We start from the raw sequence: 144,179 nt of genomic DNA, 5'->3' as shown, positions 1-144,179 counted from the left end.
TGTGTAGCAAGCCAACTGCTGAGCTTTGTTGCATGAAAGGGAGAATGCTGGAATATGCCATAGCTACCAAGATATGGCATACTTCTACTCTCTCTTAGAGCTGGCGTGCTTCACACACCTAGCCCTAACACAGGCACCCTTGCACCATGGTTTAAGGGTACCTGTGTTACAAGGGGAAGTGTTTTTGTGCAGGAAGGGGCATAAAAACAATCTGCAGACATTTTCCTCTTTCTATATGTGCTGCAGATTTGCAGCATACATAAAAGAGGAAATACGAGGAGAAAAAAATATTTTTCTACTTGGTTCACCATCCTCTGGGAAGCATAGCGATTTCATGCAATTCCAGGATTGCAAACCTCTGTAAATCTGGGATTGTGTGAAACCCATGGGTGGATACATGGGAAAAACCATGTTCCACCCATATTCCACCTCCCAGAATGAAATGTAATGCAATGCAGAACAAGGCACTGCATTGTGTTATTTCTTTTATTTCTTTTACCAGGCTACCCCAGGCAGTGCAAAGTGCTCTTTGTATGGCTTTGTAAAAATCTATCAGCATTTTGCATACTTGAAGTGCCACACAACTAATGTAACCATGACACAAAATGTTCCTGTTCCTGTTCCTATACAGGGACCCCATTCCACACCTTACAGCCAAGAGAATCAGGGTCCTGGGGTGAGTGGCAGTGGGCACACCGTTCAGGGGACACAGGCACCAGGGGACAGGGACATTCGAAGGACACCTGTGTGCCAGGGGGAGGACAGGCCCAGGGAATCGACTCTCTAGGAGGCCCTCACTAATGACCCGGGAGCTTACCAACAATCCCAGGACAAGATGGGCAAGATTCTTAGCAACATGCAGGAGAACAAGCAGCTGCAGGAGGTACACCATCAGGAGATCAGGGAAGATTTGCCGGTCCTCAACACAACCATGTTCTCCATAGCAGAGGTGCTGGCTGATATGGCCAATATCATGAGGGAATGTACAGCACACCAGCAGGCCCCTCAGCCACCAGCACCTCTCCCCCTGCAGAAGGTGAACCACCCCACAAACATTCCCTGAGACCCAGACAGATGCCAGAGACACTTGTCAAGACCAAGACCACCACCAGGAAAGGAGACCCTCCTGAATGTCCACCTTGTGTTCCTCTCTGTCACCTTGTCCACTATGAACTGCCATTGCTCCCCTCCTATGGCCCCTTGGACACTGGACCTGCGCTACAAACAGACTGGACCAATACCCTGGACTTACCTCTACCATCACCCCATTCTATTGCACTATTCCTTCTATTAATTGCCCTGCAATAAACACCCTTGGACACAACTTGAGTGATATTGCTTTATGTGATGAAAATGTGCACAATAACACCAACATCTGCAAATAGAGAAGGCATAGGTGACAGTCAGTTGAGATGCAAAGGAAGTGACTGCCATCCTGCTACAGCCACAATAAAAACATAAATACTCAGCGGAATGGTCAGTTTTACTATCTTACCTGTGTGTCATTGGAAGTACTGCCGTATTACTGATGTTCTATTGTCCACATCCTCATCCTCTACCTCCTCATCCTCACTGTCCTCAGGGCATTTCCAATCTGCTCCTCCTGGAGATAAGGCACATGTAGTATGAGGGCCAAGTTGTGCAACATGCAGCATACTGCAACTATCTGAAAGATCTTCTCAGGGGAGCAGCACAGGGATCCACCTGTCAGATGGAGGCATCTGAACCTGGCCTTCAGGAGACCGAAAGTACGTTCTATGATTCACCCATGTGCATCATTCTACCGATTCTCAGCCCCTGTCCTGGCATTCCTCACAGGGGTCAGGAGCCACAACAGGTTTGGGTAGCCAGAGTCACCTGCAAGATATGAGGGACAAACATTAGCCTTACACAATGGTATGAGGGAGGACTCCAGAAGGCATACACTAACATATTTTTTTGGGGGGGGACTCAGGCTCACCTATCATCCACACCCTGTGCCTCTGTAATTGTGCCATCGCATTTGGGATGCTGCTATTTCTCAGGACGAAGGCATCATGCACCGACCCAGGATACTGGCAGTGTTGTGGGCGATGTACTGGTCCGCCAGGCACACCATTTGCACATTGAGTATATGGAAACTCTTCCGATTCCTGAACATCTGTTCATTGGCCCGGGGGGGGAACAAATGCAATATGTGTTCCATCAGTCACCCCAATAATATTAGGAATATGTGCCATTGCATGGAATCCAGCCTTCATAGTGGCCACAGCGGAGAAAGCGATGTAGCTGCACATGTGTTTGACCAAGGCAGACAAAACCCTTGCCAGCACTATTGATTACATTGGCTGTGACAATCTTGCTGCCAAGCCCACTGGTGCTTGGAAAGAACCAGTTTCCAGGAAATGGAGCACTGATAGAACTTGCATAAGAGGGGGGAATCCCAGTAGGAAGACGTATAGGTGATATCAGATCAGGCTCCAATTGAGTACACAGCTTTGTGATTGTGGCCCTGTCCAGCCTATAGTTCAGTATTATATGCCTCTCCTCCAGTGTAGCCAAGTCCACAAGGGGTCTGCACACAGGGGCTTGCCTCCTTCTCCTATTCCTCCGCAGTGGTAGGTATCTAAGTGACACAAGAGTGAGAAGGGTGTTACAAACTGAACAATTAATCCACCACCCCAGTGCAACTGGGCATGTATGTAATCGGACAATGTGAATGTCAATGTATGTACAATCCACAGCAATGACGCTGTTTCCAATTTCTGTTTGTTGTCCACCACCATGAAATAGCGACCGCCTGTCCTGTAAGTATGGAGCCGGCATTTGTCATCATGGCGGAAGGCAGTCTTGCACCGGCGTGCTGTTCCTCATTGGCTAAGATGGGGCACTGTGGAGTACAGCATCCAATGAGGATCACCGGCAGTGGTGATGGTGTACACCGCTGTGGACGTGACCGCCACTTTCTATCTATAACCTCACTTGATTCCTGACTTTCCACAGGGCAACACCTACACTGCGTGTGCTGCTGTGACCTGTGTCTGGATCCTGTCATGGCCCGTGTGACAAGGGAAAGGGCCCCTGCCTTCACTTCAGAGGAGTTAGAACGCCTGGTGGATGGGGTCCTAACCCTGTTTGGACAGCTGTATGGGCCTCCAGACTAACAGGTGAGTACACCATGGGGACGATGCATGCGACAAGGTGTAGGGGATGTCTGGTGGTAGTGTACATGCAGGGCTCCGGGTGATGTGTGTGCCAATGGAGATAGAAATGTAAATTGTGGGCCATGTGTGTGACAGGCAGGATTGTATGGTTAATGGTGTCCTCCTGTCTGTAGTACCTCTGCAGGTCAGTGCCCACCCAAAGAAGGGATTGTGGCGTGCCATCGCCAAGGACGTGCGGATCCTGGGAGTCTATGGCAGGTGGAGCACTCACTGCACAAAAAAGTGGGAGGACCTGAGATGCTGGGCCTGGAAGACTGCGGAGGCCCTGCTGGGAATGGCCTCTCAACGAGGGCTGTGTGCCCGTTGGACCCTGATCCCCCTGATGGCCCGCATATTGGCGGTGGCCTACCCAGAGCTGGATGGGTGCTTGAGGGCAGCACAGCAGCCACAAGGGGATGAGTACAGTGAGCGTGACAACCATGTTTATTGGCTGGTATGGGATCCTGGTGGTGGGTTTCAGTAAGTGGGTGCCCCTTATTGCCAGCTCAGACATTGCTGCGTGGTCCAGCACAAGGTAAATGGGTGTATAGCAAAATCTTGTATTCCCGCTAGGTGGTATTCCAGGTCAGACAGGGCTTAGTGAGTCCCAGGAGGGGTGCAGTTGGCGGAGGTTGGCTCTCATCTTGCTCTGATGCCTAGTCAATGGATTGCCAATACGATGCATAGTGCCCAATCCTGATCCCTGTGTGTGATGATAATGTGTATGCCATCTGTGGTGTTGGTGCTGTAAATGGCCCAGTGCTCCCTTTCTCTCCCCCTATTCTCTTCTGTCATCCTGTCCATGTGTTCATTAGAATCATCTGGTGGAGGAGCAGGGGCACCGGCGACTAAGGGAGCTGCATCCCACAGGACTTAGGAGGCGGAGTCCACTGACACCGAGGGGACCAGTGGGACGGAGGGCGAGGGGAGCACAACGGCAGAGACAGGAGGTGGCAACACTGACTCTGATTCCTCCTCTGATGTGAGCTCCCTGGTGGTGTTGGACACCTCTTGAACCACCCCAGATACAGGTACAGACACCCCCGTGTACCAGCACCCCCCTCCCAGTAGCCCTGCACTGAGTTGCCCGTGCCCATTCACCCAGGAGGGTGGGCATCTCCTTTGCCCCAGGCACCTCAGGCCCTGTTCCAGTGAGCCCTGCTGCCCTCAGTGAGGAGGCTATTGACCTCCTGAGATCCATCTCTGTAGGGCAGTCAACCATAGTGATTGCCATCCAGGGGCTGCCATCACAGATGCAGCAATACAATGTGTTCCTGGAGGGCATCCACATTGGCTTGGTGGCTCTACAGAGATCGTTTCAGGCTCTGGCCTCCTCTCTGATGGCAGCAAGTGTCCCTGTTCCTAACGTCCCCCCTCCAACTCCCACTTTCCAGTCACAATCTCCTCAACCCCAACCCATCCCATGCACACATACAGAGAAGCATGCACACAAAACATCAGACATGAGTAGCACAATCAAACACAGGCAGCACACTCCAGGTCACAAGCACTCACACAAACAACAGACAGTTGTACACACAACCACATCCACTGCCTCCACTGTCTCCCCCTCCTCCTCCTCCCTCACAGTCGAATGCACACTTGCACCTGCATGCACTGCATCAACAGCCACTACCAACATCACCATATCATGAAACACACACACCTCATTTGCAGACACCTCCACAACATCCATCCACGCGTCCCCTTTTTCCTCTCCCACCCTGTCTGCCCCCTCCTAAGAGACACAACCCCACACACTCAAACTGTCCATGCACCTGCAACCAAGCCCATTAGACGTACACCCCTGAAAACCACTCCCTCAACATCCACTTCTATCCTTCCTCCTACATCCACCCGAACGTCCCTAAGAAGCTTTTCCTTGCCCATCTTGACCTCTTCCCTCCCCCTCCACCCCTCTGTCCTGCCCATAAGAGCAGGATTCCAGCAACCCAGCACGGCACCTCAGCCAAACAGTCTGCCAATGCTCCCCTCAAATCTTCAGCTGCTGGCACAAAGGTGTGCCAGAGTGTGACGGCTGTCACTCCTACTGTGAGAACACCTTTGCCTCAGGAAGGTGGACAGTGGAGGCACCTCCTAGTCCTGGAGGCAAAAAACTGAAGGTTCCCACTCCACCACCCAAGAAAGGGAAGGATCCCACTCCACCACCCAAGAAAGGGAAGGTTCCCACTCCACAAGCAAAGAGAGGCAAGAGGCAGCCTCCACCAGCAGTGGGCAAGGAGCCCTCACTTCCAGCAGAGGCAGCCAGTGAAACACCTCAACCAGCAGTGGGCAAGGAGCCCTTCCCTCCAGCAGAGGCACAACAGCCCTCACCTCCAGCAGAGGGCATGTAGGCCACCCACCAGAGTCAATTGGGCAAGGAGTCACCTCCAGCACCAGTGGGCATGTTCCCCACTTCAGAGACTGTGGCCTTACACTCCCTACCAGGGACAATTGGCCAAGGAGCCCCCTCCAGAACCTGTGGGTATGTTCCCCACTTTAGCTGAGGTGCCCTCCACCCCAGCCCCTATCCACCTAAGGTGCCTTCCCATTTCCAACATGATGCCCCTGCACAGTGGAGTCCACATAATGTCAGGAGTCAAGTTCGGCTTTGGTCTGAGCCCTGTGGCATTGTGGGCTTTTTGTACTTTGGACTGGCCATTGGTCCTTTCTGGACATTGACAGATGCTTTTGTTTTCGCATGGACAATATGATGGCTGTTGGCATCAAATAACAGTGTCACTTAAACCTCATTGTGGTCCCTGTTTTAATTAGACGGGGGTCCTGTGGCATTGATTTTACCCTGCAGCTGGTTGTGTGAATGTTGGGTGTGTGAATGGTGTGTGTGTTACTCCCCTTTTCCTCCCTCCCTCCCTAGTGTGCTAGGTGGCTGTACCCACCATCGTCATCTTCGTCTGCATTGGTTTTTCCAGGAGGACCATGGCATAGAAGAGCATTGGGAAGACTTGAAGTTCCGGTTCCATGGCGGCGGTGGTCTCCTCTGTGTCTCTGATGGTGATGGTGATGGTGATGGTGATGGTCTGCGGTGTTTCTGCCAGGCTTTTGATGGAGTCTGCCGTGGTCAGTGGTGTTAACGCCCTGGAGGTTGGTGGGGTACATTGGCTGTCTATGGAAGGTATCACCACCATGATCATAATTTGGTGGTAATTACCGCCAGCCTGTTGGCGGTATTACCACCACTTAAACAGTCACCGCCAATGCCATAATGAGGGCCTTAATATCTTTTGACACAACACTGTGTAGCAAGCCAACTGCAGAGCTTTGTTGCATGAAAGGGAGAATGCTGGAATATGCCATAGCTACTAAGATATGGCATACTTCTACTCTCTCTTAGAGCTGGAGTGCTTCACACACCTAACCCTAACACAGGCACCCTTGCACCATGGTTTAAGGGTACCTGTGTTACAAGGGGAAGTGTTTTTGTACAGGAAGGGGCATAAAAACAATCTGCAGACATTTTCCTCTTTCTATATGTGCTTCAGATTTGCAGCATACATAAAAGAGGAAATACGAGGAGAAAAAAATATTTTTCTACTTGGTTCACCATCCTCTGGGAAGCATAGCGATTTCATGCAATTCCAGGATTGCAAACCTCTGTAAATCTGGGATTGTGTGAAACCCATAGGTGGATACATGGGAACACCCATGTTCCACCCATATTCCACCTCCCAGAATGAAATGTAATGCAATGCAGAACAAGGCACTGCATTGTGTTATTTCTTTTTTTTTTTTTTACCAAGCTACCCCAGGCAGTGCAAAGTGCTCTTTGTATGGCTTTGTAAAAATCTATCAGCATTTTGCATACTAGAAGTGCCACACAACTAATGTTACCATGACACAAAATGTTAGTAAATCTGGCCACTAGATTCCTGCTACCAATTACACAACAAGCAAACAGTATGTACATGGGGATATCAGTGCAGGATCCGGGCAACACAGTTAAGTGGAACTCAGCATATGTGGGGCCTGATGGCACCTCACATTTAACAGAAAAAAGGTCTGGTCACTACGATGCTGCCACCAGCAGTTAATATATTTGAGCCAGAAAAAGGCCCTATTATTTATTTTGCATTTCATTGAATTTTCTCCTTTTCTAAAGGACAATTGTTGCACAGCATAGTACCTTTTCTATGTTTATCACATTTGCAATATTATTTTAGTATGTGGCCTAGATTTCCAAAGGGTCATTTAGCCAGTAAGATCCAGCACTACTTGTGTGTGAAATGAATGTTTCAGTTATATATGTTTTTAAAACTTTATTTTGTGCTTGTAGCCAATGCCCCTTTGCCATAGGCTTGCATGTGTTCTTTGTTAGCCATGCCTCCTTGCTCCTTGTTGCTGTTGTTTGACCACATGGCTGGCTGGCAGCCATTTTGTCTCTTCAGCAAGTGTCCCTTGCCATAGGCTTACAGGTGTCCTTTGTTTGCCATGCCTCCTTGCTCCTTGTTGTTATTGTTTGTCAGTGTGGCTGGCTGACAGCCAATTTGTCCATCCAGCCAGTGTGTCTTTGACATAGGCTTGCATGTTTAATTTGTTTGCCATGCCTCCTTGCTACTTGCTGTTGTTGTTTGATCACGTTGCTGGCTGGCAGATATTGTGTCCACGCAGCCAGAATGTCTATGATATAGGCTTACATACAAACATCACTAAATATTGATCATTTGTTTTTCAAGTTTCTATTTTTATTTTTTTTCTATTTTAATGTTTTATTTTCTATTTCATTTTTTATTTAAATTTTTATTTCATTTATTTCATTTTATTTTTTTAATTTTAAGTTTTATCTTTTGGATTTTTTATTTAAATTTTTGTATTTTACTTTATATTTTTTTAATGTTTTATTTGGTTACTTTTTATTTTAATTTTGGATTTTGATGTAATTTTTATTTTTTTATTTTTTTTATTTTTAGAATTTGGCCCTCCTTATGAACTTGGCAGTAAACACCCCCGACCGCCGTGGCAACAGTGACCAGAGGTCCGCTAGTGGTGGTAGACTGCACACTGCTGAATAATGATGCCGAAAAGTAAAACCTCCAAAAATCCTGCAACCTCCACCCACCGCCAGGGCCTACGATGGCAGAAATGCAGTAACCCCACCCCGCCACCACCAGACAAATCCTCTGCCCACCAAATAATGATGCAGAAATCCGTGTGGCGGATAGTGAATGCAGAACGACCATTGGCGGTACGCACCGCCACGGCCAGCAATGGGACCCACCAACAACAAATGCACACATTGGCAACTTCGAAACCCACACACCTGACACACATCCACAACACTATAAAACACTCACATACATACCCCACAATTCTTTGCATCGCCAATTGCACAACAGAAATTGACAACACAACACACAGACACTGAACCCAACATCACAAAAGTCACACACATAAATTCACCACCAAAACACACACATACCCCAAACACCATTACAAGCCACACATACAACCACTCAACAGCACCCTCAACAATACACCCACAACACACCACCCACAACACACACCATGGCACCCCCGCTTCACAGACAGGGAGCTAAGGACCATGGTGGATGAAATACTCAGGGTCGAGCCACAACTATTCGGGGCACAGGTGCAGCAGACACCCATGGCCAGAAAGATGGAGCTATTGCAGCGGATAGTCAACATGGTCAACACAGTGGGAAACCATCCATGCACAAGGGACGAGATTCGGAAGAGATGGAATGACCTGCGCGGGAAGGTTCGGTCATTGGGATCCAGGCACAACATCGCCGTTCAGAAGACTGGTGGTGGTCCTCTACCGACACCCCCGAATACACAGACTGGGAGGAAAAAGTCCTGGCTATCCTGCAAGAAAGGGCCTCACTGGACTCACTGGACGACTGGACTCTGGTAAGTCAACTACAATACCTTAACAGTCACCACACCTATAATGCATGTATCACCCCACCCCTCTCACTACCACCAGGACTCCATCTCCTACCCAGTTCACAACACCCACATCCAACTTCCCTGCATACCCACAATCCGACAAACAGACCTCCATCCAGCCCCCTGGGCACAGTCGCCTACCCCTGCATGGATTCCCAGTGGTACTTCAGCACCCACAATGTACCTCTGTTGAAGTAAGCCTCAGCAAGCCTACTAGTGCATGGGGTTCGCCCTTCTCTGCACAAAGTCCTCAGACCATATAGGAAGAAGTTGGCACAGAATCTGAAATAAAAGACAAAGTTTATTAAACCTCATGAGGTGGTACTACAGTTCAAACAGCACCCTTCGGTAATGTTTGAAGTAGCACACTGAACTAAGAAAGCATGGTCCTTTTATACCCACGCAGGGGCTAAAAGAAGGTGGTACAATTATAGAAGCAAGACTTACATACATGTAAGGTCATATGGAAATGCACAGTCTACAGGTAGGAGGGGCTAACAGTTTCAAGGACTAGTTGACACATTACTGTCTGTTACTGATTACTAACAGCTGCAGTTCTTACTGGGCATGTGCGAAAGTGGGAGATGCTAAATATAACTTGTCACTAGACAGATTTTCAAGAGTAGTTAACAGAAAGGTAGGACAGAGCACATGGCGAGCACATGGCAGAGTAAATGGCTGCGATGAATAAAAAATGGATTCCGCCAAATGTTCACAATAGTTGCTAAATACAAGATGTCTTCTGCTAATGCTTAATCTAATCGCTTTAAATTACAACAGACGACCCTTTCAGCATTAGCTGAAGACAGTCGACTTTCTGGGATAATCTAAATATTCATCTTGTATATTTATGCTCATCATTTCAGCTATTTCCTTATCTAACATGTGTTGTGCTTTCATTTCTGTAATATTTTTCTTTTGGTAGGCATACAAGCAGTAATACACATGGAGCAGAACATTGGACCACACTGAATACAGATACAGCATGTGAAAAATATTGCAATCATTACACACAGGGTAGTCAGTAGTTTCCAGCCCCAAGCGGAAACAAGAGCCCAAAACCATCCAGAAAAAGTCCATGTACCAGTCTCAGTGTGGATTTCTGCAGCAACTTTATGCAATTTAGATATTGCATCATATACTGAAGGTTAGTGATCTGGAATAAAAACACAGCAACTACTACCTATGATGCGACATGCACCACCTCGATCAGCTAATATCACATCTAGTACCATGCGATTTTGGAGCGCTACAATCCTTGCAATTTGGAGCTCCTCTGTAATATTCCCAAGTGCCAGAGCTGCCTGATTGGTAACAGCTTCCACAACCCTAGTCAATCGTCTCACTTTCCTACTGTTTAACGCAGCACCCACAAAGGAGAACAACCCTAAATTAAAATCAACATATTGTTGCAGGCTAGTGTCTGTTTGGTCTACCTCATTTGTACTTGTTGTCCTTTTATATCTATTTTTAATGATGTTATTGAACAGTTTAAAATCTTGGTGATATGATGCAGGGGCCAAAAACACAGGGGGTAATAAAAAAGATACATAACACACACCTGGCCACCCAACAGGTAGTTGGTAATATCCATAGTTACCACAAACAAAATATGTATTATGTGAAGCTGTAAAACTACTATTATTTACACCCTCAATAGTTAAAATCAAGGTACAATCGCTTATCCCTACTGGAATTCGCCCAATGCTACGTATACATAAATCTGCTTTAGTTTTTGTAACAGAAATCACAAATTGTTCTTTCTTGTCAGAGTCTCTTATATTTGTGAAGACATATGGTATTGAAACATTGTCCGGTTGATACTCTTCTCATTCCCATTTAGTTCCTTTGGCTTGGGGATACTCATCTTTGTCTTGGTAGCATACTTTATTAAGGCGAAAAAGAAGTCCGCCCTCTATACGTTTTCCAGATGGAAACAAAAGCGTATACCAAGCTTGACAAGAACCATTGTGTGAAAAAGGAAGAGGAATGAAAGGTGTTCCTCCTTTCTTTTGATGTGCAGGTATCATTCCACATACCCAACAGTTAGTAGTATTTGTAGCATTATGAGTATGATGCAACATCTGAATGAAAGTATTATTGAAGTACGATTGACGGTGCTTCTGCTCCTGATAGGGAAGCGTAAAGTAATAGTGAACCTCTGGTACTGGAGAAGTATCTGAGGTCCTGGGAGCATACCACCATACCCAAGACAAGATGGGCCAGATCCTGGCCACCTTGGAGCAGAATCAGAGGCTGCAGATCGCACACCACCAGGAGGCCATGGAGCAATGGAAACAGCTCAATGCCACCATGCCCTAGATTGCAGGGGTGCTGCAGCACCAGTACCACAGCCAGTCTGAGACCTTTACCCACCTGCAAGCCCCGACCACTATCCAGGACACTGCCCTGCCAACTACATCTGCAGCACCTACTGGACTGGTGGCACTGCCAGAGGACACACAGGCAACCAGCACCCCTACCCCTGCATCCTAGCTTCACCTTCACAAACGTGCCCTCAGACCCAGATATGCCACTGAAACACCTGCCAAGACCAAGCACAGTGCCAGGAAGTGACTCTGCCCTGAACTGTCTCCCTTGTGTGCCACTGAGCTACCTTGTTGACATGCTGCTGCCATCATACCATCTTCCAATGGCCACATGGACCAAAAGCCAGTGCTACCAACAGCTGAGCATATGTACCTGAGTATGTATTTGCACCATGTGCACACTCCCTTTCACTGTCCTAACACTTATGTACATTATGCTTTTTAATAAATACACTTATGCACTGAAATCATATGTCCCTCGTCAATATGAGATATGAATTGTGAGTGTTTATGCATTAGACAGTTAATATCATAATCACCTTTATTGCAGGAGGGGATCCAACAGACTGTAGCGTCTGAAGTATGTCACACTGTACACAATATTGGGTTTCCTCGTACATGCCACTTCAGTCATTAGTTAGCATTTTCACTGACAAAAGACACCACATTGCTCATGAGTCATACTGAAACTATGCAGTGAATACATCAGCATCATTGAACAGTACTTTAGAGTCACTGGAAGTATAGGCGAATTAGCTGGGTCCTAGAGTTGAGATCTCCCCCCTCTTCTTCCTCACCATCACTCTCATCCCCTCTGAGGTTGCAGGGACAACTTCAATAATTTAAGTGAGCCAAGCCCATTTACTATTAGAGGAGGATGGCATCAGTGAAGATCTTTGCTTTATCTTCGTAGAGAGTTAAATGTCGGAGTGAGGCATCGGCTGGCAGGGAAGTGCGTCTAGAAATGGCGCTGTGATTCCTGAAGTACTTTGTTGCAGAAATGGGAGCAGCAGAAGTCTGCGGTAATTTATCTCCCTAACGGAGATCATGCCCTGTTCTGAGAATCGGAGTGTTGTGGGTATGAGACGCCTCACTCCGGCATTTAACTCTCTACGAAGATAAAGCAAAGATCTTCACTGATGCCATCCTCCTCTAATACTAAATTGGCTCGGCTCACTTAAGTTATTAAAGTTGTCCCTTGATTGTCCTGATGAGGCCCAGACTTGAAGGCTGAAACGCGTTGACACACTTTCTGGCAAGATCGAGGTCTTGAGCTGTATTCAATCCTTAAAACAAATATGCTTCATATTGCTAGATACCTTTTAAAAAATACACAGGTATTCTAGAGAGGCTCTTACACAGACCCCCCTACCATCGCACCATAGTGGATTACAACCACAAAGAATATATGTAACCACTACCGTCTTCTAAAAACTTTACATTGGGGGACAACCCCCTAGTGACAGTCTGCTTGTCTCTGAGGTTGCAACATATATAGTTGCCCTCAAAATAGACTATACCATGTGTAGTTTACTTTGCATATGTATGTTATATATGTTATGTGTTTAAATACCGAATGCCATGCAACAGCAGCTTTTTGAGCCATTCTCTGCCTTGTAAAAATACTTCTTGAAATAAAATTGGGAAAGGAATTAAACCACAAAGAAAGAATTAATCATGTTTCTTTGTTATTGTATAAATAATTGATCCTGTCTTACTGACCACCGCTCTTTGTGTTTAAGGCTTATCTAGGAGGCATGCAATGCTCATGCAATACCACTGTAGTCACACTTAGGGCCAGATGTAGCAACCCGTTTGCGAGTCGCAAACGGCGAAAATCGCCGTTTGCGAGTCGCAAACGTGGGTTTGGCATGCAGAAATGCATGTTGTTAGTCGTTACCGACTCGCAATATGCATTTCCGACTCGCAAATAGGAAGGGGTGTTCCCTTCCTATTTGCGAGTCGCTGTGGGATGCAATTCCATTTGCAACCGCGTACGCGGTCGCAAATGGACTCACAGTTACCATCCACTTCAAGTGGATGGTAACCCACTCGCAAATTGGAAGGGGTCCCCATGGGACCCCTTCCAGTTTGTGACTGGACCCCAAAATATTTTTTCAGGGCAGGGAGTGGTCCAAGGGACCACTCCCTGCCCTGAAAAAATACCGAAACAAAAGGTTTCGTTTTTTTTGCAGTGCAGCTCGTTTTCCTGTCAGGAAAACGGGCTACACTTCTCAAAAAAAAAAACTGCTTTATTTAAAAGCAGGTCTCGAACATGGAGGTCTGCTGACGTCAGTAGGCTTCCATGTTAGCGAGTGCCCATACTCGCTATGGGGCGCAATTTGCGACCCACCTCATGAATATTCATGAGGTGGGTCATTGCGACCCCATAGCAAGTTGCAGTCGGTGTCTGAGACACCGTACTGCATTGGGAATTGCGACTTGCAATTTGCGAGTCGCTCCGACTCGCAAATTGCAAGTCGCAATTCCCAACTTTCCTACATCTGGCCCTTAGTACTTACACACATGAAAGAAAACACTCAGGCCTTCATTTTGAGATTGGCGGTAAATGATGCCAACCGCTGCGGCGACGGCTGCCAAAAGACCTTTGCTGCGGCTAACATCCACCCGCCAAATTATGACCACAGCCAGATTTCTGCCACAAGAAGGGTGGAAATCCAGCTGTGGCCATACTGGCAGAAGATGTTAAGGTGGCGCTGCTACCACCAGCAACGCCACGCCAGTAGACCGCCACCAGCCATATTATGAAAAATAATACGGCCTGGCGGTATTCTGCTGGGGGCCGCTGCTGGCGGTAGAAGAGCCCCGTCCTGTCCCCTGCCGGAAGAACCCCTGGATGCAGGTAAGTTGGATTTCCGACAGGGGAGGGTGGTGGGGGGGTGTTGTGTGTGTGTGTGGGATTGTGTGCATGCATGTGTGAATGTGTGTGTGAATGAGAATGTGTGTGTAGTGTTGTTTGTGTGTGTGTGTGCATGTGTGAGAATGCGTGTGAGAATGGAAATGTGAATGCGTGTCTGCGTGTCAGTGTGAATGTGGTACGGATGTGTGCGATACTGAATGGATGCATGCGTGTATGAATGCGTGTATGCCTGTGTGAGTGAGTGTGCATATGCGTGGTACATGTCTGCGAGTGTGCGCGTATGGGGGCGTGGAGGATTGGAAGGGGGGAGCATGTATGGGGGAGGTGGGGAGCCTCTGGAGATTGTTGGGGGGTGGGCCTCCTACCAGTGAGAGGGAAGTAATACCCTGTCACGGCTAGGGCCTACAGCCATGGTTTTCGTGGCATTATGAACACCACAAAAACCATGGCGGTACATTAGCAGCCTCTGGGCTGCATATTGTTATCTCCGGCCCGGCGGCTGCGACCGCCATGGCGGTCGGTGTGGTATATTAATGTGCGGTATGTACATTCCCATGATCACACACAGAGAAGAGAAGAAGAATTATGCAAAGCCCAGAAGAGACTGAAAGACACAAACAGTGGATTCATGGACAAGAAGACCTGTGTAAAAAGGGGACCAAATCCAAGAAGCACAGCTGAGTCCAGGAAGAGCAAGAGCCCTTACCCACCAGGATGAAAGTGCAAGAAGTGAACCACCAGTGAAGAAGAAGAGTCAGCACTGCACCCAAGAAGATGAAGTCAGGTTCCTGGGGGGTGCAGGTGATGCCCCATGCCAGAAGGAGGATTGCCATTAGGTTTCTGTCTTCGGATTCCACCAACAAGCCTTGGCACACACAAAACTTGTGGTTAGTGGAAAGTGGAGCTGACGGGGTCCAGAAAGGACTCTACCCAGGAGGAGGACATATACAGGACCTTCAGCAACACAGAGAGCCAACAGAAGCCCAGGCAGCACCCACATGAGTCCTACAGGATGGGGACAGGAGAGTTGCAGAAGAGGCCCACGCAGCACTACAAGGAAGGCTCCCACACCACCGGAGAACCACTCAGGAAACTGAGCATCACAGGAAGGAGTGCTGGGGGCTTGAGCTTCAGGATGTCTGAAGATCTTGAAGGAAGGATGCTAACAAGACTTGGCAGTTGCAAAGGACGTGGTGCATGGGAGTACTGTCATGCGTGGGCAGGCAAGGGCTTACCTCCACCCAAGCTGGACAGTTAGAAGAGAGGACTGTCAGGACCACTTCAGTCCACAACCTGTGAAGCAGGATCCACACAACTCAGCAGGATAGGGGATCCACGCAGCCGGTCTCCGTCACAATTGGTGCCTGCAGAAGCAGGGAAGGGACTCCTTCACCCCAATGGAGATTCCTTTTTCCTTCTGATGCAGGCTGAAGACGGGCTGTCCTCAGAGGATGCACGACTGAGGAAATGTTGCAGCTGCTGGCAGGAGCTGGATATACAATGTTGCAGAAGGCGCTTGCTTCTTTGTTGCAGCTTGTGGCGTCCTGAAGAGTCCAGATGCAGTTTCTTCGATCAGAAGTTGAAGTTGTCTCCTGCTGGAGTCTTGTAATCCGAATCTGAGGAACCACCCAAGAGAGAGACCTTAAATAGCTATGAAAGGGGGATTAGTCACCTAGCTGGGTGACCACCTATCAGCAGGGGGCTCTGACGTTACCTGCTGGCACTGGCCACTTAGATGCTCCCAGAGTTCCCTGCCAACCTGGAATCCAAGATAGCAAAACCCAGGGACCCTCTGGAGGAGCTCTGAGCACCACCCCTGGGGTGGTGATGGACAGGAGGGTGGTCACTCCCCCTTCCTTTGTCCAGTTTTGGACCAGAGCAGGGACTGTAGGTCCCTGAACTGGTGTAGACTGGTTTATACAAGGAGGGCACCAGATTTGCCCTTCAAAGCATTTCCAGTGGCTTGGGAAGGCTACCCCTCCCAATCTTGTAACACCTATTTCCAAAGGGAAAGGGTGTAACATCCCTCTCCCTAAGGAAATCCTTTTTTCTGCCTTCTGGAGCTTGCGCTTCTCAAGCAACAGGAGGGCAGAACCCTATCTGGAAGGTGGCAGCAGTGTGGTCTGCCCGGAAGCCCTCAGAAGGCTGCAATGGCAGTATTGGGGTCCTCTGAAGAGCCCCCAGAATTCATGGAATCATACAACCAATGCTCGCAAAAGCCTTGGGGTATGTTTCCACCATGTCTGATACCAAACATGCCTATGTTCGGAGTTACCATTATGTAGCTGGACATAGGTAGTGACCTATGTCCAGTACAGGAGTAAAATGGTGTCCCTGCACTCACAAAGTCTGGGAAAATGTGCCTGAAGTTCATGTGGACACCTCTGCTAGTACAGAGATGCCCTCACACACAGGTACTTTGCCCTCTGGGCTAGAAGGCCTGCATAGGGGTGACCTATAAGTGACCTGGTGCAGTGGAAAATGGCTGTGAAAGGGTGCTTGCACCTTTTCACGCAGGCTGCAATGACAGTCATGCAGAACCCTTTGTATGAGCTCCCTATGGGTGGCAGAATAACTGGTGCAGCCGATAGAGATCCCCTGGATCTCCAAGGTCATGGGTACCTAGGTTCCATATACTAGGGACTTATAATGGGGCACCAGTATGCCAATTGTGGGTGAAATACTGTGATAATAGTAACCAACAACTACATTTAAGGGAGAGAACATAACTACTGGACTCCTGGTTGGCAGGATCCCAGGAGACACAGTCAAACTCACTGATAAATCAGCCAAAAGTACCAGCCAAAAGTGGGGGTAACCAAGCTAGAAAGAGACTACTTTCCTACAGGAGGTGGCAACAAATCGGAACTCGACCTATTGTATGTTGCATTATCTGTTTGAGTAGTACAAACAGATCATTTACTATATCGTTCAAAGAGGAGGGGATGCAACTGGGAAAGCTATGACCATGGATTTGGACCAATGGGGCCTTGTCAAATGCCTCACACAGCTGTCCTCTTAAGGGTTTCAAATGGGAATTTTAGCAAAGAGGACAGTACAATGGGCCAATCTATATTGTTATTGTAGCTGCTACATGAGTAGCTAAAGAAGGTGTCTGCAAGGTTCACATTCAGTGGTGCAAATGAAAATCCTGAAGCACATGCCTTGGTTGAGAGCCCAAGCGATTGTTTGACTTGTAATGAAAGGCTGCAAAATGACATATTTCCTCCAAAGAATACATCTGTGCCACTCTATTTGATCCACACTACAAAAACATTATTTCCACTTTCATTCCTTTTTCTGAAGGGGAAGTTTCACAATATAAGAGGTGGATTGTTGAGCAAGTGCGAGAACTGGAAGAACGGCTGGAAATTAGAATTCCACTATGTAGTTCTGCGGTAATGCCTTCAACTTCCAGAGAGGACAGTCTTGTCTCACATCTGCCAACCCCACCAACAAGAAAACCGGTGACAACAGCAAGAAAGAATCAGACCCAACCTCTGCATTGGCTTGATTTCAAGTGGCAGGTTTTAAGTCCAGTGTAGAGGCAAAGGTAAAAGCAGTAGAGCAAGTGGCAGCACCAATGACCATTCAGAGGATGTTCTAGGAGTATTGGGATGACCCAAAAGAGGTGTATGTTGATCAAAACCCATTGGCGTATTGGTTTGGGAAGATGCACCAATGGCAAGAGCTCAGCAGGCTGGCAATAATGCATTTTATACCATCTGATTACACCATTACCGAAACACCACGGTAGGAAGAGGATGATTGTTCAGAATCAAGGGGGTCATTCCAACCCTGGCGGTCGGTGTTAAAGCGGCGGCCAAGCCGCCAAAAGGCAGGCGGTGCAAAAAATGGAATTCTGACCTTGGCGGAAACCGCCAACACAGACCGCCACGGCGGGACAAACAAACAGCGCAGCGGTCACTGCCAACAGACAGGCGGGAGACAATGTACCGCCCACCCTATCACAACTCACCAATCCGCCACCTTTTCCGAGGCGGGAGCCCCGCCAATAAAAACACAGCGGAAACAGACTACGAACGGGAAAACGCTCACCTCTACACACTCCACGAGGAATCTGGACAGCATGGAACCAGAACTGCACATCCTACCAGCTATTGTCTACCTGCTCCTCTACCAGGAGCACGAACGCCGGCGCAGAAGACAACGGTGAGTACTGCACCTACGACACAGGGGAGGGGGGAGGAGAAAAGATTACGGGCACACACATACGCGACACACCCACCCTCACCCACAACTACCTACACATCAATGCAGAACAACAACTCAGATGACACCCCTCAAACCCCCCGGAAGAATGCAAAGACAAAATAAATTGATCATGAAATTCAAATATATTGTAAGGCTACGTAAAACTTTTTTTTCAAACATCTATAACTATATACACATATGTAAATTGTCCTGTCCAAATTGGGTTTCAGTCATTGTACGTGGGCCGATGGGCCTCAACACATGGGCAAAGCCCACACAGGAGACCCGAAGCCATTGGAGAGAACACTGCAGGGGCATCAGATAGAAAAACTACAGGCACCTCAGGGGGAAGGGGAGGCACCTCAGCCACATGAGTCCAAGACACCAGATCCACGAGGGACCTCCATGCCCACTGTGCCATCCTGGGGAGTGCAAAGCCACAGTCTCACAAGTCTCTACAGTGGGTGGCTTGCCCACTGTGCCATCCTGGGGAGTGCAAAGCCACAGTCTCGCAAGTCTCTACAGTGGGTGGCTTGCCCACTGTGCCATCCTGGGGAGTGCAAAGCCACAGTCTCACAAGTCTCTACAGTGGGTGGCTTGCCCACTGGGCCATCCTGTGGAGTGCAAAGCCACAGTCTCTCAAGTGGATTACAGACTCCACTGGTACTGGAGGAGGCATGGTGCCCAGAGTGCATCCTGCAGCCCTGCCCGACACAGATCCGGGCCTGCCCCTTCTGCCAATGGGCCAGCGGAGCTGTGCTTGAGACGGCAGTGCCCAGCGGAGCGGTGCATGAGATGAAGGGCCCAGCGGAGCGGTGCATGAGATGAAGGGCCCAGCGGAGCGGTGCTTGAGATGAAGGGCCCAGCGGAGCGGTGCTTGAGATGAAGGGCCCAGCGGAGCGGTGCTTGAGATGAAGGGCCCAGCGGAGCGGTGTTTGAGATGAAGGGCCCAGCGGAGCGGTGCTTGAGATGAAGGGCCCAGCGGAGCAGTGTTTGAGATGAAGGGCCCAGCGGAGCGGTGCTTGAGATGAAGGGCCCAGCGGAGCGGTGTTTGAGATGAAGGGCCCAGCGGAGCGGTGCCTGTCTTGAAGGGCCCTGTTCAGCGGTGCTTGTCTTAAAGGGCCCTGTTCAGCGGTGCCTGTCTTGAAGGGCCCTGTTCAGCGGTGCCTGTCTTGAAGGGCCCTGTTCAGCGGTTCTTGAGACGGCGGTGCCCTGTTCAGCGGTGCTTGTCTTGAAGGGCCCTGTTCAGCGGTGCTTGAGACGGCGGTGCCCTGTTCAGCGGTGCTTGTCTTGAAGGGCCCTGTTCAGCGGTGCTTGTCTTGAAGGGCCCTGTTCAGCGGTGCTTGTCTTGAAGGGCCCTGTTCAGCGGTGCCTGTCTTGAAGGGCCCTGTTCAGCGGTTCTTGAGACGGCGGTGCCCTGTTCATCGGTGCTTGTCTTGAAGGGCCCTGTTCAGCGGTTCTTGACATGTGTCTCCAGGGCACCATATCCAGCCAATATATGGAGTTCACTCGCCATCCGACTTCTCGCTTCCGGGGCCCTCCTGTGCTGGAGTTCCAGGCTCGCGGGTGTCCTCCTTCACACCTGGAATGGGGCTGGTGGGGCCCTCCTGGGCAGCTCGCCTGCTGCCGGACGTGTCAGCCGTGCTGCCCTTGCCATCCTTCCGTGATTCCCTGTGGCCCTTGCCTCCCTTTGTAGATGTGCCAGGTGGCACCCCACATCCTGACGGTGCCAGGGTAGTGCCTTTGGAGGCTGCCGTCTCTGGCCTCTCGCGCCGGCCCTTGCCTTTCTTGGTTTTCTTCCCAGGGGGTGGGCTGGCTGTCCCTTTACTGCTGGCCGATGTTGCTGCCCTTGAAGGTGGTGGACTCCAATATCCCTGTACTATGGACTTTGTAGGTCCAGGGGTTGTGGTGGCTGAGGTGCTGATTGGACTCTTACGAGATGGAGGGGGTGGGTCAGGTGATGGAAAGAGGTTAATTTTGGACAGGAAAAACTTTTTAGGAGCAGTGGGAAGGGTAGGTGCAGTGGGTATGGGAGTGGAGGAAGAGGATGTGGTTGTAGGAGAGTCAAGTCTGGTGTCTTTGGGTGCAGGTGCTTGTGACGGAGGCTGTCGTGAGGTGGATGGCTGTTGGGTGGGTGGCTGCCTGCGTTTGTGTGGTTTGGAAGAGGGGGTGACAGACACACTGGGAGAGGACACAGGGGACGTGTAAATGGCAGTGGGGGTGGTGACTGCAAGTGTGCGGAGTGTTTTGGTGGGTGTGCTGGTGATGGACGTAGTGGCTGATGATGTTGTGCATGCAAGTGTGAGTGGAGACGTCACAGGGAGGGAGGAGGGAGACGAGGAGGAGGGGGACACAGAGGAGGCAGTGGCTGTTGGTATGTCTGCATGTGGCTGTTGCTTGTGTGAATGCTTGTGTGATGTGTGGTGCTTATGTCTGGATGAGCTGCCCTTGGGTGTTGAGGTGTGTGCAGGCTGGTCTGTAGGTGTGTCTGGGATAGGCAGAGGAACAGGGGAGTGGGACTGGGTGGAGGAAGTTGGAGGAGGGAGGCAGGAGACAGGGACAATGGCTGCCGTCAGTGCTGAGGCCAGAGCGTTGAACGATCGCTGATGGGCAGCCTGACCCAAATGAATGCCCTCCAGGTATGCATTGCTCCGGTGCACCTCCCTTTCTACCCCCTGGATGGCATTCAAAAGGGTAGACTGCCCAACAATGAGCGTCCTGAGGAGGTCAATGACCTCCTCACTGAGGGCAGCAGGGGTAATTGGGTCAGGGCCTGAGGTGCCTGGGGCGAAGGAGATGCCCGCCTTCGTGTGCGAGCGGGCACGGGGCGATCGCAGAGGGGCTGCTGGGAGGGCGGAGCTGGTGTGCTGGGTGGCGGCTGTACCTGTTGTTGCGGTGGGCATGGATGTTGCCACCACCACAAGGGAGCTCCCTTCCAAGGACGTGTCTGTGTCACTGATGTCTCCACGTGTCCCCGTTGTGGAGCTCCCCTCGCCCTCCGTCTCACTGGTGAACTCCGAGTCGGTTGCATGGCCCTCCAGGGCCATGTGAGATGCAGCTCCCTCGTGCTCCGATGACACTTCTCCTCCGCCTGATGATGCTAATGCACACCTGAACAGGAAGAGCAGCAAAAAAGGGGGGGGGGAAATGAAGACATGTTGAGTGCATCCATTGGCAACACTGTTGGCGGAGAGGACAGACACAGAAGCCCCCTGCACTACGCCGCGCACTTGGGGTACACTACTCAATCATTGGGACTTGGCCTACCAGCCTATGGACGACAACTGCACACATAGGTGACACAGGGCCATGGATAGCTGTACTTGGCACCCTACAGAGGTGGGGGGCGGGGGCACAGGGCCATGCCTTACGGAGGGGCCTAGCCTACAGAAATCGCCCTGGCCTAGGGATACCCACAGCCCTCCTCCCCCACCCAGGCGCCTCCACTGCGCGCAAAGTCAGCAGAATGTGTTTGTACTCACCCCCTTGTGTCTGCTGTGATGTCCTCACGCGCCCATCCAAATTGGGGTAGGCCACCGCCAGGATCCGGGACATCAGGGGGGTCAATTGACGACTGGCACCCCTCCTACGTTGGGAGGCCATCCCCAGCAGAGCCTCCGCGGTCTTCCTGCTCCCGCGGAGGATGTCCTCCCACCTCTTGCGGCAGTGGGTGCCCCGTCTGTTGTGGACCCCCAGGGTCCGGACGTCCTTGGCGATGGCACGCCAAATGTCGATTTTCTGATGGGCGCCGAGCTATGTGACATGTACAGGGGGATAAATAACATTATTATGATTTTCTGCATGCTCGATGTGAATGGTCCCCCATCCCCACCCTTGCCATGTGACAGATGCTCTCATCCGTCGTTTGAAGCATGCCTCAATCGCTCCCCTCCCCACCATCTTTCATCCACCCGACTCAACACAGGCATTGCCCCCAAAGCATGCTCCCAGTGTACTTACCTGTTGGTCTGGAGGACCGTAGAGTAGCGCATACTGGGGGAGGACCCCATCCACGAGTTTCTCCAATTCTTCTGAAGTGAAGGCAGGAGCCCTTTCCCCAGTCGCAGCAGCCATTGTATCTTCCAGACCGAGGTCACAGCAGCACTTGCAGTATAGGTCCTCTCCTGTGGATGATCAGGTTTCGAGTGATTAAGCAGATAGAAAATGGCGGTCACGTCCGCGGCGGTGCGTACCGCGGCGGTGCGTCCCGCGACCGCCGGCGCACTTCGTCATTGGCTCCTGAAACGCATAGGGTTCAATGTTAACCAATGCGGCTTTGCGCCGCGGTCTTCGGCCGCCTACCGCCACGGTGTGCCACGCCAGCGCATTGACCTCACATCCCATTGTCGCACTTCACAGGTCAGGCAGCCGCCATTTCAAGGGCCCACATGGCTTAATTTCTACTGCGTCACACATGCCTAGGCCTTGCATCGACACTCATACAAGCCATTCAATGCATAGAGAATCGTGTACTGTGCAAGCTGTGGGAACTTACCTGTGGGTTGATTGACTCTGTGCTCGCTGTTGTCCTTCCTAGGCACGTCCGCTGGGACTTGCGAGGAGATGGAGGAATGTTCCCGTGTACAGACCGCTGGGGGACCTGTCGACAATGGAGGCTTGACCGAGCCACTATTCATGAACTGTGAGCCCAGCTGGAGGCAGACCTGATGTCACCCATCCGCCAACCCACAGGGATCCCCCCTCTAGTGCAGGTGCTGTCAGTACTCCATTTCTTAGCAAGTGGGTCATTTCAAACAACAGTGGCCATTTCATCAGGGATGTCTCAGCCTATGTTTTCCAAGGTGTTGTCCAGAGTGTTGTCTGCCCTGCTCAAACACATGCGGAGATACATCGTTTTCCCTGAGGTGGGGGATTTGCCTACAGTGAAGGGTGATTTCTATGCCCTTGGACATATTCCCAACATCATTGGTGCCATTGATGGGACACATGTGGCTTTGGTACCCCCCAGTGAAAGTGAACAGGTGTACAGGAACAGAAAAAGTTATCATTCCATGAATGTCCAGGTGGTCTGTTTGGCTGACCAGTACGTCTCCCATGTAAATGCCAAGTTCCCTGGGTGAGTGCATGACGCGTACATCATGCGAAATAGCAGCATCCCTTATGTGATGGAACAACTACGGAGACACCGTGTGTGGCTAATTGGTGACTCAGGTTACCCCAACCTGTTGTGATTACTGACCCCAGTGAGGAATCCCAGGACAAGAGCAGAGGAATGCTACAATGAGGCCCATGGGCGAACTAGGAGGATTATAGAAAGAACCTTCGGCCTCCTGAAGGCCAGGTTTAGGTGCCTGCATATGACAGGTGGATCCCTAATGTACTCACCAAATAAGGTGTGCCAGATTATCGTGGCCTGCTGTATGCTTCACAACCTGGCATTGCGACGCCAGGTGCCTTTTCTGCAGGAGGATGGTCCAGATGGTGGTGTTGTAGCAGCTGTGGAGCCTGCGGAGAGTGAAGAGGAGGAAGACGAAGAGGACGACACAGACAACAGGGACACAGTGATACAGCAGTATTTTCAATAACACACAGGTGAGAATCAACAACGGCATTTTACATTTACTTACAGTCTCCTGCCTCTCTACTGTCTGTCCTTTTCACCCAGTGGATGCTAACAGAGTTGTGACTTTCCCTTCCAATTTCAGAGATGTGGGCCCCACTAAGTGACCTCTGCTTTGTTTGCCCATGGACCACAGCTGTGTGACAGTGGTATGTTGTCATCACAATGTAACTGGTCATTTTTGCACGTTTATGTCTAATACATATTTTCACAAAAACAGGCAGACTCCAGATTATTTGTGTGCAATAAGTGTGTTTATTAAAGTGCTCAATTTTGGGAGATGGTTGAAAATCGGTGATGGGTGATGATGGAGGAATGTCCATGGCAGAGTCCAGATTCTCAGTCTCACAGGTGCATTGCCCATATGCCTGTGGAAGGTGGAGCAGGGGCAGTTTAAGGTTGGACAGGGTGACAATGTGGGACAGTGGGATGACATCAGGGGGTATCCTTCCCTGGCGGGGGTCTTGGCATCCTACTCTGTCTTCTTCCTAGATCTCAGGCACCGCTTGCGGGGTGGTTCTTCTTCCGCAGGAGGTGGGGTTCTGGTGGCAGGTTGTTGCTGTGTCGGGGCCTCCTGTCCACTAGTGCCGGCGGAGGTGGTAGGCTGTTCCTGGTCCATGCTAGTGACAGGGGCCCTTTGTGGTGCCACATGGTCCCGCAATGTGGTGACAATCTGGTTGAGAGCCACAACGATGGTGCCCATTGCGGAACTAATGTTTCTCAGTTCTTCCCTGAACCCCATAAACTGTTCCTCCTGCAGTACCTGGATCTCCTGGAACCTGGCCAGGACCGTCGCCATCGTCTCCTGGGAGTGGTGGTATGCTCCCATGATGGAGGTGAGGGCCTCGTGGAGAGTGGGTTCCCTGGGCCTGTCCCCCCCCTGTCGCACAGCAGCCCTCCCAGTTCCCCTGTTTCCCTGGGCCTCTGTCCCCTGGACCGTGTGCCCACTACCACTGACCCCAGGTCCCTGTTGTTGTTGGGGTGGTGGGTTAACCTGGGTGCCCTGTAGTGGTGGACACACCGCTGATTGACGTGTCCTGGAGACAGAGGCATGGGCCCGCTGGGTGGGTGCTGTGCTGGTGTTGCCAGAGGGGGGTAGGTCTGCTGTAGCCTGTGGCTGTCTGAGGGGAACCGACTGTCCTGAGGTCCCCGATGGGCCGGGCTGGTCATCTGGGTCCAGGGAGACAGAGCTGCTGTCATCACTGTGGGCCTCTTCTGGGGGTGGGATGGACATTTCTAGACCCTCCTGGCCGGTGTGGTGGCGTTCGGGTCCTGCAGGGGTATAAGAGTATGGTTATTGCTTCTGTGTGTGCCATAGCGTGCAATGGGTGGGTGCCCGTGTACCCCAGTGCTGGCATTCCTTTGTGGGGGCTGTTGTGACGACGGTTTGTGGGGGAGATGGGTATGTGCAGTGGGCATGCTTAGGTGATGGCTGTCGATGGTTTGTGGTGGCATGCAGGGTTTGGTGTTGGGATGGGTGGGTTGTGATGGTGAGACATTAGCAACAAGGATGTGTGATGGTGGTGGGGGGGTGGGGGTATGAGTTGGCATGCTGGTGGGGTGGGGGGGATGAAGTAGTGGAGATGAGACTTACCAGAGTCCATTCCTCCGCCTACTCCTGCAAGGCCCTCAGGATGCAGGATGTTCAAGACCTGTTCCTCCCGTGTTGTAAATTCTGGGGGTTGAGGTGGGGGTCTGCTGCCAGTCTTCTGCACCGCGATGTTGTGCCTGGATACCATGGAACGCACCTTCCCCCATAGGTCGTTCCACCGCTTCCTGATGTCGTCCCGATTTCGTGGATGCTGTCCCACAGCGTTGACCCTGTTCACTATTCTTTGCCATAGCTCCATCTTCCTGGCAATGGTAGTGTGCTGCACCTGTGTCCCGAAAAGCTGGGGCTCTACCCAAACTATTTCCTCCACCATGACCCTGAGTTCTGCGTCTGAGAACCTGGGGTGTCTTTGGGGTGCCATGGGGTGGTGTGGATGAGGTGTGGGGTGGTGTTTGCGGTGATGAGTGTGGTGAGTGTAGTGGTGTGTGGTGTTTTGTGCGTGGTTGTTGTGTGGGTGATGGTGTAGTGTGCCTCTGTGTGATGGTGTTCTCTATTCTGTGCTGTCTCTCTCTGGGCTTCTTCTCTGATTTGTGGTTGTAGGGGTTTGTGGGTGATGTGGGTGTGTGTTTTATAGTTAATTGGGTGTGTGGGAGTGTTGTGTGTATGTGTGTCAGGTGTGTGTATTTGGAATTGTCCAATGTGGCTGAGTTTTGGAGCTGTATGTGTATTTTGAGCGCGGCGGTGTGTACCGCCAATGGAATACCGCGGTTGAAAGACCGCTGCGTGGATTCGTGGGTCGTAATGGCATGGGCGTTTTTCTGTTGGCGTAACGGTGGAGGTTTGGTCTTCGCCAGTTTAACGCTGGCCGTTGGTGTGGCGGACTTTTGTTGATGTCGGGTTTTTGGCGGTTTGCCTCTTGAGGGTCAGAATGACCGTGGCGGTTTACCGCGACCGCGGCGGTGTTGTGGCGCCCTTCTGACCAGCGGTAAGCGCCTTTTACCGCCGAGGTCAGAATGACCCCCCAAGTGTGTTAGCTGACCAACATCTGGGTGAACCACCTAAGTTTGAGGAATAACTTTACTTCCCATCCTGAGTATGCCACTGCCACCATAGAACGTTTAAATTATTTCTTGCTGAACTTCTTTTTTTCATTCTTTCTTTGCAGAAAAAATAAAATGCTAGGGCAAAATTAAGTTTGTGTCGGATTTATGCTGCCCCACTATTTTATAGTCACATATAAGCATGAATTGGAGTTGGAACAGTGTGCAGTAAAGAAGCCCCCACATATCCTTCAGGACACTGGAGACGATGCCTGCCTCTCTCACATGCCATTACCTATCCTACTTTTTTACATCACCTAGTAGGGCTGCCCTAGAAGATGATTGATTTAAATACTGTCAGTGCCAATGCCAAATTCCAAATTGTTGATACCATCAAAGAGGAGATATTTTGCTCAACCACCATGCTTAGATTGGAAGAGGTAACTACTAAGTAACTATTGCACCAATGAGTGGTGATATATGGGGTGATTGTGAATTTGTGAGTGGTGACTGATTTTTGTGGTGGCTGACAGTGAGGGACAGAGAATTTGTAAACTTTATTTCTATGATTTGTAATATTTGAGGACTGTTCTCATTTTACCTAAAAGTGATTGGCCTTTCAAACTTAGTGAAATATACCTGCATGATCCACTCCTTTTTTCTGGTTTCTGAGAACAGACCAGCCACATTAGTTACCAAACACAAATCTACAACAAACACTCCAGTTCAATTTCCCTATTTGTTCTTCAACAGCAGTGCAGTTCACAAGTTACTCAAAATCTGGAGGAGGAGGATGGAAAGGCTCATGGCGGGACTACCTCAACAGCTAGGAAGAGAAAATTATTGACTTCAAAGAGAAACTATGATGATGGGGAAGACTCTGAGGCCTAGTACTCACTCAGCTCTGTGAACAGGAAAGAGGTTCATTGATTTGGAAATGCTGCTGAGTATGTGTTTGCTGCATTGCTGGCTAAAGTGTGAAACACCTCGTATGTTCTTGCAATGCCTCTGAGTCTTCTTGGTACACTCCAGACTCCTCATGAAGCTTACCTTGCTTCCATTTATCCTTCTCATTTACTCTATAATACAGCTACTGTTTTTTCAATATGCATGCCTTTTTCTAGTCCTCTCCTGCACAAACAAAACTTGGAAAAGCTCAAGACTCCAGCTTACCTACCAGACAGGTTAAGACAGGAACCCAAGAGTGTCTCTTGCAAAACTATTAATCCAATCTTAATGGAACCTGGACAAATGCAACAGCAGCATACAAACCAAACACAGTAAAAGGAAATCTTGGCTTAAGTAGTCTTGAAAATACCTCCATAGTGATCACTGAATCACCTGTGTACAAAATAATAGACAAAGGGTAAAACCAATCCCTTCAAGGGAAAAGCTGCATAATATTGATAAACTACGCTAGTCAGACAGTACATCAAGTTCTTTATGTCAATACAAGATGAACCTAAATGTGCGGCCAATTCTTCATCCATATTAAGCCATGCTGAGTAAAGTGTATTGACCCTGATTATGTATTTAGATTCTAGCCTGTGCAGTATTATCATTCTATCTTCATCCCTCATATTGCATGGGACCTGATCCAGTACAAAAAACATGAGTAGTGAGCTGTGACTAGAATGGAAATCCCTATAGTTTCTTGTCACTGGATATTGTTTATCCTGACTGTTGAAGGCACGCAAATGTTCTAAAATTTTCATTTTTGCCCTGTGTATTGTGCTGCCTACATATAGCTTGTTGCAGGGTCATGGTAATGTGTATATACAGAAATCAGAAGACGATGAAGGTCTTTTAAGGATTCTAAAGTCCTGATTGCTCTCAGGTATTGGAAATGACTTAACTTTTTTTCTATATTTGCACGCTTTACAGTTTCTGCATGGCGTAAAGCCTGGTGTTCTTATTGCAGCCAATGTTCCCTTAACTTTGGTAATTATATTTTTACAAAGAATGTCTTTGAGATTCCTGTTCCTGCAAAAAGTGATGCTGGGCTGATGTCAGACGGACATGCCAATGTTCATGAAGATATCTCTTATATTGCCTGCCTGGGAGCTATAGTTGGTAATAAACCTTATCTCATTGCCCCCTTGAGGTTCTTTTAATGGGGTTGACAACAAATTGTCCATTTTAATCTTGTCTACCTTTCTAACAGCCTTAGTGAGAGTCTTCATATCATAACCCCTCTGAGTGAATCTCAGTTTTTCTTGTTCAAAAGCAGAATTGTGACTGCAATATTGCCTTGCTCATAATAATTCCCCATGGGGGATGCTCCTGATCAAATTTTTAGGATGACTGCTAGTAGCATACAATAAACTGTTCCTTGCAGTTTCTTTATGAAACAGTTTTGTCTCAATACCAGAATTGTGCAACTCCAGCTTCAGATCAAGGAATTCCAAACATTGTTTATCAATGTGGCTAGTAAAGCACAAATTTAGATTATTGACATTACGTTCTTGAACAAACCCCTTGGACAAACATTCAGTGCCATCCCAGGTGACAAATATGTCATCAATATATCGAGCCCAGATCATCACATGGTTGTTGCAAAGATGGAAATTTGACACCACTTGTTCCTCCCATCAGCCCGTGTACAAACATGCATAACTGAGGGTGAAACAATTCTCTATAACAGAGCCCTCAGTTTGATGGTATATTGGCCATAAAAAATGAAGAAGTTTTTTTTTGTACAAAATTCTATCATGTCCACATCCAAGATCATTTCATTGTGAAATAAATATGTAAATATGAGAGTGACTTGGCATGAAGAAAATGACAACATGCCTGAATGCCTACATGATGGGGATGCACGTATAAAGATTACATGCATCCAACCCTATGAGAAGAAAATCATCTTCCAGATGATCCCATCAATTAGTCTGAGAAAATCTCTACTGTCATGTATATGTGAGGGCAATGCCTCAACCAGTGGTTGCAGAAAGAAGTCAACATATCTTGAGGTATTTTCTAAAAGACAGCTAAAGATGACACAATAGGTCGCTCTGGTGGATTTTGGGGATTTTTATGTATTTTGGCCAGGAGATATAGGATGGGGATTTGTTTAAAAAAAATTATACTCTTCCCACTCTAAAAGCCCTTGCTCCCTCCAACCCATCAATTTATCCCAATGGGTTTAATTTGCTATGTACATTTATAATTTTTGACAAGGTATATAATGTGTAGAATCAGCTAACTGTCTGTGACCCTCATCCAAATGCATCTCCTGAGACATCACAACAATGTTGCCCCCTTTGTCCGAATTACCAATCTCTTCTCTTATTTGTAATTCAGACAATCCATTCTTCTGAGCCAATGAGATATATCTCCACAAACTTTTCCACAAAAAAATTGACACTCATATCAGCAGTTGTCTGGAAAGTCTGGGAGTGATCCGTTAAGCAGAAGTGGAGAAAAAGGGGGGTCACAAAACATATTTTCCCCAGGTTAATTCTCATAGGGTTTTTGAACCTACAGACCGAACCGCTGGATGGAATTACACCAAATTTGACAGAAAGGTTACTCTTGGTCCAGAAAGTAAAATATTTGCTATTTGGTGTAAATTTGCCTCGTACTTTTTGAGATATTAAAGAACTTTTACATTTGTATTTATAGGGGCGCAAAGGCTCTGTGAACCCTCCCGATATCGGGCTAATATCTAAGTGGCTGCCAACACTTCAACCAGGAAGTTTTGGCAGCCATCTTGAGACTCGGGTTCAACAAAAATCTGGTAAAAAAAAAAAAAAAAACAAGCGCAGGCTCCCATTCTTGTTTTGATAAAAGCTCACCGGTGTGCCAGGTCCTTGGGGGATTATTTTAAAAAAAGGAGGGGGTGCATGGGACCCCAACCTGAGCCTCTTGAAGCCCTGAGGTCCACCACACCCTGGGGCTACATCTTGGAATCGGGGGGCCACACTGACCTCCCTGAGACCTGGGGGTCACCACCTCCCAGGGACAAAATTACCAGTAATGGATGGCCTCGTGGACCCCCTTTCCACAGAGGCTGCCTCCTCCCTGCGGCTAAGTTGGAAGTAATGGAAGGGCCTCGCAGACCCTCCTGGACCGAGGGAAGCCAAATAGGACCACCAGCCTCCAGGGTCGACTCATGCTATGTCCCGGGTTGCCCACCCCTGGGCTTCTGCTGTGTTCTGGGGTGTCCACCACCAGGACCCCTGGGGCTTTGACAGTTCCCATCTAGTCAGAGCAAACACATCTCTTCTCCCAGGAAGCGGGAGCTGTCAAACAACTCTCACTTGCTAGGCGCAGAGTTTTTGTCTGTTTCCCTGGTCACAGAGATGCGGGAAGGGAAACAAATTAAAAGATTGCTCTCACACACAGGGAGAGCAATGCTGGCTCCCACCAGATGCGGGGAGCCAGCTGAGACAGCAGGACCCTTGAGGCTCTTCTCGGTCCACATCATGCACACTGAGTGCCCTTGGGGACACCCAGGAGACATGGCTGGACCCTGGGGGATGGGGTCTCCGGGACCAAAATTGGCCCAGGAAGGGGGGGTCACGCAGCTCCCCTCCCCCATTGAATTGTGGTGACTGACATTGGCTGGGGGAGAGAGCAGCGCAGTCCCCATTTCCCATTTCTGTTAATAATAAAATGTTATCCTGCCTTTTGCCAGAGTGATGTACAACTTAGAAAAGGGCCCCCCAGTGCATTTGCTACCAATTTTGTTGATGCATTCTTGATAAGAGGAAATCTCTACAAAACAAAGAAGCACTTACCTCATATAGATAAGAGGAAGGACCCTGATTTGGTGGAGACTTTGTAGTCTCATTTGCCTCACTGTAGGAGGATTCATGTTATCACAGAATTTTGGAGTAAGATGCACAAGTCACAATCACATTGCCAAACAAACATAACATTGCTGGAGTCATTTCCTCATGGTCGACTACGCAGCTGTAGTGTAGATTAGGCACTGAGCAGTTACCAAAGGAGACAGAAATAACTCCACTTGGGTAGATGTTTTGTTCACTACTGTGGGCTCTTGTTGGATAAAAGGGCAGGTGATGTTCCTTTGTGGCTGAGAAAATCACACAGCTACTGACACACCAACATAGACACTCAGAACATCCACTCACAGATGTACTTATATACTCACTAAGACACTCATGAACCCACTCAAAGACCCACTCAGAGAATCATGTACTCACTCATAGACCCACTCAGACTCTCACACACCTACTCACAGACCAATACAGACACTCACATATCCACTCACATAGACCCTCTCACACCCACTCTAACACCCAGACACTCTCACACCTATTCTCAAACCCAGAGGGATAGGCCTTGCGGCCAACTCCTGCCTTTGGCCGTTGCACAGCACGGGGTTGAACACAGGGCCTGGTTGCCAGTGGTTGGATTAAGGTAGAAATGTAAATTCCTTTATGTTAAAAAAACATAAAAACATAGAAATTTCCGGAACAAAAAAAAAGTTAAAGGCACATTATAGTTACAAAATAGAATCAAAAAGCCATAGAAAATCACTTATAAAACCAAACGTTACAGGGATGTTAGAGCTAGGTTCTGAATGTACTTGAACAAAACCATAGAAATTCAGCCGTTATGGTTAGAGTTAACTCAAGTAACTATAACTTGCGCCCCAAGGTAACTATAACTCACACCTCATGAACTTTGCGTGCATATTTGATAAATATGCCCCTAAGTTTGATTGCCTATTATTCTCTCCTAATGTTCTGTGTAATAACCTCTAATGCTTAATTGGTGCAGAAATGCCGTACCATGCCTTTTTTCATATGCTTAGGTCATTTTACCAGTTTGTAGTATAGTCCTTAACAATTTTCATAAATCTGAATGTTTTGAATTACCAAATATAGCTTTTGTATCCTTGTCTCAGCAGACAGCTTAAATAAAACATAGCTTTAGTGACCTTAGTGTGCTGTTTAAGGAGATCACCTTTCATAAATAATATAACCTGATAGAATTCATTATTAATTTTTGCAATCAGCAGTAAACCAAGATAGAGGTTGCTCCAGAACTGAACATAATATTAGCACTAAAAGGCAGATATTTCAATCCGTAAAGAACATTTCAAGGAGGCAGCAACGGTTTCATACAAATTGGGTAATTTCAATTGCAAATGTCTTTAACAAAATTAGATCTTTTCTATATTTTCTTCTATATTTGTTTTACAAAGTCAATTTCAGAAATAGATTGAAATTGTTATTAAGCAAAATGTACTTACGTGCCCATTGTGTGTACTAGAAAGTAGTTTGTTTGACTATCTGAGCTTTCCCCGATGAAGTAACTAGTGTGAATACAAATTAATAAATTTCTATGGCTGTTCTGATACGTTTGTACCACAATTCAAAAATTCATATTACAACAAATATAATATTTCTTTGACCAACGGAACTTCCCATTGGTAAAGTAACTGTTGTGAATACAAATTCATATATTTCTCTGGCTGTTCTGGTGCTTTCATACCACAGTACAAAATGTACACCACAAAAACAAAAACACTATTTTTTAAAGCGCATTGACACATAGGTATGCGTTCACACACACGCACACACACACATTTGAAATGAGTTGAATATTTGAAACCTGGAAAAATAAAAAATCCTTGCAGTGGCGGATTTACCCTCAGTTCACCACCTGCCCCTACCAGGTGCCCAATTAAGATAGTGACTCCCAACCATACACACCCTTGATGTGCAATATTGCAGTTTACCAAGGAGTTCTGTGACCATATACACACAAAGGTTAGATTTCCTTATAGGGACAATGTACTCCGAGGTCACTTGAGATAAATTTTCAACAAATGACAGAGAGTATTTTGGCCAATATGTACTGATAAATGTTATCATGGACACAAGTTGAGGAAAAACATTTCGTACATCAGACCTAATGGCCCTTATAAAACATGATACCTATACCCTTAGGCGTTCTACCAAAAAATGCATTTTGTCCTACATGTATTAGTACTATGATAATACTACTACTGTACCACTCATGAATCATATTAAATGACACTCTTTTGTCTTTTATGCAGCATCACAAATAAAATTATTGGAGGTGGGGACTTTCAATAACACCCCTTATAAAATAGCATAAAAATAATGTATTTCTGCTTTTTTACAATATATATAATTGAATGTTAAAAATAAATGTAACTTTATTTGTTAAATACCGCAGCAGGTTGAGTAGAGGATCTGGTCATAGGCCAGGACCTGAGGCCACTCCCCAGGGGAGTACCTAAGGCCCACCCCCTCAGAGCACTGGCCAAAACAGGAAGCAGGGGTCAGCCATCTGCTGCTGCAGGCCAGGCCCTGCTGTCAAAACCTCTGCTACATAGTAGTAGACCATTTGTAGCAGTAGCTGGAAATTAAGGACCCAATTCACAAAGGTAGACTTAAACTGTAGTAGTTAACTTTACAAGGGTGGCGTCTTTGTGCTTGGGGCAGGGTCTCTGCACTAGGGTGAGGATCCGCCCCTCGGGTTGCAACTCAAGTTCAAATGCAGAGACTCCAGCCCATAAAGTTACTGCTCCTACTTTTACCTTTGTGAATACCAAAAAGTAGTAAGCTTAAACTAAAGTCATAAGTTTAACTTTTTGAATTGGGCAACAGGTGTGTGAAATTCACAAAAAAAAAAAAATATGACTTAACGCTCTGAGTCACATATCAGCTCCAGTTCACCAGTTAACAACACACCATACTTCTGATAATAAGAGCCAACAGACTGAGCAGAAACAAAAAAAAAAGCTATCAAGATAACAAATGGCAGCTGCTATAAATTATGATGTGGAATATATGTTGCTAACAATAACTAGTGCATTTCAGTAGTTTTGTAGTGTTTGAACCAGAACCATACCTCATACCTCAATTTATGACATTTTTTTTACACTCAACTACCTTGCAGATGCTTGTCCAATAATTCTTCACCTAACTCATCCTCACCATCAACAAACTCATCAAGTAATCTCTTTCAATAGTAATGACAACACATTGCAGGACAACTAGGGGCATATTTACAATGACACTGTGGCACAATAACGCCACCAGAGCATTACTTTTCTGACTGTGTCCCATTGCCTTTTAACTAGGACAGATACAGCTGTTCCAGGAAATTGGAGACTTTAAACTCAGTCAAACATCTGTCCTAGATGAATCTTAAATAGAATTACGGTTATCAATAAACACACATATTGATTCTGAGCAAAAAGGGAAAAGAGCGATGAGATCTAAGACACAGATGCAAAGGCTTATATAAATGTGCATAGCTGTGCTGTATGTCATCAGTCAATAAAAAAAAAATTGAGATGTTTTCCATTCACCGCTTGTTAGAAATGGGGTCTTTAGTTTGAAGGCAGGCAGATTACCCCCTGTCCAAGCAAGGACACTCACTCTAGTCAAGGAAAAGAAGAAACATACCTGGTTAATCCCCACTCAACCCCTTTGTAGCTTGGCACGAACAGAAAGACTTAACCCAGAGGCAATGTGTAAAGTATTTGTACCAAGACTAGAAAATGGACACCATGGCAGTTTAGAAAAATAAATAGTATTTATCTAAATCAAACAAGACTAAATCGACAAACATCCAACATTCACAAGATAAGATATGAATTTTCAAATGTATAAGAGTCTTACTCTCTAGAAAACAATGGAAACATTGATTTTACACAAAGTAACTGGTTGCATCAAAAATAAAGTTGCACTAGCGAGCGAGGGTCAGAAATGTCAGCAATGTGTCAATTCCTTACTCACAAGTGAGGCCGTGCATCGTTTCTTCTCCGATCGGGCTGGCTAAACATTGTTTTTCTCCCCCGCAAGAGAGCGATGTGTGACAGGGCACATCATATCCGCGCAGGTTCCTGATGACTTTGACGGCCAAGGACGGTGCGAGTGAAATCCAATCTCACGGTGTTAAAAAACCACACTGCGTGGGGCTTTTGTCATTATCAACAGCCGCAAGCGGGTCTTGCATCGTTTCTCCAGCCGCGATGCATCGATCTCCTGCCGCAATGGAGGTGGAGTGTAAATTTCAACCGCAAAGCGGGTGGCGCATTGTTTATCAGCTGCATTGCAGGTGGTGCATCAAAACTTTCCCACACAGTGTTCTGTGCGTGGATTTCAGTTCTTTTTCAGTCAACTTTACCTTTCAATTCCCAGGGCATCACTTGGCACGACGGGAATCTCACCAGAGAGTCCACGTGCTGGCAGAGGAAGTCTTTGATGGCCCTGAGAGTTAAAAACAGGAGGCAAGTTCAGTTCAAGCCCTTGGAGATTCTTCTCAAGCAGACATGCACATTCCAGTCTTTGTCCCCTTTCACAGACAGAAACAGCAACTGAGGGATAGCCCAACAAAGCACAGTCACAGGCAGGGGCAGCACTTCTCCTCAGCCCTTCAGCTCTTCTCCTTGGCAGAGGTTGCTCTTTGTTCCAGATGTGATCTTGAAGAAATCTAAACTCTGGAGTTTTCGGTCCAATACATATACCCCTTTCTGCCTTTGAAATAAGCAAACTTCAAAGGAAAGTCGCTGTTGTTTATAGGATCCTACGCTGCCAAGGCCAGGCCCCAGACACACACCAGGGGGTTGGAAACTGTATTGTGTGAGGGCAGGCACAACCCATTCATGTGTAAGCAACCACTCCTTCTTACACTCCAGCCCAGATGGCTCATCAGGATTTGCAGGCTACACCCCAGCTCCCTTTGTGTCACTGTTTAAGGAGATTCACAAGCAGCCCAATTGTCAGTCTAACCCAGACAAGGAATCCACAAACAGGCAGAGTCACAGAATGATTAAAGCAAGAAAATGCCTACTTTCTAAAAGTGGCATTATTCAACTAACAATCTAGAAACCGACTTCACTAACAGGTGTATTTTTAAATTGTGAGTTCATAGACCCCAAACTCCCTATTTCTATCTGCTCTCAAAGGAAAAATGTACTTTTAGGCTATTTAAAGGCATCCCCGGGTTAACCTATGGGAGAGATAGGCCTTGCAACGGCAAAAAACTAATTTGGCACCATTAACATATACTGCACCCTGACCTGGGGCTACCTCGGGCCTACCTTAGGGGTGCCTTACATATATAAAAGGGAAGGTTTGGGAAGTACAAGACTGCACACACAGACATTGCAGTGGCAGGTCTGAGCCATGTTTACAGGGCTTCTCATGTGGGTGGCACAAACAGTGCTTCAGGCCCACTGGTAGCATGTAATTTACATGCCATGGGCACCGTTAGTGCAATTTGCCAGGGACTAAAGTTCCCAGAGTCCCAAAGCCAACAAAAACTGGTCAGGAAAATTAGGAGGAAGGAGGCAAAAAATTTGAGGATGACCCTGCAAAAAGGGCCAGATCCATCAACGCTCAAATCCCATATGCAGATATGCTAAGCATTAAAGAAAAAATCCAACTAACAATAATGTTATAATTTGTAGAACGATCTAGGTCCAAACTTAAATTCTGACTTGATGCAGGTGTGATCTAATGGGAGGAAATTAGCGCTTGAGGCAATGAGGTAAATATCAAGTGAAGACAATATCAACAACGGTGCACCCTTGAAGGGCCCCACCCCTGAGCCCTGACTGTGTGCGAAAACGCACAACTCTAAACCATAAACAACAAAAGGCACTCATTATATTACCACCGTTGAACAAATAATACTACGAAGTCAATGTCTGGAGACAAAAAAAAAACACATCTCATATATTTCCGGAAGAATATGAGAAACAAATATTGACATGAGATGCAAATAAACTTAAAACATGTATTCCAATGTCCTGTAATTAAATAATGATATCCAGGTCACATTCAATTCATATTGGTGAAGATTATCGTATATGTTGCTCCAATCTATTTGATGACCAAATATCAATGTCCCAAGCTGTTCAATCCATACTCAACGGTGTTTTCCATGTAAGTCGTTTGATTTCATCCTCACAGCCAACACGTGTTTCGTCCACCCCCGATGACTTCGTCAGGACTGCAATTGTGTATCAGAGGTATTCATATTAACCCCTTCGCTGCCAGGCCTTTTCCCCCTCCTGTGCCGAGCCTTTTTTTGGCTATTTGGAGCAGTTCGCGCTTAGGCCCTCATAACTTTTTGTTCACATAAGCTACCCATGCCAAATTTGCGTCCTTTTTTTCCAACATCCTAGGGATTCTAGAGGTACCCAGACTTTGTGGGTTCCCCAGAAGGAGGCCAAGAAATTAGCCAAAAAACAGTGAAAATTTCATTTTTTTTAAAAAAATTGGAAAAATGGGCTGCAGAAGAAGGCTTGTGGTTTTTTCCCTGAAAAGGGCATCAACAAAGGGTTTGCGGTGATAAAATCACCAGCTTCCCAGCTTTCAGGAACAGGCAGACTTGAATCAGAAAACCCAATTTTTCAACCCAATTTTGGCATTTTACTGGGACATACCCCATTTTTACGATTTTTTGTGCTTTCAGCCTCCTTCCAGTCAGTGACAGAAATGGGCATGAAACCAACGCTGGATCCCATAAACCGCAACATTTCTGAAAAGTAGACAAAATTCTGAATTCAGCAAGGGGTAATTTGTGTAGATCCTACAAGGGTTTCCTACAGAAAATAGCAACTGAAAAAGAAAAATATTGAAATTGAGGTGAAAAAAACATCAATTTTTCTCTAAGTTTTACTCTGTAACTTTTTCCTGCAATGTCATATTTTCGAAAGCAATATACCGTTACGTCTGCTGGACTCTTCTGGTTGCGGGGATATATAGGGCTTGTAGGTTCATCAAGAACTCTAGGTACCCAGAGCCAATAAATGACCTGCACCCTGCAGTGGGTTTTCATTCTATGCCGGGTATACAGCAATTCATTTGCTGAAATATAAAGAGTAAAAAATAGCTATCAAGAAAACCTTTGTATTTCCAAAATGGGCACAAGATAAGGTGTTGAGAAGCAGTGCTTATTTGCACATCTCTGAATTCCGGGGTGCCCATACTAGCATGTGAATTACAGCGCATTTCTCAAATAGACGTCTTTTTTACACACTGTCTTACATTTGGAAGGGAAAAATGTAGAGAAAGACAAGGGGCAATAACACTTGTTTTGCTATTCTATGTTCCCCCAAGTCTCCCGATAAAAATGATACCTCACTTGTGTGGGTAGGCCTAGCGCCCGCGACAGGAAACGCACCAAAGCGCAACGTGGACACATCACAGAAAACAGACCTGTTTTTAGCAAAGTGCCTACCTGTAGATTTTGGCCTCTAGCTCAGCCGCCACCTAGGGAAACCTACCAAACCTGTGCATTTCTGAAAACTAGAGACCTAGGGGAATCCAAGATGGGGTGATTTGTGTGGCTCGGACCAGGTTCTGTTACCCAGAATCCTTTGCAAACCTCAAAATTTGGCTAAAAAAACACATGTTCCTCACATTTCTGTGGCAGAAAGTTCTGGAATCTGAGAGGAGCCACAAATTTCCTTCCACCCAGCGTTCCCCCACGTCTCCCGATAAAAATGATACCTCACTTGTGTGGGTAGGCCTAGCGCCCGCGACAGGAAACACCCCAAAGCGCAATGTGGACACATCACAGAAAACAGACCTGTTTTTAGCAAAGTGCCTACCTGTAGATTTTGGCCTGTAGCTCAGCCGCCACCTAGGGAAACCTACCAAACCTGTGCATTTCTGAAAACTAGAGACCTAGGGGAATCCAAGATGGGGTGATTTGTGTGGCTCGGACCAGGTTCTGTTACCCAGAATCCTTTGCAAAGCTCAAAAATTGGCTAAAAAAACACATGTTCCTCACATTTCTGTGGCAGAAAGTGCTGGAATCTGAGAGGAGCCACAAATGTCCTTCCACCCAGCGTTCCCCCACGTCTCCCGATAAAAATGATACCTCACTTGTGTGGGTAGGCCTAGCGCCCGCGACAGGAAACGCCCCAAAGCGCAACGTGGACACATCACAGAAAACAGACCTGTTTTTAGCAAAGTGCCTACCTGTAGATTTTGGCCTCTAGCTCAGCCGCCACCTAGGGAAACCTACCAAACCTGTGCATTTCTGAAAACTAGAGACCTAGGGGAATCCAAGATGGGGTGATTTGTGTGGCTCGGACCAGGTTCTGTTACCCAGAATCCTTTGCAAAGCTCAAAAATTGGCTAAAAAAACACATGTTCCTCACATTTCTGTGGCAGAAAGTTCTGGAATCTGAGAGGAGCCACAAATTTCCTTCCACCCAGCGTTCCCCCATGTCTCCCGATAAAAATGATACCTCACTTGTGTGGGTAGGCCTAGCGCCCGCGACAGGAAACGCCCCAAAGCGCAACGTGGACACATCACAGAAAACAGACCTGTTTTTAGCAAAGTGCCTACCTGTAGATTTTGGCCTCTAGCTCAGCCGCCACCTAGGGAAACCTACCAAACCTGTGCATTTCTGAAAACTAGAGACCTAGGGGAATCCAAGGAGGGGTGACTGGCGGGGCTCGGACCAGGTTCTGTTACCCAGAATCCTTTGCAAACCTCATATTTTGGATAAAAAAACGCATTTTCCTCACATTTGAGTGACAGAAAGTTCTGGAATCTGAGAGGAGCCCCAAATTTCCTTCCACCCAGCGTTCCCCCAAGTCTCCCGATAAAAATGATACCTCACTTGCGTGGGTAGGCCTAGCGCCCGCGACAGGAAACGCCCCAAAGCGCAACGTGGACACCACCAAAATTTTGGAAGAAAACAGAGGTGTTTTTTGCGAAGTGACTACCTGTAGATTTTGGCCTCTAGCTCAGCCGGCACCTAGGGAAACCTACCAAACCTATACATTTCTGAAAACTAGAGACCTAGGGGAATCCAAGGAGGGGTGACTGGCGGGGCTCGGACCAGGTTCTGTTACCCAGAATCCTTTGCAAAGCTCAAAAATTGGCTAAAAAAACACATGTTCCTCACATTTCTGTGGCAGAAAGTTCTGGAATCTGAGAGGAGCCACAAATTTCCTTCCACCCAGCGTTCCCCCACGTCTCCCGATAAAAATGATACCTCACTTGTGTGGGTAGGCCTAACGCCCGCGACAGGAAACGCCCCAAAGCGCAACGTGGACACATCACAGAAAACAGACCTGTTTTTAGCAAAGTGCCTACCTGTAGATTTTGGCCTCTAGCTCAGCCGCCACCTAGGGAAACCTACCAAACCTGTGCATTTCTGAAAACTAGAGACCTAGGGGAATCCAAGGAGGGGTGACTGGCGGGGCTCGGACCAGGTTCTGTTACCCAGAATCCTTTGCAAAGCTCAAAAATTGGCTAAAAAAACACATGTTCCTCACATTTCTGTGGCAGAAAGTTCTGGAATCTGGGAGGAGCCACAAATTTCCTTCCACCCAGCGTTTCCCCAAGTCTCCCGATAAAAATGATACCTCACTTGCGTGGGTAGGCCTAGCGCCCGCGACAGGAAACGCCCCAAAGCGCAACGTGGACACCACCAAAATTTTGGAAGAAAACAGACCTGTTTTTAGCGAAGTGCCTACCTGTAGATTTTGGCCTGTAGCTGAGCCGCCACCTAGGGAAACCTACCAAACCTGTGCATTTCTGAAAACTAGAGACCTAGGGGAATCCAAGGAGGGGTGACTGGTGGGGCTCGGACCAGGTTCTGTTACCCAGAATCCTTTGCAAAGCTCAAAAATTGGCTAAAAAAACACATGTTCCTCACATTTCTGTGGCAGAAAGTTCTGGAATCTGAGAGGAGCCACAAATTTTCTTCCACCCAGCGTTCCCCCACGTCTCCCGATAAAAATGATACCTCACTTGTGTGGGTAGGCCTAGCGCCCGCGACAGGAAACGCCCCAAAGCGCAACGTGGACACATCACAGAAAACAGACCTGTTTTTAGCAAAGTGCCTACCTGTAGATTTTGGCCTGTAGCTCAGCCGCCACCTAGGGAAACCTACCAAACCTGTGCATTTCTGAAAACTAGAGACCTAGGGGAATCCAAGGAGGGGTGACTGGCGGGGCTCAGACCAGGTTCTGTTACCCAGAATCCTTTGCAAAGCTCAAAAATTGGCTAAAAAAACACATGTTCCTCACATTTCTGTGGCAGAAAGTTCTGGAATCTGGGAGGAGCCACAAATTTCCTTCCACCCAGCGTTCCCCCAAGTCTCCCGATAAAAATGATACCTCACTTGCGTGGGTAGGCCTAGCGCCCGCGACAGGAAACGCCCCAAAGCGCAACGTGGACACCACCAAAATTTTGGAAGAAAACAGAGGTGTTTTTTGCGAAGTGACTACCTGTAGATTTTGGCCTCTAGCTCAGCCGGCACCTAGGGAAACCTACCAAACCTGTACATTTCTGAAAACTAGAGACCTAGGGGAATCCAAGGAGGGGTGACTGGCGGGGCTCGGACCAGGTTCTGTTACCCAGAATCCTTTGCAAAGCTCAAAAATTGGCTAAAAAAACACATGTTCCTCACATTTCTGTGGCAGAAAGTTCTGGAATCTGAGAGGAGCCACAAATTTCCTTCCACCCAGCGTTCCCCCACGTCTCCCGATAAAAATGATACCTCACTTGTGTGGGTAGGCCTAGCGCCCGCGACAGGAAACGCCCCAAAGCGCAACGTGGACACATCACAGAAAACAGACCTGTTTTTAGCAAAGTATCTACCTGTAGATTTTGGCCTCTAGCTCAGCCGCCACCTAGGGAAACCTACCAAACCTGTGCATTTCTGAAAACTAGAGACCTAGGGGAATCCAAGATGGGGTGATTTGTGTGGCTCGGACCAGGTTCTGTTACCCAGAATCCTTTGCAAACCTCAAAATTTGGCTAAAAAAACACATGTTCCTCACATTTCTGTGGCAGAAAGTTCTGGAATCTGAGAGGGGCCACAAATTTCCTTCCACCCAGCGTTCCCCCATGTCTCCCGATAAAAATGATACCTCACTTGTGTGGGTAGGCCTAGCGCCCGCGACAGGAAACGCCCCAAAGCGCAGCGTGGACACATCACATTTTTTCATTGAAAACAGTGCCTACCTGTAGTTTTTGGCCTGTAGCTCAGCCAGCACCTAGGGAAACCTACCAAACCTGTGCATTTCTGAAAACTAGAGACCTAGGGGAATCCAAGATGGGGTGACTTGAGGGGCTCTGACCAGGTTCTGTTACCCAGAATCCTTTCCAAACCTCAAATATTGGCTAAAAAAACGCATTTTTCACACATTTCGCTGACAGAAAGTTCTGGAATCTGAGTGGAGCCACAAATTTCCTTCCACCCAGCGTTCCCCCAAGTCTCCCGATAAAAATGATACCTCAGTTGTGTGGGTGGGCCAGGTGCCTCCAACAGAATAAGGCCCAAAACTTGTAGAGATACAGGGGATAGTACTGCGAGTTTATAAGGACATATTCTTTTATACATCTTTAGACTGACTCTGCTTTGGGGACCCACATACGTGAGGTGTCATTTTATTTGGGAGACTGAGGGGAACACTGGGGAGTAGGAATTTTGTGCTGGAGTGGTGATCGTACGAAGAAAAGTCAGGAAAATATGCTTTTTTTAAGCACATTTTGAGGTTTACAGAGGAGTCTGGGTAAGAAAATGTTGGGGGATCCACGCAAGCCACTCCTCCCTAGACTCCTTGGGGTGTCTAGTTTTAAAAAATGTCTGGGTTTGGTAGGTTTCCCTAGATGAAGGCCGCACACAGGACCAAAAACATAGGTGCCCTCTCCCCCCCCAAACACAGGTAGTTTTGTAATATATCGTTTTGATGTGCCCACATACGTCCGTGATGTGCCAAACACTAACATTTTGAAAAGAAACACACTTAGGTTATGTGAAAAAGACCCCTCACCCACCAACCAAGTTGGTGGCATGCTTCATCATCGGGGTCCCACCTGAGGCACCTAGCGTGTCATAGGTGTGCTGCGACGCCTGATTAGAGCGGAGCAGGTTTGGTCATTTTTACCACACATACTGGTTGGATTTGGCACGAGGGTGAGTGATGGTTCCGTGGATCAAATTTTACTAACAAGAGCTTTCACAAAAATGAAAAGCACTGTTAGTAACTGAAAGGCAAAAAACTGAACCAATGACTCACAGCTCGTGAGCTGTAAAGCCGCGACAAGGCACCAACCGCTTTACAGTCCATTCACACAACTTTCATACATGACACACACAAGGCCATTCACACCGCCAGCCACGGGCCCAGCACATTACAACACTCACATCGACAGACAGCGCCACTCAAGGGCCCATCACTTACATACGCCCACATGCCTGATACAACAATCACACCAGCTGATGGGAGTGTGTGGACTGGTGTTTGGCTTGCAGTGTGTTGCAGTAGCCAACATCAAGTCAATATGTACAGTCTCAGCCAAGCCCCACTCCACACACAATGGCATCATATATTTTTTTTTTTTAACAGAGGAACCCCTAACTAAGTAGAAAGAATTACAAAACAACAAACACAAAAGCTCTAACTAACAACATGACAGAAATGCTAACCATGAAACTAAACACATGAAAATACAAAACAGACATGAGTTTACACTCATGGTTGTTCCCAGAAATTCTTCTGGGTGTGGTAATTCTTAAAACAAGCACCGACACACAGCCCAGGCTTTGAAGGACAATCTGGGCAGTACATTCGAGTCTCCCTCCGGATACCTCTTCGAAAACACACTCTACATTTCTTAGCTGGAAAGTCTTTTTTGGGTGTGGGAGGAATGTGCTCAGCAAAGTGGCGATCTTTCAATCTAGCCACATCCTCCACCACTGCTTCTCTAGGAACTCTGGCCTGTTCCACCACAATAAGGCTCTCTATCACTGACTCCTGAAATTTCACAAATGTCATCTTTGAGTCTGGAGACCTATCCCTAAACACAATAAAAGCATTGAAGGTTGCTAAGTGGAAGAGGTGAAGTGCTAACTTCTTATACCAAACATAAGACTTACGAATAGCAGTATAAGGTTCCAACCTCTGGTCAACTCTATCTACACCTCCCATGTGCTTATTATAATCTAAAATGCACACAGGTTTGCGCACTTCAGCAACCTGGCCCCAAACAGTCACAGGGGAAGTACTCTCATCATGGATGGTACTTAGCATGTAGACATCCCTCTTGTCTGAAAATTTCAAAGCTAGCAGCTCCTCGTTCCGCAAGGCACAGCACTGTCCCCTCTCAAGTTTTTTACAGACAAGCTCCCTTGGATAGCCTTTCCGGTTAGAACGGATTGTGCCACAAGCAACTGTGTCCACTCTAAACAATTCCTTGAACAACTGCACACCAGTGTAGAAGTTATCTACATACAAATGGTGACCTTTGTTGAACAGTCGTCTACCAAGATCCCACACTATTTTCTCAGTAACTCCAAAAGTGGGAGGACAACCAGGGGGGTCAATATTGGAATCCCTACCAGTGTACACACGGAAACTATACACATATCCTGTCCTACTTTCAGACAGCATATACAATTTAATTCCATATCGTGCCCTTTTGCTAGGAATGTACTGCCTAAAAACCAAACGACCCTTGAAGAGGACCAAAGACTCGTCCACACTTATCTCTTTGCCTGGAACATAGACCTCCGAAAACCGATCTACAAAATGATCAAGGACAGGCCTAATCTTAAAAAGACGGTCAGAATCTGGGTGATCTCGTGGCAAGGCTAATGCATTGTCAACAAAATGCAGCATCCTAAGAAGAAGCAAATACCGATTACGACTCATGGTAGCTGGAAATATAGCTGTTGCCATCAAGGGACTAGTAGACCAATAAGAAGCCAGTGACGGCTTCCTTATCAACCCCATCAAAAAAGTCAAACCCAAAAACTTTTTTAGCTCCTCCAAATTTGTGGGAATCCACTGGGCAGCTCTAGAGTGTGGCCTAAGTCTAGCAGCGTTGTCCCTCAAATGCTGCTCCGCATACAAATTAGTCTGCTCAACAATCTCTTCCAAAAACACATCATCCATGAATAACTCAAAGAAATTGATAGGCATAAAGTTCTCTGTATTGGCGTTACACCCCGGGAGACCAGTAAAGGCAGGCAACTCTGGCTGCTCCATGTTTGGGGCAACCCAGACATCAGGTCTTCTAACGGGAAACCTTTCAGCCCCAGGTTGCTGCACTATTGGCACATCAATGTCCTCCTCTAAAACAGAACCTTCATCTGCACTGAGTGTGGCTTCATCATCAGAAGATTCCCCTCCAACAGAAACATCACTGCCAGAATCTCTGACTTCCTCCTCTGCCTCAGATGCAGAGTCCGTCTCATAGTCATGATCAGACTGTGACTCAAAAAGCATACCAACCACCTGCTGAGCGGTCATCCTGCGGCTAGCCATGATCTCTCCTGCTAAAATTAACTGGACAAATTCACCACCAACAACCAGCACTGTGTAAGACAAGTAACAAAGTGTAGCTTTGTTAGTAAGAGTTACAAACTCAAAAACTATACCGCTCACTTGCCTGAAAAAGCTTGATTCACCAGCAACTACACAGCAATCACCAATGATATCCCACTAAAAAGAAAGAAAGAAAGGCAAATTAGAAATAAGACACAACAAATATCATTGTGCACAAACCTAAGGACAATTTCACACACAATCCTGCATTTAGTACACCCCCTACAAACATGTCATTCATGCATGGCAACAATACTCCTTTGGAGTAAATTGTTTTTACTTACCTAAAACATGCAACTGTGCAAACTGCAGGTCAACCACCGCCAAAACCGCAAGGAGCCACAGCAAATAAAGCAAAAGCTTTGAACTAGAACAAAAAGGAGGACATTTTTTTTTATCACAAATGCAAAGACTTCTTCAGTTGACAAACACCCCACCATCAAACATTTTAGAAATTGGTGCCTAAGTGGATTCTGTCATAGGGGCAGATGGGCCTACTAAAAAAATAGGCCTGTCTGCCCCAAGGAAGCCAGAAAATACCTTTAGTACTGTGTCCCCATGGAGAGCGACCCTTGCCAAAGGGGACAGCCCTCAAACAAAAAAAAACAAAAAAAACACACACAACACTATCCCTGGTGCCTAAGTGGCTTCTGCCCCCTTGGGGGCAGGTGGGCCTAAGAAAATAGGCCCATCTGCCCCCATGGGGTGTAGAAATGGCCAACAGGTCAATGCCCCCCTTGGGGGGGCGCCCCGTGACCAAGGGGACGCCCCCCCACAAAAATAAACAAATAAAAAAAAATCCCTGGCGTTCTAGTGGTTTCTGCCCCCCTTGGGGGCAGATCAGCCTAAAAATAATAGGCTGATCTGTCTCCAAGGGGTGCAGAAATGGCCTGGGTACATGTGCCCCCAAAGTGGGGGGCGACCCTTGCCCAAGCCCCCCCCCCCATCCACTAACACACACACACACACACACTATCCCTGGTGTCTACGTGGCTTCTGCCCCCCTTGGGGGCAGGTGGGTCTAGAAAAATAGGCCCATCTGCCCCCAGGGGGGGCAGAAATGGCCAACAGGTCAATGCCCCCCTTGGGGGGGCGCCCCGTGCCCAAGGGGACACCCCCCCACAAAAATAAACACATAAAAAAAAATCCCTGGCGTTCTAGTGGTTTCTGCCCCCCTTGGGGGCAGATCAGCCTAAAAATAATAGGCTGATCTGTCTCCAAGGGGTGCAGAAATGGCCTGGGTACATGTGCCCCCAAAGTGGGGGGCGACCCTTGCCCAAGCCCCCCCCCATCCACTAACACACACACACACACACACTATCCCTGGTGTCTACGTGGCTTCTGCCCCCCTTGGGGGCAGGTGGGTCTAGAAAAATAGGCCCATCTGCCCCCAGGGGGGGCAGAAATGGCCAACAGGTCAATGCCCCCCTTGGGGGGGCGCCCCGTGCCCAAGGGGACGCCCCCCCACAAAAATAAACACATAAAAAAACATCCCTGGCGTTCTAGTGGTTTCTGCCCCCCTTGGGGCAGATCAACCTAAAAATAATAGGCTGATCTGCCCTCAAGGGGGGCAGAAATGGCCCTAAAAGACATGCCCCCCAAAGGGGAGCGACCCTTGCCCAAGGGGGCGCCCCCCCATCCACTACACACACAATCCCTGGTGCCTAAGTGGCTTCTGCCCCCCTTGGGGGCAGATGGACCTAACAAAAATAGGCCGATCTGCCCCCAAGGGGGGCAGAAATGGCCAACAGTTCTCTGCCCCCTTGGGGGGGGCGCCCCTTGCCCAAGGGGGCACCCCCTCCCAACATACCTTCACAGAAAATATAATTCCCTGGTGATCCAGTGGTTTCTGCCCCCCTTGGGGGCAGATCCGCCTAAAAAGTAGGCCAATCTGCCCCCAAGGGGGGCAGAAATGGCCGTAACTAATTGCCCCCACAAGGGGAGCGACCCTTGCCCAAGGGGCCGCTCCCCGCCAGCAAGAAACACGAGCAAACAACAAAAAAAACAAATCCCTGGTGTCTAGTGGGCATTCCTGCTGCCCGATCGCAATGCGATCGGGCAGCAGGAATGCTCAAAGAGACACCGGGGGAAAGGAAAAGCCTTTCCTTTCCCCCGGTGCCTCTTTAGCCCAAACCCCCCACCCACCGGGAAGAGGAACTCACCTCTTTCCTCGTCGCCGCACAGGAAGCAAATGGCTTCCTGTGCGGCGAAATCCCCATAATGAAGTCAGCGCGCGATCGCGCGCTGACGTCATTATGGGGGGGTGGGGGGGTCGGGGGTGGAAGGGGAAGGGCTTCCCCTTCCATCCCTGACTTTGGGGGGTGGGGGGAAGCACACAGAGGGAGCGAGAGCGCTCCCTCTGGGCTGTGTGCCGAGGACGTAGTGGTTACGTCCTCGGCACAGCAGCACTGTGCCGCGGGACGTAACCACTACGTCCGCGGCACAGAAGGGGTTAAGTCAATCTGAGTCAATCATCAAGGTTTCTAGATAATATACAGGTCCACCACCAGTTCACCAAAGGGTGGGATAGATGATTATGAAATATTGAAAGTCACATGCATTCTAAAACATGTTAATACCACGTGTCTACTCATAAGATAATGACTACCCATAATTCTGTGCGTCATTAAGTACTAAAGAGTCGTGATATTAGAACACATGTGTGAAAAAAAAAAAATAATGATAAATTTTACAAAAATAGCTGATATAAGAATTCTTAGTCCATTTAAGGTGTAGTCCCCACACACCTTCCGAATCACAAAGAAAGCTCAGAGCAGAGTGGTCCTCCTATATGTCCCGATATTAAAGAACCAAACCCAAAGTTATATCTATGTATTAAAGTTACCATATTCTTGTAGTATTTCAACTGATGGGAAAGAAATTTCTCGTTGTTGCTAGACCCAAATGTATTCTGCTTGATAAGCGCTCTTATTCTATTGTTAATAGCATCTGTCAAATAAGTAAAACAGTAAGAGCTAAGTAGCAATACCCATAGATCGCCTAACACAGTTCACACTAACCTTCTTGGACCAAAACTTCTACTTATCTCAAAACACTAAAAATACAATTAAACTAGTGTGTATCCAACTCACACAATCACTCCCAATATGAATGGTCAATTCGCATTATGCCACATTATGCCAAAATGGTTACCTATTTTGCTCACCATATTCTGTACCAATACAGCACTCGCTTCGCTGACTCACCCGATCGTAGAAACAGTAAAGTAATCAATTCAAGATGTGGCGTCCCGAACGCGAGTACGCGTCGGACTGTTCTGGCTGCCTTTCCGCCTTAGTCAGGAACTCCAGGTATCACAATAAAAGACGGACTATAAGTTCATCCGGACCACAAGGAAATATCGCGCTATTCACAATTCAATTAGCCACAAAAGTAAAAAAGAGACTAATTCACGGCAGCCATCTTGGGAGGGAAAATTACACATTCACACTATAGGGCATTAACCCACTTAAGAGAATAATCAAATTACACACTACACATAACCGGAAAAAGTGTCACCAAATCATGATAATTATAAAGAAAAGAAATAACAAAAAAAGAAAAAACCCCAATGCAAGTTAGTGTTAGGTGTTAATATTGATGTCACAAGATTAGTGGTGTGTAGTAAATATCATAAATCAAAGAATTTGAAATATATTTCATCATTATACAAAAAAAGGAATACGTTATTACTGATAACATAAACAAAATAATCAATAATAATTATGCCCAGATTGCAAAAACAATAACTAAAACACCATAATCATCATATGCAACAAACATTTTGCTTAACTTCAGTACAAAGCTTTAGAAAATGAGCACATTGCCCAATTGATTTCATGTACTAATTGATTACATTGAACAAATACATATAAACATACATTGTGAGTTTACCCATATTCACCTAAATCATGTAATACATATTAAGTCATTGGAAACAACTACTTGTCAGCATCTTTACAGATTAACGCTAGCCTGTCCAGTGAATATATCACATGTTGAGTGATTAGAAACAACAATAACAACCCAGTCCCTGCAACATCTAATAATATACGCTGCTCATCCTAGTCACCTAAAAAATGTTCAAGTTCCCTGTCCGTATTAAGACCTACTTCTACCGCTTTCAAACGTAATATCCATAATGCCTCTTTTCTTCTTAGAGCCAACTCTCTATTACCCCCCCTGGGATCCATTCTTATAGCCCACATCCCCTCCATCAAGGTCAGCCTGGATTTCAGATTGGCACCTGTGCCTCATGTCCTCAAGTAATCTTTTTAACACTATAGACTTCTAAGCACTGTTTTCACATTTAGACCCTCATTTACAAGGCCCTAACAGCACAATGCAGCACTGAAGCATCATTTGTTTTACACCAAAGGGTGCAGTGTGCCGGCCCATATTTACAAGGCCACGTAAAGCCACATTGCATGGCTTTTCATGGCCTTGTAATACGGCCCCTTTCACGCATAGCGCTGTGTAAAAGGGGTGTTCCACGGGTGTTGCTGTTGGTGTTCCCAGGCCACGCCATGGAACCTGATGGAATCTAATGCATTCCCAGATTTGCAAGGCTGGGAATACATCACGTTGCTATGCCACCTCAGGAGTGGCATTGAAGTGGCACAACGAGGAGGAATAACATTATTTCTTCCCATTTTTCCTTTTTCTATGTGTGCTGCATTCTGCAGCATGCAAATGAGGCCCTTAATTTTTGAAAATTCACATCTTGACTTATAATTTTGGTCTTGTTTTTTCTTTTGTTTCTAAACTGATGTTGAGAGTTTTTATGGGGTTTTACACTGTGTTGTTGTAAATAAGGGTTGCACAAATGCTTCATACATTGCCTCTTATAATAAGACTGACTGCTCTGTGCCAAGCTTCCAGGGTGTGAGCACAGGGTAATATAGGGAGTGTAACTGATTTACCCTGACTAGGATTGTGGTCCCTACTTGGACACAGTATCTAAAACTGACAACTAGAGACCCAGGACCATATTTCCGAACAGCTTGCACCGCCAGTGTGTCACTTTTAGTGACAAACCGGTGGTGCAGGCTGATGGCCCATATCTACAAAGCCACGCAAAGCCACTCTGCCAGGCTTTTCATGAACTGAAAGATATGGAGTAAGGCACTATCAACCACTTAAATTAATAACCCATTTTCTCACACTTCCTCAGTCACCAGAGAACACTGGAGGCATTTTCCTCTATGTGTCCTGCAGAATACAGCACACATAGAAAGAGGAAAAAAACAGGAGGAATAAATATATTTCCCTGTGTAATCACTCTTACATCACCCCTGGGAGTGAACACTGAAGAAAGACTTTAAACAAACAACAAAATTTGACTAAGACACTATAAAAGGTATCCCTGTTTGAACTACAGAAATTAAGAAAACAGTAACTCACTCATCAAAACTGACTGGGATGATAGATAAATAGGAATAACATAAAAGTGCCTTTCCAAACCCTACACATGATAAAAAAAAGAGTATGATGGTTCTTATTGTCTAACCTGGTGCTACAAGAAAACTATAAGGCAATGTTTTAAAGAGCTAAATAGATAAGAAGAATCTCAGTAGAAATTGCCGCATCTAACATATTTGTAGAAGACCATTATTATACCTGACATCCTTGGTGTGGTTTTCCCACACCTCTTTGCCTTAAATCCTCCCATTTTTGCTGACTCTGACTCTGAGAAACTTACCACTGCTAAGGCGCTTGTGCTTTCTCCTATAAACATGGTAAAATTAGCTTACACCCAATAGGCATATTGCATTTTTCTGTAAGTCCCTAGTAAAGTGGTAGAACATGCACCCAGAGCCTGTAAATTAGATGCCACTTGTGGGACTGCAACACTACTTGTGCCACCCACTTAAGTAGCCTTTCAAAAATATTTCAGGTCTGCCATTTAAGATTTAAGATTGTGTGAGCATTTTTAAACTGTCCTTTCTACCTGACAAAATAAACCTGTTGCTAGGACTAAACCTTCCTTTTTCATATATATGTATCCCTTAAGGTAGGCCCTACACAGCCCAGAGGGCAGAATACAATGCATTTTAAACGTAGGACATGCAGCTTTAAGTATTACATGTCCTGATAGTGAAAATGTTCTCTCCTGAAAGACCTAGCTCTCCAATAGGATAACATTGGTTTACCCTACTACTTTTTACAAGATAATATTTTCAGTTGGGAACAGATAGAAAAGTCAATTTTGGTGTCTAAGGAATTGTAATTGAAAACTCTCTTTCATAACAAGGCCAGATTACTGCAAATCCCACTTTAGCAACTTGGCATTATCTTTTCCTCACTATTTTTTGTCTGCAGCCTGTATCCTGCATCACATAACTAAGTGTGGCTGGCAGTTGTTTTTTCTGCAGTGCTCCCAGATTGTGAGACAAAAGGGGAATAGGTGTTTGCAGGATGGGCCATCTTTAACTTGAAATGGGGTGGCGGTGCTCTCACCTACCACACTAGAACATCATAAAGGCTCTGCCTCAGTACACTCACACAGATATGACACTAGTCTTTTGTGCCCCTGGGCAACCTGGGGCAAATGGAGGGAGGCAGGAAACTCCAAGCACCTCTCCTACTTCAAAGTGGGCACAAGGTTTAAATAGTGTACCCTCAGACCCAACTCTTCAGTACATCTCTGGACCTGTGGAACACTCAGAAGGATTGATGTGTTGCTCTGCAACTAAGATAGCTCCTCTGCTGCCCTGCTGTCTTAGTGAGAAGGACTGGACCGGCATCTTGAGCCCAGGACCACCAGAGTGACTCCAAGGTCTAGTTGCTAGCCTCCTGATCAGAGCCTCAGGGACAAATAGGGCTCCAACAAGCCTAAATCCAGCACATGGACTCTGCCAGCTGTGAGTCTTGCCCCCAGGTCCACCCTGGTCCTGCACCCTTGGCCTGAATGTACTCTGCCATCCAAGCTGTGGTCCTAGCAGACCCGACTCAGCTCAATGCTTCACCCTACAACCCCTCGGAACCACTTCTGTGTGACGCACCTCTATGTAGGACCATGCATCCCAGCCCCACAGCTCCTCAGAACCACTGCTGCGCAAAGCATCTTGACGCTAGACCTCGAATCTCAGGCTCACAGCTCTTGGGTACCGCCAATGTGTGCCACATCTCGGCAAAAGACCTCATATTGCAGCACTGAAGCCATTGAAATCGCTGCTGTGTGGTGCATCCTTTGCACAGGAGCTCACAACACTCTACAACCCTGACTTAAGGTACAGCACAAGTTATGGCACAATTTGTACCGGGCCTGTGTTCCATTGCTGTGTTCTTCTAAGCACTGTTTACACTGAAACCTTTAAAACTGCATAACTTCGATTCTACTGATAGAATGTTTGTCATTTTGGTCTCAAATAAATTACTACATTTTACTATCTTTTTCAAAATTGGTATGGGAGTTTTCTTGTGTTTTTAGTTTATTACTGTTTAAGGTGCATAAATACTTTACACATTGCCTCTAGGTTAAGCTTGACTGCTTTATGAAGCTACCAGAGGGTTAAGCATGGATAATTTAGCGTTTGCTTGTGTTTAACCGTGACGAGAATTGTGATAGCTGCATGAGTAGGGTTTCACCCCTCCACCCCAGTAACCACTTTTCTATAGCCATCTAGGCATTCTCACATTAACAACTTAATGAAGCCCAGCTTTGATGCTCTGTATCTCATTGGTAGCTGCTTACCATAACCAGAGTACAATCAATAAGAATAATCATATCATCAACAAGCAATAAAGAAGGAATTAGTATAGAGACATAGGCCCAGATTTAAAAGAAAATGATAGAGTGAAACGTTGTGCCAAATTTGGCAGCACCACGCTCTATCATTTTCTAATTGCAGGGATGCGCTGTATTAACAACAATATGGCACACCCCTATTTTTGCCCCTATGCGGCGCTAAATTTGCGACTGAGCACGAACCAGCCACCCATACACCATGGTGCAAGGATGGCTGCATTGGGGGGAGATTCTTTTTGTGCAGGAAGGGACACCTTCTTCACAAAAACAATTTGTAATGGCAATTTGTTCTTTCTATGTGTCCTGCACACATAGAAAGAGCAAAAAATGAGAAGTAAAAAAGCATTTCACCTTGTTGCGCCATGCTGACGCCACCCCTGGAGTTGCATTCGATTTTGTCACTGCCACAGATGTACAATTCCTCGTAAATCTGGGGTAGCATCAAAATGCAATGGGTGTTGCTGTGGAATGCCTACAGCAACACCCATTGCGCGGCCCTTCCACGCAAAGTGCTGTGTGTAAAGGGGCTGTATTTAGAAGGTGGCATTAAGCTACAAAAAGTGGCTTAACACCACTTTGTAAATACACTGCAGTGCACAGCGCCACCGGAGCATCACTAAAAATGACACTCTGGTGGTGCTAGGGCCTTGTAAATCTGGTGCATAGAACCCTCAGTATCTTGTTCGTAATCAGAACACCTAGGGGGTCATTTTGACCTCAGCGGTCTTTTGTCAAGACCGCCGAGGGACCGCCGTGCTGAAGACCGCCAGTGGTGGCGGTTTTCCGCTCGGCGTATTATGACTGTTGGCAGCTCTCCGTCCTTTTTCGGACGGAGAGCCTCCAACAGCCATACTGGCGGTCGGCGGGGAAGTGGAGGTTGCTCCATCTCCACCACCACGTCAACAGAACACCGCCCCCCGAATCACGTCCTGTGATTCGGCGTGGCGGTGTTCTGTTGACGGTGTGGTGTCGGCGGAGCAGCCCCCATGGATCCCGTCCCCTCCCCGAGGATCGACGGACCAGGTAAGTCGATCGTCCGTTAGGGGAGGGGGGTGGGGGGTGTTGTGTGCGTGCATGGGGGTGTGCATGTGTGTATGTAGAGGGGGTGTGTGAGTGCGTGTATGCTTGCGGGGGTGTTGTGTGTTTGGGAATGAGTGCATGTATGTCTGTATGTATGTCTGTATGGATGTGTGCATGTATGTTTGAATCTGGGTGTGCGTGTCTGACTGTGTGTGTGGATGTTGGCATGTATGTCGGTGTGTGTGCGTGTATGTGTGTTGGTGGTGCCTGCGTGCGTGTCGTGTGTGAATGGGCAATCCTGCAGGTGCTGCTCCTGCCTGTGAAAGGGAACACGGGCTGGACTTTGTTGTGCATTCCTGCTTGAGAAGAATGCCCAAGGTCTTGAACTGAGCTTGCCTCCTGTTGTTGAAGTCTCAGGGCCATCAAAGACTTCCCCTACCAGCACCTGGACTGTTTGCCGAGACTCCTGCCCTGCCAAGTGGTGCCCTATCCAGTCCCTGGGTCCTTGAAAGGTGAAGTTGGCAGACAAGAACTGAAAATCCATGCACAAAAACGCAGTCTGGGTAAATTTTCGATGCACCTTCCATAACGTGGCTGATAAACGATGCACCGCCGGCTTCGCGGCTGAAATCAACGCTCCAACCTGCATTGTGGCTGGATAAACAACATGTAACACCTACTTATGGAGGTTGATAATGACGCAAACCCCACACTGTGCGGTTTTCTGATATTGTGCGTCCAGATTTTCCATGCATTGGCCCTGGGCGTCAAAGTCAACCCGACTCTGCGCGGATCTGAGGAGCCCCTTTTGTAAATCGATGCATCGCTCTCTTGCAAGGGAGAAAAAACTACCCATCGCCGACCCCGACCAGAGATGGAAACGGCGCACGGCCTCACTTTCAAGTAAGGAATTGATGCATCGCTACCCTTTTCTGATGCACCCTCACCTGTGCACCTTTATTTTTGATGCTAACAAGGTACGTCGTGAAACAACAGCATTCTCACTATTTTCCTATTCTTTTGAAACTTCATTACTTGATTTGTGTATGTTGGACTTTTTGTCACTTTGGTCTTGTTTGATTTAGATAGATATTACCTCTTTTTCTAAACTGGTGTGGTGTCCATTTTGTAGTGTTTTCCTTGTATTACTGTGTGTGTTGGTACAAATGCTTTACACATTGCTTCTGAAGTTAAACCTGCCTGCTCATGCCACGCTACCAGGGGGGTGAGCGGGGGTTAACTAAGGATGATTCTCCTTTACCCTGACTAGTGTGAGGGTCCTTGCTTGGACAGGTGGTAACCTGACTGCCAACCAAAGACCCCATTTCTAATACCCTCCCACAATGCCCCTCATCTCTGTATAGACCCTCTTTTATATGTATTTAATTTGTTTCATAGAGCTACTCATTTCAGTGTTGGGTGTCAGAACACCTTATATCACACACTATAAAGAGACAATGAATCATACATGTGTAAATAAGTTTATATGAAAAGTAACTTAAGGCAATGAGGATTAGAAGGTGCAGGATGCACGCATCATCCATACTAGAGGCAGGATATTTTAAGAGTATTTGGTCTGAGGAAACATAAACTCAGGATTTAAAATGTTGGGACTGGCTTTACTAATAAGAATGCATTTCTACCCAAATGAATACTTTTTTAGAAACATTACAATAATGAAAGACTGTGCAAAAAACATAGGGGTTCATTATGACCCCGGCGGTCGGAGCTAATGTGACAGTAGTACCGCCAACAGGCTGGCAGTACTTACCGCCACATTATGACATTGGCATTATGACATTACCTGGTTGCCTGAAGCCAACCCACCAATGTACCACTCCGACCGTCATGGCGGTAGCAACCGCCAGGCTGGAGATAAGAATCTCCAGCCCGGCGCCACCATTGTGCCGTCAGTGGTATCATGAGCCTGCCTACCACCATGGTTTTCATGGCGTTCGTATTGCCATGAAAACCATGGCGGTAGCCCCTATCAGTGAATTACAGAATGGGGTCCGGGCCCTCTTCTGCCACAGGGGGAGTGCAACGCCACCTCCGAGCTCCTCTTCTTCTTAGGGCAGCCCCCAGGCCCTGGCCCACCCTGGGGGCATCAACTGGAGTAGCAGCGGAGCCCCATGGGCTTCACCACTTACTCGCAAATAGGTCAAAGGTCACAGTCCTTCTCTTGGGATATCTCGGGTCCCCAAGGACTGATTTTGATGGTCTTGGTGTAGTTTCATTTCTGGTGACAAGCCCTTGCCACCAAGAGCACTTTTGTTAGGCCTCCTGGCTACAAAAGGGTCCCAGATTGTAGGGAGCCAATCCCACTGATTCCCAGCACCAGCCTTTCTTCTGGTAGCCCAGTCTTTCCCCCAACTGATCCTCAGGGGGAATGAGGATCAGCTAACCTGGCCTTGGCATGCACCTCACTAGGCCTGAAGTCCTTTAGGGGCAGTGTCCCTGCCCCAGTGGGCAGTCAGGGGGTTCTTCTCTCCAGTTGTCTTTGACACCCGTCTTCAGCCCTAGTGTCCTGCAGTGAAGCACAGCCAAGAGAGAGCTCTCCATTGTTCAGGACCTTGACCACATGTAACCAGCCCGGGGTCTCCTACTCTTTCTGCACCACAACAGCCTTTCCTTAGAAAGTCAGCGCTGGAGGTAAAAATGCACAGTCCATTTCACCATGAGTTTACTGTGGGTGAGTCCTTGACTATGAGGCTTTCTCACAATAAAAGGTAAAAAAACAGGTGGTCAAAAAGTGAAAAATCAGGTTGGACCAGATGGTCTGAACTGATGTCTCACAGTTTCCATCGAGAGTGAGGTGTTAAAATCCTCCTTTATGACTGTGCTGATCACCTTAACAGCAAATAACAAGATAGAGGTAGGCCAGGGGTCAACTGAAGAACCACATTTGCAGTTTAGTATAGCTGATTTAGACTCCTGATGAGTGATAAGGCTAAATTCCATGAACCAAAGTGTTTGTGAGTGATGTCCTACTACAGCATCTTACCATCTGAAGGAAGAAAATGGCTCAAGCTCCTGTGAATTTTAAGAATCTTGTCCTCAAAGAAATTTGCAAGCCTTCCCCAAAATTCTTGGCGGGGAGTGGCATTCCTTTTGCATGCTGCAGGTTCCAAAATGGAGTTAACATGGGCCATGAATATCAGAGTTCAATCTAGTTTCAAGTGAGAGGCCTAGGCAGATTTAATAGCAGTATGATAGATCTTCAATACTGCCTTATAAGTGGTCCTAATTGTCAGAGAGAAATCCTTACACCACTCTCAAACTTCTTACAAGTCCCCCTTTCCAAGGTAAGGAGGAGAGATAAACAAGAGCCACAACTCATGCCTCAACCGAGGTTGGGTCGGAGTCTCAATGGCTGCCTGAAGCCAACCAATGACTGCATCAGCATCATGATCAGCAGAGCCTGAGAGAGTGGGAACTATCTTGGAGAGAAAACCCAACAAGGTCCTTAAACATTATCATGTTCCCATCTTGGGTGGTATGCCCATTGATATGCCTAGCCTGGTGGAAGCTGGTGGCAAAGAACCATCCAAAAACAATGAAAAAATGTTCTGACCAAGCAACCACCTAAGGTTCTTCAACCAAAGTAGGTAGATTGGAAAGTATCAGAACAATGGTGTTACCGTCTTGGTGGGAAGGCGCAGCTACCACCTTTACCCAATTGAGGGTGGACAGCTGGTCTATCAGGTCACATATATGTCTATCTGTGGTATCATCTACTTGAAGATTACATTCTCCTAGCAATGTAAATCAGGTACATGCAAGAGTTAAGTGAGCTAAACCATCTGCAAGAGAGTTAATGCAATCATCTTCATATCCTGGTGGTCGATAATTCAGGGCACCTGCTAGAGAGGACCGGGTGGATAATGAGCAACAAAAACTAGACCCCCTGCTACCAGTAATTCAGGCAGCTGAAAAGTAGTACAGTGAAAAAACCTTTTTGTAGGTGATTGCGACTCCTCCCCACCTTTCTCATCAGTCGTGCCCCAATTCTGAGCCAAAGAATATCCATGCTATATCAAGAGTTGCAGCATCATTCATCCATGTTTCCACATAAAAGGAAATCAGGTTTATGTCACTCAATAGATTATGTATGTACAGGGCCCGCTTGTGAAGGGGGTGAACATTAAACAGTGTAGCCGAGGGCTGCGAGGAGGTAGGCAGTGAGTGAAGACGACAAGCCTCCCCAACCAAACACCACCCCCTGAGATTATCAAGGGGGAGAACCATATGGCTATGATTATACCCAAAACACATCACTGAAATGATCAGTCATCAGCATCCCGGAACAGAGCTGAGTAGACCTTAAGGCAAGAAGATCCTGTAGGGTATACACTTAGCAGGGCGCTGGAGGCCCACTTCACCTATGATGGGCAGCATGGCTAGCAATGGCCACAGAATGATCATGGATGAGCTCAGACTGGCACTGCAGTCCTCCATTGGTACAGAGAGTTCATTAAACTCCTTGGGTGACTAAAGCGCTAACACTAGTCTCTCTGGTAGCACTCTAGCGGAACCTTTAGTCGACCTTAAAGAGGAAGAGAAAAAATGGCTGACCTACCTATTCTCTAATCACTAGGGGATAAGCAGGCCAGAGAGCCACCACTAAAGATAAAAGACCCCACAGCAGGAAACACCCACTCCAATCTGCCGCTGAATAGCCCCTGCAGCACCCCTGCAGCACTAGTTACTCAGTCCCACCCAAGATTAAATAAAAACACAGTTATGGTTCTGAAAATGTATTGACAACTAAAAACCGAAGCATAATAACAAGAAACAATAAGAAACTATAATATCTGAACCGGCAATCTAAAAAATGGTCCGTTTTTAACAGAATAGCATAAGAAATTTGTTTAAAACACCACAATCAGGAACATGCACACTGTAATACTCCTTAAGTAGGGGTAATTGATTAGACTTCTCAGGTTGTTAGAGTACTAAGGCCCATATTTATACTTTTTTGCGCTGCATTTGCGTCCTTTTTTACAGTTATATTTTGTAGGTTTGCGCCTCTTTTGCGTCAAAAAAGGATGCAAATTTGGTGCAAAAAAAAGTATAAATATGGGCCTAACTGTCCAAAATGGCATCTCTAGTTAACCTCGATGAGGAGGAGGATCTATATAACATATATATATATATATATATATATATATATATATATATATATATATATATATATATATAATGACTAGAGACCTAATATAATATACGTAATGGCATTTAACTTTCCATGTCTAAAGTACACTTTAGTCACCGTTTTCAATGGCTTATGGAGAAAATTAAAATAGCCAAATAGATAGTTCCAAGGTGTAGCATGTGCTTTAAGGGGAAAACACGAGCACTTCAGTACTGATCAGCAGTGATAAAGTGCACAGAGCCCTAAAGCCAGCAAAAACAGGATCCAGAGAAAAGGTGAAAAATCTGGGAAGTACATCAAGAAACTGCGAATTTGGAACGGGAATATTTAGGCGCGTTCCCCTCTTCCTTAGAAAACTGCTCTCAACTAAAAAATAGGTGAGAATCTGTCAAATTCTGCTTCCTTGGACAGGGCACGCCACAAGTCTCTATCCTCCCCACAAACATTTTTCTGGCTATACGCAGACACTCTTATCTTGCTTCTGAAACACACTAGCATACCTCATTATCCACGCACAGGATTAACAAATGCACCTGAAAGTCACAAAATTGGATAACTTGATTGGATCAATCATTGCAGGACTCTCAATCATGGATTGCTTTTCTAAACTAAACCCTGTCCTTGCTCATCTTCCCATCAAAGAGCAAAATCCCAAACCAATTTTGAATCAACAAACTTGTTGCACTTGACTGCAAACCCAAATTAATCTAATGGATGGGGTCAGCTGATTTCAACTTTGACATACAATCAAGCCTTTATGCACGTGTAAACCTATTGAGAAAGACCGCACAACAGCAGCTGGGTATCTTGAGAGGGTTACATCCATATGCACCTGCTTCAGACTTTCAAATAATGGTGTACTCTCTGCCGGACTATAGGAATGTTTGGTTAGCAGGTATTCCTAAACTTCACTCGGTCACCCTGAAGGTAGCTCTACAGACAGCAACAAAATGTAGCACTGGGGTGGGTCTATATAAATAGAACCAACAGCTAGATGCATGTTCAGAATTCCATACATAACTCTCACATTCGTGCCTCGTGCCTGTTCCAAGTCATCTGCCTCTAAAGCCCATTCCCTCAGGTTGCAGCCACAACTGATTCTTGTTATTTTAAGGGTAATTCACTGAAAATATAGATGTCAATCCCCCCTCATTACGTAGGAACCCATCATATAGGACCTTCAAAAAGGAACTGAAAAAGCGGTTCTTTCAACGATTTTGCAAGGCTGTATGGCCCAAATGTTAATCTCAACTGTGATATATTTTCTTCATTAACAACGAATTAATTCCTTTTTCCCTACTTCCATTTTTTTAAGTTTACCTGATCATCAAATCATGCATGCCCCCATGCATTCGCTATTAGTTCATTTCCTAAATTCTGAAATGCCCATGCATAAACTCTTTTCATGTACATTTCATTTAATCTCTAAAGCTCCCTGAAACCTTAGGGACTCTGATGCACCAAGATATACACAAGTGAACGCATACATATTTGTATTAAATAAATAATTAACATATACATTCACATACATAGATATCACCATGCAAGGAGCACACCTTCGCGGAATTGCAAACGTCTACCACCTCGACTAAGGAAAATAGAACAAAAAGCAGGTCCAATGTAAAATACAGGCAACTTTCATTTGATGTGAACTAATTAAATTTACTGGAAACAAAAACAAGCAAACCGGGGTGAATACTAAATATGCCGTTCGGACAGCTCTAGGTGAAAATCGACTGATCAGTCTCTGCCTTTTGACAGTAAACCCTGTGAGTATTTTGTTAGCAATGAAGACTTGTTTGGCATAATTCATGAGCCGCAGATTAGCATTGGTCACGATGGCGGGAGTAGAATGATGCATGAGCTACGACTGATATGCAGAAATACCATTCTGAGAAATTGTCATGTTTTATTTAAATCTTATTTAAATTTCATTTTAATTAATGTGAACCAAGTCAGCAATGGGCCCCGTAGCTTTGTAATGAATAGTGGTTAAGCCGATATTTCCGAGATGAATTCTTGTTAAGGTTTGATTAAGCTGACATGCAGGGTCTATAAGATAGGGGTTACAGACTCATGCTGAAATAACAGGAACATCGGAATAATAACTTATTTTCTGAGAAAACAGATTGTGCAAAAACGGCGGCATACTAATTCGACTTTTAATTGAACAACTTTAGATGCAGCTTTTTTTGGCAATGTAATAATGAAAACTATTTTGGAATACATATGAGGTCGTGCTGCTTAACTTTGGAACTCTTTTCTGTATTGGACAAGGTGGCATATGGGTTTTCCATTGTGGTTGCGTTTTGTCAGTGGTACGCGTATGTAGCGCTGTTCCAGTGCTGAACGAGGAGCTATAATGGGTCTTTAGATCTGTATCTCATATACCGATTACAATATGATCTCCTGAAATACATTTCAGTTAGGTACCAGCACGAAAGCACCTCCGGTGCAGGTTATAAAGTACTACCGGAAACATGGTACGAAGCATTGCTGTTGCAAACAGTAAGATACATAGCAAGCGTAGGCATTGGAACAAAGGGATAGTCTCGAAGAGGATGTACAGATGTGCTGGTCGCAGCTGAACTAGAATGGAAGGAAGAGGTGTTGTCCTTAGGGAAGTAACCAAAGCAGTGAAAACATCAGAGTATTTTGATGCACGTGCGATTACCTGAAACTGACTCAATTCATTGATAAGTAAAGACGTAAGTGTTTTGGACTAATGTATGTGTTTAGATATTCGCTTCCTTGGCGATATGATGGCTCTAGAGATGTGAAATTGATTCGAGACCTCAAATGTGTCACATGCCCAACACGAGGTGGAACAAAATAAAGGATCCAGGCCTTTGACCTCATTTATTACCACCCTATGTGCATACTGCGTTGTGTTTTTTCAACATGTCTTAGAGAACCTTGGGCCTTATTTAGAGCTAGCTGGAGGGGATTTTCTTTCACAAACGTGGCTCGTGGACGTCCCGGTTGCTGTATTCTAAAACATTGATTCTGGATGCTGGTAGCGCCCTGTCCATGGGCTCCTACACTCCTTACTTACACGTCTCATGGGCATCCAAAATACCCCAACACGTCTAATCCAGGGCTTGAGAAAGAAGATCTTCCTTGGACCTCCTTTGGCTCCTTTTGTGTTTACACCATCTTAAAATCCAGCTGCATCACTCATAAAGCCATCATGACCAGCATCCCTACTTATCTTGCAGCAAGTTCACTATCTATGGTGCTTCTTGGGAAACTCACAGCCAGAAAACCGTCAGGCTGCAGACTAAGAAGTTTAAAAAAAACACAAGGAACCAGGCCCTTTCCGCCTAGGAATGCAAGATCTGGAATAACATTGTTCTATCCATCAGTACTTTCCGTAACCTGCTCCAATTTAGGAAAAAGTTAACGGTGCACTGCTTTAGAGAATACTGTATCATAATGTATTAATAGTTGAAAAAACAGTAATCTCTCCCATTACCCTATTAATTTATATCTGTCTTTCACCTCTGCTGCCTTTTGGCGACTAGTTTTGTGCCATAGAAATATCCCAGAAAATGGCTGTGTTACTGTGAATAATAGGGACTTTATTCACAGAGGGGTTCTGAGAAATATCAAACTGATAATGAAAGCAAAGCTTGAATTGTTGATGATGGCACTCAGAACCTCGACACGAACATAGGGGTAGAGAAGTAATGAAGGAACCATGTATAAGGTATAAAGTAAGTATTAAAAAATGATACCTCCTGCTACGCACACCCACCAATTGCTGCATCTACCCACCTCACACTTACTTAAATCTAATGGTCCAAATAATTCCTTATCTCATTGCCACCTGCCCTTACCATCCTCTGTTGAAATGAAGCTAGAACATATAACCTGATTTCCTGCCACATCCCCCCACCACCTTTTACACTTCACCTCCTCCCAAGCCAAAGCCACACTCTCCACTATCACACTGAGAACAAAAAGCTAGTGACACAATCACAGAGGCTCTCTGAGAGCCGCTTGTCTGCACGGATTCTTTTACCATCTCAGCACCTGTATGCAGGTCTCTGGAAACTCAGGTGAGGCGCCCAACAAAGGGGAAGAGAGTGCTTCTCCTGTGAAACCTCACAGCACTGGGTAACCACCCTAGTTAACCACTGTTGTGCTGTCACAGAACTACCAGATGTTGTTTCTTTTATTCATGTTAATGGATTCATATGGGAGCCATGTACACTGACTTCATTGGCATTCCTAATACAAAGAATGAGACCCCAGCCACATGTGTGAAGAGAGCCCAGCCCTCTATATTCTAAATAAAGCCCCGTAATCTTTGGTGAAAAGGAAACATCTTTCTTTCAATATGGTATTTTAATGGTTCCAGAGATGAAGAATTTAACATAAAGACTGTGGCCTTGTTAGTTGCCTAGAACATTGCAGATCTAGGTTAAAGATAGATCTGAATACAAATTGGTTGAGAGCAAATTAAGAGCTATAGTTATGGCAGGTATTATAGTTATGCCCTTTAAACCATCACTTTTCAGAGAAACAAAACGAACTACATTTGCTGTTGAAGGTATTAGTAGTGGCAAGTGCCGTGGGGTGAGCCAAGATTCTTACAGCAGTAACAAAAGTTCATGAATGTAACATCAAAGTACACATTTGATATTAGAGCCTAGATTGTGTACGGGATAGGTGGACTCTCCATGGTACTGTGCTCTTTTTAGCTACACCCGCAGGTCTTTGTAATGGTAAGTGCATTTGTACAATCATTTGTATAATACAAGCATCCGCGCAAATCATTAGCATATAGCCTCTCAATGTAGTTACTGGCTCTTAGGGCCTTGGGAGGGTTTTTTCCTAGAAAAAGAGGCAACAAGGTAATTTCCTTCATCTGCACTCAAGCAGTCAGGGATGAGATATTGTGATTTAGAGGGGGACTCGATGCTTGGTTTGAAACATTTCTGTGGCAAATACCTTATATTAATGCTATTGATTATTGACTGCTCGTGTACTTGCAACGAGTGCCTATTGCACGCCAAAGGTAATACCATTTTTAGGGACTCATTTGCAAGGCCCATGGTGCAGGGCCATGCAGCAAGTATCTTGCTGCGCTGCCCTTGACCTCTGGGAAAGGGAAGAAATCAGCCATATCTACAAGATAGCAGATCCATTGTGTATGAATGGACGCCAATTTGTAGCCAAGGGATGTTATTGTTAAGTCCCACTATGTGTGTTTTTAGACAATGCACCATTCTCTGGTCCTTATTAAGAGTATCTGTTAGATGTTAGCCCGAGGGGTTTGTTGGAAGTGGCCCTTTCTGTAGGGTTATCACAGGGTGTTTGCCTTCTTTCTTATATTTTCTGACCTTTCTGTTGGCTTTAGGACTCTGGGCACTTTACCACTGCTATTCAGTTCTAAAGTGCATGTGCTCTCGCCCCTAAAACATGGAATGTTTTGCTTACACCTGCTTGGCATATTTAATTTACCTGTAGGTCCCTTGTGAAATGGAATACCATATACCCAGGGCCTGTAAATTAAATGCTACTGGTGGATCTGCAGTGTTGATCGTGCCACCCACAGAAGTAGCCTTTGAAACCAGTCGCAGGCCTGCAACTGCAGGGCCTGCATGTGCGGTTTAATTTCATCTTGATTTTGCATTTCAAACTAGTTGCCAAGGCCTACACTCCTCTTTTACTACTCCTAAGTTACCCATAAGGTAGACCTCAGAAAGCCCTATGGTCAGGGTGCTGTGTATGTGAAAGGTAGGAAATGCACTTTTATTTTTTACATGTACTGTTAGTGACAAACAGTCTAATTCGTTTTTCACTACTGTGAGGGCTGCTCCTCTCATAGGTTAGCATTGAGAATTCCCTTTTTATGTTTTTAAGTGGGAATTTTTGATCGGAAAGGAGTTGGCATTTTTGGTATGTTTAGAATGCCACAACACAGGAAGGGCTGGGTATGACAGGAGATACATCTGCATTAATCTGCATACTGATAGTCTTCCTGTGCTGGGAGAGGGAGAGTTTGTTCACACCTTACATTTCAATAGGTGGTGTCCTGCCCTCACACAAAGGGCTGATTTACCCCTACTGATGTCTTGAGCCTCGACTAGGTAGAAGGGGTGTGTGTTACACTTGAAAGAGGTCTTCTGAAGTCACCTCTTAAATCAAAGACTTTTTTGAGTATAAGTACAGGGGCTCTGACCCAATGTTTTCAGATCACTTTTGGGACTGGGATTGAACCCATGTTGGAAGGACTGCTCTTCTTCACAAAGGACTCATCTGGACTGCTCCTCAGCCTTTACCCAGTGCCTGCTACTAACTGGGTGGCCTAAATGACTCACTGGCTTTGGTTTTGCCAGGCACTTCTGGACTGCCAGGAGGAACGTCCATTATTTGCCTGTAGGTGCTGGCCTGCCTGTCCAATGGTGACCCCAAGTGTTCTCCTAGGACCTAGGATTTGCCGTGAGGCCCTGAGTCTGGCCCTCACAGTCCCCATAAACAGCATGTGGTTGAGCACTTTACATGCCTTCATTTCCTTGTGTACCTCTAGCACATGGTGAGTGGCAGATCGGCGCAGGTCCCGCTGCCTCGGTCTTGCCCCAGATCCTGCACTCTACAGAGAGTGACTGCTGTGCCTGGGATAGCCCCTTGCCTTGTGAAGCCGAAGAGAGGCTCTACAACTGAAGGATGCCCCTGATGCTTCCTCGACCCTGGGGAGTATTTTGGCCATTGTGCCGTGCACTCAGGGGCAACGGCTACATCGGGAGAGCCTGGTTACGACCCCTGCCACTCTGAGGGACAGAGCGCTAAGTGACTGTGTTAGAGCCCCCTCTATGGATGGTATCTGCAGGAGCAGCGCACAACTATGCAGGAGTTCCAAGGCTTGCGGCTGCTCCCTGCACGCTGTTGAGAGGCTTCTTACCATATTCTTGCTAAAGGGAGCAGCTGCATGACCTCTGTTCAACGGTGTGGGACCCAGGTAGAGGTTCCCACATCAGTGGCCCATTTATTTCTTGGTTTAAGTGTTGGGCCTCTTTTGTGGTGCATTTATCATGTCACTGATGTGAGTGGGCTGAGCAAACGCTTTACACATTGCCTCTGTGTGTAAGCCTGACTGCTCTGTGCCAAGTTACCAGGGTTGAGCACAGTTTATCTGTTGTGTATTTCTTTCTTGCCCTGACTAGAGTGGTGGGTTCTGTCTGGCTTAGGTGCATACCCTTACCAACCAGAAACCCCATTTCTAATGGTTTGTCTGACATTTCAAACATTTTTGACTTGATGTCATTTTCACTGTGTTGCTTCACCAAAAAATTGCTTGTGGAACTGGGTTTGCATCTAATGTTGCTACAGTGCTTTCCTATAAGAATACATACCCTCCTGGATGTCATCTTGTAAATTAATACAACACTGTTACAGTTTCTATTTGTTCAATTTACATGGTTTATCAATGCCAATATTGATATTCTTAGTCATACTCATGAATGGGCAGGCTATCATCTCCTGAAGGGGCAGTAATCAATAACTGGAGGAAGGCCCCAAAGGGTTCCAGTCACTGATGGAGTGGTGTGTGTTGTCTGCTTAATGTGAACCAACATATCTGTATTGTTACGTCCTCTTTTGAAGGAGAAGAGAGGCAAAGTTCAATGGTTGTCACTACTATTTATGATCCTCCAATATTTTGTTATGATTTTTAAAAACTTTTTTGCAGATGAATAAGAATGTGAAAACACACGTTTGTTTATCAGAGTTAGGTTTAGAGATCAAACTCTCTTTTTCACTTTCTTAATAATCATGTGGGGTTATTGGTGGTGGGAGAGTTTCTGCAATAGTTCAGAAGAATGTTCTTCATAGTTAATTAGATTGTAACAGTTGTGTATTGGTTAGTATATTCACTTTGAGGAAGTGTCTTGAATTAGCCTAAAAGGCTTATTTCCTCAAAGTAAGTATAGTGTTCGTGCTTTAATCAACACTGAGGGCCTCATTACGAGTTTGGCAGAGGGGATTACTCCGTCACAAAGGTGAGGGATATCCCACCTGCTATATTACAAGTTCCATTATATCCTATGGAACTTGTAATATGGCTGACAGAATATCCACACATTTGTGAAGGAGTAAACCCCTCTGACAAAATCATAATGAGGCCCTTAGTTTTAATGAAATAACTGTTTTGATGAGTTTAAATGCCGATGTTTCACTTAAAGTAACTCTCTATAAAACTAACAAGAAATGTGTTGAAAAATGATATTCTATCTTCAAACAAATGCTCTCTTGTTTTAATATATCTGATATTAGAGGAACTACTAAAGGTCCTGAGTGACCAGGAAGACGAGGTTGTTCCCATAAAACAAGAGATTCTACAAGATAAGAGTGAGAGGAATATGAAGAAGACTTAGGAGGGCATCAACGAGAAACTAGACGTGTATTACAAAGACATCATTAACAGAAAAATCAGGAAGTTTAAATGTGATACAAATGACTATAAGTTCCATAAAGTCCACTCTTGGGTGAAGGTCTATGCAGAGAGAAGTTTAAAAATCTAATCTCTGGTGACCTTGGGTGAAAGCATCACATCAGACAGAGAAACATCTATAAACAAAAGTACACCTACCACCATAGTGAAAGACAACGCTATAGGTGCCAAACAGAATCTTGCAACTAACTTCCAAACAAAACATCTTCATTTTTACAAATAATTTGAGCAGCCAACAACAAAGCAGTGTTTTCTTTAAACAAAAAAAACACAATGAAAAAGACAGAATTAATCTACGCAAGCATATACAAATTTAGTAAACAACCTCTCATTATGTTTTCTTAGCAAAGAACTATTGATGTAACTAATAGGTCTAAGCAGGTAAAAAAAGAAATAGCTGTATTCAGTTTTATGCAGAATATTGAATAAAATACATTTTCATGACTCTCAAAACTACATCATCAGGCAGCAATACCCATGTGTACAGGGAATTTGAGCCTAACAGTACATGTATGCATCCTGTGGCGCATAAAATCCTCAATACCTTTAAAACATAATTCATAATGATTTAAGTCAATTGGATTTCAGGAAAAAGACATGCAACAAGTTAACCAATAAGGAATGGGGCATTTTATTACAGCCAGCAAGAAAAGATGACACTGTGTTATTGTAGGGCTCTTACCTTGAGAGTAAGACTGCTTAGTTTGGTACGGCAAAATCTGTGGTAAATGTGGTGTGGATGAGGATAATTCCAGCCATGTAGGTCCATCACTACTTAAGGGAGCTAATCTAACATTGTTTATAACGTGTGCTGGGATGCCTTCAAACCAGCTCTGGTGTTCTTGATAAGAAAGTAGTATTTCTAAATATGCATATTCTATATATCGTGCAGGTGTGTTTGGTATACTTAGGAAAACAGTGTGTGTTTCTATCTGCTGCTGGAAAGGTGACAAAGGAATAGAAAACGTCTATTCTCCATGCTGCTTGTCTCTACCACAAACATCAACATTAGGAGAGATACCCGTCACACCAAAAAGGGACTGTTGGACCTAGCCCTCTTGGCAGGATCATCCCCTGACTTTTTGCCTCCTTCCTCCTATTTGTTCTGACCTCTCGCTGTTGGCTCTAGGACTCTGAGCACTTTATCACTGCTGACCAGTGCTAAAGTGCAGGTGTTCTCTCTTCTAAAGTTGATATGATTGACTTATACCTAATTGGCATACTTAATTTACCTGTAAGTCATTTGTACAGTGGTATCCCTATACCCAGGGCCTGTAAATTAAATGCTACTAGAGGGTCTGCAGCGCTTCTTGAGCCACCCACTGAACTAGCCTTCCAAACCTGTCTCAGGCCTGCTAAGGCAGGGCCTGCATGCACAGTTTTCTGCCACAGGTACCTGGCATCTAAATTTACTTGCCAGGCCCAGAACTCCTCTTTTACTACATGTACGTCACCCCTAAGGTAGGCCCTAGCTAGCACCATGGGCAGGGTGCTTTGCATGTAGAAGGCAGGACATGTGCCTATTAGCATGGCCTGTCCTGGTAGTGACAAACAGCCTATTTGGTTTATCACTGCTGTGAGTGCTGCCTTCTGATAGGATTGCATTGGAATTCCCTTCCTTATGGCTAGGGGGTATTTGTCTGATTTATGAGGGGTAGCGTAGGCATGTGTGGTATGGTTGTAATGGTAATAGGAAATGCTGTTTACTGGTGTAAGTCAGTTTTTTATATCTATTACAGAAATCCCACTTCTAGAAAGTGAGCATTTCTCTGTGCTTATGACTCTGGTGTTTTGCAGCTTGACTCCAATCCACGTCTGTGCAGAGTAACAGTTGGGCTTTGTGTATACTTTTCAGACAGCCTGTACACAGAGAGGGTGGGGGTGTCATAGAGGTGCATCAGCATACTGAATAGTCTTCCTGGGCTGAAGAGAGAGAGGCAGGGCACACATGCATTTTATAAAGGCTGTGCCCTGGCCTCACACAAAAGGGTTGTTTACCCCCAAATGATGTTTGGAGCCTGTGCTGGAGGAGAGAGGGGGCATTCCCAAAACCAGTTGTAACTGGCTGGAACCTCCACTCACATTCTTTGTTAACACACTGTAAAACTGAGTATAAGTACAGGGGAGTTTTCCCCACAATTTGGTGATATTGTGGAACTGGACACAGAATGCTGCTTAAGGGACACACCAGGAACCACCATAGACTGCTGCTGCTGTGCTGACCTGTGACCTGCTTGGTCTTGTGAAGGAATTGCCTGCATTCACCTTGTGCTGGCCTGCTGCTGGGACCTGCCTTGTACTGTGTCCCTGAGGGGCAAGATGCAGTGGCCCCTGATGTCTGCAACTGCATAAAGCATGAGGAGTGCTTCATTTCATTATATAGCGCCTGGAGGGTGTTTGTTGTGCTTATATGGAGTGCTTTGGGAGCGCTCTGTGCAATTATCCCAAGCGCCTTGTGGGTGCTTTCCTCGTATGTCTTTAGCGCTTTCCTAGCGCTCTGCCACCGTGGGAACCTCCGCCGCAGCCTGGGTGAGCTGCTGCTGCCCATCACCAGTGGAATGTGCTGTCCAGCGCCCCTGGGGCACAAAGAAGAGGAAGTTGGAGCAAGTATGCTCCTTTCGGTTCCCCCGGGGCGAGGTACGCTCTGAGGAGCACCCCCGGGGCACACGAAGGCCCTTACTTGGGCTGCGGCCCAGGAGGGCTCTCTTTCTGGTTCAGGCTTCCCACCCCACCGGATCCCCATTTGTCGTTGTGTGGATGGGCAGAGGGGAAGGAAGCCTCATCAGAGGCTCCCCCTGCCCCATCAGAGCCCCAAATTGCTTCAGAGAGATGCGGGTGCGGTGGAATCCTCGACAGAGGCTCCCCGCACTGCGTGGTCCTTTTTGTTATTTTGGGGCCCCTGCAAGAGTCAGTGAGGCCCCTACTGTTGGAGCCACAGAGTGTTGTGCTGGCTTTGCCCACCCCGGAGGGCCAGTTGCAGCCTTGGGTGTCCCCCAGAGATCACGGGACCCAGGAGGGACCCGATATAAAAAGAGGAGGGGGTGTGGATCGCCCCCCTCACCCCAAGTTATTGCGATGCCCCCGTTTTGCACAGTGGAGCACCTGGGGCCCCCTTTGTTCTCTTCATGGCACTAGAGGTGCCTCTTTCATCCTGAAAAACATGTACTCATTGTGGACATATGTTCTCTGAATGTTCTTAGTATTTACGTTATTGGGTAATATGTTAACCTGGTTTTCCTTTTTGATGATGTGCCATATATATGTGCTGAAATTCCTTTTATTGGCATGACAGACATGTGTTTATTACTTGCCATATGTCTTTATAATGTTCCTGGTAGGGGCACTTATGATATTTCTATGACAAGTGCAGTTCTTTAGTAATGTGACTCCTTACTACTGCTTATGTTGCAGAATAATAAGTAACCTATGTGTTATGTGTGACTACTGCTGGTTTTGCAAATTAACTATTGTGTAACGTTCTGGCAACTGCTTGAGTAGCAGGGTATTACTGACATGTTGTGTTTGGTCCAATAATTACGATGTGTACAATACAGTTTATTTTGATATAACTTGGTGTTGTGTTTCCTTTGTGGTGGAGATATTGCATCATGTGTGTTGTGCAAACGCTTTACACATTGCCTCTGGGATAGGCCTGACTGCTCATGCCAAGCTACCAAAGAGGTGAGCAGGGGTTACCTTGGACGTGTAACTCCCTTGCCCTGACTAGAGTGGGTGGGCTCTGCCTGCTTTAGATGCATACCCTAGCCAACCAGAAACCCCTGAAAAGAATATAAAAAAAAATATTTACAATATCATATATATTATATCTATCATTTAACACTGGCTGTACTTTCATTCCCTATACATCACTAAAACCTCCCCAGCGACCTTCCTGCACTTCTTATGATTTAAATCCCGTCAAGATCTCAATTTTTAAATATCACCATATTTTGGTTAAAATATCAACATGTACCAGCATTGTTGTATATTGCACAACCTATACTATTTACCCAGAGCAGATTGTCCTATAACCTAACCAATGTACCTCTTTTTTTCTGGTTCATTATAAATACACTTCAATATCTAAAACTTTCAACCTCAAAATATTTATTTTTCATCAGTGGCTCCTCACTTTGCTACAAACTTAAAAACACAATCTATACAGTCCGTGCAATGCAATTTCCTTCATTTCTAAAAAAACGCATCATTTAATATATTTTTTTAACTTACTTATTAAATATTGTGATGCCACAACAATATATCTCACTCATTTTCCACCATTTTCTCTGGTTATCTCTCTACAAAGTTACATTTCTCCCATTAATATTATAGTCTATACCGTAAACCACATTTAAGTCTTTAATCCATTAGAAATCTTGAAAACTGCTAATAATATATGGGTGACCTTTCTCATTATTTATTCACTCCTCTCTTCTAGTGTTAGGCCTCTCTTACTAATATCCCATCTGGCGACCGGATCAGATTTTCATGGTTCCAAATACCCTTCTCAGGGTTCTGCACACATTAAGCGTTATTCCTCCTCCTATACTTTTCAATATTTCTCACATTGCCACAAATTTTATTGAATTCTTAACAAACAAAAGTCAAAATCAAAATGTTAGTACAGGCATTGCCACTCTGTGATCTCACTTCCCCTGAAAAATAAACTAAAATCTTTCTCGTCTTGTCCAATTTAGAGCATTTTCTTCGGTTAACATCCCACCATTTCTTGCTCATCTGCTTGATAGCGTTGCACAAAACCGAAGCTCATATTGAACTTCCACCATCTTTGACAACTATATTTGTATCCTGCACTGCTTAAACACGCGCTTTTTCTATGTGTCCTGAATTTTTGCCATTTTAACATCAGGCAATACAAATCGCCATACGTTTCCGTTTTTTGGAAACTCTTATTTAATAGATTTATCTCAAACAATGTTGACACCTATTTGTAGTAATTTTTTATTGTAAATCCTATTGATGCACACCTATTTTATAATAATCTCAAACATTCCCTATTATATGCTTTTATAATCTCATTCGTAGCGGCCATCTTAAAAATCACTCCTTTACCTAGGATCTCCTCTTTAATACTATTGTAATCTCATTCATGGTGGCCATCTTATCACCGGAACTTTCCAACTAAAATTGACTTACATAATTTGTAATTCTTTTTTTTTCTTAATATCATGACCTCATCCATCCATATCAACTTTGCAGCTTTTAATCTATACACCAAGTATGTGATTTAGGGAAAGCACAAAACAAATAGAATACCCCATCTTAGTATTGTGCGCTGAATTACTAACACACTCCAAACAGAACCTTGCTCTACACTTATTTCATCAAATATTCCCATTCTTCTCTGTTGTTCAGACCTTCCTCATATGTTTTAAATTTACACTTATAATACTGCTCCCTTCTTTTCCTTTTTTAAATTTATATGTGCTCCTTTCAATGTGCCTTTTACCTTCTCTACAATGCACCATCTTAAATCACTTTCCTTATGTTTCTGTTCATGATAGTGTTCTATAGAGGTGCATTTTTCATCTTTATTTTTATCGCTGATCTATGTTCATTTAATCTCATCCTTACTTATCTACTTGCCTCTCCTATACATCCCTTATTACATGGGCACACAATGAAGTATACCACTTATTTTGTTCTCCAGTTCACCATCTCTGTAAGTTGATGACTTATCCCCTTTAATTCCACTACTGAGCCTTTCTTAATAGTATTACAGTTACCACAGGTACCACATGGGAAATTATCTTTTTTTTTACTCCCATCTCATATATCTCTCTGTTGAATCTCCTTTGGTTCACTATGTGTGTGTACTAAGTGACTCCTTATTGTTTTATTCCTTCTATAGACAACTAACATTTTTTTTTTCCAAAATGTAATTGTTCCCTCCTTTGAGAAGTGTCCCGTTCCTATTAATCACATTTTTTATCTTGTTACTCATACTAGAATAGGTTGTGATACAAACTATTCTATTATTATCCTGTGCTTTATGCTTTACCTCAAATAAACTCTCCCTATTATAATATTTTGCTCTCTTATAGGCTCTCTGTATTAATTTCTTCGGGTAGCCCCTATCCAATTTTTCCTCTAATATCTTAGAATGTTTCTCAAACCTTCCCCTATCTGTGCAATTCTATCTTAATCGAAGGAATTGGCCAAATGGTATATTATCTTTTTGACATGGTTTTGTATAAGTTTATCCTCCAATTTTGCCTCTACTACTTTTATTTGGATATCTGAAAAATCACATTCAGACTGGCTCACTGTTGAGGTAAACTTTAAATTTGCGTCCCCATTGTTCAAACATAAGGTAAAATGAGTCCAAATCCTCTCTGTGTCCTGCTATGTGAAGAATACATCATCAATGAAACACATCCACTTCTTCATATTCTCATACAATAGGGCCATTTTATTATATATATGTTTTTCTTCAAATGTGCCTACATAAAGGCATGCCAGACATCAAGCACAGGTTGCTCCCATGTTGGTCAGACCGTTATACCATTGAATAAAAAGATGTTACTTTTCAAAACACCCATGTGTTGATTAAATCAATCCACATGGGGAGATAGAGCATCCCCTTCATTACATAACATCCCTTTTAACATCTCTACTGTGGCATCTTGTGAGATATTTGTTTACAGGGCTTCAACATCCAAGGATACCAACCATTTCTTATTGGGATCAGAGCTTATTCCTTCTATTTTACAAATCATGTTGGCTGTATCCTTAATATACGAGGGTTGTTTAAGAACTTATGGCTTTAAGAAACAAACTACATGCTTGCTTAGAGGTTCAATAATGGAATTCAGGCTTCAATCAATTGGTCGCATAGGTGAATCATACATATTTTTGGAAACCTTAGGTAAACCATATCAAGTTGGTATTATTGGACATTCATTATATAAAAAAACATATTCACCCTGACAAATTAGCTCATCCACTTTTGCTAACCCTGAAATTCCCTTTATTTTTGTTCACTCCAACAGTATTATAATTGTGTGCTAGTATTATAATAGTGTTTTAATATTGTTGTCCATAAAGGGAGTTTTCATTTGTGTATCTCCCACAAATGTAACATTCTCACCCTCATCTGTGAGTCCATGATCTAATAAATGTTGTGTGAGAGATTGTCTCATATTTACTGAAATTGCTACCTTTTGAGGGTCCCCCATATATTAAAATAGTAACTTCAGAGATAGAAACACCAATTTGGGGAATCCTTTTAAGGTTCAAACTTGAACAACCCACAGGCTAAAACTAGGTACTACCTATTTAGCTGGGGAGAATTTGCCCTTACACCACAGACCTCTCTAAATAAGGTAATTAGGGAGCCATAAGCAATCAAGAGGTAGAGTTACAGATCTGTTAACATTGTGCCTGTTGGTGGTTGTGTGTCATAGGATTCATACTTTGGGGTTAAGACTTCTTAGTTTAGGGCAGCAGTACCACTGAGTGTGGGTGCCTGAGTCAGTCCAACATCAACTGGAAGCTATCGGGCTGACTTTGTCAGCTAGCTAGCAGCACATTACCAAACCCTACAAAGCAAAGGTAATTTGTGGCAGCCTAGGAACATACTACTCTGACTCCTCAGCAAAGTTGTAGTGAAACAGATCAGACCTTCTCTCTATTTGCACGAATTCTCGTTCAGGCCAAGGGTGACAAAGAGATGCAAGATAACTTTCAATATATTTATTGAAGCAATTGCGCCTTATGATAAAAGGCATGAGATGTAATTATTAGGCAGATGAACATAATGCAGTGACAATTGTGACCATTAGAGTAAAACATATAAATAATCCCACCATCCTGATCTAATAAGGCTATTTAGTGATTTGTACCTATAACCTAATGTCTAAACCGGAGAACATAGTGGTGTTGGCTCTTCTGCCTGTCCTGGGTTTATGGAAGGAGCCCTGACCCTATACTGAAAGGTGGCTAGGGTCTGCCTGTTCTTCTGCTGACAATACTCCCGGTTGGCTGGAAAGAAAAGGGCGGGATCTCTGAAGCTGTCAACCAATTAGTGTACAGCATCTGGTGCCCATGGCTATAATTCCTTCCTTTGGCCTTGCAGTGTTTATATAATAAAACAGGTGTTGTAAGAACAGGCCTGACATGTTGCTGTGTCTAGGGTTGAGGTTTGACGCCATAACTAGGTAAACTATCATGTACAAACTTGACAGCCTTGAGCAGGGAACAGAGTGAAATGCATGCAAAGGACTGATAAATGTATAACACAAACAACAATGCTTTCTCTGAAAGGCAGCTGAATGAAATATAAAAACAGCCAAGTGGAAACCAAGCTGTCCTAATACACAATAAAATGAATAAATGAATAAAATGTGTTTGTGTGTAAAAGGGCACAGACTACGGGTCTAGAGCTAAAATAAGGGTGCCAAAGGTATGTGCTAAAAGGAACCCATGACAATATATCAGCTGGCAGATAAGGGCAGTGCCCTGGCTGTGATGTACAGTAACATTTATAAGATTAAGGAGATCAACCATGTGAATGATCACACCGCTTGCATGGCACTTAATGCTGATCCAACACTAACCTTTTTCAATATTCCTCATATCATTCCTGCCAAAACAATTGATTATAGCTGGATGACGGTAAAAAACAAGAGTTTTTGCAGGTTCCATTCCTGCGTAGACCAAAACTGCACATGTTACCTGAAGTACACCAACATCCAACATTCCCTTTTTTTTTACCTATTGGGTACACCTGCGACTAACTATGTCATCCTTTGGGGTAATACTTACATTACCTATTCCAATCAATTATTCAAGAACAAAAATCATTAGTGAAACATGCTACTGTTTTCCTTTAAAAACTAATAAAACTAGATACATTTCTCCAAACTTAGCTGTGCACCATTGACATAAGTTCTCTTCATAATTCAATTTCACATGCTGAAGACATGGAAGCAGAAAAATGGATATTACTGATTTTTTTTTTATTTGGACCAAACAAAAGGTTCTATTTGGATTTGTGACACTTCACACTGCATCACAGCAATTTCCAATGGAACAAAGAGATATTCCTGCCAAAATATGGTACATCCATGTGTTTCACAGGAGTACCAGTTGCGCAGAGGATGTGGACAGGGGGGCCCCTGCACTGCCCATGACATGGTCGTGGGCAGTGCAGGGGCCACCCTCCCCCGCCAGCACTGCCTTTCTGCCAGTCTTTTCATGGAGTGGACCCCGCAATGAAAGGGTTGTCAGAAAGGGAAGTCATGATCAGCACAGCAGTGATGAACTCCGCACCGCCGTGACTGACCACAACTTTGACTGCCGTCAACCTGTTGGGATTCCTGATCCCGGAGAAGGCAGTGGTCTTCTGGCATCCTGAACATCAGGATCATAATCTTGTGGTTGGACCATGAAGAGTGTGGCAGTCCAACGGCCACTGCGAGTTTGGCGGTCTCAAAACTTGTAATTGGGCTCTAAGCATCACCAAGGGCATAATAGTACCAATAATTGTTTTGGACGATATAGTGTTCTGACAAAAAATGGACTTCAATTGCTTGGAAGTGCGCCAGAGACTGGCTGGTATTGCTTATCAACACAGCCAAACGTCTCTGACGTAATGGTGGTCTTTACAAGTTTGGCAGACACATGCCTGCTACGCCTCCATAATATAACCGTGGCGGTGAAAAGGCCAGCACACACCCAGTACACCGCCTGTACCACCAGTGCGGGCTGACTGACAACAATGGCGGATGCCATCTACAGGGTGGTGGAAAGCACCTTACCACTACCGTATTAGGGATCAGCACGTCGCCACGATTTCCAGGGCAGGCCATCCTCCACTCAAAGCATGGCGGAAAGGAACAATGTAAAAGGAAACACTCACCATAGGGACACAGAGGAGCCCGCCGATGACATGGAGAGTGAACTGGAGATTTTCCTGATGCTGGTACTGGCTATCCACCTCCAGGCCATACAGCACTGACGAAGACAACAACGGTGAGTATGCAGCCTACCACGCAAGGGAGGGAAGGGGACAATTACACACACCACACTCACCCCTGAAACCGACTGCTACGCCCACACACAAATACACCCACAGCAATCCTACTACCTATAGACACACACACGTACACACACACGCACACTCACAATACACTCACGCACAACCAGAACACACACACGACACACATACACCAAACAACACTAACCACAAACACGTCACAACACACATACCCAGCCACACACAAACTGAACACAAAACCACGGCTGAAACAGACACCAGGGAGAAGACTGCATACCAGACACAAATACGGCACACAACCACAAGTGTCAACCACACATACACTGGTACCATACCATGGCACCATCGTCCATACCACTTACTCCATCCACAATATGCACAACAACTGACCATGCAGCCAAACAGGCACAGCGAGGCCCCAACTTGACTCCTGACATGACCATGGTCTCCACAGGGCAGGGGGATCAATGGGGCAGGCACCTCAGGGTGCAAAGGGGAGGGGTTGGTGGTGGTGACTCAGGTCATGAAGGGGGTGCTTGGGCTTTGGTGGGGGTGGCTTGGCTTTGGTGGGGGTGGTTTGGGAGGGGGGGCTTTGTCATCGGCTTGGGGGGGGCTTGGCCTTAGTACCTAATGGAAAACGGTGGGTGTTAGTGGGATCAGGTGTCTTCTTGGAGGGGGAAGGGACGTAGGAACTTGAAGGAACGTCCAGGAAGGAACATGAGGCGGAGGTACTGGATTTGGGGAGGCCACAGGAGTGCACAGAGACAAAACAGGGTGGGCCAGGAGGTTCAAAAAGGTCACTGCGGGAAAGGAAAAGTTTGTTAGGAGCACGGGGAGGGGCTGAGGAAACAGGGGTGGAAGTAGAGGTAGAGGGAGTGGTCGTAGGCTATGTAGGTGTGCTGGACGTGAATGCAGGTGGGTGCTCATTCTGATTCTGTGTGGTGGATGAATGTGGGGTGTCTGAGTGAGTGCGTTTAGGTGTGTTGGGAGGAGGTGGGTGAAAAAGGGTGGGAGAGGACAAACAGATTGTGTGAATGGAAGTTCTGGTGGTGTCTACATGTCTGGTGTGTGTGCTGCAGGTGTGTGTAATGGTTGTTGTGGTGAGTGCGGGTATGGGGCAGAATTGGGGGGTGAGGATGCATGTCTATGGTGTCTAGGGTGCATGGCTGGGTGACTGCTGTTGTGGTGACTGCTTCAATGGGGCAGAATTGGGGGGTGAGGATGCACTGCTTGCGGGTGTGTGTGGTGAGGTCACTGTAAGGGAGGAAGGGACAGGGGACAGTGGAGGACGTGGCAGTTGTGCTTGCATCTGTATGTTGAGTGTGTGCATGGCTGTGGTGTGACTTGTAGTGCATGTATTTGTCCTTGTGTGGCATGTGTGTTGGTCTGTGTGCATGCTGTTTGGCTTGTGTGCTTGGGATGAGTGAGGAGAGAGGGGTGCTGGATGTGGCACAGGTGGTTGGAGGGGGGACGGAGGTACCAGGGACACTGCCGTTGATGCGGAGGCCAGAGCCTGGAACGATCTCTGGAGGCCAGACAAGGCACCGTGAATTTCTTCCAGGTAGGGACTGCTCTGCTGCATCTGGGATGCCAGCTTCTGGATGGTATTGATGATTGCTGTCTGTCCCACAGGGACTGTCCTCAGGAGGTCAAAAGCCTCCTCACTGAGGGCAGCAGTGCTGACGGGGGTACGGGCTGAGGTGCCTGTAGCAATGGATACGCCCACCCTCCTGGGTGAGCGGGCATGGACAACTTGGTGGGGAGCTACTGGGAGTGCGGTGCTGGTCCTGGCCAGTCGATACCCTTGTTTGGCTTCCTCCTTGTCCCACAGATGGCCTCCTACTGGGCCGTGCTCCCTGTGCCTGTGACCCCGTTATAGTCACCCCACTCCCACTTGCACCAGGACCTTCATCGTCTTGCCTGATGACAGGTGGTGTCTCAGGTCTCATTGCTGACACAGATTCGCAGTGGCATGTGTTTCCTTCTGTTTCTGTCCTCTGTCCTGTCATTACCATCAGCATCTGACACCAGTTGATTGTGCTTACATCCCCATGCATCTGCATGCAGGACTCCCATTGGGATGGGTGCAGTGCATGGAATTAGTGGGATGGGTGATGCATTGTGGGATTTCTTGAGTTTCGAGCATTACAGGTCTGGACTGGTTGCGTGCAGATTGGTTTGGTAGGTGTTAGTGGGATGTGTGGGCATGCCGGGGATGGGTGTGGGTGGTTAATGGGGTGGGATAGCTTTGGGATAGTGTGTCTTTGGTTCGGTACAGGGGGAGGGGGTGACATGCCTCTCAGGTGCAGGTGGTGGGAAGGGTGTGTCATTGACTTAGAAGAGTCCAGTCCTCCAGTGAGTCCAGTTAGGCCCTAAGGATGAAGGATTGCCATGACCTTCTCTTCCCCCTCGGTCAACTCGGCAGAGGTGGTGGGGGACCACCGCCAGTCCTCTGGATGGCAATCTGGTGTCATCATGCCATTGCCCGAACCTTCCCCTGCATGTCGTTCCACCTCTTTCTGATGTCATCCCTTGTGCATGGATGGTTTCCCACTACATTCACCCTGTTGATGACCCTCTGCGATAGCTCCATCTTCCTGGCCGTGGATGTCTGCTGGATGTGTGCAACTGTGGCTCCACCCGGATTATTTTGCCAACCATGGTCTGCAACTCCCTGTCAGTGAAACAGGGGTTCTTAGCGGGTGCCATAGTGGGCTGTGTGGGGGGATGTGTGATGTGAGGTGGTGGTGTTGTTTGGGGTTGTGCAGTGTGTGGGTGAGTTGGTGGCAGGTGTGGTGAAAATTGAAGGTTCAGTTGTTGGATGTGTTTTTGTGTGTTTGTGAGTTATATGTGGCAGGGGGTGTACAGAGATGTGACTTGAGTTTGTGGTGTTCCTTTCCAGTTGGCCACTAGTTGTGTGGCAGCAGGTAGGAGCTCAGTATTGTGGGTGTGTATTTTAAAGTGAGGTGTGTGGGTGTGTGAAGTGTATGTATGCGTCTCAAGTGTGGGTTTTTCAAATTGTCCAATGAGGAGAGTTGTTGGTGAGTCCATTTCATGACCGCGGTGGTCCGTACCGCTAATGGCGTACCGCTGTTGCACTATTGCTGTGCTGATTTCTGAATTGTATTTGGGAGGGCGGTTTAGTTTTTGCAATGGCGGTGATTCAGCCTGGCGGGGTTGGATGCCTTGCTCTTTTCTGGTGGATTTTGCCTTTGGGGTCGTATTACAGCAGTAAGTTTTCCGCAAGCACGCCCGTCTTTTCACAGAAGACTGCACTGCGTTTGGCGGTAATTACCACCAAACTCGTAATGATCACCTATGTTTGTTAAACTTCAACCAAGCAGGAACAGTTTTAGAACCTAGGTTCTCTATTAAAAAAGATACTAGAAAAGATCAGCACATGAAATGTTTGACACAGTCAATCATTAGCAAACTGAAGAAAGACATTATTAAGTTTAGTCACAAATCAACCTTCCATAGGAGACAGATGAGAGTAACCAGCAAAAAGAGACAGCAAAGATACCATGAATGAAGGAAACTCAAGAGGAGTAAGGTGCAGGATAATCAGGCTGCACCGAGCAAAAGCACAATTTAGCTGTGAATTCCACCTTGTCCACTTTGATTAAGATGGAACTACAGGTATTCAATAAATGCTTGCGCTTTGTACCTAATTCTGAGTGGAATAATTTTAACTTAAGATGTGAACTTCCACAAAGTGAGACAAAAGGCCTTCTTTCATATTAATGCTAACATGGAGTCTACCCTTACTAAGACAGGGTTTAGGAGTGCATCCACATTTTAAACACCTGTATGTACTGTATTTGCAGATGGCATAAGAATTGAACAAGCTGTGTGGCACAGCCTCAACATGGGATCTTACAATGCTGCGCAACCAGGATTTAAGGTACTTTTTTCAGTTAACATACCTGGGTCCCTGTACCTGTCCCATGCTCCATTGCAGTCAGTTTGAACTTGTGACTGTGTCCCAGTCCAGCTTGTCCAGATAAGTTGGCACTTTGTGCTTCTAGGCATTTTTTTTTTCAGAACACTATATCATCCAAGACAGCTATTGGTACTATTATGCCCTTGGTGATGCTTCTTAGGAATGGTGCAGTAAGGATTTTGGTAACTGCTCGCTCATTAAAGGAAAGTTTGTTAGGTTCAGATATATTTTGTCTCACTCCAAATTTGTGTTTATATAGGCAACTTTAATAAATAAAGATGATGCTGAGCAATTAATATTATTGTGTAAATAGTGTAAGACTGTCCATTGTCAGATTTAGTGTAATTGACTGTAACTTTGTTCCCACAGCTGATACGCTGTGCCGCAGCAAGTCATGATTGGGAGGGAGCAATCAACAACAGCCCATTTACTTCTCATTCCTTTTCCCTGTGGGGGTACTAATGAATTTTCTTTTATTACATACCAGATTTTTTGGAATGCTTCTGGTATCAAGTGAGCTTTTCTAACTTACCTATTTCAGGACTCTATCATAGATATTCAGAAAGGATTCCCTGACCTGACAGTAAAGTTGGTTTTGATACATTTCAATAGACTAGGGGGCAGATTTAAGAGCCTCTAGTGTCTCCTTGCGCCACATTAGTGTCATTTGTTTATGCTAATGTGGCCCGACAAGGCCAAAATCAAAGCGCCAAATTTACAAAGTGCCACAATGCATGCATTAATGGCATACTCCCATTCGGGGGACCAAAAAAAAGGCGCAAAGAAATGAAAAAGATTTGTTTGCATCATTTTATTCAGAATTTTTTATGTCTGCTCAAGGCAAGCTTTAAAATGAGGCACACCATTGTTTACAATGGGCCTAAATGTTTTTTTCAGGATTAGCTTCAACATTTTGTACGCTAATTCTACAAAGCTCTGAACTTGTGTCAAAAACTGTGATGCTAATTCCCCTAACTACCGCCATGGTGATACGGTGCACAAATGGTGGTGTTAGGGTGCGCTAAGGTGCGCTAGTGTTATAGTTGGACTCTTGCTCTAGGCAAGACTACTGGTTTATAGATGACAGGACTTTTGTTTGTAGGCAACTAGATCAATCCCACAATAAGTCACAACTGTCGGCCCAACCCTCCTGGCACACAAGCAGTACCTCACCAAAAACCCAAACAGTAAAAGGTGACTTGTGGCATCCTTTGCACATGGACTTAAGAGTGTGGCATCTCAAGGAAGTTGTGGTTAAATGGAGATTACCTTTTTCTCACTTAAGCAACAAGTCTCATTCACACACAGGAAATGAGATGCAGTGAATTTTTCAATGGGTTTTATTAAAAAGACTGCAATCTACTCTAAAATACATGGGCTGCAATGAGTAGAAGAATGAACAATGCAAGAAGCAGAATTGTTAAAATGAGAGTGCTGAATATAAAGACCCCCACCATCTTGAAATAACATGAAGTGTGTAATAGGCCCTAATACCCTAGCATGATGAACCTAATCTCTAACCAAAAGAGAGCTAGGTGTGTTAAACCTAATCTGCCAGTACCATGTCCATGAGAAGCGCCCCTCAACCCTCGTTACCTTGGAATGAGGTCTCTAGATCCGACTCCATGGGGGCACGATAGCTGGGTCTGCATCAAGGCTACATGAAGCACAGATAGCATTAATGGCATCTGGTAGGAATCCCTCTGATAACCTTGTCTGCGTGAGATGTATTTTTACAGATCTTGCAGGACCCCTGACGCAGGTATGTTCCCAAACAATAGATAAGAAGGCATGCTTAGGGTGGCAATTACAAAAACAGTTCCCTTCAAAAGTACATTATGTTCCTGCCACACGTAAGTGGGAAAGGGACATGATGTGAATACCTACCTATATCACTTGTCTTTGACACTGATAGCGATGCCTTCACAGAGTGGCACTGATAACATCTTCCTAACTACAAACATAGCAGCCATCTTGGAAGAAATAATTAAACAAATGTGCTAAAACAGAGCAGGCTAAGTAGATTAAAGTCACTTGTTGACAGGGGCACAGGCCTTGAAGCCAGAAAACTAAGCCATCTCCTGATTCCCAATAAAAACAAAATAGGATCTACTACACGAATAGCAACCACTACACTAAATCAGGCCCTAGGTGTCTCGCATTGAGAGATGCGTCCTAAAGTCTAGGTATCCACCAAGGGAAGCAACAAAGCATAACATTAGCTAGAAATAATAGACTGTGAAGGAAAATAGTGTGTGAAATGAGCCAAAAGAAAACAATAAATCATGGATATACCAGGAACAAACCCATTTTTGTCTGTTTCATGAACTACTTCAAAAAAATCCCTGATCATACTACTGATTGATGTATTTGCCTCCATCTCTTGTAGCTGTCCAAAAAACCTTGACACATATAACTAACTGACACGGAGACTCTTTCTTCTTATTTAACGTCTTTTTATTTCATCCACCCAGAACAGCATAAACAGCAATCTGTTCACAGTGACTCCGGTGTCTCCTTTCCCCCGATCCTCAACCGTCCTCCGTAGAATCCCCAGTACATTCTATTGCCAAGGTAATTACGATGGCAGCACCGAAGGACTCACGCTAACTACAACATAACACATCTTCCCCTCTTAATAAATAAATGGAAAAAAAAAAATATGATGACCAACCAATAACATAACTATATACATTTACGTAAGAAGCAAACATAATATAGGACTTACAGAACAACTCATAGAAATGGTTCTAATCACAGTTCTTAAGGTATAGATAAAGTATAACTTTAACTCACAAAATCCCTGAGATGTCTAGGATATGTGCAGCTCCTTCCACTCCTTCTTACTCCTACATTCACATCTACATCAGGCCAAACAGCATCATGTTCATCCAACAACTTGGAACACTTGGCTAGTCGCGACATGCTCCAAACTTCGCCACCTTCTAGAACAACAACATTCTTCTTTACTTCTATAATCTTCTTCTGTCCAATATATTTAGATTCTCCTTTAGGACACCACACAGGTTTCTTAATAAACACCAAATCACCTTCACACCAACTCTTCTGACGTACACAACGCCTCTCTTCAAATCGCTTCTTATACTTTGTCTGGTTCACAATTACCCTAGCTCGAATATTCTTTAAGTCATTGAACTTTGCTCTAACTTGAGTTTTAGGATGCAACCACGAAGGATTCAGCTTTGAGCCTACTAATCTGCCCTTTAAAATGCGAAACGGAGACATACCAGTAACAACATTTGGTGCATTCCTGTGTGCCCATAACTTCTCCCTCAACACAGTTTTTAATGGAAATCTGTTTTCCAGAGCTACTTGAACACTTGCCTTCACCAACTGATTCATTTTCTCAACCAACCCATTAGCTTGGGGTGCATAAAGTGCTGTGCGAAAATGAGAGATTGCCAAATTCTTAAGAAAATCCTTCATTTCTGAGGAAGTGAACTGAACACCATTATCAGTCACTATCACTCCAGGAATTCCTTCACAGGCAAACACATCAGTCAAAAAATCTATCACAGTTCTGGTGGTAACAGAATGTACACAACAAGCAGGGACCCATTTAGAAGTGTAATCAACAAGGACAATCACAAATCTTTCATTGTATGGTAACATTTCAAAAGGTCCCACCAAATCCAAACCCAATTTGACCCATGGTTCATCAGGAATGGAAACTGGAGATAAAGGAGCAGTCCGAACTACCCTGGATTTATCATTTCCAGCACACTGTAAACAGTCCTTCACAACCACCTCAACCTGTTTATCTAAACCCGGCCACCAATAACACTCTCTGATACTAGCTTTTGTGAGATTCCTACCTAGATGTCCCTCATGACCTAAATTAATCAGCTTCTCACGTAAACTAGAAGGAGGAATTAACCTATTATTCCTGAACAAATTGCCATCGATGATACTCAACTCATCCCTAACGTTCCAAAATACTTTGGTATCTTCATGACAATCACTCAAACATGGCCACCCTTGAACCACATATTCCATGACCACTTTTAAAACTGGGTCTTTACTACATTCTCCATCCCATTCCACTTTGTCTAGAGCAGATTCCTTGATCCACAACACAGGAACTTGCTCATCAAAGCTACAATCAACCACTGGTAGTCTAGACAGGAAATCAGCAGGAATATTCTTCTTTCCAGGATAATACTCCACCAAATAATTAAAGTCTAACAGGCTCTCCACCCAACGCTTGATGCGTGGTGTTGTACTCTCAATGTTTCGGCAGGTGAACAACTGTACTAAGGGTTTGTGATCACTCCTGAGTACAAAGGGTAAACCCCATAAATAATATTTGAAATGATTTATAGCCCAGGTGCAAGCCAATGCTTCACGCTCAATCACAGAATACCGTTCTTCTTGACTTTTAAGAGAACGTGATGCAAACGCCACTACTCTTTCTTCTCCATCTACATGTTGCGAGAGAACTGCACCAAGGCCTTTCAAGCTAGCATCAGTGGATAAAAATGTTTTGCGCTTAACATCAAAATGGCCTAAGGTGGGCATCTTTCCTATGTCATTTTTCACTGCATTAAACGCCTCCTCACACTGTGGAGTCCACTCATACTTCACACCCTTCTTCAGGATCATTCTTAATGGTTGCACAATACTCGCAAAATTCTTGACAAATTTAGAGTAGTATTCTGCAAGATCAAGAAACTATCGTACTTGATCTTTATCTACTGGTATTGGTACTGACATAATTGATTTCGCTAACTCTACCTTCGGTTTGATACCATCTCCAGAGATAGTGTGACCAAGAAAAGAAACAGTTCCAACTCTAAACTTACATTTCTCCTTCTTTACAGTCAACCCATTCTCTCTCAACCTCATAAGAACAGCTCTAAGCATAATATCATGCTTGACGGCGTCTTTGCCATAAACAAGAATGTTGTCCTGGAAAAACAAAACAGAATCAAGATTTTTGAGTACCTCCTTTATAATTCTCTGAAAACAAGCAGCAGCAGATGCCAAACCAAAAGGCATTCTAATATATCTGAATGCCCCCAAAGGAGTAACAAAAGAAGTAAGATGTCTTGAATCTTCATCGAGCAGGATCTGATGATATGCTGCAGAGAGATCCAAAACACTGAATACATTAGCCCCAGTTAACATGGTCAAAGTCTCATTGATATTAGGCAACGGCTGGCGGTCTACCCAAATGCACTGATTGAGACCTCTAAGGTCCACACATAATCTGATTTTTTTCCCATTATCTTTGGGAACCACAACTATGGGTGCTAACCACTCTGAGGCTTCAATCTCTTCTATAACACCCAAACCTAGTAATCTGTCAAGCTCCTCTTGCAAGGGCTGCAACATCAGGTGAGGCACCTTCCTCACCTTGAATACAGCCGGACTGGCATTAGATTTTAATATGATTTTATGTTTGAAGTTTTTCAGTAGTCCAAGCCCATCATTAAAGACCTCTGGGAAATTGCTTACAATTTCTTCATCATCGCCCAAATTAGAAACAGAAAGGACCTGGTCAGGAGTATTAGGGTTCAAAACGATTCCTAAATCTCTTTGATGGCGCCACCCCAACAGATTGTTGCCACGTTTTGCTACGTAAACCTTTCCAACTGTTTCACGCCCTTTAAATTCTATCGTCATCACAGAGTAACCAATAAGATCAATTTTCTGTCCACCATATCCAATAGGATCGATGTCAGGTGGAATTAGTTCAATCTTTTCACCTGCAAAGATCCTTTCCCAATTCTTGTCCCCAATTAATGTAAATGGGGATCTTGAATCAGCAAGTACTGGGACAGTTTTCCCATCAATACCAATATCACATTTTGGCATTACTAACTTATTTTCACTGCACTGTTGATTGGTATAATCAACATGCAAAATCATCTGTTGTGCGCTTGTTGACTCGCTGACTATATTCACTTTTGAACTTTTGCAAACTTTCGCTAAATGCCCCCTTTTTCCACAATTTCTGCAATTTACATTTCTAGCAAAGTATTTTGGGATACAACTTTGCCACACTTGTAACATCTGACGTTGCCTTTCTCTACGGTCTCTACGGTCTCATTACTAATTTTTTCTTTACTCGGCACTTTCTACACAAAGTCACATTCCTGAACACAATCACAGGAAGAACCCGGAAGTGCAGATTCAGCATGGATGCCATGACCTGCACCCTTCATCTCCTTGGCCCATAAAAGAGCATGTTCCATGCTCTCAGCGATGATCTGAGCTTCCTGCAAGGTTGAGTTCTTAGCTAGTTTTCTTGGACCCTAGGGTTGATAGTACAACGCACAAGTTGGTCACGTATTAAGGGGTCCGTGAGTTCAGCAAAGTCACATGTTTGAGCCAACGTCTTGAGTGAAGCAATGTAATTGCCAACCCTTTCATCTTTAGCTTGCACTCTCATAAAAAACTTGTGTCTTTCCATTACAACATTTATGCGACCACCAAAATGTTTTTTGAGCATCATATGTGACATTTCATAAACATCTCTAGGTTCACCCTCAGCTGTACCAACAGTTATCAAATCAAGGCTGTCATATATATTTCGTCCCTCAACTCCTAAATTGTGTAATAGAATGCCTTGTTTTCTTGCAGGGGAAAATTTCTCTCCACCAATACCAATTAAGTATGAATCAAATAAGTTTATCAATTTTTTCCATGGTAGAATTGGTTCACCTCGTTCAGAAAAGCATTGTGGAGGCTGAGACATGCTGAGGAGAGGCTGATGAGTCATTGTTAATAATAAAGGATATAAAATGTAGATAAAACTTTCTGGTAAAAGATTCTTTCGTTGTACTTCCTGAATGTGCCAAAGTTCTCGTTATGTTAGCACGCTAGTCTATATTCATTTCCTGTCGTAAAGGAACTTCCTGTAAAAAAACTATGTTTCATGAATGTCTGTGCGAGCAGGATTCACCAGGATACAGTAGGTTTATGCTGTTGAAAATGTAATAATCATAACAGTATTTATGCATATGGCAGCAACAGTCAGAGATGAAGACAATAGGCGTAGAAGGTTTAAAAACCAGTACGAGGTGCGTGCGTGTTCAGTAGAGCACGTCATCTATTTCTGAAGAAAAAAACGCATTGCTCAGCTGCCATTCTCAAAAGCCGAAAACACACAAATAGCTGTAAAAAAAAATCCATTAGTCTGTAGAAATGCGCTTTGTTCACAGTCAGCTGTATCCACAAAGAAGGCTTAGGGAGGTGCGCGCGTGTATTTCAACAAAGCGCATTACCAACAATCAGCTGTTACGATCAGCTGCTATTCTACTCAGCTGTAGGCTTAAGAAGATATGTGCGCGTGTGTCGGAAAACAAAGCACGTTGTTGACAATCAGCTGTTACGATCAGCTGTCGTCCTGAAACACTGAATACAGTCCGAAATGCGCACCGCTCAAATTTCACCTAAATCACGTGGGTTCGATGAAGGGTGGATGCGGCTCATCGCCACTTGACACAGAGACTCTTTCTTCTTATTTAACGTCTTTTTATTTCATCCACCCAGAACAGCATAAACAGCAATCTGTTCACAGTGACTCCGGTGTCTCCTTTCCCCCGATCCTCAACCGTCCTCCGTAGAATCCCCAGTACATTCTATTGCCAAGGTAATTACGATGGCAGCACCGAAGGACTCACGCTAACCTCTAACTGTACAGACCTCCTTGTGCACCTGCTCTTCTCAATCAGTTGGGTAAGAAAATATTATTGAAGGAGAATATTAAGGGCCATATTTATACTTTTTGACGCAAAACTGCGCTAACGCAGTTTTGCGCCAAAAAAATTAGCGCCAGCTAACGCCATTCTGAAGCGCCATGCGGGTGCCGTATTTATTGAATGGCGTTAGCCGACCGGCGCTGCCTGGTGTGCGTGAAAAAAAAACACGTACACCAGGCAGCGCCAGCGTAGGGAAAAATGGCGTTTGGGCGTCTAAAAATGGGGCAAGTCAGGCTGAGGCAAAAAAACCGTCTTAACCCGATTTGCGCCATTTTTTAACGACGCCCATCCCCCATTGAAATGACTCCTGTCTTAGCAAAGACAGGAGTCATGCCCCCTTGCCCAATGGCCATGCCCAGGGGACTTCTGTCCCCTGGGCATGATCATTGGGCATAGTGGCATGTAGGGGGGCACAAATCAGGCCCCCCTATGCCACAATTTTTTTTTAAAACAAAAACTTACCTGGACTTACCTTAATGTCCCTGGGGTGGGTCCCTCCATCCTTGGGTGTCCTCCTGAGGTGGGCAAGGGTGGCAGGGGGTGTCCCTGGGGGCAGGGGAGGGCACCTCTGGGCTCATTCTGAGCCCACAGGTCACTTAACGCCTGCCCTGACCCAGGTGCTAAAATCCGGCGCAAATGCGGGTTTTTTAGACCCGCCCACTCCCGGGCGTAATTTTTGCCCGGGAGTATAAATACGACGCATATGCATCGCAATCATTTTTTAAGACGGGAACGCCTACCTTGCATATCATTAACGCAAGGAAGGTGTTCACGCAAAAAAATGACGCTAATTCCAGGAACTTTGGCACTAGACGCGTCTAACGCCAAAGTATAAATATGGAGTTAGTTTTGCGTCGAATTTGCGTCGAAAAAAACGACGCAAATTCGGCACAAACGGAGTATAAATATGCCCCTAAATGAGAGAGCGAGCAGCATTTAATGTTAACATGCTCTAACTTCTCAGAAAATACATTTAAGCAACCAATCTAAACTAAAATGAACTATAGTTATTGATCACTATGGTTTTATTACTGAAAATCAGCGGGGTTTGTACAGAGAAGTTGATGTCAGACGGCAGTCCTATGCAAAATAGATGTTGGTATATACCAGTTATCTAAGAGTATAATGTCATGAGAACAAACTCCTATGGTAGAAGTGTATGCATAACACACAATAATGAAATGAAAGGCTGGTGAAACCTGGTCAATGTTGCAGAACGAACTTTGATAGTTAATGATAATTTTCGTGCGCAATTTGTATCCAACCTGCAAATGTTCTTAAAAAGTTTGGATACCACTTTACTACTTTTCAGCTGGCAGGAAGAATGTGTTGCTCAGTGGAGATGAGGACTGAAAAAGAGAATTTCTTCTGAAAAGAGGTAAGTGAACTCTAATCTGATTGAGCTTTGTACAGCTGGCAGTCAAATGATAGAGAAAAACACCACAGGGGTCCAGGAGGTAATTTCACATCTGACATCTGTGACTTTGAAGGCGAAATAGATCTTCGATTCAGTAAAGTAATTTTCGAAATTTTGAAAATGAATGATGCTGAACTGCAGGAACGTTTGATGTTCACCTGAAGATGATAGACCCCTGTGAAGAAGGGAAATGATCTAAATTTGACTATGAGAACTCGGACAAAATTGCTCTTCCATCTTCTTTATCATGCCCTAAAACTTGACTGAGGATCCCGTGTAGAATGCCCTGCTGGAAAGTTTAATGAAAGATGTCCTTCCTCATAGCAACAACGTCCAGTATTATGCCACCACTTTCAGTAGATCTTCTGTGCCACATTCTTACTCCAGCGCACCAGGTATAAAAAGCCTGGGATGCCACAGTGAAGTTCATACTTCATTAGTTACAAACAGTTGCAGACAGTACACTAATGCAGAACCTCCACATTTCAGGCCAGTTTTCAAATTACTTTCTTTTCACAGGCTATGATAGTGACAAAAGCAATGTTTGCAGGTGCCAATATTTAGAAAGTACATTTGGGCTTGTGGAAACCACGAGCATCACCACAGCTGAGGCAAATTCGTTGTTTCATGAGGCATGTAGTAAGGCAAGCAAAGTTCTGCGTACATCTCATATATCCAGAAGGATGTGTGTATACCTAAAGCTGTCACGTATTGCCTTCATTTCCAAGTGCATGGTTCCTATACGAAAACGACACCTTGCAATCTGTGAGCTGTTTGCTCCTTACATAGATACGGTTATTTTCATGAAACTGACATGGGCAGAATCTTGAGATCTGGACAGTGCCATATGCTAATGTGTTTTGCATCTGGATGCACAAGTACACAGGTGCTCAGAGGCACAGAAATACGCCTTGAAATATTGTACAATTGTGTCATTGTATCTTTCTTTTTTAGAGTATGCACTCTTAGCAGTTTCTGAGTTGAAATGTATTCAGCATTTTATCAGGGGCGTAGCTTCAGGGGTTGGGGTGTGGGGTGTTACACCACCCCCTACCAAATATATCTTTTGATAAGTAGTTGGGTACAGAGACCTTGGTATGGTGGGATGTCTATCGAACTTCACCAGGAATTTTACACACACTAACAAAAACGCACTCTCTCTCTCCCTCACCCTGTTTGGGAATACTTAAAAAATGCTGGTTATTTCACAAAGAAATTTGCTTTCTCTCACATAGAGGCATATTTATATTGCCATAGCGCCACCTTGTGCCACATTAACATCATTATTTTTTATGTTAATGTGGCCCAACTAGGCCGAAATCCCTGCGCCGTATTTACAGAGTGGCGGAATGCATGCATTGCGCCACTCTGTATCTCTTTGCTCTACAATTATACAAAGGGGGCGTTCTCCGTTAGGGGAGCCAGAAAAAGTGCGCAAGGAAATCAATGAGATTTCCTTGTGTAACTTTTTATGTCACTTTTAACTCCTGCTCAAGAGCAGGCCTTAAAATGGGGCTTCCATTCTTAACGGGCCACTATGTACTCTGCAGGAGTAGCGCCAACATTTTGGCGCTACTCCTGCAGAGTACATGAATAGTGTCATGAAAGGTGACGCTATTGCCCCCTAACCTGTGCCATGGTGTGCCGTATTTTAAATACAGTGCACACATGGAGGCATTAGGGGTGTGCTAAGGGGCGCAGGGAAAGTGCCCCTAAGTGCCCCTACCAATCTGCATTCCTCTTCCTTTACACTATCCCTAAGCCCCGCTTGTCCACCAGGCTTGTCTTATAATGTATTTCAACAATATGTTCTAGCGTGATTGTTGGGAAGTCTGAAGTTTACAACCCCACAATTTCACAACCCTGCATTTTGTAGCACTTACTGCGGACAGTGAACGTATGCCAACCCAGGTTCAGAAAACATCTTCGCATGACTGAGGGACAGCCCTTTGTGCTCTAGATGATTACTGACAGAGTGAAAACTACTCAAATGAAAAAGTGATTATTTTTTTGTGAGAATTACACGTTTTTCGTAGATAGGGAGCGACTCAAAGTAGAAACTAACAGGAAGAAGCAGAAGACTTGTGTTGCTAATTTAGAAAGGACTGTCACATTTTAGGCAGAGGAATGAATGTGTATTGCCCAACATTTCCCAACAACACCTCGTTGCGTAAACTCGCTAGAAGGCTTTACCAAATGTGAACAAAAATTGGTCGTAGCTTTGGCACCGTTATTCAATTCAAAATTTGAATTGAATTTTTGCTCTACAGGACAGGTCAGTAACTATTTTAGTGCAAAATACAGCTAACTTTGAACTGAGGAAGTGCCATAAAGAAGAAGAATACTGCAAGCACAATATCAGCTTCTTCTCCCTGTTCTTAAGTGCTCCTTCTAGTTCTATATCCAGCCCATTGTTATTTTGGATTTAGTTCAATCTTTGCTACATCATCCACTCTTGGAAGATTTCCAATTTGTCTGCCAATAGCAAGTCCTTTCAACACAAAATGTTGTAAACTGTTGTTTGAGGGAGAGAAGGTATCACAATTTTTCCCTTTTTGTCTGATTTATTTTCAGTTTGTTGCAGGATAGTATGGAGTTTAATATATGCAGGGTAGGCCAATGCTGGTACATGAAATGAGCATTTTAGGGTAAGGGGCATTTTGGGATGATGGAGATCTGGGGTTACATTTCTCCCTTTTCCTTAAGGTTTTGTCCCGATTTGCGATCAAACAGAACTTCTCTACGCTTAAGGGCCTAGTGCGCGGTGGGTTATTGATGTTGTTTTTTATTTTATTTTTCGTACTCTCCCTGTTGATGACATACATATGACAAATGACAAATGACTAGTGTGAAGTTCTTTATGTGTATGCTGGGGCAGCAGCATTAAAGTGTAAGTGGGGCTGTTCACTTCTGCCACCGTGTTGGACCTGGCCCTTGTGGCAGGTTTATCCCCTGACTTTTTGCCTCCTTCCTCCTATTTTTTCTGATCTCTCGCTGTTGGCTCTAGGACTCTGAGCACTTTATTACTGCTGATAAGTGCTAAAGTGCATGTGCTCTCCCTCCTAAAGTTGGTATGATTGGCTTATACCTAATTGGCACCCACTGAAGTAGCCTTTCAAACCTGTCTCAGGCATGGCTAGCGCAGGGCCTGTGAGCAGCAGTTTTCTGCCACAGGTACCTGGCATCTAAATTTACTTGCCAGGCCCAGAACTCCTCTTTTACTACATGTACGTCACCCCTAAGGTAGACCCTAGCTAGCCCTATGGGCAGGGTGCTATGTATGTAGAAGGCAGGACATGTGCCATGTAGAGTGGCCTGTCCTGGTAGTGACAAACAGCCTATTTGGTTTCTCACTGCTGTGAGTGCTGCCTTCTCATAGAATTACATTGGAAATGCCCTGCCTTATAAGGTTGATAAGGTTGGAATGGTAGTGAGAAATGCTGCTTACTGCTTTATTACTATTATAGAAATGCCATTTCTAGAAAGTGAGCATTTCTCCGTGCTTATGACTCTGGCGTTTTTCAGCTTGACTCCAATCCATGTCTGGGCAGAGTTACAGTTGGGCTCTGGGCATACATTTTAGACAGCCTGTACACAGGGAGAGTGGAGGTGTCACTGAGGTGTATCCCCATACTGAATAGTCTTCCTGGGCTGAGAGAAGGGAGAGGAGGGGCACACCTGCATTTGTAAAGGTTGTTCCCCTGGCCCCACACAATAGAGTTGTTTATCCCCAACTGATGTTTGGAGCCTGTGCTGGAGGAGAAAGGGGGCACTCCCAGAACCAGTTGTAACTGGTTGGAACCTCCTCTCCCCTTCTTTGTAGAACACTGCTAAAAAAGTGAGTATAAGTACAGGGGAGATTTCCCCACAATTTGGTGACATTTTGGAACAGGACTCAATGCTGCTGGAGGGACTCACCAGGAACTGTCATGGATGTCTGCCGCTGTGCTGACCTGTGACCTGCTTAGTCACTTTGAGGAACTGCCAACTACCTGCATTCACCTTCTGCTGGCCTGCTGCTGGGCCCTGCTGCCCTGTCTTCCTTTTGTTTACTGTTGTCCCCCAGGGGCTGGGAGCTGTGGCCCCTGACCCCTACTATCATCGGGTGAAGCACCCTGAAAGCGCTTCTGTTTATGTCACAGCGCTGAGAGTTTATCGGATCCACAAGAAAGCACTGTCACGACCCGGGCTGTTTTATGCTTCTGGGACCCCCAGGGGTCAACCTTCGATTGAAAAGAAGGAACAAGCACGCTCCTACCATGCCCCTGGAGCACACGAAGGCACCTACTTTGGTGCCTGCACACCGTTGTGGCCCAGGCGGGCCTGGGTTGATGAGGAAGATGTCAGGTGGAGAAGGAAGCCTCATCGGAGACTCCCCACCCCACGGGTCCCCTTGAGTCTCCTGCCACAGGACAGGCAGGGGAGAAGGAAGCCTCATTGGAGGCATCCCCTACCCAGAGGGGTCCTTGTTGTTGTCTGCTAAGACCACGGGCGAGGAGGAAGCCTCGCCAGAGGTCCCCTGCACTGCAGGTCTCCCTCTGTGGCCCCACTTGTTGTTTGTTGGCTTTTAGCCCCTCCTCTTGTTGGAGGGCCAGTGGAGGCCCGGGAGGGCCCCTAGGGACTGTGGGCCACAGGAGGGGCCTGTTAATAAACTGGAAGGGGTGCGTGTTGCCCCCCCTGCATCCCCAATCATCAGATTGTCCCCCAGAGTGAGCGCTCAGAGCGGTGGGGGCCCCATTTTGTTCTTTATTGCACTGGAAGTGCCTTTCATCATGATACAGGTACTTTTAAAAGGACATATTTGATCCAAATGTTCCTAGTATGGACATGATTGAGTTATATGTTAACCTGGACGTCTGATGATGTTACATATATTTGCTAATGTTCCTTTTATGTTTTCCAACTTGCCATATGTTTTATAATGTTCCTGATATGTACATTTATGTATTTCTATTACAAGTGCATTTGTGTAGTAATGTGATTCCTGACTACTGCTTGTGTTGCAGAATAATAAGTAACCTGTGTGTTATATGTGACTCCTGCTGGTTCTGCAGAGTATCTATGGTGTAATGTTCTGACAACTGCTGAGCAGCAGGCTATTACTGACATGTTGTGTTTGGTTTAATAATTGCATTGTGTACAATACAGTATATTTTCATATAACTTGGTGTTGTGTTACTTTTGTGGTGGGATAATGTGTCATGTGTGTTGTGCAAACGCTTTACACATTGCCTCTGGGTTAGGCCTGACTGCTCGTGCCAAGCTAAAAAGGGGGTGAACAAGGTTACCTTGGACGTGTAACTCCCTTGCCGTGACTAGAGTGGGTGGGTTCTGCCTGGTTTAGGTGCATATCCTAGCCAACCAGAAACCCCATTTCTAACAGCCCCCTATCCTACATGGAGGGTCCATCCTGCCAACAACCAGTCCCTATGTTGTGTGACTGTCTGGTTAGGTGACATAGGGAACTAGTAGGCAGGCACCAAGGCCCATATTTATACTTTTTGACGCTGAACTGCACTAACGCTAGCGCCACACCAAGATGCTGGCCGGGTGTCATATTTATGGTATGACGCTAGCCAGCGGTAAGGTCCTGCTAGCGTTGTAGAAAGGGACTCTAGCTGGGGATGGGAGGCGTAGTGGGTTTAGCGACAGTGGATGACGCTAGTATGGGCGAGGCAAAAAAATGCCTCTGCCCAGACTAGCGTAATTTTTTTATGTTAAAACCCAATGGACATGACTCCTGTCCCAGATAAGACAGGAGACATGCCCCCAGCCCAATGGCCATGCAGAGGGGAGTTATGTCCCTTGGGCATGGTCATTGGGCAAAGTGCCATGTAGGGGGACCCATGTTAGGCCCCCCCATGGCACTTTGAATTTTTTTTTAAATACTTACCTGGACTTAGCTGGGATAGGTCCCCCCATCCTTAGGTGTCCTCCCAGTGTGGGTGCAGGTGGGTGGGGGTGTTCCTGGAGGCAAGGAAGGGCACCCAATGGGTTGTTTCCATGGTTTCTGACCATTGAAAAAGAACTGCAGGTCTCCTAACGCCTGCCTGTACCCAGGGGTTAAGTAATGGAGCTAAGCAGGCTTAGCACCATTATTTAAGGCCCTCCTTCTCCTGTGTGTGATTTTTGCACAGGGGGATAAATAAGGCACTAGGGCCTTAGAATCATTTTTGCCCAGGAACGCCTACCTTGCATCTCATTGACGCAACATAGTTTTCCGCAGGCAAAAAATGACTTTAACTCCAATATTTTGGCCCTAGACATGTCTATCACCAAAATATATATATGGAGTGAAGTTTGCACTGGATTTGAGTAAAACAAAATGACACAAGAGTATAAATATGCCCCCAAATGCTTAGGACAAGAATTCAACTTTCAGAAAGGTGACTTAAAATCCAGTTCTATCAATAGAGAGGATTTAAATTACAATTCCTTAGACACCAAACATGAGATTTTTACTTTTTCCTAAACAAGAAACTATCTCTTGATAAATATAGAAAGATAACCTGATATTGTCCGATGGGAGAGGTTGGACTCACAATAGTGAAAAACGTATTTATGAGGTATTTCCTACCAGGACATGTAAAACTTAAAAGTACAAGTCCAACTTTTGAAATACAATGCACCCTTCCCTGTGGGCTGTGAAGGCTTACATTAGGGGTGACCTATGTGTATTAAAAGGGAGTATTAGGGATGACAAGGGGCTTATTTTCAGGGGCTGGGAGGAAGTGTTATTCCACTCACAGAGTTGGCAGAATTCTGGAACTATCTGCTATGTGTGTTATGTGGAGTTCCGCTAAATTCAAACTTCCGGCATGTGGTGGATTTATTTTCCCATTGGCATGCTTGAGACTTGTTTTGGTGTGCTCTGGTATGCACAATAAGATTTGACACCCACAAGCAAGAACACACAATATTTGCTGGCTGCTCGCATGGCTTCTGGTCGCCACAGAACCTTCTCGCACCATTTTATTGATGCTGGCAATCGTGAATATTCGACTTTAACAGACTGTTCAGGTTATTTTTTAGCTGAAAAGCATTTGTTTTATTTTACTTTTTTTCAACAAGGAGGAAGTTCCAGAGAGACTCAAACTTCTTCTTCCTCTCCTGTCCTTTGTCCCTCTCCTGGTCACTTCTCACTTAGATTTCAAGGTGGAGGGATTACTCTCTGTCTGTAATTCCTGCTGCACATATACCATTGGATTTGAATGACTTTCGGCCTAATTTAGATTTTGGTGGATGAGTTACTCCATCACAACAGTGACGATATCCCACCCACCAGAATATTAATACCATTATTTCCTATGGAGATTATATTCCAGCAGATGGGATATCCGTCACCGTTGTGATAGAGCAACACGTCCATTCAAATCTAAATCAGACTCTTTATTTTTCTGAGATCACAAGTATATTGAAAAACCTTTGTATAAGGGTGTTTTTTGTTTGATAGAGGACATGCACCAGTGTTTATTTGTACTTTTATTCAACTTTTAAATTTGAATGTGGAAGTGGTGGGTGGCCTGGAGATTCAGTAGGAGCCTAGTTATTTTTTTGCTTTTTTATCGTTTGTAGGAGACCAAGGTTTCACAGTTCAGTACAGTTTGTTTGTTAAATTTGCACTATTCATTTAGTTTACTATGTGGCCTAGTCTGCCAACAGACCATCCAGTCAGCAGTTGCTCTTGGTAAATAAAACAACTTATGGTAAATGTTGTTTTTTAAACATCATATTAGGCCAGGGATTACATTCAAGTGAATTGAAAATGTGTTTGATTTGTATTTCATGTTTTTTGACTCCTGCAAAAAATATTTATTTGTATGGTAATATTTGATGCCTTGGGAGGATGTGTGTTGTTTTTATATCTCACTTAAGTTTTATTTTTGGCATTGCTGAATTTATGGTAGGATTTGTTACCATGCCTCCTTTGTCTGGCAGTATGTGCGTGTGTTTACCATAGGCCACCATTTGTCTATGTCTACATGTCATGTGGCCGGGGGGCATTTTGTGTAGTCAGTGTTCTTTGTTATCCATGTATCTTTGCTTCTTTTTTTACTATGTGCCCGGTAGTTATTTTGTTTAGGCAGTCAGTGTGCTTTTGCCATAGGCTTGCATTTGTTCTTTGTTCTCCAATGCCTCTTTGCTTGGTATTGTTGTTGTTTGCCCACTTGGCTGACAGCCATTTTGTGTAGGCAATCAGTGTGTTTCTGCATATGCCATAGGCCTGCATGTGGTCTTGTTTTCCAATGCCTCCTTGCTGTTGTTGATATTGTTTGACTATGTGGTCAGTGGCCCTTTTGTCCAGCCAGCCAGAGTGCTTTTAATACAGGTCTGCATGTGTTCTTCTTTGTTGTCCATGCCAGCTTGCTTGTTGTTTAATCATATGACCGCTGGCCATTTTGAGTTAGCAGTCAGTGTGTAAATCCTTTTTTCCAGTTTTCAAAGATAATTTTATAGGGAGATAGGAGAGGGCTATGCCTTTTTGTTTTCATTAATTTTTTTAACGTTTCTCTAATATCAGTGTAGTTTGCTTGAGGTTAATTTCTGTATATATATGAGTAGTGTTTAATATTATATACATTCTTTCCATTTGTCCCCTCACCTCCTTGTCTCCCATATCCCTGTGGGTTCCTCATAGCCCCCAGAGTACACCAGCAATTATTATTTTTTTGTTTTGTTATTATTTGTTTTTACATTTTCTCTCCATCCATTCCCTGCCTGCCATAAGTGCATGTCGCATAACTGCATTCATTTTTTAAGTATTGTCATTACTCATTTCCCCCTGGATTATTCATTTTTCCCCTGGACCGCAATGCCTGCATAGGCACACATCAGCATTTATTTTTTAAGGATTGTTCCATTTTCCTTGGACCCCCAACCTGCCATAGGCACACACCGGCATTTATTGTTTAAGAATTATTCAATTTTCCCCTGAACCCCATGCCCACCATAGGCAGGATTATTCAATTTACTCTCCAACCCCCACATGCCATAGGCATACATCAGCATTCATTTTTGAAAGATTTTTTCAATTTTGCCCTGTGCACCCCCTGCCATTGGTGTCTCCCCTTAGATGTACCTAAAGCAAACAGTTACATCTGTGTGTTTTTATCCTGATTGAAAATGAAATATTATGACTTTGGAATGAATACAATAACTACACTGAATTAGAATGTCTATACTATGAATAATTAAAAACTGCAAAAATGCATGTTTTTCCTGCTTGGTTACTTTTAGGTGCACATCACCCACAGATACTGCCAGCCAAAAGACCAGTACAAAATGATGTGACCATAACACGTGGGTCCTCCAATCTTTTCCACTTGTGCAGTTAAGTGCCACTGCCAACTGACAGAGCTTGAAGATGGCCCCAAAGAAAGGTGCTACCTAGAAAGTAGCCAGTGAGGAGAAGAAGAAGCAGATTTCCACCACTGGTGTGCTGTACCAAACCATTTTTCAGGAAACGTGTGGGTGCCACACTGTCCTCTGGCCATCAAGTTGGGAGCAGCACTCCTGCATCAATGCCACCACCCCAACCTAAGCCCAAAGCCAAGTCTTGCAGTGAGGCAGCCAGTGCAATCATAGTGATGAGCATTGAGTCTGAACTGGAGTTGTAACAGCAACAAATCAGTAACAAAACCTTGCAGGGAACTGAGCAAAGTGGACCAAATGAGCCACATGCAGCAATAGTACATGTTTCGGAAGAAGGAGCAGAACAGGATGTTGAGCTTCCTGCTGAACAAGGTGTATCTGTCCTTGAACAACCTGTTTCCAGATCTCTAGCAAAAAAAATGAAGGGTACTTCACCATGATCTCCAAGCCCACCTTCTGATGATCTGTAGGTGGATTGGACCCCAGCTGAGCTAGAGACTCACCATGAGAGACAAGGTAGTAGGAAAGTTCATGGAAGCCTGACAATTATGGAAAGGGATGAGAAGGACGAGCCAGTCATTCTCATGGAAGCTGGCTCAGAAGACACTGACATTATCACTTCTGTTCAACCTGCTCTGGGGGATGTGGCATTGGTACCACCACCACTGCAAGCTTCGATATTTGTAAATTTCCCACTGAGACCTGCATCCTCCACTACCTCAGTAGAAGTACACAATGCAGAGACAATCATTGACACACCCACCCATCTCCAGTTCTTTGGTCATTGTCAGTGGCACCATAGGCCCACCAAAAAAAGTTATCCACCCTAGTTTTGTACTTCTTTAAAATTAGCAAGCAGGAGGATAACATTACAATATGCTCCTTTTGCCACGTGAGTGTTCATCAAGGTAACTCTGGTTAACGGTGTTGAACCCTGGAGGGCAAATGAGTCGTATGAAAAAAATCATACAACACAATGGGAAAGGCACCTCAAAAAATTGCTGCAGGTGGTGGTGGTGATGAGAGGGGGGAATCACCCTCAATCACAGTGGGAGATAAAGGTTGTTGGAAATGGCCTTTCTGCAGGGTCATCCCCAGACTTTTCTCCTTCCTCCTTCTCTTTTTCTGACCTCATGTTTGCTGGCTTTAGGACTCTGCGCACTTTATCACTGCTAATCAGTGCTAAAGTGCATATGCTCTCTCATTAAAACATAGTCACATAGGCTCACAACCAATTGGACTATTTAATGTACTTGTAAGTCCCTAGTACAGTGCAATATATGTGCCCAGGACTTGTAGATTAAATGCAACTAGTGGGCCTGCAGCACTGGTTGTGCCACCCACTTAAGTAACTCCTGAACCTTGTCTCAGGCCTGCCATTGCAAGGCCTATGTGTGCAGTTTCACTGACAATTCGATTTGGCATATAAAAGTACTTGTCAAGACTAAAACTCCCCCTTTTCTACACATAAGACACCCCTAATGTATGCCCTAGGTAACCCATAGGGCAGGGTGTTGTGTAGGCAAAAGGTGGGACATGTACCTGTGTAGTTTACATGTCTAGTAGTGTAAAACTTTGGGGCTGCCCTCATACATTGTTTTGAGTGGTAGCTGCTGATCTGAAAGGAGTAGGTAGGTCATATTTAGTATGGCCAGAATGGTGATACAAAATCCTACTGGCTGGTGAGGTTGGATCTTATATTACTGTTTTTGAAATGCTACTTTTAGAAAGTGAGCTTTTCGCTACACTTACATTCTTCTGTGCTTTCCAATCCACGTCTGGCTAGGTTTAGTTGACAGCTCCTTTGTGCATTCACTCAGACACAACCTAAACACAGGATACTCAGCCTCACTTGCATACATCTGCAGTTTGAATGGGTCTTCCTAGGCTGGGAGGGTGGAGGGCCTGCTCTCACACAAAGGACTGCCACACCCCCTACTGGGACCCTGGCAGACAGGATTGGACTGAAAGGGGACCTGGTGCACTTCTAAGCCACTCTTTGAAGTCTCCCCCACTTCAAAGGCACATTTGGGTATATAAACAGGGCCTCTGCCCCTTCCAACTCAGACAATTCCTGGAAAAGAAAATTGTAACCAGAACCTGCATCCTGCCAAGACGAACTGCCTGGCTGCCCAAAGTACTCACCTGGCTGCTTTCTGTGAAGGACTGCTGCCTTACTGTTGCCCTGCTGCCTTGCTGCTCTCTGGCTGTGATGAAGAAGTGCTCTCCAAGGGCTTGGATACAGCTTGCCTCCTGTGCCCTTAAGTCTAAGGACCAAAAAGACTTCATCTCTACAAGAAGGACTCCTCATGTGGTGGAATTCAACGCACAGCCTGCACCGTGGTGAAAATGTCACCGCACGCTGAACCAGAATGACACAGCTCGACTTCGCAACAAGAAGTTCAACGCAGCACCAGCGTAGCAATGGGAAATTCGACTCACGGCCCACTGGAGCGGCCCACAGCCGACCCGGAACTACACTTCCCGACTTCCAGAGATGAATCGACGCAGCGCCTGCAATGCAGTAGAACATTTGACGCAACGGGCACCGGATCGATGCAGCTCCTGTGACTTCCTCCTGCCAGCGCAGGAAATCCATGCATTGTCCCTGGGACGTCTGAAAACCCTGCAACCCGAAGAGGATCCATGACCGAGCGCCGGAAATCGACGCACAGCCATCCCTACATGAAAACTAAACAACGCATTGCTGTGTGCGGCCCGAGAAATCAACGCACACCCCTTTGTTTCATGCATCTCCTCCTCTGCGATTCTTTGTGGAGATTTTTCATGCAAACCAGGTACTTTGTGCTTGAAAGAGACTTTGGGCCTGATTACAACTTTGGAGGAGGTGTTAATCCGTCCCAAAAGTGACGGTAAAGTGATGGATTTACCACCAGCCGTATTACGAGTCCATTATATCCTATGGAACTCGTAATATGGCTGGTGGTATATCCGTCACATTTGGGACGGATTAACACCTCCTCCAAAGTTGTAATCAGGCCCTTTGTTTGCTTTAAAATGACTTAAGACACTTTGGGGGTCATTCTGACCCCCGCCGGCGGAGGATGCCGCCGGCCTGGCGGGAACCGCCAGAAGACCGTACCGCGGTCAAAAGACCGCGGCGGTCATTCTGAGTTTCCCGCCAGAAGACCGCCCGCCCCCCCAGCGGGAAACCCCCTTCCACGAGGATGGAATGGAGCCGGCGGAGTGGAAGGGGTGCGACGGGTGCAGTTGCACCCGTCGCGATTTTCAGTGTCTGCCACGCAGACACTGAAAATCTATGTGGGGCCCTGTTAGGGGGCCCCTGCACTGCCCATGACAGTGGCATGGGCACTGCAGGGGCCCCCATGGGCCCCACGACACCCGTTCCCGCCAGCCAGGTTCTGGCGGTGAAAAAGGAAGGGGGTCGGAATCCCCATGGCAGCGCGGCTTCCCTTTTCTGACCGCGGCGGTAACAGAATGCCCCCGGAAGCACCGCCAGCCTGTTGGCGGTGCTTCCGCGGTTGTTGGCCCTGGCGGTCCATGACCGCCAGGGTCAGAATGACCCCCTTTATATCACTTTTCAGTTATATCTCTAAATTTACTTATTGCATCTTTTATCGTTTTGACCTGCAATTATCCAGATAAACATTATATATTTTTCTAAACACTGTGTGGTGCTTTATTGTGTTATGGTATGATTTATTGCACAAATAATGTACACATTGCCTTCTACGTTAAGCCTAACTGCTCGGTGCCAAGCTACCAGAGGGTGGGCACAGGATAATTTGGATTGTGTGTGACTTACCCTGACTAGAGTGAGGGTCCTTGCTTGGACAGGGTTACCTGACTGCTAAACAAAGACCCCATTTCCAACAAAGGTGATGAGGAAGAAGATTGTGACAACATTATGCAAAACATCTCTGTCCCCAGCAGTACACTTGTACAACCAGCCTCAGCAACCTTGAAATGGAACAAGAGTCAGGTGAGACACAACAGCATACAGTGAGTGCCCTAAGGTGCACATTGAGTCTACAACCTCCTGGTTTGAATGGCTGTGACCAAGAGGTCACAGAATTGGATTGGCTGACGCAGACAATGGCAGTCAGAAAGTTAAAGCCATGGCAGATGGTGGCTATTTCAGAGTCCGGTGTTTGGAAAATTGCATCAACCTGCTGGTACAGGACTTTCTAAAAAAAAAGAAGCCATAGGGCCTGATTTGTGTTACTGCCATCGACCGTCAAGTCAACGGCGTTCCACCTGCTGTATGCTGATGTTACAGCTCTGCAATGGAGGACTGGTGAAGGATTACTGAAGGAGGGAGACAGCTGCCGGACTCAATTGACTTCGTACAATGGTAGGGGCTACAGAATAGAGGTAAGGGACATGCACACTCTGACTTAGTCATTTGTGTTCCCCTATACTACACATTACACAACACACCACATACCTACAATCATCTATTACAATTTCAACATCACACATCACAACCTGTGCATACTGAAAACATATATAACATACACACAACATTGACACTGCGCCCACACATGACACAACCACAACAGCCAACACAGCTACACACTCAGCTACACAAACACACACACACAGATAGCACAACCATACGGATGATGACAATGTGTGCCACTCAACAACAACACTCACTTTGATGTTTCCACTGCAAGGCAACATACACAACAACATTAAGCTCACATGTAAGTGACACACATACAGACACAACCATATCACCCCTTCCAGCTCCCTCCATCTCAGCAACACACAAAATTAACCATCTCACACTCAATTAATAAAATACAGCAAAGTACATAAAGTGTAAGCCAAGCACATTGTAAAACGTACATTCTTAGTGTTCGCAATGCAGCTATTTTTAAATAGAACAAGCATCATCTGTGCATAATGTCTGACTAACACTAAAGAGAGCAGATTCACCAAAATGCTCACTCTAGTGTGAAATAATAAGACGAGGAAAAATGGCAGCTCCTAAAATACCTTTCTCCATAGAGTAGATTTAAGAGCATCTGCCCATGTCAGAGGCAATAGCAGAGAGATGCTCAATAAGTATATAAAAAAAGTGTCTCAGTTTTACATATAGTCAACAGAGCATGTCCCAAACTGGCTGTAGTAGAAAACTTCCTTTCAAATTGAAAACGTCACCACAGACTGGTTAAAATAATAAGGGGCATATTTATACTCCGTTTGCGCCGAATTAGCGTCGTTTTTTTCGACGCAAATTCGGCGCAAAACTAACGCCATATTTATACTTTGGCGTTAGACGCGTCTAGCGCCAAAGTATCAGGAAAGAGCGTCATTTTTTTGCGTGAACGCCTTCCTTGCGTTAATGAGATGCAAGGTTGGCGTTCCCGTCTAAAAAAATGACTGCGCCGCAAATGCGTCGTATTTATACTCCCGGGCAAAAATGACGCCCGGGAGTGGGCGGGGCAAAAAACCCCGCATTTGCGCCGGATTTTAGTGCCTGGGTCAGGGCAGGTGTTAAGGGACCTGTGGGCTCAAAATGAGCCCACAGCTGCCCTCCCATGCCCCCAGGGACCCCCCCTGCCACCCTTGCCCACCCCAGGAGGACACCCAAGGATGGAGGGACGCACCCCAGGGACATTGAGGTAAGTTCAGGTAAGTATAATTTTTTTTTTTTTTTTTTTTTTTTTTGGCATAGGGGGGCCTGATTTGTGCCCCCCTACATGCCTCAATGCCCAATGACCATGCCCAGGGGACATAAGTCCCCTGGGCATGGCCATTGGGCAAGGGGGCATGACTCCTGTCTTTACTAAGACAGGAGTCATGTAAATGGCGTCTGGGCGTCGTTAAAAATGGCGCAAATCGGGTGGAGGCGATTTTTTGCGTCAACCTGACTTGCACCATTTTTAAGACGCCCTAGCGCCATTTTTCCCAACGCCGCCGCTGCCTGGTGTACGTGGTTTTTTCCATGCACACCAGGCAGCGCCGGTCTGCTTGCGCCAGCTAACGCCATTCAATAAATACGGCGCCCGCATGGCGCTTCAGAATGGCGTTAGCCGGCGCAAAACTTATTGCCGCTAAACTGCGTTAGCGCAGTTTAGCGTTAAAAGGTATAAATACGGGCCTAAACGTCCCCACAAGTTAAAATAAGTCACCACACAATCATTTAATAACATAGAACACAGAATTAAGTACAAGTAGTGCAAATTGTGTAACTTAAATTTGGCAGACAGCCTTAAATAGAAACTTACCAACTTTACATTGGACCAGCTTGCCCTGACATTGGTCTGTTACTGCATACATAAAAGCTCAAGCAGTCTCTCTGACACCTGAGGGTCAAATTGGAGAGTTTACCCCAATTGACCCTCCCAGGATGACAGAAAGCCTACTAGGTGCCAGAGATATGTAAGATCATAAGAGGTCTTAGGGTGTCTCACACTGGGATTCACCTATGACCCTACACCTAAAGGCAACAAAAATATTTCTGTTTACCAGGGGAAAGATCAGAGGTTTCCGCCGATCTGCACTCCCTGGGATGGCTGAAATATTTATAGTTATACAAAATAAATAATGGGGTGTGGGCGGTACCTCTACCCCTAAATGTGCCAATAGTTTTTCTGTCCCTTGCCCTGTGTAGGGTGGATTGAGTGCTTTACTCAATCTGCTTCTCAGGGAATTTACCAAAAGAAAGTCTCTGGTGAGTACAAAGTCCAATGGATGCTAGTTTTAATGTCCTGGAGGATGGCATATCCTAGCATTAGACCACTGAATATTGAGGGAAAGATAAAATGTTAAATAACATGTTTAAAAGAACACACAAATAAATTAGCTTCAAGTACAGCAGCACTTGAAAATGTGAGTTTATAGGATACAACTTTAAATCTCAATATACTATCTTCCTTATACTTATACACCCTTTCTATGTAGTATTATGCATCTATATATTTATTACTTTACTCCGCTTGTAGGAGAGAAAACAACTGGCAATGCACTACTACTACTCTGTCTCACCCTAATATTCTCTCAATGTATCCTCTACTCTCTGTCTCATCTAAACCTCATTCTACCACTATGATCTCTAAAATAACCCTTTCTAGACTCTTCTCTCCTCTGTCTCTCCTGGCTCACCTCAAAACTCAGTTTACTACTCCCAAACATCCCTTTCTAAATTATTTCCTCATGTATCCCTCCTTTGATTCTTCTCAAACCTCATTCTACTACTATGATCTCTGTATTCCCTTTCTACAGACTCTCCCTCCTTCATCTACCCTTTCTACTCTTCCCAAACCTCACCTTACGACTATGATCTCCCAAATAACACTTTCAAAACTCTTACCCCTTCCGTCCGTCCTTTTTTCTGTTCAATCCAACTAACAGACTCACATGTTCACCACTCGAATTAACTCATATTTCACTATACTAATCCACCACTAATCCTTTTGTGCTCCAGAGTAACATGTTGCTCGTCAAAAAGCACTTTGATGCCTCCTCAGGGGTATTAAGTGCTCTACAAATAGAATTACAGGTACAATTTCCAACCCCAATGCCCCCAACATTGTTTCTGATCCATAGGAGATACTCCCAATTTTCCCTTCTTGGGTAAAAGACAGCCAATTAAATATCAGGGCTAGATTGACAATGGGGTGGGGGCCAGCCATATGGCCTCACTCCATCGAAGACCCATATAGTCTTACTGCCCCTGTGGTGCCTAGAGCATCCTTATCCACATGGCAAGTAATAGGACATTTGGATTCTGTTGATTATAGTTTTGACTGGTGGAGAGGGGTTAACCCCAGCAAGCCTCGCCATTCTAACTCCACCAAGGGGAGAAAAAATGTCTGGTGCCCAGGAGTTGAGGATGCAATGAAGTACCATAATGGGCAAAGCATGCATTATATTCTATTTTTCCCTGATGATCTTGTGAACTTTCTGACCCACTCCAATTTCTGCAGATCTACCCTTCTATAGGGGCTGAAAGCCCACTAGACTACCAGGGCAAAAAATAGGGGTGTGCACATTTTGTGTAATCTGTCTTTGCATATTTACACAACATTTCCACAAATTTATATCAATATAAGTACCATTACTGAAAATGCACATCTGTGATTTTTTCCAATATTGTAGCATTTAATGCATCCTCACATCGATTTTGTGTAAATAAAACAGTGCAAAATAAACAAAAGCACTGTAAATAACAAATTCCCATGTTCCGTCATTTCCATGTGAACTCTGTAAATTTTTATTGAGACTTTCAGGTTTGTGATATATTTTCACTGTAAATGACGTGTAGTTATACAAAGTGTTATAATGGTGTAGTTTGGGGAATTTTGATTAACAAGCGTTACATGAAATTACCGAAATTACATGAATTAGAATTTCACCTAGTCCTAGTAAAAATGCAAGGAAAGGAATAGTGTGAGTTGCTAGGCCGTTTTGGTATCGGGGTCCAACCCTCAGCTGCAGACAGTATTTCTGTCCCTCGGTCAGGCAAAACAGGGGATTTACCCCCTCTCTGCCAGCTCGTATGTGGACATTTCACTCAAAGAATTCCTAATTATATCTTGTTTGCCATGGTGTATAGTAACCAGCAACCAGGGAACCCTCTAAGTCTGGAAAACCTAGAAACACAAAAGAATCCAGGACGGTGTGACTTGTGTGTATCATGTGTTTTCATACCCAAAATACCTTGCAAATGTCAAAGTATGCATCAAAAAGTTCATTTTCTTATACTTATATGACAGCAAACTCTGGGACTTCCAGCCATTGATCAAAGTCTTCCTACCCTCCATTCTCACACATCTCACAATTTAAATGACACCTCCCATGAATGGGTGGACCGAACCTACATTGTAGGTATAGACCAATATTCACCAGTTCCTGTTGTGATTGATAAGCAGAGCCACACAAGTGGTGAATTATTGCTAACCGGAGAAGTGTTGGAACAATAGGGCCCATATTTATACTCTTTTAGCGCCGCATTTGCGCCGCTTTTTAACGCAAAAGTGGCACAAACTTACAAAATACAATTGTACTACTCTGGTATCCCCGGGTTTCTAGTTTTCTAGTTTGGGGCTCAGCACTTAAGGGGTTACATATGCTGTTCTTAAACAGATTATCTATAACTGTTCCTGGAAGAAATTGTATCCTTGGTGTCAGAAGCTGCTGTTCAGTACAATTATTGTCAACAAAAGTTAACTAATGTCCACTAAGAAGTCACAGCTAGAAAATTGTCAAATATAAAATTAGGTGACAAAGTAAATACTTAAAGACGTGCTTGTAAGTGGCATTTTGTTGCGTGGAAGTGTTGAGTACTGAAGGAACCCGGAAGCAAACGAAGGATAGATAGTTCACCAGTGAATTCAGCTTATTAATGTATCCATCTCACTTTCTAGCTCTCTTCTCCCTTCTGTTTTTATCCCTATTATCTCTTTTCATCTCCATCTGCTTCTACGTCTCTTGAATTCCAGATACTGTAACATGTTCCACTATTTCTCCTGTTCAAAATCTCTGTCCTTCGCACACATGCAGGCTAAAAATAAAGCTGTCGTATTAGTCTCTTTCAATTTCTGCCATACTGCTTTTATATCTATTTTTGCTGCTAACCTTTCCTAGTTCAGGTTTTTCTCCCCCACAACTTTTCGCACTGCAGAGATTAATGTAAATGTGAAATAAAAATATAAACATGATTAGGTTGGATTAGCATTTTATTTTCATTACTTGGCATTTAAATATATTTTCAAATGAATGTTCCGATTGCTGGAAAATGAATACCAAAATTATGTGTTATTATTTTAAATCATGTATTTGTTTTGCATTTTAAAAACTTTCTTTCAAGCAACGTGTTTATATCCACACCGTTTTAGAACATCTTCTATTATATTCGTGTTTTTATGTTTTATTTTATCCTATGCAAAATATTATGCAGATCATTTAGATTTGTAATAGTAAGTATTAGCCTTAATACAGTAATTCTTTCAAAGTGGCATACTCTTTATGAAGTTAAACAGCATCTTTCAAATGAGTAGTTGACGTTATCATTACAATTGACACTGTCATGCATATTTCCACTTTATGAATAATACCCAGCTGCCATCGGGATGTGTATTTACTTTCAATAGTAAACAAGTGGTGAATGTCTGTAATTCTTGTATACAGACTTAATTTGAATAATGTATTAAAATAAGACAGGACAAATGCGAGCCCAATGCATAAAGGCAGTAAAGCGTCTGAATCTTTACAAAAGTGTTTAAGAAATAATATTTAAACTCTTTGCCTAAGGCCGGATGGAAATGAATCAGAAGACAATGACCTATGCTTCTCGTTGGCACGTAGTTCTGGTGATGGATCACTAAAAATGTACGCACAGTATGTACTATTGTAGGCTGGATTACCTAAGGAGAAGAGCTTGTGGTAAATTACAGCGGCTGTCTCCGTAAATCTGAAAAGGAGGGGCGGGGGGACAGAGACGGAGGGGTAAAAAAAACAACAACAAAAAAACTTACCTTACTGCAGTCTCCCGTCGTCTCCTGCCACCTTGCTCCTGTTCCTGAGATGTGGGACACCAGGACAGGCTCTCCAGCAATATCCGCTCTGCTTTCATGCTACATCGAACATGAAAGAGGTGCCAGGATTGGTCTGAGCGGCTTGGACTGCCACTCAGACATAACCCCTGGGTCTGTGCAGTTTCTCCAGCTCGGCTGTCAAACACTGGCAAAACCTAAATTTCTCCCGTGTAAAGTATTTATGCAGTGCCAAAATAGTATTGAAGGCAGGACACCAAGCAATAAAAAATCCAGAGCAAATTAGGAACATAAAGTAAAACTTAATTAATAAAATTTGAATATAATGACAACAATCCACTCAGGAAAGCCAGAGATATGCTTTTTTAAAATGTTTAAAGTAAAAATAGTGGCAAGAAGTACAAAGCTCCAATGTTAATAAATGGACGTGGCAGACTAGGACCTAGGCAAGATCTGAGGCTGACTGCAATAGAACCTGTCTCAGACACACCAGCTAGATGTGGCCCTGTCCAAGGTTTTAGCAGGGCAAGGAAGCAGACTGTTTCCAAAGGATTCTTCACAAAGTTAGATAAGCATTACGCAAGGTAACACTGAAGTCATTAATTTTGGCAGCAAAAGCTCCAAGCAGAAGAAATTCATCATTTGTGTCAAGGTAAGACATCTTCTTGGTTGTATACTTTTATTACTTCTCCCTTGTTAAGATGTTTACCTCCGGTGGAGTCCCATTTTTGGACCTTGGAATTGTTCAGCTGGACAAGGCTGTGGCTGTTTGCAATGTTGAGTTCCACAAGCCTGGATACCTTCTAGAAAAAGGTCAGCTGAACTGAATTTGCTGCTGCGGACAAGCTCCATCCTAGAGAATCCTGATTTCATGGGAAGGAAGGTCACACCTTGGTTGGATACACTGGCATGGTTTGTTCTGTTCCTCCGGAAGCCCAAAAAGATACTAAGGGGCATATTTAAGAGCCCCTAACGCCTCCTTGAGCCACATTTCCATGATTTGTTTTATGCTAATGTGGCATAACGAGGTCAAAATTTCTGTGCCATATTTACAAAGTGATGCAATGCATGCATTGCACCACTTTGTAACTCTTTGCACTACATTATGCCTGTACCAGACATAATTTATGCAAAGGGAGCATTCCCTTGTTAGAAGGGGCTGATAAAATTGGGCAAAGAAATGTCACAGATTTCTTTGCATCAATTTTCCCTGCACTTTTAACGCCTGCTCGGAGCAGGCATAAAAAAAAGCATGCCATTGATTACAATGGGCCTCAGTGAGCTTTGCAAGATTATCGTCAACATTCTTCATGCTAATCGTGGAAAGCTCTGGACTAGCGTCAAACATTCTTCTGCCATGGTGCGCTGTACTTTAAATACGGTGCACACATGGTGGTGTTAGGGGGGCACTGAGGGTCACATGAAAAGTACTGCTGCACTATTTGCAGTGCCACTTTTCTTAAATATGCCCATAAGTTCTAGGTTTTCTGGTGTGGCGGGAGAAGTTAAAGACAGCCAAGTGTCACAGGACCTCAAGAAACAATACTTAGGGGTCAAGTTTTACCCCATCAGTGACCACCAATTGGTACTCATCTGCTAGGAGATGAATAGGTAAATGAGGGTAATGTTAGTTGATGGTAATGAAGGCAATAGTCTTTTCTCCTTTTGTAATGGCAATAGCTCCTCAATATTGTCACCAAAGGAGGAAGCTATCAACACTTATTTATCCTTGATCTGGAATGAGTAATAGGTCATGTCCATTATCCAATATTTCATCAAGTCCGATTTAAGAGAATTCTGTTTAAATTTGGTCCCAAACAATATTTGAAGATTTTGAAGCAGTCCATGCAAATCCTGTAAAATGGACTTGATTATTAGATTTTGTGTGCTGTCATTATTAGAGTTGATTATATTACAAAGAACACCTTTAGTTACAGATCAGGAAGTATCTAGTTGTAGCACAGGACCATCATTTTGGATATCGGGGTCAATTCTTGATTCTGTTTACCTGTTTGTCCGTGCTTTTTCCTCAGGATGGTCATTATGTTATTTTTCATTGGAGCAAAGCAATGTTGTAGTTTATTTTGTTTAGACTTCATAAACATTTTAATGTCATTCTTTTTTTCTCAATATTGCTTTAACTAACTGTTCACTTCCTGCTCCAGGAATGGATACTGATGTAGCAACCTCAATCTTATAGCTGGGAAATTTATCCTGCTCCAGCCGTTAGCCCACCATAGTATTTTTTCACCTATCTCAGGGGATAGTTCAGGTTGTTTCCTTTTACCAGGAAGATCCAATTGTGTAAGCTGCTGATGTCTTCAAAAAGGAGCTTGACTTTGTGTCAGAGAGCTATTCTAGTTTTTTTGCATCTGAACAATTTCCTTGTTTAGCTGCAATATTGCATTGACAAGCTGTATTGTTCACTGTGATACTTCCCACTAGTTGTTCCATCATGCCTTGTTGAACTTTGTACATATAATCTATCATTCAATGCAAAATTGCTAGCTTATCAATGATTTCTTGGCAAAGGCAATGCTTATCGGGTTTTTTCTCTTTCCACGTAATGGGCTCTGGTGTAAATAATTTTTTCTCTATATCCTGCATATGGGCATTATCTTAAATAAAATGTCTCTTTGTGTATCCATCTCCTGGAAATGAGAACTGAGGTGTTAACTTTTGTTGATAATATAGCAGCCATCACATTGAGTGTATCTGCCAATGGAAATTTAATGACAGGGATGTCTTGAGCATTGTAGTAATGGAAAATCAGTGCTTCTCGAAGAACTATATCAAAGTTTGTGAAAACTATTCTCCACTCGATTTTAGATTGTAAAATGGTTGACTTTGTTCTTTAATTGATTAACCATCTGATCTTTCCAAATTATATTAAGTAAGTCAACATGTTACATAGTACATTCTAGAGAATTTTGGTCCGAGGTCCATACCAGTCTATGAATGTTGTCACAGATTACTCCTAATTATTGCTTAGAAGAATTCTGTATCTGTATAGTATGAATGCCCATAGCAAGAGTATCACAGTTGTGTGTTTTATTTGTTATGTGTTGGACTTTTTTTGCTTATGCAGGGTCATCCCCAATCTTTTTGCCTCCTGCCTCCTATTTTTTCTGACCTGATGCTGTTGGCTTTTGGCTTTTGGCTTTTGAGCATTTTACCACTGCTATCCAGTGCTAAAGTGCACATGTTCTCTGTGAAAATTGTATGTACTTGGTTTATCGATGATTGGCATATTCGATTTACTAGTAAGTCCCTAGTAAAGTGCACTAGAAGTGCCAGGGCCTGGAAATCAAATACTACTAGTGGGCCTGCAGCACTGGTTGTGCCACCCACATAAGTAGCTCTGTAATCATATCTCAGACCTGCCATTGCAGTGTCTGTGTGTGCAGTTTTAACTGTAAATTCGACTTGGCAAGTGTACCCACTTGCCAAGCCTAAACCTTCCCTTTTCTTACATGTAAGGCACCCCTAAGGCAGGCCCGAGGTAGACCCAAGGGCAGTGTGCAGCGTATGGTTAAAGTAGGACATATAGTAATGTGTTTTATATGTCCTGACAGTGAAATATTGCTAAATTTGTTTTTCACTGTTGCAAGGCCTGTCCGTCTCATAGGTTAACATGGAGGCTACCTTTAAATTTGATTAAAGTGTAGATTCCCTTTGGGAGCAGATGGACATGTGGAGTTTGGGGTCTCTGAGCTCACAATTTTAAAATACATCTTTTAGTAAAGTTGATTTTAAGATTGTGCGTTTTAGAAAGTGAGCATTTTCTTGCTTATACCATTTCTGTGACTCTGCCTGTTTGTGGATTCCCTGTCTAGGCCAGTTTGACAGTTGGGCTGGTTGCACCTCCCACTAGACAGTGACACAAAAGGAGTTGGGGTGTAGTCTGCATTTCCTGATGAGCCATCTGTGCTAGGAGGGAGGGGAGGAGTGGTCACTTACACCTGAAAGGGCTGTGCCTGTGCTCACACAATGCAGTCACCGACGCCCTGGTGAGTGTCTGGGACCTGGCCTGGGCAAGGCAGCATTTCACATTCAAAAGAGACTTAACTTTGAAGTAGGCCTACTTCAAAGGAGAAATTGGGTATAAGAAGAGCAGCTAAAACCACAGAGTTTAGATCACTTCTGGACATCAAAAAGAACCTCTGCCTGGAGAAGAGCTGAAGAGCTGAGGAGAAGTGCTGCCCTGCCTGTGACTGTGCTTTGTGGAGCTATCCTGCAGTCGCTGCTTCTGCCAAAGTGAGAGGGCAAAGACTGGATTTTGTGTGTCTTCCATCTTGTGAAGAAATCTCCAATGGCTTGATTTAGAGCTTGCCTCCTGTTGTTTGAAGTCTCAGGGACAGCAAAGACTTCTCTCTGCCAGCACCTGGAGTCTCTGGAGAGACTCCTGCTCTGACAAGTGGTGCCCTATCCAGTCCCTGGGCCCTTGAAAGGAAAGCTGGTGGAAATCCAAGGAAATTGACTTCGGACGACTTTGGACCGACGCCGCTACTGAAGCCGGTGACACCGCCTGCAACCGACTCCGTGATCTTCGCTGGAACGCGACGAACTTCGGAGGCCCGCTGAAGTCCGCAACTCCGTAGAAGTCTTCACACCACGCCGTTACCAATGCCGCTCAAAGTGTGCGGATTCAACGCTTCGGACCGACGCCGCGATCCCCGACTTCGCTCATCGACTTGTTTTCACTCTTCACCAAAGGTACTGTACTTGGGGGTCTACGCAACTCCGTGTCCAGCTCCGCTGGTGTGGGCTTGATGGGAACGACTCCGTCCCAATGCCGTGTTAACACCACATCGAAGCATTTTGTGTTTCTAAGCGCTATTTTTTAGTTTAATCTTTAAAAATTCATAACTTGACTTGTGTATGTAGGATTTTTGTCGTTTTGTTCTTGTTTTGTTTAGAAAAATATTTCCTATTTTTCTGAACTGGTGTTGTGTCATTTAGTAGTGTTTTCATTAAGTTACTGTGTGTGTTGGTACAAATACTTTATACCTAGCACTCTGAAGTTAAGCCTACTGCTCTGCCAAGCTATCAAGGGGGTAAGCAGGGGTTAGCTGAGGGTGATTCTCTTTTACCCTGACTAGAGGGAGGGTCCCTGCTTGAACAGGGGTAACCTGACTGTCAACCAAAGACCCCATTTCTAGCATTATGTATATTTGTAAAGTGCACTATTCCCCACAAGGGTATCCTGGCAGTGAGCAGGCATGTGTACCTAGACCTGCCTATGGTAGGTTGGTTAATTGAACAGCCAGGTCTTCAGTTTCTTGCTTAAATTTCAGAAGAGAGGAGTAGGCTCTGATGTTGAGTAGGTGGCTGTCCCCTTAGGAGTGATGTGCAGAGCCTGTGTGTGTAGCTTTAAACAGCCATTTTGACCTATCAAGTGTACCCAAATCTTCATTTTTATTTGAAATGTCACCCCTAAGGTAGGCCCAAGTTAGCCACAAGGGCAGGGTAAAGTGTATTCAAAAGATTGGACATGTACTTTTAGGTTTAACATGTTCTGGTAGAGAAAAAATTATTACATTTGTTTTCTCTACTGCAAGGCCTATCGTTCCCATAGGTTAACATTGGGGTTGCCTTGAAGCAGCCTATAAGTATAACTTCCAATTGGGAAAATATAGAAATTTAGAGCTTGGTGTCCTTGGGCTCAAAATTTAAAATCACAACTTATGATGAAGTCGGATTTTAAGTTGTAAGTCTGAAAATTGCACTTTTAGAAAGTTGTCATGTTCTTACTTAAACCATTCTGTGCCTCTGCCTGTCTATGAGTACACATCTGGGGTGGGTGACAACTACAGTTTGTGCATTCCGTCTGGACAGTCACACACAAAAGGAGCCAGGGTGTGACATTTACATCCTTAAGGCCTATTACCAGGCTGATGGGCCTTCCTGAGCTAGATGGGAGGGAGGAGCTGATAGTTACATCTGATTAGGGCAGTGCCTGTCCCTACACAAAGAGCTGCATAACCCCCTGGAGAGTGTCTGGGGTCAGGGAAGGACGGGCAGGGACCTTTTTCATTTCAAAGGCTTCTTGTTGTGGTCTACCCCAACTCTAAAGGCTCAACCGGGTATAGATATTAGACTCCAAACCCCACCAAATCAGTGTACTTCTGGATCTGAGTAAATTCTGCCAGGAAGAAGGACTGCTGTGCTGCCAGGAGGGACTGCCACTCTGCTCAACTGCACTGCTGTGTTGGTCTGTTGGTTACTAGACTTTGCTCTTTTCATTCTCTGCAGAACCAAGTGAAGCTAACAGCTCCCTGAATTTCATCCTGCTCTGGATGTCTCAGGGCCACCAAAGACTTCTCTCAACACTTTTCAGTTGCTGAACTGTGCCACTATGAGTCCTGGCCTGCCAAGACATGCCAATTCAATCATCTGCAGCTGTCGTTTCTTCAAAAATCGATGATGGCAATTATGCCAAACGGAAGTGCAGCAATGCCCTTCGATGAGTGGTGATCCGACAACGACTTAGGACCCGACTGCAAGGTTCCACAATGACACACTGGATCATCGCCGATCCAAGGACATTGCTGTGCAGCTCGACTATGACACATCGCCTGCATTGAAAGGGGTTCAAAGCCGACTCAGGACTGAAAGACTTGACAAGAGTGCATCTACCTGACCGCATGCATTGGAACCAACACTTGCTCCATCCAATGTACTTTTTCAGTGGGCCCTGCATATGTCCTGTAGCTGGCCTGCCCTCCATCATGAGCATTCTGAACTTTGGATTTACCCGGTCTAGCACAAAAATCTCAAGTAACCTTTTTGAGCTAGTGACTTTTAAGAACTACATTGCAGTTTATTCTTAAAAAATTCATATCTTGAAAGCTACTTATTGGATTTTTGTTGTATGGTCTTTGATAAACATTCCCTAGTTTATTAACCTGGTGTGGAGTCTTTTTGTGACGCTTTTAACAATGTTCCTTTATTTAAGTGTTACACAAATACTTTACACATTGCTAACTACTCTGCGCCAAGCTACCAGAGGGTAAGTACAGGTTAATTTAGAGTGTGTATTTGACATACCCTGGGGAGGATTGTGGTCCCTACTTGGACAATATTGTATGTTTGAGTCCAGGCAGAGCATATGGGTGTTAATTGCTGAAGTAGTAGGAGAAATTAGCTATCTGCAAAAGAATAAGAACAGCTAGCGAAATAAATGGCCACTTCAGCACTGCATTTTACATTTAGAGGTACAAGGGAAGGATTCCCCTATTCAGCCCGAGGATGACCGGTGGGTTCAGTCATCGAATGAGAGGGAACCAGTTTGTCCCTTTTAGGTGTGAGGAACCCATCTAAATAGGGGGATAGATAAGGAGCTGAAGAGAAACCTGTCAGGTCAAAGCTGGGTTCTGCCATCTTGAAACAGTGGCTGCTGGTTTCTTTTAGAGAAAGTCAAATGTGACATGCTTGAAAAGGAGGTACAGGGACTGTGAGAAAATAGATAGATTAAGTCATAGATGTATCCAATCAATGATTATTGGACAGGGTAAATCTGGTACTTCAAATGTGGCCCCCTTAGAACATTTCTGTTCTTGGGCAGACTCCACCTGAATGAGAAGGCCCAGCTGGAAGAAGAAAATCCTTGCTCCTTTCGGTAGAAGTTCTCAGTGACTGGATAACTCAAGGATGCCTGTATTCTGGTGGCACCTAGAGATGTGAGCTTCTTTTAAAGGACTTGTTTGCCAGCCCATGGAACCAAAAAGCAGAAAGACTCCTGATTCTAGGATGACCCAGCTGACTTCACAGGTCTGGGTCCTGAAAGAGAACCGGATGGGAGAGACCTGGTACCTAGAAGCCTGCCCTGAGGATTTAGGGATCAGCAGGACCTTACGACAATGATATCTGACCTTGTAGAACCCTGCCCAGCTACATCTTCCACCTTATCCCACTGGAAGATGTGAACCGTGGACTTATGTGAGGCGACAAATCTTTCCATCCCACGATGCATCCTCGGTGGCTGCAAAAGTTTTTCCTGTTGCTAGATTTTGGTGTCAAAACCAACAGGTTTAACAGGAGATGAATGACTACATATCGGACTCTCTCAGGCCACAGCCTTGGCTACTCAAAAACTGGAAGATTCTCAGTCCCAGAGGTAAAAACCTTGGGGCAGATTTAGGAGCGCAAAGTGTCACCTTAGAGCCGCCATAGTGTCATTTTTATGAAGCTAAGGCGGTGCTAAAGTGTCATTTTACCTGCGCCATATTTACAAAGTGGCACAATGCATGCATTGCACCACTTTGTAAACTCTTGCGCCACATTCTTCCTGCACGAGGCATAATGTATGCAAGGGGGAGCGATCTCCCATTAGGGGGGCCAAAAAAGTGGCGCAAGGAAATCTAAAGGATTTCCTTGTGCCATTTTTGTCTGCATTTTTAACAGCTGCTCAGAGCAGGTGTTAAAAGGGGACTTCCATTATTTATAATGGGTCCCTATGTACTCAACAGGAGTAGCTCCAAAATTTTTGAACTACTCCTGCACAGTACACCAATAGCATAAAAAAAATAATGCTACACCATGGTGCGCTGCAGTTTAAATCCATTGCACATGTGGTGGTGGTAGGGGGGGCACTAAGGGACGCAAGGAAAGTTGCGCTGCACTAGGTGCAGCATCACTGTTTTTAAATCTGCACCCTTGACTCACTTGCTTTATCCGATTTCCTCTCCATTTTGGTTAACCCGAAGTCAAACCTAGGTCCTGGATCACGACGCACAGTGACTTTGGTACTGTAGTGTTTTAAAAAAAAAAAACTTTTGAAAGATAGATCAATGAGTGTACTCTCACTCAACATCACCTAATGCCATTTGGAGTGATATTACAGTCGCCAGACTGAATAACAACAGGAAAGATGGAAGGGTCATTTAGAAACATGTAGTGGCCTTCTCCGCTCTAAGATCAGTAGAGGTCCTTGCCTCCGTTCCCTTTTGGAGCAGCAACTGCTAAAAGGAGGCCATGTGTTTGGCAGGCTCGACACTGGCTTTGGTTCTGTTTGAAACAAGCTCCCAAAGTGTTTTAGAAAATGAAAATACATTGGTCCTGATGCACATGGAGTTTTCTTTCTGTTGTTTGTTTTCACCTCATAAAACGAAATGGGCAAAGAAAACAATGGTGGGGGCTCTTCTTTAAAAGGTTCACTGATTCAAGGGATGTTTATGGGGTGGTATAACTACAGGTTCAAAGGGGAGGAGCCAACTTCCCCAAATCATGGTGAAGTTTCCAATTTGCTGAACTGTCAAAGAACCCCTCAGCCTTCCATTCGAGAATGGTAACTAGAGTGCCATTGCATTTTGAAATGGTGGCTGGTGATATCTCCAACACTAACGATCAGCAGATGTGCTTTAAGTACTAAATCAACAAATAAACATTGTTGGAATAAAGCAAAGGGTATATATACTAGGGGATATATAAGAGTTGTTATGCCCAGGCATCTGGTCCCAGTTTCTTTTTGCTTTCACTAAATAACGGTTTTCGAAGTATTCCGCGTTTTTGTTGTACACACCCACCATCAAGGACCAAGGTTAGAGGGACATGTTAAAGATATACTAGAAGTCTACAATATGGTGTGCTCTTCTGACCTTCAGTTTAGCTAGTAATTGCTTCTTTAGAAGCGTTCTGTGCTTTATGTTTATTCCAAGAAGAAGTGCAGCATATTGCCAATTAGTGCACGCCCATTAATCATCTTTGTTTACCTTTTATCTTTTATGCTGTGTTGCACTTCAGCTCGCAAGACTTTAAAGTCTACTTCTGTCCTGACGAATGTTCGAATTACACAGTAAAACTAACAGTGCTTTCCTTAGGAAGGAGCCCAGCGTGAAATCTCATATAGAAAGAAACGTCTGCAACCCCTGTGGTTCTTCTCATTACCTCGTCCTGTTTAGTGATTACCGACAAGATTTGCATGTGCTCTTTAAAAAATGTATACTATTTGAAGAGTATTAGAATGGATTCAGGCAAGTCATGAAGTTTATTGCGCCGAGATATGCTGATTGAACTGCCTACATAATCCTGCTGTTCAGGAAGCCTTGATACTGCTAAGACCTTTACCTAACCTTAGGTGATTATGGTGGAAAATAATATAATGGTGACAATCTGTATGGCATCGATTGCAAACACAATTCGAACTTGTCAGGAGTGCGGTGTGCTACTATTATTAGACTTTTTTACTATGAGTTGAACTACGATTGCAGCCGTGACCTTCACGTCTCAAACAGATCCATTCTTGCTTTGTCCACTCTGTCCTGTATCTTCATACTAAAAATTATTTTAAAATGTGCCTCACCAGAGCAAAAGAAGGGTAACAGTTTCCGTTCTTGTATTTTTTTTGTGTGGAGAAAGCAGGTAGTTTACATTCATAAAATGTCATAAATAAATAATTTGGATGTTATAGAGCCTAAAGGCCAGATTTACAAGGTGTTTGCGCCACCAGATTGTCACTTTTAGTTACGCTTTGGCGGCGCTGTGCAGTGCGCCACATTTACAAGGTGGTGTTAAGTCACTTTTTTGTGGCTTAACACCGCCTTTTAAATATGGGCCCCTCTGATGCAGTCATCTGCAACAGAGGGGCATACAATGGGTCTTGCTGTGGGCATTCCACCCCAACACCCATTGCTTTTGATGCTGCTCCAGATTTACATTAAGTCGCACATCTGTGGCAGTGGCAAAAACGAATGCCAGCCCAGGGTTGGTGTTAGCATGGCACAACGAGGAAGAATACATTTATTCCTCCTTGTGTTTGCTTTTTCCATTTGTGCTGCATTCCACAGAACACATAGAAAGAGCAAAAGGCCATGAATGATTATCTGTGTGCAGGAATGTGTCCCTTCCTGCACATAAACAATCATTTGAAAATAACCGATTTGCTACTTCTATGTGTGTTGCATTCTACAGCACACAAAGAAGTGCCAAATCGCCATTGTAGATTGTTTATGTGCAGGAAGGGACACCTTTCTGCACATATACAATCATTCCCTTTAATGCAGGCACCCTTGCACTATGGGTGCCTGCATTCACGCTGGCAGCTATATTTAGCACAGGGGGAAACACAGGGGTGCACCGTATTTTAGTAAATATGGCGCATACCTGAATTTCTAAGGAGGCACAGCTCGGAGTTGCAAATGTGGGCGCAGCACCGCACTGCACCACTTTGTAGTAAATCTGGCTCTATGTGTCCTACAGTCAATGAATTGAGACTATGGGATGTTAACACTATCAGTGTGTTTGTTGGCCAATTTAAGAGAGAGGAATTATTTTTCAGCTCAATTTTGAGGGTTGCAAAGGATTCTGGGTAACATAACCGAATGAGAGCCCCTCAAGTAACAGCATCCTGGATTTTCTCTAGATGTCTGGCTTCTAAAAATATTCACGTTTGGTGGGTTTCCCTAGGTGCCAGGGGAGCTAGAGGCAAAAATCCACAGCTAGGCACTTTGCAAAAAACACATCGTTTTATTGGAAAAATGTGATGTGTCCACGTTGTGTTTTGGGGCATTTCCTGTCGTGGGCACTAGGCCTACCCACACAAGTGAGGCACCATTTTTATCAGGAGACTTGGGGGAACATAGAATAGAAGAACAAGTATTATTGCCAATTGTCTTTCTCTACATTTTTGCCTTCCAATTGTAAGACAGTATGTAAGAAAGAAGTCATTTTGAGAAAAGCCATGTCATTCACATGCTAGTATGGGCCCCCCAACGTCAGAGATGTGCAAATAACCACTGCTTCTAAACTCATTTCTTGTGCCCATTTCAGAAATACATAGATTTCTTTGGTACCTATTTATCATGGTTTATTTTTTACCAAATACATTTCTGTATACCTGCTACACAATGAAAACCCATTGCAAGGGACAGCTCATTTATTGTCTTTGGGTACCTTGGGTTCTTGATGATACCTATGCAATAGTATGTTGCTTTTAAAAATCTACCATCGTTGGAACAAGTTATGGAGGACTACATAGACAGATGTAGCTTTTTTTCTACTAAATTTCAATTTTTTTTAAATTTCAACTGTTACTTTCTGTAGGACAATCCTGAAGGATCTACACAAATGAGCCCTTTCTGAATTCAGAATGTTGTCTACTTGTTAGAAATGTTTAGCTGTCTGGAACCCACCATTGTTTTCACACCTATTTCTGTCACTAACTGGAAGTAGGCTGAAAGCACACAAATAGTAAAAATGGGGTCTGTGTCCCTAAAATGCCAAAACTGTGTTGAAAGCTGGGAAGAATTTAGATGCAATATGGAAATATGAAGTTGATGTTAAGAAAGTATGGTTTATATAAAAGAGAGCTTAAAATCTGTGATATCAAAAGCTGAATATAACCTTCTTTCTAATGCCATAATGTGCCACAAAGTTACATATAAGATGGGTACTGGTAGCTTCAGAGGTGGGCAGAATCACTAGAAAATGTGTAGAGGCTCCCCTTAGACATCCAGATTTACAGGGGAGCCACAGTTTTCCATCTAGCAATTTTGACAGCTCTCAGCAGTCAAAAAGTCTCGATGGGAATAAGCAGCCCACATATGATATTCTGCTTGAGCAACAACTTTTAGCTTTTTATTCTATAGTTGAGCCAGCAAGTCAGTGAGCAAGCAAGTGATTGCATGAGTGAACAATTGACAGAGTGGATGGTGACTGAGGGTGTTAAAGAGTGACTGGGTCTCTGTCATTCACCCTCTTTGCCCATTTGATCCATTCTGGCTCATAAAGAATTCTTTAATAATGTGTCTTGTAAGAAGGATTGGCCTGGCCTATAGGGCAATCAGATAGTGCCCAGTAGGCTAACAGGTCAGTGTATGGGCCATTTGTTAGCAGGTTGTTAACCTATTTTGAGGTCTGCTGGGCCAGTATTTGCTGTTAATTTACCTGATATGAAAGTAACCATTGCCTGCAGCAATGTCAAATCCATCCATTCTTCCATTCCTTGAAAAACAATTATAGAGCATGCTTTTACAATTTGAAAAATTGCCCAATTTCCAAGCATGGGCAGTAGAAGTTGGGTTATTAGTTGCGATGGCTGGAAGCTCCACTCAGACCATAAGCACAATCCTTATCAGTGTGAGCCACAAAAGTCACTTAATTAACCTGTGTTTACTGTCAGGTACCTTGGCACAAATGCAGTCAGGCTTCACTTAGAAGAAATGGGTAAAGTACTTATCTGTCACACACACAGTAGTAATCTGAAAACATCACCCAAGCAAACTCCCAAACCAAATAGATAATATGGAGTACATTTTGATAAATACAATGATACTAGAATGACAAATATCCAATCAGGAGAACTGGATATATTTAGGGGCATGTTTATAATCCATTTGCGCCTAATTTGCTACTTTTTGTTTTACTCAAATTCGGCGCATAACTTGTTGTGGGCCTCAAAGTTTTGACACCTGCAAGCCTGTTCATGGTCATGAAGTGATCAAGCATCAGGAGTTTCACCTTTTAATTTAGAACGCGCTCTTACTAATGCCAGCCAAGGATCCAGGACCTAAGGAGCAGAGTCCAGCTGCAGGGTTGAGGCAGTTTCAAGCAGATCCAGTTGTAGGGCGACCCCTGGAAGCTTGCTGTGCCCCCTGTAGCTTACACAAGTGGTCAGCTAACTGTCCCTTGTCACTGTGGGTAGGCTGGGATCAAGTCATTTAGGTCCAGTCTTCCTTCTTCAGACAATAAGGCAGTCCATAAGCAGCAGGGCAGTGCTTCTGAGAGCATGGCAGCCCTTCTTTTGAGTCTTCAACACGTCCAGGAGTTTTCTGATGAGTGGCTCTGAAAGTTGTTTTTTTTATACCTGGTACCAGCCTTCTCTGTCCTACCCCTAAAACTAGTTCTACCCCTTCATCTGATTCTGGCTCCAAACTGTCTAGGAAAACAAAGGCAAGCGCAGGCCTGATGCCAGATTCCTTTGTGTGCGCCATGCACAAGATTCTTTTAAATGAAATCAGGGCAGTGTACATCTTCTCACTCGTTATCTTGCCAGGAATACCCTCACCTAGGCACACCTGGGAACCACTGTTCACTGTTTGGGCCCAATAGACATTCTTTATGGGGGAACCATCAACAGACCCAGGCAGGTCGAAACTCCTCAAAAGGCATCAGAAACTGGTGACAGGAAAAAGACAAATTACTAAAATTAGCATTTTTAAAATTATTATGTAAAATCTGACCTAACTGTTAGAAAGGTTTTTAAATTACAATTAATTTGAATGTAAACAATACTTCTCTTTCCCTTCCTATCTCAAATTAGCACTTAATAGTTGAAATAAGATTATCCAGTGTTAGCCCATGGGAGAGATATGCCTTAAAAAAAGTTTAAAATTACTGTAGGTGTTTTTCATTGTCAGGGTTTTTTAAAACTTAAATACACATGCCCTACTTTCTAAATGTCATGCCAGCTGCCCTATGACCCAGCCTAACTTATGCGTGACTTATACGTTTTAAAAAATATGGTTTACACCTGGCAAAGGGTTAATTTTGCTCAGTTAAAAGGACACTTTAAAACTTCACTATAGGCTGCAGTGGCAGGCCTAAGAAATGTTTTTGCAATGCTACACTAGTGGGTGGCAGAATGAGTGCTGCTGCCCAATAGTATAATTTAATTTACAGGTCCTGCGTACATGTTGTGCCATTTACTAGAGGCATAAAAGTAAATTAAATGTGCCAATCAGGTGTTGTCCAATTTTACCACAATTGAAGGAGAGAGCACAAGCAGTTTAGCAAAGGTTAGTGGCAGAAAGTGCACAGAGACCAAGTGGAAAAGAAAGCAAGTTTAGCAAAAAACAGGGAATGAAGGCAAAAAGGATGTCAGGTCTAACACTGGGCCTCTTTTTAGCTACCAAGTTCACTAATGGGAGCCACTTTTATTTTAGACCCTACTAATTTCTATAACAGTGTAACCCTGTTTATGTCCATTGTCTGCCATTGTAAGTGAGTCCATAAGAAACACAATGAAATGAAGACACTGGAGTAAGTAAGACAGTGCTTGACACAAACATCTTTGGACACTGGATTGTGCAAGCAGATTTATGGAAGTCTTGATATATGTCAAGAATATTTGTCAATATTGTGTGGTATTTCTTTGTGGGGGTAATGTTTTGTATTTCAAGCTGCTGTGCTTTATCCTGCATTATTGATTGTGTTGTTGTGTTGTAATATGGCAGTTGTGTTCTGTTTAAACTGATTTGTTGTGTTATTTTTTTGGATTGTGTTTTATGAGTTATGCTACTGTATTATATTCCATTGTGCTCTGCAAACACTATAGACATCTCAAAAATGTGGTTACATTTCCAACCAAAATAAGCAAATTGCCTTAATATTTCAGTGACAAACAAAGCCTTACATCGCAAAAGGTGTTAACATACTGCTAGTTGAATACATCAACTATTTAAGATACCAGTCAGCCTTAAACCATGGACTATGACCTAGATTTATTACCATTTTGCATTATGGTTGCTCCACTTTTTATGTGCAGCCATTACACAAAATGCTAGTGAAATGCATAAAGCTGCAAGGGCCAATTTGTGTCACTTGTGTAGCTTTCCAAATAAAAGTAACACAATACAATGCTTTGCTCTTTGTTGGGCAGGTGCTACGAGGGATATCCATCCTACCCGTGTATGTGTGATCTTTTAGTAAATCTGCCCCTATGTCTTAAAAGGACTTACAGCATTCACTTTTAGTGATACAACATATTTTTAAAATCAGAACTTTCATTGATTACTTTATGCAACACAACTAAGGGTGTTATTAGGGAATTATTTTTCATTACCTTTATGTAATTGTTCTTTATTAGTGCCTTATTGAGCACCCAAATCCCCTCCCACAGACACTATAGTAACACTACAGTAGCATCACACATTCTGTAAGCTAAGTGTACAAACTCTATTTTGAGGTTTGTACTGAAATATTTTGATCTCAATTGGTAAATTAGCCCGTTGTTTCCATATGTTGAATGTCCAAAGCCATAACACTCTCTTTATCTATGTCTCTTACTTCAAATGCTTTCTTGTCACATCAAGCTGAGACTGCAAGTATTCGAGTTGCTTGCATATTCATTCCACTTTTATGGTGAGTATATAAATCCATCTGTAAAGCAGGTGAACCTACACACTAACACATTTGTCAATGTTACCTAAGAGTGTGCATAATTGTGTAATCATTTTTTCTGAAAATATACAAAATTATATGCAACACTGCGTAAATATGCAAAATTATGGTAGCAAACATTAAAATGTACAAAATTCAGTATGCTGATACTGCGAGATGTATGCAAGCATAACTTGCAAAGCACCCATTTTCCTATTTAAAGAGTGCTGCATAAGAATATTTCCATGCAGGGACTAGGCAGTTCCATTTGTACTTTTTGCCTGTTTTTCTTTTTCTTGTACCCATTCTTCCTATTTTATTACACAATTTGTCTACTGTGTTGATTTTCTCCCTTCCATGTATCATCTTTCTGTTTTTTCAGTGATTTTTATTTACCAATTTGTATAATTAATTGGTCCTTTCCACATTTTTTAACAGAAAGGCTATGATTTCAGATGTATTATTATTTTGCATTGGGACTGCATTATTTTTGTGGTGCAGCCCGTTCACAAAATCATTTTCGGTTATTACTGAGCCATGCAAAGCCACTTTGTATGGCTTTGTATGGTTTAGTAAATAAAAAGTAATACAGGTCAGTGCATAGCACTGCCTTTTGTTACTTCACATTGGGAAGGGAGTATTTGGCAGGAGCATCAGCATTCCCATGCACCCACTTATGTGTTATGTACTTTGACACAAACCCAGATTTACTTGTAAACCCGGGTTTGCGCGAAATCAGAAAATGGAAAATTGAGTAGAGATATGTTGATTTCTTGTCTTTCATGTGTGTGGTATTCTACAACATACATAGAAAGAGGACTATGTAACAATCCTGACCATAATGTAGGTACCCTTGCAGTATGGTGCAAGGATGCCTGCATCGGTGATAGGCAGCACACAGTGACCTACCACACAAAGGCTCTAGAGTAGGGGTTTCGGGGGATGATGCAGCACCCCTAAGATAACCATGCTGGTCTGAAGATGAAGGAGCATTACATTTCAAATTTGTTTTACCTTGTCACTTTTGCTGTGTGATCAAAGACAGAGGTAAAATGTCAGGCTTGTCTTTTGGAAAAAATGTCTGCTTACTGTTTAACATGGAGACTGATATTTATTTTTCTTTCTCTTAATGCAAAGTTTAAGGATTTGTGACAGCCATGCCGGCACAAAAGGAAAGGCTGTAGGATATTGTTTTCTTTTGACACACAACAAAATACAAATGCCTATAAATGAACAGTACAATTATATAAAAAGATAAGTAGGTCTGAATGCACATATGAAGGACCTATTTTCTAATTCTGTAGTATGATAAAATCTAATATTTTAATGGTGAATGACAACAATTTGCTAAAACCCCGTCGGAACACACTCTTGTTTCTAGAATATATAGTTTTATTAGTAAAACTAATTGCCTGTGCACATTTATTGGTCATCCGATTGGTAAATGTCCTGATATAAATGACAGTGTTCATTCACACCATGATTTAGTAATATTTTTGTGACAGTGTGCTCCAAAATAAAATATGAACCACATAATACACCCTTACCACTCCACTGCTGAATCAGTGTCGCTCATTTGTGACACTAGCCCTCTATCTGATGCGTGTTTTTTTTTTAGAAAATGTATGTGTTTGGTAAAGTAACACTGATTGGCAGCACCCTAGTGTGAAAATTATTCCAGCACGATTGCAACCACAAGGAGAGAGCAGAAAAGTTCCATATCTTTGTTAATATGGAGCATCTCTGCACTCTACTTTTCATGCTGCACAGCAAGTACTATTGAAATGTAACTTAACTTTCACCCTGTTCCCCAACTAACACAACACACCACTAGGATATTATAAATGAATAAGTAGATGACAAATCATTTAAAATTTAAAATTAGACACTATAAATAAAAAAACGACAATTATTCTAATAATACTTAATATACTAACTAATATATACTATATTAATAAACAAGCAGTATTTATTACACATATTTGAAAGTAAGTGATAATAAATATAGCAATATTCTTAAAAACAATATCAAACAATATCAAAAGATCTTCTTGCCTTAGATATTCTGTTCCACAATTTTTGTAGTCACAATATTTTTGACTGAATATTCATGTTCAATCAATCAATCATTCGGAGTATTTGTAAAGCACACCACTCACCCATGAGGTATAATATGTTTAATCCAATGTCTTTGTCATTCACTTTTGAAAGGGTCATCCATGGGAGAGACAAAGTAATAGCTCTCTTTTCTAGTCCTGCATCTCCAACTATCCCCATGAATACGCATTCTAGAATACAGCTTTGTTGGATGATGTCAGCTATGATATTGAGATGTACTGTAACACCATTCACCGGCTGACCTGATTATGAACAGCTGTTCTAGCACAAGTGTTTTCTCGGGGGAATTTCTGTTTCCCACAAAACTAATGCTGGCTCCTCCACAGAGGTATTCTTCACACTCTGGCTTGACTATCCCACCCCTCATCCTAAGAGGAAATTATTGGCTTGCCTTGAAGTGAGATTCACCTTTCAGATTGCCTAATCACACACAAGCTACACTAAATACTTTCCCTGTTTTCTATTTCTTTTTCCCTATTTTCTATTCTACACCTCTATATATTTTCAGTAATGTTAACTCTTCTTTTTGTTTTAAATGTGCGCTCTGCTGACTTGGTGGCTTGGTGCTTGCTATATAAATAATGTTAATAAATGTACTGAGCATGCCCTCATTGACTTCATCACGCTTCCTAATTGGCACCAAAAAGGGTTTATTTTATCTCCAGCAGATATAAGGAGTAAAACTGATTCTGTAATTTCTCTGATAACTTTAAAATAACATATCTGCCCTAATTCACAAGGATGTTGCTGTGACTTACTGTTGTAGTTCCCCTGAATTCCAGGAGTGGGTCAGAGGTTAGCCAGAAATGTACTTCTGAAATTCATGAGTAAATTAGCAGTACAACAAGTGTCACATTTACCCATACAGCTATCTTCGTCAACACGGTCATTTAAATGTGTGCATAGATTCTATTGTAATCAATGTGTATGTTTTTAAATGGTAAATACATTAAGGGCCTGGTGGAAGGGGTAAAGGCAGGGCAAGACCCTGCAGTGAAATGTATGGATGATTGCAGTTCATACTCAACCGTTTAAAGGTTTGGTGTTGGTCCTTCTTTTTTAACAGATGCTTACACAAAACTTAAAAAATGTTTTAATGTTTCAGAAACTGTTAGAAATGGGGTCTTTGGTTGGCAGTCAGGTTACCTGCTGTCCAAGCAAGGACCCTCACTCTAGTCAGGGTAAAAGAGAATCACCCTCAGCTAACCCCTGCTTAACCCCTTGGTAACTTGGCACAAGCAGTAGGCTTAACTTCAGAGTGATAGGTGTAAAGTATTTGAAACAACACACACAGTAACTTAAAGAAAACACAACAAAATGACACAACACAGGTTTAGAAAAATAGAGAATATTTAGCTAAACAAAACAAGACCAAAACAACAAAAATCCACAGTACACAAGTCAAGTTATCAATTAAAAAGCAAAAAGAGTCTTCATGTGGTTTTAAACACACACTAACACTGTTAGCATGAAGATGTTCCTTGAGTGCATCAAAAATAACTCAGCACGGGCGAGTGTGTGTCGAAAAGGTCTTGCGATACGTCAATTTCACTCCCGAGCGAGACCTTGCGCCGTTTCTCCTTTCATCGGGTCGGGGCGCGTCATTTCTTCTCTCCGCAGGTGAGTGATGCGTTGATCTGGTCCGCACTCTCGGGTCCAGACAGTCCTTGCATTGTTTTTACACACCCAGTGGTGCTTGCATCAGAAATCCAGCCACACGATGATCCGAAAACCACTCAGTGCGGGTTGCGATCTCACCAGCCTCCGTCAGCGATGCTGCACGTCGTTTCTCCAGCTCTATGCATCAATTCTTTGGTTGCGTTGTGGGCGAGCATCGATTTTCAGCCGCAAAACTGGCGGTGTGAGTGATCACTCCTCTCCTCCCTCCTAGCACAGATGGCTCATCAGGAAATGCAGACTACACCCCAGCTCCATTTGTGTTACTGTCTAGTGTGAGGTGCAAACAGCCTAACTGTCAAACTGACCCAGACAGGGAATCCACAAACAGGCAGAATCACAGAAATGGTATGAGCAAGAAAATGCTCTCTTAAAATCAACTTTACTAAAAGATGTATTTTTAAAGTTAAGGGTGACCACGCCAAGGATGAAAAGTATAACAGAAATAAACTCACAAAGTGGAAGTTTGTTTTTTGTGAAGTAAAAACCAATACTCACAGTACCACTGGACTTTTCCTCCATGGTGTGGAGGGTGCTTTTATTATGTTTACTGTCTCTCACAGAACAGTAAAAAGAAAAAACATCTGACTGCCTACTGTAAACAGGGCAGATGGTCCATTAGATTTCCTGCACTGCAATTGCGTACCTTGTCTACCAAACTCTGAGGCTCTATAGCTGAATTCACTGAAATTCAGAAATGAAATGTAAATCAAGCATCTAGGTCAATTTGATTCAAACAACATCCTAATATGGTAGTCAGTAGACTTCCAGCACTGCTGGTGGTCTGTTGGCTGCAGCAGCTTCGGCGGTCTTACAAAAAGACCACCAAAGTCTTAATGAGGACCTTAGTGTTTACAGTACGAAATACAAACGAAAGTTTTTGAAGTAGTTCCGAAATAATTTTGGTTTGTATTCAGCAAAAGGGCATTTGGTTCAACATCATTCCACTTTGTCACAGGTAGAACAGTGAATAAAGGGGATTTTTAAATCTATGTTTAGGGATTTTCTTCCTGTTTTGTATGTCTGTTTCGATGCTCTATAAAACCTATTGCAAGGTATACTTGCATGTATCCAATACGTCAAATGCACATCAATATAAATGTATCTATTTCTTTCTGTTTGACGCTAGTAGGAAATTATTCTTGGAACCCAGTTTCAATAAAAAAAGCATTATTTGGCTTTGTTATGTCTTTGGTGCTGTTTGACAAATCTTCACAAAAGTTTCATAAAAACAAGTTTGGTCTTCTTGAGCATGGAAAGTTTCAGAATGGTCTGTCGACAGGGGTTCGGGATAAAAGGGAAAGAGATCAAAATAGTGTGTTTCCCATGTTAATTCCCCTAGACTCTTTAGAAATGCCTGCAGCCCGGACCGTTTGATCGAATGACACCACATTTGGCGCAAAGGTAGCTTTTGGTCAACAAGTCATACTTTTTCTTATTTGGTGTGAATCCATTCAGTATATTTTGAGATATTAAATGAAATCCGAATTTGTATATCTAGAAGTGCAAATACGTCGCAATGAATTTGCAACGATTCAAAAATGTGCACGCGAGTAGAAGTACAGTGATTGGCTGGCCGCAACCTGAGCAGAAAGTTGTGGCCACATTTTACTACACAGGGACAGTTCTTGGGGCTTAAAAACAAATGTGGCAAAATTATAAAAGGAGCCAGGTTGGATGTAGCCTGACCCCATGGTAGTGTATAGGGCTCAGTGTTGAACACAGTATGGCCATAATACAATCTAAAAATATATTTTTTTTAATCTTGAGCAATATTCGTGAATTCATTGTGACAGCAACTCCCTGTGTAATGTTGCGATGGATTTGTGATAACTGAAAAAAAAAAAAAACCTACATTAACACACTCACAGACACTCATATACCCAGGCATACACACTCAGAGGTACTCATAAACACACTTAGGTACCCACTGAGAGATTCATGCATGAAGTCACAGATCCAGTTAGAGACTCATGCATGCACTCACAGAGTCACTCAGAGACTCAGGCACCTACTCACAAACCCACTGAGAAACTCATCCAAGTACTCTTAAACCCACTGAAGTACTCATGTACCCACTTACAGAGCTACTCAGAGACTCATACAGCCACTCAAAAGCCTACTTGGAGACTCATGCTCCCAATGACAGACCCACTCATATACCAATGCACCACTCACAGGCCCACTCAGAGACTCATGCACATACTCACAGAACCTCTGAGGTACTCATGCACACACTCAAATATCCAGTCAGAGACTCATGCATACATTGATTGACTCAGAGACTCATGCACCTACTGACAGAGCCTCTTGGGGGTTCATGCACCTACTCCCAAACCCACTCAGAGACTCATGCATGCACTCATAGACCAATTGGGGTACTCATGCACACACTCAGAAAGCTAATCAGAGATTCATGCGCCAACTTACATACACAAAGAGGTACTCATACAGACACTTACTGGCACACTCAGAGACTAATACAAATATTCATAGACTGAGAATTGTGCACTCACTCACAGAGCCACTCAGAGACTCATGCACCCACTAACAAATCCACGCAGAGACTCATGAACATTCACAGACCCACTCAATACCCATGAATGCACCCATAGACTGGGACACTCTTGCACCCACTCATAGACCCACTGAGGTACTCATGCAGACACTCAAAGACCAACTCAGAAACTCATGCGCTCACTCAGTGACCCACAGACATTGATGCACAGATTATAAGAGACATAATTATTAGAGCAATTGTGAATTTTAAGTTTGATGGTGTTGATCAAATGTCTGTTTTATTGTTGTGGATTTGCAACGTATATGCAAATTTTAAAAAGTTTTATGAAAAAGAGATCCTAAAATAAAATTAACAGGTGTTTGGGAAATAGGATGGCTCTGTCAAGAACCTGTGTGTTTATTGCGCAGTGGATGATATCTACACATTATGCAGGATGCAATGTTTCAAGTTGGAGAAAAAGACCCTGTTGCCATTTGTCTGTGAAGTGAACTCTGTCACTTTGCAGTCTGTTGTTGTAGACAGAGCCAATATCTATGGACAGAATTTGCTTTCTCATTTCCATTTCTGCCTTTGGCATTCTTTGGAGATTACCAAGGAATTATGAGGGAAAAGTAACATTAATTGAGCAAAGGTATCTTTAATTAAGATTTCCAGTCCTACCCCAAATAAGTGTGCCCAGGTCATTGCCACCACAGTGCACAATCATGAGGTCCGAGTTAGTGGAAAAGGACATGGCGGCTGGTTATCGCGGGTCGTGGAGGACCTTCTGTGTTGGTCGCGCTGGGTTCATTGTGCAATGCGCTCCGGATCCGATGCAGTAATCATAACTAGGAGCAAAACTTACCTGCCCTGGAGGGGGTGTCAGGGAATTTCTGGCTTGCGACTGGACGCGGGTAGCTTTCGAGCTGCAACGCAGTAAGCGTACAGCTGCAAGGAGTCCCCTCCGTGGGAGCAAGGGAGAAGTCAGCACAAGTTTTACTGTCAATGGGAAGACGTCAAAGCTGCTTGACAGCTGGAAACCTCAGGGGATTTTTGTTCACCATGCAAACTTCGTATCAGAGAAAGGTAACTTGACCCTGAAAAGGGAGGTGACTGAATTTCCAGATTTCCCCCTCAGGGATGGAAATAAAAATAATTTTGAATTTGGGGAAAAAGGAGAGGAGGAGGTGGAGCTGGAAAGAAAGGGGACCTGACCTACTCTGTGAGAAGTGGTAAAGGGGAAATTGGTCACCCAGACAGGGCTCCCCCTCTCAAAAAAATTGGAGATCTAGCAAAACTTCTGTAGATATTCAGGAAACGCATGACAAACACAGCAGCAGGCATACAGGGGAGGTTTTGCCGAATTTAAGACACAGCAAATCTGTTCCTAAGAAGCCAAGGATCACTTCGTCTCTAAGGACTTATTTTAAAGTCCTGCTTGGCACTCAGTAGAGGTAGATGGAGGGAGAAGGTCACTTAAATTCTGATTTAAGTCCATAAAGGACGGTAGAGGGCAGCCAAGTTTTGCAAATTGAGTGCTCTCCTAACAGATTTCAATTGTTAGAAGAGGAGAACCGGGCCAGAGTAATACCAGTGGGGCTTCCAGTCAAGATGATGTGATGAACTCTTTAAGAAGGGTCTCCACCAGACATAGGCAAGATTCAGAAAAGGTGGGGAGGCAGGGTGGTTGCAGTGATTCGCAGCAGGAGGAAGATGTAACCCCCCCAGTGCAGGCTGACCCAGAAGAACCTCTTACTAAGTCTATAGCAGGAATGATACGTGATTTGGCGGTGGAGGTCAGTGGTAGTTTTGAGACTTCAAACACTAATCAGAAAGAGATATCAGGGTTATGTAAAGCTCTCAGGCAGACATTTGCTGATCTTGCAGAACGAACGGCGGCCCTGGAAATAAATGTTTGTGATCTGAGGAGAGCTACGGAAGACAACAGGGAGGCAATTCAACAAGTGAAAGTGGGGGAGGTACAATTAAAACTTGAAAAAATGGAGAATAAACTGAGGAGGAACAACTTGAGGTTCCTAAAAGTCCCCGAAGGATTGGAAGGCGGGGATCTGAAGGGTTTGGTGGTCCGCCTGATTAAACAAGGAGTGCAGGTCGAGGATGAAGAAGAAGATTAGGTAAAATATATTCAGAGAGTGCATAGATATCCTTTTAGAAAACTCCCCAATAAAGATAAACCTAGAAAGATTCTGGTTTGTTTCCATACTTATGACATCAAGGAGCGTATCTTAGCGGCTGTATTAAAGAAAAACACTCTAACAGCTGAGGGTATTAATTTTGAGATCAGATCTGACCTATCTAGTGTGACATTAAACAAACAATGGGAGTTAGGGAAAAGAATTGATGTTCTGAAGCTGCTAGGGACTTTGGCCCAATTGAAATTCCCTGCTTCCTTGAGAGAGTGATGGCAAATAAGAAAAAGTATATATTTAGTGACGTTGGACAGGTAGATGGTCTGATTAAGGATTATCAGTTGTTGGGTTAAGGAGCACAGTATCTTTATTGTTGATTCTTATGGACCAGGAGGAGCCTCCCAGGGCGGCTTCGCCTAGTGAGGAGAGAGGGTGGGTTTTCTCAAGGGAATGGAGGTGGGGTTGAGGGATTGTAGGGGGAAGTGCGGGGCTAGGAAGGTGGTAGGGTTCACAGGGTGGGGAGCATGGGTAAAACAAGAAAAAAAAATCTGGACTCATTCATATGTACCAGATATAATTATGTTTTTTTTGCCAAGAGATGGTGGGCACACTGTGTGTGTAGGTAGAAATGAAGATGAAGGGTAATGAATTGAGGCTTCTATCCTGGAATGTTAACGGCTTAAGGGTAAGGGGCAGGCAAAAGAGGTTAATACAATATTGTAGCGATGTCCAAACTATGGTCATCATTTGCAAGAAACGCACCTTTCTAATGAGGAGTGTGTTAGGCTGTTTAAGCCTCATTGATGGATCCAGCAAACTCTAAGTTTCACACAGCCCGGGGGCAGAAAAGGGGCGGCTATAATAGTTAGAAATCACCCAGAATTCTTTTTTCAGGGAGGACGAGTGGATAAACTGATAGGTGGGCAATAGGGAAGTTGCGGGCTTTTAATCAGGTGTTTATTATAGTGGGTCCGAATAGGGATGATGTTCAGCCCTTGCAAGACTTGTAACTGCACCTGCTACAATATACAGACCCCATAATATGGGCAGGAGATTTTAATATAGTGCTAAACTATGATTATGAAAGGGACTAGGTAAAAAATGAACGAGAAGATGCGATCTCAGGTGATTAATATCATGTTCCATTTCGGGTTGCATGACATTTGGAGGGAGCTGATGGGATCAAGGTAGGGGTATACATATAATAATAAGAAGCATAGACACCAATTAAGGATTGACTATGGTTTAGTTGTTGGGAGGTTGAAAGAGTGTGTTGAAAAGATTTCTCATGTTGGAGTGAACTTATCAGACCACTCAGCAGTGAGTTTGAGCTTTAAGTTCAGAGGGAATAATGTGCAGAGCAGTTGGACGTTAGATAGAACTCTCCTTCTAGATCAAGCTATTGTGGTAGGTTTGAAAAAGGATATGGAAGAATTGCTTAAGTTAAATGCTGGCTCATCATCTCCAGAGATGGTTTTGGATGCTTTCAAAGCCTTCTTGAGAGGTAGATAGATTAGTGTAGCTTCTTTTAGGAGGAAAACATATAAAAACAGGATTAGCATCCTGGAAGAACGTATACAATCAGTGGAGAAGGAGCTGATTGGTAAAAAAGGGCCAGGAAGGAGAAATGGAAAGAATATCTAGGGTACTCCAAGAACTTCAAAATGAGCTCGTAGCTGAACTAGCTAAGAGAGTCAAGGAATTATGAGAAGCTAATAGGATGACTTTTTTGAATGTGGGGAGAATTGTGGGAAAATATTAGCCTGGCAAATAAAATCAAAGCAGGTGAAAAATAAGGTGGTGGAAATTCAGGGAAAGAATTTAGGGGTAATCTGCAGAGGGAATGAGGAAATAGGAGAGTAATTTCGAGATTACTTTCAGGATCTCTATACAGAGAGGGTAGATATACCTCCAGGGAAGGTGCAGAATTGGTTGCAAGGAGTAGATCTTATTGCCCTGGGGGATGAGGATAGAGAGATTCTGAACAAAGGAATTAACCAGGTGAAGTGGAAGATGTGATCTGTTCTGGAAAATCAGGGAAGGCGCCAGGTCCTGATGGGTTACCCCTTGAAGTCTATAAACTTTTAGGTGATAGCATAACCAATGTTTTCGCAGGGTTATGTGATAATATTTGCACGGAAGAGGCAGCGCTCCCTCCCTCCAGGAGGGAGGCAATGATTACCTTAATATTAAAGCCTGGAAAAGACCCTACAAGTTGTGACTCATATAGGTCAATCTCCTTATTGAATAGTGATTATAAAATATTTGCTAAAATATTAGCGAAAAGATTGGGTATGGTGTTGGAGAAATTGACTCATGCAAATCAAAAGGGGTTTATGAAGGGTAGATATCTACATGAGTTAACTCAAGGTCTGATAGGTGCAATAGATCTGGCAAGTACTTTTAGCGGTGGTGATGATCGATGCTGCTAAGGCATTTGATATGGTTAATTGGTCATACCTGATCACTCTTTGTGAGTCTCTCAATTTGGGGAGAAGGTTTATAAGGATATTACGGCTGATATATCATAACCCAGTGGCAAGAATATTGGTTAATGCTAGACAGGGATGCCCGTTATCACCCCTATTATCTAACCTCTATATAGAACCCCTGGCTTGTAAAATTAGAAGCGAGTTGATGATACTTCCATTTCAGTGTGGGAGTTGATATAGGAAAGTAGCCCTATACGCAGATGACTTGATTGTTTACACAAGTAATTTAAAGCAATCTTTGCCTGTTTTGGAACACCTGATAATGGAATTTGGGGGAATTGCAGGGTATGTGGTGAATAAAGGTAAAACGGAAGTCATGTATTGGAATATGCCCGAGAATATGTCTGAGGGGAGTATTAAGATTAGCAGAGAGTTGAAATATTTTAGCACCACAATAACACGCAATGTGGGGGAGATCGCAGAAAGTAATTTTGAGAAAGTTATGACTGAGTCCTGTAAACAGCTGAAGAGCTGGCCAATCTACCTCTAACCATTCTAGGAAGGGCCAATTTGGTTAAAATGATGATTCTACCAAAAATGCTTTTCATTTTAAATGCACTTCCTTTGCGATTTGACAAAGAATGGATGAATAAATTTCAAGGCAAGATTTGTAGTTTTATATGGGGCAATAGGGGAGCACGTATAGCATGGAAGATGTTGAGGCGGAGAAGAGAGAAAGATGTATTAGCACTATCGCTTTTACAACTTTACGCATGGGCAACCTGTATAAAAAATATGAGGAGGGCTTTTGGCGGGTCCACAACCTCTGAACTGGGGCAAGAAAGTGAGGCTCAGAGTATTGTTTGATGCAGCAAATGTTTGGTATGAGGTGAGAAGGGTCACAAATTTTCCTAATTATAGTAAATATGCCCCCATATGGAACTCACCAGGTTCGCCAGAATGGACCAAAGATGTCCTAGCTGTATCTCTGGGGGAGACCAGGTTTTTGCAATGGGGACAATTGTGTACAGTAGAGGGTTTGGTTCCCTATGAAAATCTTCTTGGAGACACAGAAAGAAACTTATCTAAATTTAAATATGTCCAAATAAGTAATTGGGTGAAAGAGATCAAAGGGGGAGTGGGTGGTTCGAATGTGATGGAAAGGCTACTTCAGAAGGATGATATGAACAAAAAAGAACTATTGAGTTGGTATTGGACACTCCTGGATACGATAGACGGCAAATTTATTATGCCGGAAGACATCTGGAAAGAACATCTTCCAGGAGTACAGATAAAAGAGCTATGGCAAGTATCTATAGCATTGTTGTATTCTACAGTCAAACTGGTGTGTTTAAGAAGAAATCATCTGTTTTCAATCCACAAGGTTTTTTGGACCCCTGAAAAGTTAACAAGAGTGAAGTCCGGTAATAAGGTTAGCTGTCAGAAATGTTGTGTGGAATCTGCAAGTGATTTGCATATGTTTGTGGAATGTCCCCGTCTCCACCGGTTCTGGACAGAGGTTGGTGACTGCATTAATAAGATTCTATCCATTAAGTGTAAGGTAACCCCCTCTCTGATTATCTTTGCCTGTTTTCAGGGAGATAACAGGGTAAAAAAAAAGATAGTGCCAAGTTGCTGTTTTACATGATACTGTTGGCCAGAAAAGAGATATGCAGGAAATGGACCAGCCCGACTCCCCTAACGTTTGTGGAATGGAAAAACTCTTTAATGTATAATTTAGTGTGTGATACTAAGGGGAAGGGAAGTAGTGAGAAGAGGTATGAGTTTTGGGGCCCACTAATTAACTGACTTGCAGGGAAATAGTGCTTGTCCTCTGATTCTACAATTATGCGTCCAAAGGAACTAGGTGTTACAGCGTTCCAGAGGGCTAACCCAGCCCAGAGACATCGGCTGCCCCCCAATCTGATAGTCTCATATGGCGAATTAAACTGAAGGAATTTATTCTGGGTGGTTCATTTGATAGACGTTTCAGAATATGGGGTTAAGTAAATGATGACAAAACAAATAAATAATAATCATGAGGTCAGAGTGTTGGCATTCTGTAATTCTTTCAACCAATGGCAGCAATAGATGCACTTTAACCCTTGGGGGCCTGTCTAAGTAATGTCCACATTTGGGAAACCCAGGAACCTTTCAATGCCACTCTTTCTTTCATATTCCCTAGCCCAAAACACAAAGTTATGACCCACAATCCAAACTGCAAGCATTCTGATGGCAACCAGGAATAGCTCACAGGAGAAGGCTGGGGGAAAATGAGACATTTTGCAAATGAAAACCAATTAAAATAGAGGGGAAGAGTTCTTTGAAAAAAGGATACATTTCATTGGATGGTGTTAGTATGCAGGATCAGGTTGTGATATTTAACAGTAAGTAAGCATGTCTGTAATTGGCTGGGCTTTAAATAAAAATATGCAAAACAAAACACAAATGATGGATGGAATGGAGAACCAATGAAACATTCACCCCCAGTCACAGATCTGGGTTTAATCCACCAATTTGTTTTGCTCACCATGCCACCTCAGTCTGGACCCAGCCATATGCAAATCAGTCTTGATCCTGTTCCCCATGGGAACACTCTATCCCAGACTGCCAGGCCAGGTCCTTCCTAGACCAGAAACAAGCATCCTGGAACCTGTTTCAGAGTACTACCCTTCCTCAGCTAGGCTAGCTTGAATCCAGTGGCATAGTGATGTTATCATACAACAATGATGAGGTACTTTCTTAACAAGTTCTTATTGAACTGTAATATAGTTGTAAAGTATGAATAGTAGTAAGCTAAGTATGTTTTTGGACCCCCGTAAATATTCACAAATTCGACACAAAGTTACAAAAGAATTTGTGAATAACCACAAATAGCCTACCATCTTGGGTTCTTCACAGAAGTGAAGAAAGTATTAACACACAGTAACCCTTCACAAATTGAGTTCTAAAAGTAAAATATGTGTGAGAAACTAGGGCTGATTGCAGAGGCCCCATAACTTTTTGCCCCCATTTTCCACTTTATGCTGGTGTTTTCCTGACTCTGATGGTGCCCTGGGTACTGCTAACCAGTCCCAGGGCCTGTGCTCTGTGTAAAATCAATATGCAAATTAGGCTAATTATAATTGGCTAAGTTAACCTACCTATAAGTCCCTAGTATATGGTAGGGCATGTAGGTTTAGGGACCACAGCATAGGTGGTGCACACCTAGGTGCATTGCTGAGGTGCCCAGTGTCATTTTAAAAGCAAGCCTGCCTTGCTGGCTGCTTTTAAATTAAAGTTATATGCAAATTCGACTTTGGAATTAAAGGTACTTCCAAAGTCTTAAACTACCTTATTTTTACATATAAGTCACCCCTAAGGTGTGCCCTATGTGCCCCTAGGGCTGGGTGCCATGTAACTATAAGCAGGGATTTTATAAAAATAGATTTATAAGCCCTGGTGAGGTAAAAACAGCCAAATTTGTTTTTCCCTCATTGAAGTAAAAGGCCTTCATAGGCTAGAATGGGCAGACTCTATTTTAAATTTTAAAGTCTCCTTAAATGTTACATACCAAGAATTTGGTATCAAATTGATTGTTGTAATAAATCCCACAACTTCCAGTTGTTGGATTTAATATAACTAGTGCAGGTAAAAAGTTTAGACTTTACCTAAAAAGTTGCCAATTTCAGCTCTGCATTGTTTTTGCTGCTGTGCTCTGATTGGCCAGCCTGCAGCAGCTTCTGCCAGGCTACCTTGATGAGGTGTGAAGTAGCCTGACTTCACACAAAGGAATGTGCTTGGGGAGAGAATCTCCCCTCAGCAGATGGTGAGGCAGGAAGGGGGAGGGCTGCCAAACTGGTCTTCAAAGGCAGAGAAGGACATTTGGAGCACCCAGCAACACCCCCACATCCTGCAACCCCAGACAATTAGGTGACCCCTTGATTAGATTAGGAGAGGGCAGGAGAGGGGTGTGTTTATGATTTTTAGCCACACCAGTGGGTGGGCTTAGCCAGATGTAACCTCCAAAAATCAGATTCATCCATGTTGGATTTTTAGAGACTGTTGCCTTCTGGGATGGATTTTTGCCACACTTCCCAGGAAGTGGTCATCACAGGGGGACGACCCTGTCCCTGATTGGAGAACCAGGGCCCCCCTGCTTTTCACCCAGGAGCAAGGATAAAACTGGCAGACCTGCACCCACGCCTCAGATCCCCTCCAGAATTCAACAAGAAAGGAACTAAAGAAGAAGAAGGACTGCCCTGCTGGACCCCTGGCCTGCACCTGGACCCTGCACTCAGAAGGACTGCACCAGCTGCACACTTGGGCTTCACCACAAGAAGGACTTTGCCTGGCTTCAACTGGTTCAAGGAGGGACTCCCTGTTTGCTACAGGTGAAAAATTGCTAACCAGAGTCCCCTGCACCAACTCCTGAAGAAAGCGACCAGGTGACCACTGTCCAGTGGCCAAAAAGGAGTTTGCGCCAGGTGCATTCTGGGAGTTGAAGTCTGCACCCCCCAAGGACCATCACAGAACTTCTGGACCCTTGGGGTGAGCTGTGGACCCCAAAAGAACCTTAAAAGAACATCTGGGTGAAGCCCCAGAAGTTTGGAAAAGATTTGAATATTTTTGGAAAAAAGCTCCAGAGAGGGACCGACCCGCCGCGGAAATTCTAGCCGGCTTGCCTCAACCGCGACCCGGCCTGACTTCGTGGTTCGTCCCGGTAAAGAAAAACATCCAAAAAAGAGACTAAGTCCGAACGTAAAAAGTTGACCGGGACCTTCCAGCCATCGTATCCGAGAAGGGCTCCATGGACGTCGGATCAAGATCCAGGTTTACCCCGGTCGAAGGATTTTCATCTCGAAAAAACGACTAAGTCCGAAGGTAAAAATCACCACCGAGGAAACCGACTTCGCGTATCCGGACAAGGGCTCCAGGAGGTCGGATTCAACTGGCAGGTTCGTCCCGGGGAAGAAAAACATCAAAAAAGAGACTAAGTCAGAAGGTAACTTTTTAACCGAGGCCTCCCGCGACTTGTAGCCGAGCAGGGCTCCATCGCGGTCGGCCTGAAAGTTTGACTTTGCCCTGGTCCTGGTGCAACCAGATGACCCGATTGGCGCTTTTTGTTTCTAAGCGCTAGAAAATAATAATACTTTAAAAATTCATATCTCCGGTTCCCCTGAACCGATTTTAATCGTTTTTGTGTCATTTTAAAGATAAAAATATAAGCTATTTTTATGAATTGGTTTTGGATTTTTAAACTGTTTCCTGTGTTTTATTTAATTACTGTTTTGTGATATTTGAATGCTTTACACTTTGTCTCCTAAGTTAAGCCTTGACGCTCGATGCCAAGCTACCAAGGGTAGAGCTGGGATTAATTTACTGAGACCTAACTGTACCTATGTGGAGGTTAGTGGCTTGTTGCTAGGTGTAGGTACCTACCTGCCCTACCAATAACCCATTTTCCAACATAATTGGAAGCAGCGACGGGATCCTGTACTTGTGTTCAATATCACGTTACAGTTTTAGGTAAAACAAATTAAAAATCCTTTAAATTGTCCTAGTGCAAAAATTGTTTTTAATTTTTAATTTGGATTAATTTCAATTATTGAATTTTTTAAATTTTTCTAAATTCTTGTTTCCAATTTTTGCAAAAAGTTTTTGTTGACACAAAACTAGGGAACCATGGAGCTTGATCTGGCTAGCCTACCCACACTGACAGTAGTCCAGCTTAGGGGGTTGTGTATTGAAAGAGGGTTGCCTGCAACCACTGATCTCAGGAAGCAAATCCTGATCACATCCCTGACAGCATGGGCTGAGGCCCAAGAGGTAGAGTCAGAA

Source organism: Pleurodeles waltl, chromosome 1_2, assembly GCF_031143425.1.
Source record: "Pleurodeles waltl isolate 20211129_DDA chromosome 1_2, aPleWal1.hap1.20221129, whole genome shotgun sequence".
NCBI classification, from domain to species: Eukaryota; Metazoa; Chordata; class Amphibia; order Caudata; family Salamandridae; genus Pleurodeles; species Pleurodeles waltl.
The sequence above is the reverse complement of the archived record's forward strand: the minus strand, read 5'-3'. Positions refer to the sequence as shown.